The 127,699-nt window shown below is 57.9% G+C and overlaps 35 protein-coding genes across 35 annotated transcripts; 21 read left to right on the top strand and 14 right to left on the bottom strand.

Annotated features, from left to right (window-relative positions):
* Positions 1-1,942: 1,942 nt before the first annotated feature.
* Positions 1,943-3,145, top strand: LMXM_34_2800 (conserved hypothetical protein; the record flags this gene model as incomplete). Its single annotated transcript, XM_003879227.1, has 1 exon — positions 1,943-3,145. One exon carries the CDS (start codon positions 1,943-1,945, stop codon positions 3,143-3,145), a length of 1,203 nt encoding a protein of 400 aa, XP_003879276.1.
* Positions 3,146-7,144: 3,999 nt separating this feature from the next.
* Positions 7,145-8,353, top strand: LMXM_34_2790 (conserved hypothetical protein; the record flags this gene model as incomplete). The annotated part of the gene is made up of 1 exon (XM_003879226.1): positions 7,145-8,353. The coding sequence occupies one exon, from the start codon at positions 7,145-7,147 to the stop codon at positions 8,351-8,353; it is 1,209 nt and encodes a 402-aa protein (XP_003879275.1).
* Positions 8,354-16,951: 8,598 nt separating this feature from the next.
* LMXM_34_2780 (transporter-like protein) lies at positions 16,952-19,045 on the top strand (the record flags this gene model as incomplete). Its single annotated transcript, XM_003879225.1, has 1 exon — positions 16,952-19,045. One exon carries the CDS (start codon positions 16,952-16,954, stop codon positions 19,043-19,045), a length of 2,094 nt encoding a protein of 697 aa, XP_003879274.1.
* A 3,388-nt stretch (positions 19,046-22,433) lies between these two features.
* On the top strand, positions 22,434-26,381 carry LMXM_34_2770 (conserved hypothetical protein; the record flags this gene model as incomplete). The annotated part of the gene is made up of 1 exon (XM_003879224.1): positions 22,434-26,381. The coding sequence occupies one exon, from the start codon at positions 22,434-22,436 to the stop codon at positions 26,379-26,381; it is 3,948 nt and encodes a 1,315-aa protein (XP_003879273.1).
* A 1,201-nt stretch (positions 26,382-27,582) lies between these two features.
* On the top strand, positions 27,583-29,445 carry LMXM_34_2760 (conserved hypothetical protein; the record flags this gene model as incomplete). The annotated part of the gene is made up of 1 exon (XM_003879223.1): positions 27,583-29,445. One exon carries the CDS (start codon positions 27,583-27,585, stop codon positions 29,443-29,445), a length of 1,863 nt encoding a protein of 620 aa, XP_003879272.1.
* Positions 29,446-30,757: 1,312 nt separating this feature from the next.
* Positions 30,758-32,047, top strand: LMXM_34_2750 (conserved hypothetical protein; the record flags this gene model as incomplete). The annotated part of the gene is made up of 1 exon (XM_003879222.1): positions 30,758-32,047. The coding sequence occupies one exon, from the start codon at positions 30,758-30,760 to the stop codon at positions 32,045-32,047; it is 1,290 nt and encodes a 429-aa protein (XP_003879271.1).
* A 1,087-nt stretch (positions 32,048-33,134) lies between these two features.
* On the top strand, positions 33,135-34,565 carry LMXM_34_2740 (galactokinase-like protein; the record flags this gene model as incomplete). Its single annotated transcript, XM_003879221.1, has 1 exon — positions 33,135-34,565. One exon carries the CDS (start codon positions 33,135-33,137, stop codon positions 34,563-34,565), a length of 1,431 nt encoding a protein of 476 aa, XP_003879270.1.
* A 5,288-nt stretch (positions 34,566-39,853) lies between these two features.
* LMXM_34_2730 (putative acyl-CoA dehydrogenase) lies at positions 39,854-41,089 on the top strand (the record flags this gene model as incomplete). Its single annotated transcript, XM_003879220.1, has 1 exon — positions 39,854-41,089. One exon carries the CDS (start codon positions 39,854-39,856, stop codon positions 41,087-41,089), a length of 1,236 nt encoding a protein of 411 aa, XP_003879269.1.
* Positions 41,090-43,853: 2,764 nt separating this feature from the next.
* Positions 43,854-46,169, top strand: LMXM_34_2725 (conserved hypothetical protein; the record flags this gene model as incomplete). The annotated part of the gene is made up of 1 exon (XM_003879219.1): positions 43,854-46,169. The coding sequence occupies one exon, from the start codon at positions 43,854-43,856 to the stop codon at positions 46,167-46,169; it is 2,316 nt and encodes a 771-aa protein (XP_003879268.1).
* A 2,276-nt stretch (positions 46,170-48,445) lies between these two features.
* Positions 48,446-49,354, top strand: LMXM_34_2720 (QA-SNARE protein putative; the record flags this gene model as incomplete). Its single annotated transcript, XM_003879218.1, has 1 exon — positions 48,446-49,354. One exon carries the CDS (start codon positions 48,446-48,448, stop codon positions 49,352-49,354), a length of 909 nt encoding a protein of 302 aa, XP_003879267.1.
* A 1,431-nt stretch (positions 49,355-50,785) lies between these two features.
* LMXM_34_2710 (conserved hypothetical protein) lies at positions 50,786-52,324 on the top strand (the record flags this gene model as incomplete). The annotated part of the gene is made up of 1 exon (XM_003879217.1): positions 50,786-52,324. The coding sequence occupies one exon, from the start codon at positions 50,786-50,788 to the stop codon at positions 52,322-52,324; it is 1,539 nt and encodes a 512-aa protein (XP_003879266.1).
* A 1,620-nt stretch (positions 52,325-53,944) lies between these two features.
* Positions 53,945-57,937, top strand: LMXM_34_2700 (conserved hypothetical protein; the record flags this gene model as incomplete). The annotated part of the gene is made up of 1 exon (XM_003879216.1): positions 53,945-57,937. One exon carries the CDS (start codon positions 53,945-53,947, stop codon positions 57,935-57,937), a length of 3,993 nt encoding a protein of 1,330 aa, XP_003879265.1.
* Positions 57,938-59,397: 1,460 nt separating this feature from the next.
* Positions 59,398-60,642, top strand: LMXM_34_2690 (conserved hypothetical protein; the record flags this gene model as incomplete). Its single annotated transcript, XM_003879215.1, has 1 exon — positions 59,398-60,642. One exon carries the CDS (start codon positions 59,398-59,400, stop codon positions 60,640-60,642), a length of 1,245 nt encoding a protein of 414 aa, XP_003879264.1.
* A 2,500-nt stretch (positions 60,643-63,142) lies between these two features.
* Positions 63,143-63,370, top strand: LMXM_34_2680 (conserved hypothetical protein; the record flags this gene model as incomplete). The annotated part of the gene is made up of 1 exon (XM_003879214.1): positions 63,143-63,370. One exon carries the CDS (start codon positions 63,143-63,145, stop codon positions 63,368-63,370), a length of 228 nt encoding a protein of 75 aa, XP_003879263.1.
* Positions 63,371-65,779: 2,409 nt separating this feature from the next.
* Positions 65,780-66,301, top strand: LMXM_34_2670 (putative ankyrin repeat protein; the record flags this gene model as incomplete). The annotated part of the gene is made up of 1 exon (XM_003879213.1): positions 65,780-66,301. The coding sequence occupies one exon, from the start codon at positions 65,780-65,782 to the stop codon at positions 66,299-66,301; it is 522 nt and encodes a 173-aa protein (XP_003879262.1).
* Positions 66,302-66,911: 610 nt separating this feature from the next.
* On the top strand, positions 66,912-68,873 carry LMXM_34_2660 (conserved hypothetical protein; the record flags this gene model as incomplete). The annotated part of the gene is made up of 1 exon (XM_003879212.1): positions 66,912-68,873. One exon carries the CDS (start codon positions 66,912-66,914, stop codon positions 68,871-68,873), a length of 1,962 nt encoding a protein of 653 aa, XP_003879261.1.
* Positions 68,874-69,761: 888 nt separating this feature from the next.
* LMXM_34_2650 (conserved hypothetical protein) lies at positions 69,762-70,565 on the top strand (the record flags this gene model as incomplete). The annotated part of the gene is made up of 1 exon (XM_003879211.1): positions 69,762-70,565. The coding sequence occupies one exon, from the start codon at positions 69,762-69,764 to the stop codon at positions 70,563-70,565; it is 804 nt and encodes a 267-aa protein (XP_003879260.1).
* A 687-nt stretch (positions 70,566-71,252) lies between these two features.
* LMXM_34_2640 (conserved hypothetical protein) lies at positions 71,253-73,091 on the top strand (the record flags this gene model as incomplete). The annotated part of the gene is made up of 1 exon (XM_003879210.1): positions 71,253-73,091. The coding sequence occupies one exon, from the start codon at positions 71,253-71,255 to the stop codon at positions 73,089-73,091; it is 1,839 nt and encodes a 612-aa protein (XP_003879259.1).
* An 805-nt stretch (positions 73,092-73,896) lies between these two features.
* LMXM_34_2630 (conserved hypothetical protein) lies at positions 73,897-76,128 on the top strand (the record flags this gene model as incomplete). The annotated part of the gene is made up of 1 exon (XM_003879209.1): positions 73,897-76,128. The coding sequence occupies one exon, from the start codon at positions 73,897-73,899 to the stop codon at positions 76,126-76,128; it is 2,232 nt and encodes a 743-aa protein (XP_003879258.1).
* Positions 76,129-76,694: 566 nt separating this feature from the next.
* On the top strand, positions 76,695-77,891 carry LMXM_34_2620 (conserved hypothetical protein; the record flags this gene model as incomplete). Its single annotated transcript, XM_003879208.1, has 1 exon — positions 76,695-77,891. One exon carries the CDS (start codon positions 76,695-76,697, stop codon positions 77,889-77,891), a length of 1,197 nt encoding a protein of 398 aa, XP_003879257.1.
* A 596-nt stretch (positions 77,892-78,487) lies between these two features.
* On the top strand, positions 78,488-79,468 carry LMXM_34_2610 (hypothetical protein, unknown function; the record flags this gene model as incomplete). Its single annotated transcript, XM_003879207.1, has 1 exon — positions 78,488-79,468. The coding sequence occupies one exon, from the start codon at positions 78,488-78,490 to the stop codon at positions 79,466-79,468; it is 981 nt and encodes a 326-aa protein (XP_003879256.1).
* Positions 79,469-80,470: 1,002 nt separating this feature from the next.
* Positions 80,471-81,313, bottom strand: LMXM_34_2590 (conserved hypothetical protein; the record flags this gene model as incomplete). Its single annotated transcript, XM_003879206.1, has 1 exon — positions 80,471-81,313. One exon carries the CDS (start codon positions 81,311-81,313, stop codon positions 80,471-80,473), a length of 843 nt encoding a protein of 280 aa, XP_003879255.1.
* A 914-nt stretch (positions 81,314-82,227) lies between these two features.
* On the bottom strand, positions 82,228-82,803 carry LMXM_34_2580 (conserved hypothetical protein; the record flags this gene model as incomplete). The annotated part of the gene is made up of 1 exon (XM_003879205.1): positions 82,228-82,803. One exon carries the CDS (start codon positions 82,801-82,803, stop codon positions 82,228-82,230), a length of 576 nt encoding a protein of 191 aa, XP_003879254.1.
* Positions 82,804-84,280: 1,477 nt separating this feature from the next.
* On the bottom strand, positions 84,281-84,937 carry LMXM_34_2570 (conserved hypothetical protein; the record flags this gene model as incomplete). Its single annotated transcript, XM_003879204.1, has 1 exon — positions 84,281-84,937. The coding sequence occupies one exon, from the start codon at positions 84,935-84,937 to the stop codon at positions 84,281-84,283; it is 657 nt and encodes a 218-aa protein (XP_003879253.1).
* A 2,882-nt stretch (positions 84,938-87,819) lies between these two features.
* On the bottom strand, positions 87,820-90,321 carry LMXM_34_2560 (putative cytochrome P450 reductase; the record flags this gene model as incomplete). The annotated part of the gene is made up of 1 exon (XM_003879203.1): positions 87,820-90,321. One exon carries the CDS (start codon positions 90,319-90,321, stop codon positions 87,820-87,822), a length of 2,502 nt encoding a protein of 833 aa, XP_003879252.1.
* A 2,691-nt stretch (positions 90,322-93,012) lies between these two features.
* On the bottom strand, positions 93,013-94,380 carry LMXM_34_2550 (putative RNA binding protein; the record flags this gene model as incomplete). The annotated part of the gene is made up of 1 exon (XM_003879202.1): positions 93,013-94,380. One exon carries the CDS (start codon positions 94,378-94,380, stop codon positions 93,013-93,015), a length of 1,368 nt encoding a protein of 455 aa, XP_003879251.1.
* Positions 94,381-95,586: 1,206 nt separating this feature from the next.
* LMXM_34_2540 (hypothetical protein, unknown function) lies at positions 95,587-96,234 on the bottom strand (the record flags this gene model as incomplete). The annotated part of the gene is made up of 1 exon (XM_003879201.1): positions 95,587-96,234. One exon carries the CDS (start codon positions 96,232-96,234, stop codon positions 95,587-95,589), a length of 648 nt encoding a protein of 215 aa, XP_003879250.1.
* A 681-nt stretch (positions 96,235-96,915) lies between these two features.
* LMXM_34_2530 (conserved hypothetical protein) lies at positions 96,916-97,932 on the bottom strand (the record flags this gene model as incomplete). The annotated part of the gene is made up of 1 exon (XM_003879200.1): positions 96,916-97,932. The coding sequence occupies one exon, from the start codon at positions 97,930-97,932 to the stop codon at positions 96,916-96,918; it is 1,017 nt and encodes a 338-aa protein (XP_003879249.1).
* Positions 97,933-98,720: 788 nt separating this feature from the next.
* On the bottom strand, positions 98,721-99,902 carry LMXM_34_2520 (conserved hypothetical protein; the record flags this gene model as incomplete). The annotated part of the gene is made up of 1 exon (XM_003879199.1): positions 98,721-99,902. The coding sequence occupies one exon, from the start codon at positions 99,900-99,902 to the stop codon at positions 98,721-98,723; it is 1,182 nt and encodes a 393-aa protein (XP_003879248.1).
* A 907-nt stretch (positions 99,903-100,809) lies between these two features.
* Positions 100,810-101,145, bottom strand: LMXM_34_2510 (conserved hypothetical protein; the record flags this gene model as incomplete). The annotated part of the gene is made up of 1 exon (XM_003879198.1): positions 100,810-101,145. The coding sequence occupies one exon, from the start codon at positions 101,143-101,145 to the stop codon at positions 100,810-100,812; it is 336 nt and encodes a 111-aa protein (XP_003879247.1).
* Positions 101,146-102,487: 1,342 nt separating this feature from the next.
* On the bottom strand, positions 102,488-104,161 carry LMXM_35_2500 (conserved hypothetical protein; the record flags this gene model as incomplete). The annotated part of the gene is made up of 1 exon (XM_003879197.1): positions 102,488-104,161. The coding sequence occupies one exon, from the start codon at positions 104,159-104,161 to the stop codon at positions 102,488-102,490; it is 1,674 nt and encodes a 557-aa protein (XP_003879246.1).
* Positions 104,162-106,065: 1,904 nt separating this feature from the next.
* On the bottom strand, positions 106,066-110,988 carry LMXM_34_2490 (conserved hypothetical protein; the record flags this gene model as incomplete). The annotated part of the gene is made up of 1 exon (XM_003879196.1): positions 106,066-110,988. The coding sequence occupies one exon, from the start codon at positions 110,986-110,988 to the stop codon at positions 106,066-106,068; it is 4,923 nt and encodes a 1,640-aa protein (XP_003879245.1).
* A 1,021-nt stretch (positions 110,989-112,009) lies between these two features.
* Positions 112,010-113,026, bottom strand: LMXM_34_2480 (conserved hypothetical protein; the record flags this gene model as incomplete). The annotated part of the gene is made up of 1 exon (XM_003879195.1): positions 112,010-113,026. One exon carries the CDS (start codon positions 113,024-113,026, stop codon positions 112,010-112,012), a length of 1,017 nt encoding a protein of 338 aa, XP_003879244.1.
* A 1,423-nt stretch (positions 113,027-114,449) lies between these two features.
* LMXM_35_2470 (conserved hypothetical protein) lies at positions 114,450-115,625 on the bottom strand (the record flags this gene model as incomplete). The annotated part of the gene is made up of 1 exon (XM_003879194.1): positions 114,450-115,625. The coding sequence occupies one exon, from the start codon at positions 115,623-115,625 to the stop codon at positions 114,450-114,452; it is 1,176 nt and encodes a 391-aa protein (XP_003879243.1).
* A 2,095-nt stretch (positions 115,626-117,720) lies between these two features.
* LMXM_34_2450 (conserved hypothetical protein) lies at positions 117,721-124,641 on the bottom strand (the record flags this gene model as incomplete). The annotated part of the gene is made up of 1 exon (XM_003879193.1): positions 117,721-124,641. One exon carries the CDS (start codon positions 124,639-124,641, stop codon positions 117,721-117,723), a length of 6,921 nt encoding a protein of 2,306 aa, XP_003879242.1.
* Positions 124,642-127,699: the final 3,058 nt, after the last annotated feature.

Raw genomic sequence — 127,699 nt, 5'->3', positions numbered from 1 at the left:
TGNNTGTGTACCGGACTAAGTGTACATGCGCGCCTGCACTGGGGGCTACCTTTATTCACTAATGCCTAACGTGGTAAGGTACGGCTGCGGCCTCTCGCTGTCGGCGGGGGCGTCTGAGCCAGCGCCGTGCCGAAGAGGCCCGCGACCACCACTGCGTCTGGACCACTGCACCACGGAATCGTGTCGATAATTCCGCCAACGGCCGCATCCACCCGCCAGCCACCTACGACTGTTCAGCGCGACAGGCCGGGAGCTCTGGGCGGGGCCGGCGCACGTGCGCATGCACCGGCCTCCCTCTCCGCCTGGACACGGCCCCGCGGCTGTGAAAGGCGTGCGGGTGAGGACGAGGGCGGAGTGCCTCCCGCTGCCACAGCCTCACGGCAGTTTGCTGACGGTCGCGGCGCATGCGGGCAGGCCATCCAGGCACGCCCTCCCCAACCCTCCCCCCTCCCACACACACCACGCTGGCACGGACGGAAATGGACGGTGAAGGCAGCGAGTCCCCGTCCTTCAGGCAAGCACGCCGTCTGGAGGCCGGCCGCGGGCTGGCACCAATGCGAGCACTGCGCGCTGGCGGTGTGAAGCACAGCGGGCATGGTGCACCACAGCGAGGCAAAGCACCCGGCGGTACGCGGAGCGCGAGGGAGGGGCGGGAGCGGCGCAGCTGCGGGAAGCACGAGTCGCCGCACCACCTTACGGAATAGCGCGGCGCGCACCTAGGCCGCCGCCGCCTGCTACGCGGGCGACAGAGACGCCATCGCGCGTGCCCTGGAGCGCGGGACGCTGTGCGCGGCGCGATTCGACGGCAGGGCGGTGTGTCCTGGACGGCCAGAGTGTAGCCGTTGTGCCGCGGAGCTGGGTGAGCTGTGGTTGTGTATTCGTTTTTTATGTCAAGTAGTTCCCGAGAAAGTGGGCAGGCCGAGAAAAGTATGCATAGGGATGGAGAGCAAAGGCTGTGCAAACGGTTGCTGGTGGTGTGTAGTCGCCCAACGACAGTTCCGCTTTGTCGTATGGGTAGACGGAACAAGGGCGTAGCACGGACAGACTCCCTTTTCATTCCATGATGCATTGAGGGAGGCTGAAGAGGGGGAGGGGACGTGACGCGGCGACGCATGCGCGACGGTATTCGTTCCGTGTGTGCCGCTCTGCCGCTCTGTGTCCCTCACGTTCTTCCGCTCCGTGCTCACATTGCGCTCTCACTTCGTTTTCTTCGGCGGCAGTCCACCTCATCCCCTCCCCTCCTCGTCCCATGCCTTGTTTTCCCGGACTCGCCCCCCCCCACAAAAAAAAAACCGGCACACCCACCCGCTATCGACCCCAAAATCGTTGTCTTTCGTCAACTGGCTGTCGACTTAGTTGTGACTGACCCTCCCCCTCCCCTGCCTCCTCCATTCTCTGTGCTGTGCCCGCGCCACGTGATATCGACCGACAAGCAGAAGCAAGAAGAGAACCTGGAGTTGCGCGTGCTCACATGGTTTACGTGTGTGCTGGTTTTCTCCTTTCGTGAATCCGAGTAAAAAAAAGCGACGGAGAGAAGGGGGCGCTCGATCCAGTGCGTGTGCCATCGTTTCGTTGTTGCTGTCTGCAGTGTATTCGGGACATCCTCGGCGGACCTCCTGTCTCTCCTCTCTCTCTGCTTCACGCACCTTTTCTGTGTCCTTTGTTCTTCTGTTTCGGTGCAGTTCTCGCTTGTACGTGAGCTGCTCTGACTTGCAAATGATTCGCGTGTCTGTGCTCTTTGTCTCTTCTTTCGCTCCTCTCTGTGCGCGTGTGCGGTTGCCGGGCCTTTGTGTCTCGCCTCCCCTGTCTGCTTCGGTCTAGTGGAACAGGGGTCTCGTTGAGCAGCGTCGCGACAGTGTGCTCCTCCACCCTCCCCTCCCCCTTTTCCGTCTCTCGTTGTTTTGTAGCCCGCACAGGCACGGAAGAAAGAGTAGTGACGAAGATGATCTTCGGTTCAGCGCTGGTGGTCGTGGTGGCGGCCATCAACAGCTCTGCCAACCGCTATCTTCCTGCCAAGCTGAAGTTGTTCGCGCCTTCAGTGGGGTGGTTCATCATGAATGTGTTCATTGCCCGAGGCCCTCTCGTGTGGTATGTGTGCTCGTTGGCGATTCAAGGACTGTTTGCCACGCTGCTCTTCATGACTCTCGGCTTCAAGAGCGACCTTGTCTCGCGCGTCGTCATCCTTCCGTTTCTGGTCACGGCGATGGCGGCCTGGGCGAAGGAGATTCTGCCTTCGGTTGGGGGGTGGACTACTGTCGCGGTCACCCTCACGCAGCTCTGGAGCATCCTCGGGGGCATCATAATCCACGCCTGCTATCCGGCCAACATTCTACAGGCCCTTGAACGGCAGGACGCGCGCAACCGCCGCGTCCGTGCGGTTGCTCGCACGCTGGTTCGAAAGAAAGATAAGTCTGTCGATGTGTGCATGGTGCCATCACTGGATGGAACGGCCGAACTGCAGACGCTCGCGGTAAAGCAGGCGTATGAGACGTCGCGCTGGATTGTGTACTGCGGCGGCAACGCGGAGTTCCTGGAGAACAGCCTCAGCGATATCCACGTCATCAGCGACGTTCTCAAGGCACATGTGATTCTGTATAACCCACGCGGCATCAGCTTCAGCACCGGTTATCTCTCGCAGCTCGGCGAATTAGTCGAGGACGCTGCCGCAGTGGCGCGGGCGTACATTGAGAAGGAGAGGATCGATGAGAGAAACCTGCTTTTCTTTGGTCATAGCATCGGCGGCGGTACTGCGGCGCAGGTGGTGGCGGAATGCTACCCGCGTGCGTCCCTCGTGCTGGATCGGACCTTCTCGTCCATGTCGGACGCTGCTGTAGGCTTTTCCTATCTCACCCCCAGCGTCACACGCAAGGTGTTTCCCTGGTTTGTCGGCGACCTTCACACTCTGGCCGGCTGGGACAATGTCAGGCACAACCGAAAGCTCGTCCTCTACTCGAAGCAAGACGAGGTGATCAAGTTCGACATCTCCTCCATTGCTCGGCTCCCGCAGTTTCAGAAGGATGGCGCGGACGCCGACAAGGCTGCTGAGCTTTTTGGCGCCCCGCCGTCCCACCACAACAGCCTCTTGAGCGCCTTTGACAACTACGAGGAGGTATGTGTTCGCATGAGTAAGATGTTCTTCATGTAAGCCGGCAGCACCTTGTGTTTGGAAAGGACGCCTCTCGCAGACGCCAGGCATGAGCCTGGGAAGGTGAGAGGATAACGGTCAGATGAATGGGCCTTGTACTGTGTGGCTGTGTGTGTGGTTTGCGTTCTTGTGGGAGGAGGCGACCGTCTGTGGTGGTGTTATCCCGGCCCTTTTTGCTGTTCTTTTCCGTGCGAAGCCCCTCCCTCTTCCTCCTCTCTCCACGTACACCTCACCTGTGCCGGGGCCGATCATCATCTCACACGCAGTGACCTCGACAGTCTCTCTACGTCTGTGTGTGTTGGGCTGTTTCATCTCACTTCTCCTTTGTCTTTCGATATCTGTGCCTTCATCTGGCTCTCGCGCTCCTTGTCCTTGGACCTATTCGCTATCACCCGAGTGAAGTGTTTCCGTCTTGTTCTTGCTGCTGTGCATTTGACCTTCGGGTACTTCTGCTGGTCTCCCCCGTGTCGCTGTCTGTGGCTTTTGTGCAGCGAGCTCAGGCCCTTGGTGTGGGGGGAGCGGCGTGTTACGTACAACGTGATGGTCGGTGGAAGGCCGGGGCGAACAAACGAGCAGCACCTCTTCGAACGGCGACGAGAGCAGATTCGCGGTGCCGCCTGCATCTACGTGCGGCTAGCTCGATAGCCTCGGCCACGCGGCACGGTTCTCCCTCCCTCCCTGGAAAAGCAGTGCTTGTGAAGCGCGGCTTCTCGGCTTTTCCCTGAGCAGCCAATGGCCCATGCCATGCACACGGCCCCCTCTTGATAGACCACTGCACGAGAATCTGTACTCGCTGCCGTTTGCGCGGTTGCAGGGCGCGAAAGGAGCCTTTACGAGAGCAACGTGCGCTCCGAGCGGCGGGGCTTCGCTTTCGGCTCGCTATGAATCACCGTGATACCGCTCTTTCACGCATTCACCTCTTTTCTCCCCCCTCCCATCCCGCCCTCTACCCCACCGGAATTCGCGACAGGAGAAGGTCCCTTTCTCTCCGTACGGTTTCCTATCAATCGGTGCCAAGGGACCTCATCTCATCCTCGCTCCCCTTGCCCGCCTCACACCCCACCCACACTAGCCGCCTGCCAATGCTGAGCCGCCAGTGGTAGTGACAGGGTCATGCACCCAAGGCTTAGGGGTGGTCAGAGCGGTGCATCGCTTCTGATGTCGGTGACCGGGCCCTGGATGGGGCTGCGTCGGACCGACCTGCGACGGCAAAGACGCCTGTGCCATCCATATGGTAGGCAACGCGGCAGCGTGACACCAGCGGATCGCAGCCTTCCCTCACTGCCTGCCGGTGCGGGCAGCCTGAGTGTCACCCTGAGGGGGATGCACGAGGTGGCGGCCAGCGTGATGCGAGGAGCTGGTGCGAGCCGACCTGCAGAGCGGGCGGTGGGTGGGTAGGGCGTGAGTCAGAGTCCGTGCTCTCAGATAACGGACTCGGCGCATGGCTATAAGCCGTCTGTGGCTACGGCTGCCTCGCCCCACGCGATGGGGTCTGTGTCAGGGGGCTGTGCAGTGATCTTGTGTTCTGTGGTCAGAATAGACCCGTTGAAAGAGGAGTTAATGACTGCAGCATCCTCTCCCACGACAGACGGGAAGACAAACCTCAGCTGATGGATGAATAGTTAGCACACCTCTGCTTGTATGAGTTTTGTTTTCTCCATGCGCTCATATCGCTGCCAGTGATGTGGTTTGTCTCTCTTCTGTCCTTTTTTTTGTTTGTTGTCTCTTGTGCAATGCCGATCGCAAGAATAGACGAAAGGTCTCCGAAGAGCGAAGGGATTCCTGCGCGAGGCCACAGGCTGATAATGTTGATTGCTGAAGGTCTGTTTGGCTGAAACTCGATGCTGCCGTCAGTACCATCAAGAAAATATGGCCCACCACAGGAGGTAAGTGCCCATTTCTTGAGAGATGCGAATGGTGGCAGTGAGCATCGCGAGCAGATCAGAGGTCGTCAGTGTCACCAAACTACTTTCCTCTCTGCTGCGCCTTGTTGTTAACATCAAGCACATTACGATGGGGTGTGTGTGCTTTTTACGAACAGCGTCCTAGCTGACGCAGAAACGCTAGGACAGGTAGTGAGCAGCAAGCTTTTGAAGTGCATGAGTGACAGCTAAAGTCCCAGACGGCCTGCTACTACAGAGCAGCCTGCTGCTGTGCTGGTGACGCGCAGTAGGCATCGAAGAGCATTGAACTCACTGAAAACGCTGTGGCGGTTTTGCCGCAGCCCTACGGTGCTCCGTCTGTAATGGTGAATCTCTACTGTTACGGTGTCTCGACCTGCTTCAGTAACCTCCACCGTGTGCGCTAGCGGTGGTCGTTCGTTGGCCATGCGCGCCGCCTGCACGCTAGTGATTCCGGCACTCTCGCAGATAGGTGCGATTCGCTTCTGTTACGTGCTGATGCTTGGTATGGCAGGGCAGGTTGTGCCTTCATATTGCTACTCCACCCACACTGACACGACGAAGGCAGCGCCGCTCGGATTGGTCGGTGCGGCGTAAGACATCAGGCAGTCGATTTCTGCGGCAACGCAGTTTTCCGTTCGGCTTTTTACTTTGTCGCTTGTGACATGGTCGCTGCTCGATGGTCGTGTGCTTCAACTTTGCTAGCTCCTCGTGCTTATCATGACGGCCGTTACGGTGGGTGTCTCCGTGTTCATGCTGCCCTAAGGGCCCATGACGCACAGTGAGGAGTGTGCCCTGAACGCCGAGGTGGTTGTCGTGGAGGCCGCTGGTGACTGCATCTTTTCTGGACGCAGCGATGGCGGCAGAGTCGACGGTGACCGCAACACACAAAGCGGAGAGAACGAAGACCTTAGAAGCACGTGGACGTCGCTGGACGCTTCTTTCGGGACAACACCTCTCCAAGACTCGTTTGTAACCAAGCCCAAGACGAGGCGGGATAACGGGCAAGCAGTTGGCGACGTACAGCGGCGAGACATTCCTGCGCCGGCAACGGCGACGTCCCTAGCCAGGGCGGATTGTGGGTCTCTAACGGAAGAGCAGGGACGCTACACAATGAAGCCATCCATGGAACTGCTTCGCGCACCCAGAGCGGCACTGCTGCAGTGCAAAACACCCCTTTTATCAGGTCTCTCGGAATTGTGATGAGCTACTGTCATGGCGTCCGCAGAAAAGAGTCGAGAACCAATCTCACCTCTCTCACTTGCTGCTGCTCTCGTTAGAGATGTGGACGCTCTTTCCCTCATGCAGGTGCCTGCAGATGCCGCGCATGAAATGACTGTAGGGGCCTCTTGAACATCTGCTTGCAGATGACACTCTCGAGGGAGGTTTCTGTATCGACGTCCGTCCCTTACTGGACGCTCAGGTGTCCCTGCACACCGCAGGCTCTCGTACGTGACAAATCAAAATACACAGACCAAACAAGGGCCACAGGATTGCTGTTGCTGTTGCCTACTCAAGCTGGGAACCAATGCATAAGGCTTGCCTGAGAATGGGCGGCTGCCTTTTCCGTGCATGTGTGTCGCCTGCATTTCGTGCCGTTGACCTGCCCGTTTTCGTTCCTCTGCCCTACCCCTCCTTCCTCTCCTGCTCGTGCTTCACCTCCACCGCGGTCTGCAACCACCTGCTTCGTCTTCCTGTTGGCGCCAATACGTCTGTTTGGTGGATCTCCCTCACAACAACAATGGCTACTGGGGACACATGCAGAAATACGTGTGCCCTCGAGCTACGACACTCCATACACGCGTCTTTTATCCTCTCGCTCTCCTCAGTGTTTCGTTTACGGCGCCCGGCAGTCGTCCCACCCCACCCCCACCCCCACCCCTCCGTGCCCTGTTTCACGACAAGTACCACCCCTACCCTCAAGAGAGCGGCGCGAAAACTAAAAGACGCGAAAGAACCGCGTTGCTGTTCCGGCGTTGTCCTCCAACCCTTACTACCTTCTTTAACCTATACCCTCCCCCCGTATCCTCTTGCATTTTCCCGCGAGCGTCTGTGGAGTCCACCTTCACATCACCAGGTACCTCTCGTGCGCGACAAGATGGACAAGGATCCCGTGACGACTTCCAGAGGGAGCGTCGTGCGCACCTGCCTAGCCTGGGCGAGTGCTTTTGCCCTCCTTTCACTTCTGCACTCGGGCGCTGCAGGCGCTCAGGTTACTGCGCCGTGGTACAGAATCAATTACAACACGCCGGCGTACGTCCTGTACAAGCCGCAGGACGTAGCGCCGTACGCCACCTCTCGAGCCGCCGCTAACGGGTACTGTGTGCAGAACGGCATGAGCATCTTTTCTGCCGAGTTGCCCGCTAAGGATAATCATTTCGCATCTGATGCGGCGAAGGAGCTCGGGGGTACGGGCTACTTCACCTACACAGGCTCCAGCGCAGAGCCGGTTCCCAGCTTTGCCCATTTTTGTACGCAACTGCAGCCCAATCCGAGCTCTACTCCAAACTCGATAAAGTGCGGGTTCACCTTTCGATTCGGTCTGCTGACAGTAATCGATACTATGCTGCTAGGGAATCAACCTGGTGTTGCCCAGTACTATTCACTGTACCCAAATGTGTGGGGCGCAGGGAACGCGAACACTGGCTACGCAGTTGAGTGGGACACAACGAGGCCGAACCCCCGTGGCTACTATTTCATGGCGGTGACTGGGTTGACGGACACGGATGGTCGACACGTTAACGTGGATGCGACGGTGTCGGCGAGCGATAGCTATGTCACCGCATCCAAGTTCGCAATCTACTGCGAGTCGCAGAGCTTCCTGGGCTACGTTCCTGTTCCTAGTGTATTAGTGCAGCCCAGCTTCGTCAAGGGTTACAAGGACCTGACATGGGCCCAAGAGCACTGGTGGGTCATTTTTCTCATAATTTCCATTCTCATTCTGATCGTGATGCTCGCCATCCTCATCTACTGTTGCCTCACCAGGACACCGCCGAAGGAGCAGCCCCCGATTGCGCCGTTGGTGTTGCGTGAACACAATGGATCCGCGTACGTGAACGTGTTGGATGGTGGATCCTCGAATCCACACAACGAAGCTGACGTGTCCAATCAGCATAGTTCAATGCCAGAAAACTGGCACCAGGGGTCTGGTATCTTGATGAGCCCCAAGCCGGTCGTCGATCCTGAGGCCCTCATTCAGGCAAAGCCGTCCATTTTCGCCCGCGAAGAAACGCTGCAAACCGCCGATGGGGACAGCCTGGCCTTGGAGAACGAAGACGAAGCGCTCGACGAGAAGGTGACGAGCTAGTAGGCGGTGAAAGACGATGAAAAAGAAGACATCGCGACCATACCCAGGCGATGACACAAAACTTTGGCGGATCCGCTAACATGACCCATGTGGGCAACACGTGGAGAAGCACAGCAGAGATGCATACAAGCATCATCGCAGATATCGACACCAACGCATCCACTCACGCATACGCAGACAGGGGGGGGGGACGCTGTCTCTCTTTCTCTGATTCTCCCGCCGTTTGCGCGTGTGCCGCGTGCACTAATTATATGGTGAATGCCTTTTCGTCTTATTGAAAGCTCCCCTCCCAGTTTTCAGTGCCTCTCTACCTCTATGTGTAGAAAGCTTTCGCTCCTTCAAGACACGAATGTGTCTGTGCTGCGTTGTTTATCCCCCCCCCTCAGAGTCTCTCTCTTGTGGCCACATTTTCTTGTTCCAGGCGCCGCTCTGGTTGTCGTCTGTGTCTCTGCGTGTGTGTGTGTGTATTTTTATTGTTTCGCTGCGTTCTTGTATTTTCCGATTCAGCTTCGCGTTTGTTTGATCCTCTGCTGAGCTCTTATCTCTTTGCTGCCCCCACCCATCCCCTCTGTTTGTAAAGTTGTATGGGCGTTTCTTTCCGATCCTTCCCAAAAGCCCCTGCTCTTTCGCATCATGGAGTTTTGTCTCTCCCGCATGCGTCATTTTTCCCAGATGTGACTTTACAGAACGTTTTGCTGTGGTTGCTACTGTTGTTGGTGTTATCTGCCGCGCCCTCTTTTCGGCCCCACCCCACCCTTCTTCTGCTTCCTCCCTCTCCTGTGCTGTCTTTGCCAACGGCTGACATGGGTCTGTGCGTGGTATGTGCATACGATTGTGGTTCTGCTGTGTCGTCTATACGTGCCTGCGTGTTCCTTTTTTTGCTTATTATTGTTTTTGCTTGACTGTCATTCCTTGGCGCTTCCCACGTCTCCACCCCCCCCCCTCCCCAACCACATTCTTCTCTTTTTTGTTGTTGCCTATTCGGTCAGTAGTGTGTTGTGGGACTCTAATTTTCTTTCCATCCCTTCCCACGCTCATTTATTCATGCCCTTCGTGACGGCGGAAAGGATCACCATCACCGTGAGCGGAACAGCTAAAGACATGAAAGCCAGTGCTCATGGAGATGAGAAGCATCGGAAGGCTTTTAGCTGCACCAACCCTCGCCGGCCTTCTCTGTTCTCTCCCGTCACTTTCCTGAAGTTCATTCTCGGATGGCGTGCACCGCCGTCCATAGCATGAGGCGTGTGTGCATAAAGGTGTGTGTCTCAGCACAGACGAAGGAAGGAGGGTGGCATGGGAGTGGGTGCGCATCGCACATTCTCCTTGCCTCCCCCCCCCCTCCCTCCCCCCTCGCTCCCTTCCGACTAACACTACATTGGTGTCCTTCGCAGTTGGCGAACTCGTTTACCTCATAGTACTTCTTTATTATTATTATTTGTTTTTTACGGGTGGTGATGATGCACTTTTGTGGATGTTGTGCTCTTTTTTTCCGCTTCTCGTATGATGGCTGAGTTTCTATGCGTGAGTGTGTTTTGCTTTGAGGCGTGGGTTACCTGGCAGGGGGTCGCATCCTCTCGCACGGCCCTCAGAAGCCTGTTGTCGCAGTGTTTACATGCGTCAGATGAGTTGTGGGCGCGTCTCTCAGGCTTTTCCTGGGTATCTCTATGCTCGCCCCTCATCTTGCCGCGCACATTGCCCATATCGAGGATGTTCTTTGTGTGCCGGCGCTGCTGCCCAGTCCGATGGGCATCATGCGGGGAAAGAGTAAAGGGTTTGAGTTGGAGCGTTTCGGAGAAGAGAATCTTCGGACGGCGAAGGCTTCTGTTGTCGAGACAACAGCGAGAAGCCCGATGCTGCCTCTCGACTCCATGCGCCTCCGTATGTTTCTCTTCTGTGTGACGAGCACACACTGTTGGTGCGGCGAAGCACCTTTTCTCCTCTGCTGCAGAACGGCGTGTGTGGTATGTATGTCCGATGGCGATGACAGACAGATACACGCTGTGCTGTGACACTCCCTCAGGCAAGGCAACCCCGCCTCCCCCCCCCCCCCCCACGGCGCGCACGTTCCCCACTCAACTTTGAGGTGCACTGTGAGGGGCGACTGTGCTCCTTCTTGTGCTCCCACCTCTCCTGCTTACCAGTCTCCTTGCGTTTCTTTTAGTCTTCTTTTTTGCGGAGGGATGGCAGGGGGTCTAGCAGATTTTTCTTTTTCCTGCCGCCGTGTTCGCCCCCTCCCCCTCCCTCACTGGCACACGCACAGCTCAGTTTCTTGTGAAGTGATGAGGAAACAAGGAATAGCAACGACTACAGTCCCTCGGGGACCGACGGACAGAAAGCGCATACTGTCGCGTTAACATGCGTGAGACTGCACAACCCTTCTTCGACATGCTTGTAATGATGGTGTGGGGCTCAAATGGCAAGCACGTACTATTTTCCTGGCACCTCGCCATGCACGGGGTGGGAAACGAGTATCGTGTAGTGTATCAATGAGGCCAGTTCGAGTCGATTTTCTTTTTCGGGAGCGGCAAACAAAAGAAACTCGGCGGCGAAGCAGCAGCAGCAACAAAAGTATTACAACGGGAAGGAAACCAGCCCCTGTGCTTGGTGTAACTCACAGAAGAGAGTGCCCTCGAGATGTCACGCAGGGGGAATTCCTTTGTATGCTCTTTGGCTCTCTCTCTACGTTTGTGACCTTATTTTTTTTTAGGCGGGTTCGAAGTACATGGCCGCTGTTCCCTTCCTCCTCTTCCCCCTCCTGCACCTGCTCCTCTCTCTCTGGCTGATTTCTTTGAAGCTTCTGCTTGTTTTTGTCTGTTTCCATTCGTTCCCGCCTGTGTTCGCGGCCTCTCTCTCTTCTCAGCTGCTGTGACCTTCGTGCAGCTGAATAGGCGAATCCGTGCGCGCTGCATGCTTCGTTCCGGCCCCTCTTCTTATTCTCCGTGTGCTGTCCGTACTCTTCTTCGTCCTACCTGTGCGCCCTCAGCGGCGCATGACAGCCTGCGTGCGTCTGTGTGGTCGTCAACTACATGGCGGCTCCTTAATCTCCCAGAACACACGGCTTTCTTCGCGCAATGTTGCTTGCTGTGCACACACGCTCGTGTATTTGTGTCTGTGTGTGTGTTGCCGCGACTTTATCCCACTCCGGTCTTCTTTTGTGGCCGTCCTCAGCCGCTATTCTCAGCAGGAGAGTTGCAAAAAAAAAAAGGTTCTCTTCATCTACTGGCTGATGAGGAGCGGGAGCACAAAACAAATATGAAGAAAAAATATGAGCCTTGCGGGGAAGGTATAGAGAGAAGCGCTGAACCTCACGTTCTTTCCAGTGTGGCGTGCATGTGTGGCCTACGTGGTTCTTGGAGATTTGCAGCAGAAAAAAGGGAAAACGAGAGAAACCATGGCCACACGATGCCGTTGGTGTTCTGCTGACTCGTTGTTTCGTTGTTGTTGTCTATTTATTCGTGCACGCGTACCCGGTTTGTTTTGTTTCCGATGTGTTGTACTCGATGTGAATAAACTGTAAAAGCACGAAGGCCAAAAAAAAAATACACCTAACGTGGAACGGTCAGACCAATGGCCCTGCCTCCCGTTTCCATTCACCGTTTATCCCTTGCGTACTGCTGAACCGCTCGTTTCTGTAAGAAAGGGACCATTATGAAGCAAGAGCAGCGTCCCACAAGGGTCCACGCAAACATGTCCTGAGCATGATGAAGCGAGAGTCTGAGCACTTCTTCATTAAACGACATCAGGCATGGCAGCGGCAACAGGGTATACCATAAATTTACAACGCGTAGCGCTTTGTATCAAGCTGTCTTCTCATACATGCATGCCTGCATCGTTCTGTCTCCGCGTCTGCGTTCTTTTCGCCCCTTTCGTCACTCCTTTGTGTTCTTCATGCCCTCTCGTAGTCGTTGCCGTTGTGCATGTGTATGTGTATGTGTTTGTGCGGTAGTTTTCTCTGTCTCTGTGCGTTGGTCTTCTCGCCAACACCCGCACCCCATCTTTCTTTCCTGTCCTTACGGTCTTTATCTTTCCTCTCGTTTTTATCGTCTTCGCTTCACTTTGTCCCTTGTGTTGTCGCGCTGCCTCGTCTTTTGTTTCCTTGTTTGTCCTGTTGTCCCTCTACTTTGTGCTTTTATTTGAAGCCACTCTGACCGTCGCCGGCCAACATACGAAAAAACAAAACCGCCTCCTCTGCCCCGCAGCCCGTGAACGTACAGGGCAACACATGCGCACGAGCAGAGATGCATCCATTTCTGCGGAATGGACGTTCACTGGAAAAGTGGGCGCACCTTCACTAGAACGCCACCCGCGTGGTGGTGGGAAGAGCTTGTGAGTGTGGCGTCGCGGTGTATGCGTGTCGCTGCTGTCAATGGTGGCCTGTCCTCTCCACAGTGGCACTGTCGGGGCTTACGGTCTGAGCCACAGTGGGCAGGGACGGCCGCGGAACGGAGAAGAGGAAAAAGAGAATACGGCGCTCAATTTTTACTGGTAGTCTAGGTGGTGCTTGCAGCACGGCCAGTCCACCACTGTGCATGCCTCAGCAGAGACGATTGCGCTTCCCTGCGTCTCAGTGTTTCTCGACAACGAAAGAAGAAATCCCCCTCTCTCCCTCACTCTCTCCTCACCACCTCCTCTGGCGCGGACACAGGCCGTTCGTTTTTCATTTCGATCTCATAAGGACATCCCTCTTATCAAGAGCGTCCCAACTCTCACTGCACCACGCTTCTTCAACGTAGCAAAGCTTTCACTCTCAACCTCGAAACACCTTCTGTGCTCTCTTCACCAAGTGTACGTTGGAGTGGGGGGTTGGACAACAAGCGGTATTTTCTCGACGCGCACACTTGGCGACACAAAGATTTCACCGTGCACCGACGGTCCGTAGCTTTGTTCTCCAGCGGACACAGCAGGACCTCAGTGACAGAGGGAGAGACCACAGAAAGTAAACCACGGCTACGAAGAGCGAGCTTCACACGCTCAGTTCTGCTTTCTTAGGAAAGTCAAGACCTCCATTGTCGTTGTCTCTCTCTCTCGTGTGCTCTTGTTTTTGTTTTGGCATTTGCGCAGTGGCTGCACCTCATTTTCGCTTTCATCATGGCCATCTGTGCTGTGAACACCTTTACGGACTTCGTGTCCGACTGCGCTGATGTCGTCTGCGCTGATCATTTTCATGTGCGCCAGTTTTTATCTACGATTGCTCCAGGTGATGGCAAGGCTGATAAACCACGTCCGCTCTTCTCGCACGTGTTTGCGACAGGCGACACCACTTTGTCGCTTACCTGTGGTGCGGTGAACCTGACCCCGTGGGTTTTCTCAGCATCGACGTTGGCAAGCGAGACCGTTCTGATGGCGGATGAATTCGGTCTGCACGAAGTTGCGCCGCACGCCCCTGCTTCTACCTCATCTATACCCACTTCTCGAATCACTCCGAAGTATCAGTGGCGACTCACAACACTTGTTGCTCTTGTTGCTGCCATATTTGTGGTTCTGTGCATCGATGCCGTCCTGCTATGTAGGGCTTTGTCAAAGCGGCGTCGCCTACAACAGCAGGCGCGTGAAACCGCGTGCCGCGAGCAGGAACATGCGCCAGGGTGACAGGTGCAACTTTCTGTTCCTCTCCGCCCTGGACCCTCTCCTCAGCAGTGGTCGCAACGCCTTTCTAATGTGCAGCAGCGAAAAGCATCTATTCATTCTCCCTTTTGTACCCCCCCCCCACGTTTATTTCTTTGTTTTCTGTTTGCTTCACTGCTGCCCGCCTCGCTTCATCGTGTCTCCGCTGCTGCGTCTGCCGTTTCTGCTGCTAACTCCTTTTTTTATTTTCCTTCGCCTCTTGTATTTGTTTTGTACCTCCCGCATTACCAATTATGGCGTATCCTTTTTTTTTCGCTTTTTTGTTCTGGCTAATCCCTCTCTCTCCCCGTATGGTTTTGCTGTTCGCGGCTTGTACTCCCCCCTCCCTCCACTCCCTCCCCTCTCCCCTCCCTCCTCAGCCCGCCCGCCCGCTCTACCGCGTATTCCACACCTGTGGGACGCACGAACAAAAAAAAAGAAAAGGAATATTGATGAAGGAACAAACGACAAAAGAAGAGAGGAAGCATCTCCTGTCACCACCACCACTGTCCTTGTCCCGGATCCGTTTTTTTTGTCGTTTTGCCAGTCCCTGCACCCCTTTTTTCTGTTTCTTTTACACTCTCCCTTTCGGTTCCCCCACCCCTACTTCTCCACCAGCAGCCGCAGCACGCCCGTCCGACCCGTCCGCTCTGCCTTGTTGCTCGCTTTTGTGAGTTTCACGGATGACAGGAGGGGGCGACAGGACATACAGGAACTGCGTAGCGGGTCTTCAAGCAGAATAAAAGAAGTCCGAAAACGGGCACTTACTCACCTGCAGTTGAATATGGAGCTGCACCCTTTGGTTGTGCGGTGCTCCGCGTCTCAAGCACTTGCACGCGTCTGCTAGCCGGCAAACTCGGCAAGCATGTGAAGCGTTGCGTGGCTGCCAGAGAAGAAAACCGATGCAAGGCAGGGTAGCCTCCCTGCGGCGCGTGAGAGGAAGCATGAGCTAAACATACATGCCATGCAGGTAGGTGATGGACACTTGGCTACCCTTTTCGAAGATCTGTCTCTTTATCCCTTATGACAGTTATGCGTGCCACATACCAGTGCTGTCCTTCTCGTACCGTTATTGTGTCTTGCACTTCCTCCTTGTATCTCTAAGTGTTTCTTCCAAACTCCGCCTTGCACGATGCACATTGCCATAGCCATGCACGTAACCGAAATCTGGTGCAACCGTTCACGTGCGCACTAACCAACAGGTGGTCACAACAGCGGGGCTGCTACGTTGTTCTCGACAGCCAAACATTCGCCTGCGACTCTGCTGTTTTTTTTTTCTAGCGTGGCTGTTGCGCTCCTTCATTACTCCTACTGATACCCGCCACCCCATCGTGCAATCACGCTTCAGTATACACTAGGTTGGGAACGTCTGAGCCAGCGCCGTGCCGAAGAGGCCCGCGACCACCACTGCGTCTGGACCACTGCACCACGGAATCGTGTCGATAATTCCGCCAACGGCCGCATCCACCCGCCAGCCACCTACGACTGTTCAGCGCGACAGGCCGGGAGCTCTGGGCGGGGCCGGCGCACGTGCGCATGCACCGGCCTCCCTCTCCGCCTGGACACGGCCCCGCGGCTGTGAAAGGCGTGCGGGTGAGGACGAGGGCGGAGTGCCTCCCGCTGCCACAGCCTCACGGCAGTTTGCTGACGGTCGCGGCGCATGCGGGCAGGCCATCCAGGCACGCCCTCCCCAACCCTCCCCCCTCCCACACACACCACGCTGGCACGGACGGAAATGGACGGTGAAGGCAGCGAGTCCCCGTCCTTCAGGCAAGCACGCCGTCTGGAGGCCGGCCGCGGGCTGGCACCAATGCGAGCACTGCGCGCTGGCGGTGTGAAGCACAGCGGGCATGGTGCACCACAGCGAGGCAAAGCACCCGGCGGTACGCGGAGCGCGAGGGAGGGGCGGGAGCGGCGCAGCTGCGGGAAGCACGAGTCGCCGCACCACCTTACGGAATAGCGCGGCGCGCACCTAGGCCGCCGCCGCCTGCTACGCGGGCGACAGAGACGCCATCGCGCGTGCCCTGGAGCGCGGGACGCTGTGCGCGGCGCGATTCGACGGCAGGGCGGTGTGTCCTGGACGGCCAGAGTGTAGCCGTTGTGCCGCGGAGCTGGGTGAGCTGTGGTTGTGCATGCGTCTACGCTTGTGGAGGTGTTCAGGGGAGACGGAAGGCGCTGCAGGAGGCAAACTGAGCTTTCGTTTAGGTGCCTGTGTGTCTGTCTGTGTGTTGCTCATCCTCGGTGCTGTCGCGTCATGCACGACTGGGTGAGCACCGTGCTGGCTCTCAGGTGTTCGCTTTCGTTTTCTTGGTGGGCCCACTTGCGAGAAGGTGGTGAGGCACACAAGTGTCAATGCGACGCGGAGACGTACGCGGAGCGGGCGCGGCCTCGAAAGTGGCTGTAATGTGTTTTCTGTTTGCTTCTCTTTTTGGTGCTCCTCCGTGTGTTTTCATTGGCCGCTCAGGTGCCCCGTGGGTTTCGTTTCAGGCACGCGCAGAGTGGGCGGGTGGCGTGGAGGGATCCACAAGAAACGAATTGGAGAAGCACCATAGGCAAGGGCGAGAGGCATTGACACACAAGCAGTGAGGACCCGTCTGCCCCCTCGCCACCCCACCCTCCTCTCCCCACCAGTGGCACTCCTGCTCTGCTTTCCGTAGCTTGCCGGAGAGAGAACAAACGAAACGGCGACATGTAAGAAAAAGTACATGGCCGCTGCTGCACCACCCCCCTGTGCGAGCACAAGTGTACCGCTTGTGTGTGTGCTTCTTTTGTCTGCTGACCTGCCAGTCTCACTTTCGTTGCCTTATTGCCACTTCTAAGCGGGGGTTCCGTCCCCAAATCGGATGTATCGGTGTGTATCGAGTTTTTCTGTGTGAGTCTGTGCAGTTGCTGTGGAGCCGCGGTGTTGCTCTTTTATGCGCGCATCTTTCCTTCGTTTCTTTTCCCCACCGCTTCACTCTTTTATCCACAGAAGAAGAAAAGCATCAGCTGCACATGATTCAGCTTCGGAGAGACACTTCTGCCGCAACACAATCCTCGGTGGCGCCATGTGAGGGATCCGGGAACAGGCGTGAACGTGTCAGGGAGACACCGCTCCCATGGGGTCAGCTGTTTATTCTATGCATCGTCCTGCTTACGGAGAGCGTTTGCTGGAGTGTGTTGATTCCGTTTGTGCCTTCCTTTATTGCGTATATTAAGGGCTGGGACATAGACAGCTCTGGCTACGCGTCAGGCTTTCCTGTCAGTCTCTTCATGCTCGGACAAGTGCTGAGTGGCAAATTATGGGGCTCGTTCAGTAATAAGGTCGGCCGCAAACTGGCCATCAGCATCGGCGTGTTCTGTTGTGCTGTTTGCATGTTTTTCATGGGACTGAGCGGCAGCTTGTGGGTGTTGTGCCTCTGGCGCTTTTTGCATGGCTTGTTGGCCGGCTGCTCGATCGTGGCCAAAACGATGATCAGTGAGTTGACGGATACGACGAACCGTGCAAAGGGCCTGGCGCTGGTCAGTCTCACCTGGGGTGTGGGAACCCTGTTTGGCCCAGCTATCGGTGGCTTTCTCTACAATCCCGCGTCGAGTCCAGGGCTTGCCTTCCTGCACGTGTCTCCAACTAGCTTCATGGGCAGGCATCCCGCCTTTCTTCCCAGTACTGTCGTGGCAACGTACAACTTGTTTGCCGTACTAATCAGTGTCCTGTTCTTACGGGAAAGCAACAAGAGTGCTCGGCCTCTACGAGAACTGCTGCCGCGCTATGTTGTGAAAATTCTTGGCCCCGTGTTGAATTTTGTGCAGCCGCGGCTTCCGTGCGACACGGCCACCGAGGTGACAGTCATATACGCGGACGACCACACTGAATCCAACGGAGCCGGACCTGTGAAGTCGCCTAGCGCAGCTTCCCATCCGACGGGTACTTGCCTTTCCGAACCGCATACCCACTTCGGCTTCAAAGAAGCCTTTGTGAACCCATTGCTGCGGCGTGTCTGCCTCATCTCGATGCTGATCTGCACATCCGACATGATGTTCACGGAGATTTTTCCGCTCTGGATGGCAGCAGAGTCTCGGAACGGCGGCCTGCAGCTGTCACCGCACCAGATGGCGATTCTGTTGTTGGTGAACGGCGCCCCGACAGTGCTTGCGAACATCGTCTTTGCTTCAGTGATCAAGTATTGGGGGGGACCCATTCGGTTCTGGATTGCGTCTCAGCTCATATATGCCTTTTTCACAGTCGTGGTGCCAACGGCGACTGGGTTCGGCACAGGTAGGTTCTGGTATACAATGGCGATGGGCATGCTGCGCAAGGTGGTGGAGAGCTGGAACTTCGCACTCATCATGCTATTCGTGTCACTGACGGCACCGCAAGGCAAGGTGGCCATCATGTTTGGCATTCAGCAGTCTACAGGATGTGTGGTTCGTTGCGCCGTGCCTTTCATCTTTGCCCCGCTCTTCGCGTGGTCCATCTCGACACCGCGCCCGTTTCCGTTGAACCACTACCTAGTGTTTCTCTTGAGCGTCATTCCGCTAGCGATTGGCGCCTACCTTGCAGCCTCCGTGTACATTCCGTCCGAAAACAGCGGCGACGGAGGAGACGTGGAGGAACACGGTAGCTCATCGGTCATGGAGGACAACAATGACGGGGACCGGCGCTCCAGTGCCGACTCGGCACGGGCATCGGTGCGGTCACGCTACAGCTTCTTTGGCTCATTCACTGGCGACGTCGAGGAACGCGAGTCTCTTCTCCACAGCTCCTTCGCGACCTTGGCCATCGGGACTGCTATCAACCCTATTTCTGGAGTCGTTCAGAACGCCATCTTCAACTTCCCGGAGGGCTCTCCGCTACACGTGACCGGCGAGGACGGCGCTAGTACCACAAGGCGGCCGCTAGCCGAGATCGACGATTCCCGTGAGAACTCTAGCCAAGAGGGTGACGAAGTCGACGATAATGGCGAATACGCGACTTTGGCGGACGAGATGGAAGATATGCCACTATTGATTTCAGATGGTATGCTCGAACGAGAGGATGTCCGCGTTGCACAGGTCAACGACCTGCTTGAGGACGAGGAACTCCCATCTTCCACGCCGCCTGTTCACTAACGACAAGCACGCTTTACCATCTTTCCTCGGGCGCGGCCGCAACACGAAAGTGAGTTTTTCCCGTTTCTGCTTTTTTTTCCTGTTTTCTCTTTGCGCACGTTTCCTTCTTCCACTGGTTCCTGTGCATGACATCTCTTCTTGTTCACTCGCGTCAGCTTACCCTCATAACAGGTGGCGTCCCCCTCAGCGCATGGTATCCCAGGGTCCAGTACCGTCACCCACACCCCTCTCTGTGTTTCAGGAATTCAGGCGGCTCTCCACTCACACTATCTGCCTGCCAATGCTGAGCCGCCAGTGGTAGTGACAGGGTCATGCACCCAAGGCTTAGGGGTGGTCAGAGCGGTGCATCGCTTCTGATGTCGGTGACCGGGCCCTGGATGGGGCTGCGTCGGACCGACCTGCGACGGCAAAGACGCCTGTGCCATCCATATGGTAGGCAACGCGGCAGCGTGACACCAGCGGATCGCAGCCTTCCCTCACTGCCTGCCGGTGCGGGCAGCCTGAGTGTCACCCTGAGGGGGATGCACGAGGTGGCGGCCAGCGTGATGCGAGGAGCTGGTGCGAGCCGACCTGCAGAGCGGGCGGTGGGTGGGTAGGGCGTGAGTCAGAGTCCGTGCTCTCAGATAACGGACTCGGCGCATGGCTATAAGCCGTCTGTGGCTACGGCTGCCTCGCCCCACGCGATGGGGTCTGTATCAGGGGGCTGTGCAGTGATCTTGTGTTCTGTGGGCACAATGGATACATCAAAAAACACCGCTTTTTGCCATGAGAACTCGACTGTGGCGTGCGATGAGCTGGCAGGTAGGCACGCTTTGCCCGTTGGTGTCTCTGTCGGTAAGCAAGGTCGTGAGAGGTCGGACAGAAAAGAAAGGCAGAGGGGACGGCATTTCATTGCCCGACAGGCGCACGCGCGAGAGCTATGGTACGAGCACAGAACATGAGCTGCAGCGTGCTGGTGGGGACTGCTATATCCCCTTCTTCCCTCCTAAGGCTCTACCCGCCACCTCCCTGTGTGCTTTTTTCTCTCTTTTCGGTGCTTAGGTCTCTCCTCGGCGGTGGCGGAGCCGTGTCTGAGGCACGCAAGGAAGGGCGCTGCGAGCGATAGAAAACTTAACCGAATACTTTATCGGCAATTCTTTTTGTTTTTTCGCTTTGTTACTGCTGCTGATGCTTTCATGGGGCTAGTGTCGCGGATATCCGTGTGGTTCGCTTTCTGGCTTTGCCCGTGTCGTGACTGGGACGGCCTCATGGACGTTATTTTCGAACTTGACGAGCATCTTTGATTGTCGCTGTGTGAGTGCGTTGGCTGGTCCAAGGCAGAGACAAGCGGCGTGGGTGTTCATCTGTGTGGTAAGCCTCGCGCGTGCGTATCTCTCTCTGCTTGAAGCCGGTTGCTGTACGAGTGGCGGTTGACCACGGACGCGTGTGCTCTTCTCAAAACAGCAATGGTGCGGTAACGAGAGCCATTGACTGTGGAGCAGGCGCGATGGTGTATGACGGTTGTGTCCTCGTATAGGTGCAGCCACAAGAGGCTCGTGGCCGCCGCCGCCCAGCACCCGAGGAAGAATGCTGCGGAGCGCACGCGACGGCAGGAAACCCTCCTCGCCAGGGCCCGCACCGGCAGCTGTGTGTGCTTCAGGCTCCTCCGACGGCGGGCGACTCTTGGTGGCAGCATGAGGTGCCGATGGCGTGCAGCGTACTACACCGCTACCGGTGTTGTGCCTCCCATCCCCGCCTGTGTTTTGCTGTGAGGAGGTCCGGCCTCGCATTGTGCGCCATATGCTATGCGACATTCCCGCACCCCCCCCCCGACGCTCGAACCCGACCTCGTTTCACGCAAGCAGTTTGCACAGAATGACCTTACGCGCGTCTCGCTTGCGCAGCACCGGGGCTCCCCCCCTCGGCACCCCTTGTGTGCATCCTCAGCGCGACAGGCCGGGAGCTCTGGGCGGGGCCGGCGCACGTGCGCATGCACCGGCCTCCCTCTCCGCCTGGACACGGCCCCGCGGCTGTGAAAGGCGTGCGGGTGAGGACGAGGGCGGAGTGCCTCCCGCTGCCACAGCCTCACGGCAGTTTGCTGACGGTCGCGGCGCATGCGGGCAGGCCATCCAGGCACGCCCTCCCCAACCCTCCCCCCTCCCACACACACCACGCTGGCACGGACGGAAATGGACGGTGAAGGCAGCGAGTCCCCGTCCTTCAGGCAAGCACGCCGTCTGGAGGCCGGCCGCGGGCTGGCACCAATGCGAGCACTGCGCGCTGGCGCTGTGAAGCACAGCGGGCATGGTGCACCACAGCGAGGCAAAGCACCCGGCGGTACGCGGAGCGCGAGGGAGGGGCGGGAGCGGCGCAGCTGCGGGAAGCACGAGTCACTGCACCCCGTTACGGAATAGCGCGGCGCGCACCTAGGCCGCCGCCGCCTGCTACGCGGGCGACAGAGACGCCATCGCGCGTGCCCTGGAGCGCGGGACGCTGTGCGCGGTGCGATTCGACGGCAGGGCGGTGTGTCCTGGACGGCCAGAGTGTAGCCGTTGTGCCGCGGAGCTGGGTGAGCTGTGGTTGTGCATGCGTTTATTCCTCCACTCTCTCGACGCCTAAGCGCCAGTTGAGGAGAGAGAAGTTGGTGAACGATCAAATTGAAGACGTAAAAAAAAACGAAGTTGAAAAGTTTGTCGGAATCCCTCGTGGCGAGTGGCTGCACACACTCGTCATTTTTGGCGACGACTCTTTCCCATTCGTACACAAGAAAAACACGCTGAAGGTACATCTCCATGTTGATTGCGTTTAGTGCTCATACTACTATTATTGTGTAGCCCCTCCCTCTTGTGGGTGTTGTCAGGGTTGCGTTCACTGACAATGGCACACATGCCCGATCGAAGAAAGCCAATGGCACAGAAGCGGAGGTGTGCGCCTCGATTCAGGTGACTTGAGAAAGGCGTACCATGGAGAGAAAAACGGTCCCTCTGTGCATGTCTTGTTGTGTAGGGCGTGTCGACATGCAGAAGGAATTGGTCGAGTGTCTCTCATCTGCAACAATGACTGAGTCTTTCAGGACCTCCAGGAGATCTTTAGGCGGGGCTGAGGAAGAGAGTGTGCACGGCGCCATACACAGAGCTTAGCACCTCCAAAGAAAACGGCCTTCGCGAATGTCCTACTACAGCGGCGCATCATCTTTGAGGGTTCCCTGCTTCACCTCTGTCTGTCCCTCTCTCTCCCCGACGACTCTGTGTTGTTTGCACTACTGTTTCCGGGCCGTGTCTCTCTGGGTGTACTGATGTGAGGCGTCGCTCGCCTCCTTCTCTCTTGCTTTTTTCTTTTGTTCTTCCTTGCACTCATGCGGAGGGCATCCTCGCCAGCTGGCATGATGCAACACTCATCGTCGCCGCCTATGACAGGCACAGCCGCAGAAGCAGCCATCTATATGGATCACCACCTCGGGGATAAAGTGCGCCTCACCCTTGAGAACTGCCTTAAAGACAAGCCATGCGACCCTATTAGATTTTTCGCGCACTCTCTTCGGCAACTAGCTCTACAGGATCCCACCAGCAACCAGGAGCCGGTTCGCGGTGGTGCACAAGGTGAGCAGCTGCAAGCCGAACCTCTCAAACACCTTCAGTTGACACCCCCACCTTCAGTCCGTCTCGAGAACGGCATCAAGTATGAACTGCGTCCACTGGCACACGACTTCCGCCGCGCCTCGGGCATGCCGCCGGCGGCAGAAGCTACAGCGCAGGCTTCCGTTTTTCCAGCCGTACAGTATCGAGAGGCAATTTCGTCCTATGAGGTCGCTTCGTGTCTGCGGCAGCTTCACATGATAAATCCAGTGGCGCCACTACTGCTTTTCATCGAGTGCCCTGCTCCGACCGCCAGTGCGTTTTTCTACCAAGGTGTCGCGTACCGCTGCGGGAGCGCTACCGGGAAGCTTGCCAACCAGACGACGCCCCCGTTCATTACAACGTTGCAGGACGCTCTGGGAGCTGAGAAAGTAAGTGACTTCGACACAGAGATTCGTGCAGCAGCCGCTGAGGCGGCGGCTGCGGTACAAGTAAACTTCCTCCCCTCCCTTCAAGGAGACTACCTCTCCACCTTCGACACGCTCGATGGCGCGCTGAAAAGGGCGACGCAGGCGACAGTCGCCTCCACAGCCGACAGCCCCACAAATCCGCCTCGTTGGACGCTTCCATCCGTTCTTTTTGTGTCCTACAAACCGGAGTCAGCGCACCTTACATACGCACGATTGCTCGCCAGCTACGGTCCTCTCCACGAAGCCGCGCAGCGAGCATCCTTGCAGGCTTACCGCGCCGCACAGCTGAGGCGGAAACGGACGTACACTTTCGGGTACGCGAGGGAATACTGGGCTAAGGTGCAGCAACAGCGCCATGCATCCCCCGGTGCACCGCGCACGGTGAACGCAGTGGCTAAGTGTTCCTCCTCAGTCGACTCCAAGACACGCTCTAACCAGCCTACCGGGCCTCTCTCTCTCGGCGACAGTGCGATGCCTACCACCGCCGCGGAAAATTCTCCTGCTGCAAAGCCTGTCAAGCGGGGATTATTAACCTACAGTGCAGCGCAGCAGGCGGAGGATGACGTGTTCCTCGTCGTTGTGCGCCGTCTCGAGCATGCGGCCGCAACACTCATTCAGTCCATCTATCGCGGGTACCGCCGTCGCCGCAGCTACATGAAGGCGCGCGAGGCACTTCATAGCTCTTCTAGTGCAGTCGGCACCAACTCACCTCTCAAAACAAGCCGGAAGGGTGCCAGGATGGCACAGCCACCCGAGGATCCCATCCTGCCGCCCCTCTTGCGTGCCTGCCTCGAGCGCCTTTTCCGCGAAGGTGACGCCTTCGGCTCTCTTTGGGGTGACTATGCCACCTCCCCCGCTCCGGAGAGCCGCCGCTGCTGGATCTACCGGCCAGTGCAACATCGCGAAGGCGGCGGTGACACGGAGCAGTCGGGCAACGGCTGCGCCACGGGCGAGCACGTCAGGGAAGGCTGGGTGCAGGAGGAATTGCTGCTCCCGCCGTTGAGGGCGACGCAGCCGCGCCTGCATTTGAATTTGTTTCGGCGCTTGAAAGACTATCTAGCCCTCGCGCAGTGCGCCTCGCTTGACGAAAATGTGCAGCTGCTCATGGACAGCCCTGGCATGTCCGTGTTGCAGCGTCGAGCCTATGATGGAATCAAGTCAGTGTGCCTCAATCTGTTTCACGTGGCTTACGCAGAGCTGCGGCAACGTCACCCGAAAGGGATACCGACGTCGTTCTCTGCCTACATGCGCCAGATGCACGGCCCCGTGCTTGGGTGGCTCTCCACCCCGCACAAGTGCTCCCTGATTCTTCGGACGGTGCAAACGACGGCCACCAATGCAGTCCAGGATGCACAGCAGGACAGCATCCGTCGCCGAGGAGTGAGCAGCAGCCACAGCGCGACAGAGAGGTCGATGAGCTGTGTTGTGCGCGACCAACTCGCTGCAAACGAAGCCTTTCTGATTGCACCGCACTCTCTGTCAGCGAGTGGCGCTGCCTTGCCTGCGGCAAAGCTGGCGGTGCCGACGGTATTGGGCGTTGCGCCTCAACTCTACATTTCACAGCAGCCGCTACTCCCCAGGAAAGAGTGGGTGCAGGAGGTGACGCTGATGTTGCAAAGCGCGCGCGACCGCACCGCTGACGCCCCCTCACCATTTGTTGAGTGGATGACCACAGCCAGTTTTCCGCTTTGCTGTGTTGACGGTACACCGGTGGGCGCGGTCCCGCGCCTTGATACGCAGCAGGTCGAGGGTGTTCCGCCTTACGACTCCTTTGTACCTCGCCTTGGTGGTGACACACTACAGCTGGCTGACATGCGCGCTGCAGAAGGTGCCACAGCCGGCGACAGCGTGACGTCGGCCTCGCTGGCTGTGCAAGCGGCCGCAGCGGTGCAGGAGTGGATGCAGGGTGACCTTGCCCGCGCCGCAGACGCCGGCCTGAAACACCACATTCAGGAAAGCCTCTCCACAGTGAGTGGCATGTTGTACTACAGGACACGAGTGCGCAAGGGCGGCACAGCCACCGACGCCTTCACAACAGTCCCGTCATCGGCCACCTTGGTAAGGGAGGTGCTGCGCCAAACTCACAGGGACAGTGCTGTTGATCCGTGCGAAGCGAGGACTGGTCACGAGGGTAGCACCTCGCACTCAGAGCTTCACAGGGGTGTCTGTGCTTCCGCCAACCCGTTGCACCCCTCGGTTCAAAGCAGTGAGGAATGTGAACCAGTGATGGGGGTGGTGGCGCAAGAAAATTCCTCGGCAGCGTGGCGTAGCTGCTCGCGCACTTCCTCCATTGTGACCGCATCACACACCAGCGTAGGTGCATTGGACTCTAGTCGCACGACGACGGCACACGCCTCCATCAACGCCAGACCTGAGGTGCGCTCTTTGGCTGTCATGTCGAACGTCGAGCTGGAGGCAAGTGGCGAGCTTGCGGAGCATGTGCTTCACGTTCTCACCGCAGATGACGTCGCTGAGGAGGTGAGTACCGCACTCCCAGGGAGTCCATTTAAGCACACGCGTATCTCGATGCGCTTCTTCGCCGGACCAACAGCCCTCGAACAGCTCGATAGATTTCTTGACCGCGTTGCTGCGGCTCTGCAGAAGGAGACACACTCGCCCTCCCTGGTGATGGCCATGGACTTGCCGTCGCAGGCCTTCTACGCGCTTGCCGCCGCGCTCCTCGCGTTCCGGCTGCACGACATGCGTGAGATTCCTGTCAGGCCTCATGAAAAGTCAAGAGCAGTGCCCGAAGGCTCCCCTGGCTCACAGCTCGGGGGCGCGCCGTGTGACGCACATGTTTCGTTTCTCTCAGCGTTTCACATCGTGCTAGAGGCGGCGCTGCCCACCCCTTCCGGTTCACGGACAGCGACGCAGTGCACAACAGTGCAGGTTGCTGTACAACACGTTTCACATGTCATCAACTGCGCGCCGCTACCGCAGCTAAACCTGCTTGCGCTTCTTTCCTCCGCGGTACAGGAGGCGGAAGCAGCAATAGAGCCGTCACACGCCATCGTTCGCGCAACCCAATTGGCGGAGCAGTACGCGCTGCTGGTGCTGCTCGACTACTACCTGTGGTCCCCGCAGTCCAGCTTTACAGCGGCAGAGCCATCGCTGGGCAGCCAGAGTGCCATGGTGCGTATGGTGGGCAACTGCGCGTTTGCCGCCTTTGTGAGCAGGGTGCCAGCCGCGCTCGAGTGGATGGCGCACGTGGACCCGTGGAAGATCTCAAGCCCAGACCCTTTGCACCTGCGGTACTCGAATGCGCTGCGCCGCTGGGATGATAAGCACTACGTGTGCTTCGGCGCATTCTAGGCTGCTATAGCTGGGGAGATGTGACGGGATGCGTGGCATGACTCAAGTCGTGTGGTTTGTAGCGCACGCCCTGCACGCAGACGACGAGGCACAAAGAAAAAAAAGATGTAAACAAGACAGATGGACGCTCTGATTTTCGTTCTTTTTTTTGATGACGGGGCACGGCAGTTGTTCGCTGTGTTGCGCTCGCCGGTTCTTCCTGGTTTTCCCTCCGACGTGTTCTATCGATGCGCACGTTTTTGTTTGTTTTGTGCGTGTGTGTGTGTGTCTGGCGCAATACACATCTATATATATGTTTACCGTCCTCTGTGCATACAGAGGCGCCAACGGTCCACTTGATGTTTACTAGGCTCCATGCTGCAGAGTGGGATTTATCTCTCTCATCTTTGGTGCGTCTCTGCAAGTCTGACGGTCGAGTACGCCCATGTGCATGCGTTTCTTACTTGAACGGGCTTTGTGGTGCTGTCTATCCTGTACCCAGAAAGACGGCTTGCAGCGCCACCCGACGCATCACGTCGTGGGTGCAAGGATATGCATGGCGAAACGTGGTGATCCGCGCCTGTCGTTTGTGTATGTGTGTATGTGTGTACGTGTAGCACAATAGAACGTGAATGTGCATGACTGCCTCTCTGCACTGCTCACCCCCCCCCCTACGGAGAGCTGGCCAGAAAGACATCACGAGTAGAAGAGCACAGAGCATTGTTTACGGTGGGCAAGTAAGAGGTGATGCACATTGTCACTGCCTTCTCCCTTCCTTGATGTGCGAGCTATCACGACGACGATGAAGGGCAATGTAGGTCAAGTGTGTGTGAGGGTGTGGGGGTGCGACACACACGCCCTCCCGCCTCCATTCCAGTGATCTTGCCTCGCTTCATCACCAGGCTTTCATCACTCCATGTCGAACCGCGATTCGTCGCACTCTTCGCTCCCGTTTCTCCCCCTTCCTTACATGCGTGGTCCAGCCACCCCAACCACATCATCTCCGCTCCTCGTTCGTTGCCCTATTCCGTTTCACATCCCAGCAAGGCCGCGCTTTGCAACGGTGACAAGGACGGGACTGCGTGAAGCCCACCACACCAGAACACACGCATACTACACCACTACACGGCACCTCTACGTCATGTATTCGTGTTCTCTTTTGCGCCTGTGCAGCACCGCGCTGACGAATTCGGTCGCTACACACAGCGCTGGCAGTCGGTACATGCACAAGCCCACAGAGGCAACGCAACAGCAGTGGAAGCATCGCCTGCGAGAACGCACCCTTCAGCGGCGTCGCAACATTGCGAGCAAGGAGGCCGAGGTTCAGCGTTCTTTGAAGGAGGTCACCAGTAGCCGCGATTTAATTATAGCGCAGCTAGCAGATCAGATCTTCTCCAAAGGTCACCGTCACGTGGCGAGCGCCATGAACGTCGGCTTTGTTCCCGACGGCAACCCTGCCACGCCCCTCATCGCCCTCGCTGGCCGAGAACGGTGTGGCAAGACGTCCTTGCTGCGCTCACTCTTCCGCTCCGCGCGCGAGGTCGGCCGCTCCAATCGGCACCTTCGCCGAGACGCCATGAACTTCTTCAATGTAGGCGGCGTTTTCAATGTTGTTGATCTGCCGGGGTGCGGCGGTACATCCGTGCCGTGGTCAGCGGTGCTGCAACACGCCGTGCTCTTGCGCAACTTTGCTCGGTGCCAGCCCAGTTTGAAGATGCTTTACTACTGCATGGACACTCACTACAAACACGGACTCTACATTCAGGACATAGACCTGCTGCAGTTTCTCGCACGCGAGGTGCCCAACTTCACCATTGTCCTTACCAAGGCGGACCAGATCAATGACCGCGCCATTCAGACGGTCCACATGGAAGACATACGCAAGGAGCTCATCTACCACGACATCCACCATCCGGTGCTGGTCACTAGCGCCTTCCACATGGGTGGCATCGACACGCTGCGGTATGATATGGTCATGAACTCGGTGCACACGCTGCCGACGGAGCGACTCACGTTGACTGAGGCGCAGCGCCTGTCGGCTCGGTTGTTTTCCCAAAAGGAGCTGAGCACGATTCGCCCCCTCGCCATCGCGCCGTCGCAGGTCGATGATGAAACACGAGAGTGGAATAAGGAAGTTCAACTGACAGAGCGCACTGGCGACGGCCCGGGGGATGTGAGCGTCGCTGACGCAGCGATGGGTGCAGCGGAGGATGCCGGCTTAGTGGTGGAGGCGACAGAGGAGGAGCTACGGTACAGCGAGGCAGAGTCGGCGGAGTTTGCGGCGGCGGACGACGGCACTAGCGCTGCTGGTGCGTCGGCGCCTGCCCGTGCAGGCACTGAGGAATCATTGCTTGCCGAGCTCGCACCTCCGCCAGAGGAAGTGCCTCTTCCTGTCGGTGCTTGGCGGGACGCGGCATCATCCTCGACACATATCCCTGTTGTGTTCAAGGATCTGTTGACACAGATGGCGTACGAGCGGGTCGTGAAGACGCTCCGCAACCGTCCACTTCTCCAGTACCTGGATGCGACCAGCCCCTGGCGCAATCCACTGCGGTGGCCGACCCACGTCGTCCCTACGAAGCACCCCAAGGCGAACATTATGCGTTGTCCAGAGGCGCCGGAAAACCCTTATCTGTTTCAGGCCCAGTTTGTTGCCCCACGCGCCGATATGTACTTCCGCCGACCCAACGTCGGCGCTCGCAAGTCTTCGCAGAAGGGCAGATACGAGGCAGACAAGCCGCTCGCCTTTCTTGTGAAGGCTTACACGATTCCGTACTTTCCCGACATTGTTGACACAGCCATGCAGCCAACGCCGTGGGCTTTCGTCGGCAGTCGCGAGGCTTACTACGAGCGCAATGGGGGTCGCCAGCTTGGCGTTCGGCTCGCCAACTACGCCACTGCCGGGTCTGTGAATCCCCTCTCTGAAAGCCCCGCCTCTCAGAAGCCAGAACTGATGGACGAACTGCAGGCACTGGAGACGAAGCGATACGGGGCCCCGATAGCGATGCTGCGTCCCCCGGACGAGAAGCTAGCGCCTCCTGCATTTCCTTTGCACGCACCCAGTTCACCGACGCTTAGCACGTAGCAGACGCGTTCGGCTTTGGAAGGTCCTTTCGGTTGTGGCCTCACATTCTCCCTGCCTCTCCTGATTTCTTCTCTTTCTGTCGCTGTGCCGCCGGGGTGAGGGGAATGGGGCCAGAGACAGAGACAGGTCGTTGTGTGGTTGGGGGCGTTCACTGGGTTTGGTGCGGTGCCGTGACCTGCCGCTTTGTTGGTCCTGGTGGTGCTCGCTTGCGCTGTTCACAGTTAATTGTGCAATGCTCGCTGACGAGAAAGAAGAAAGAAAAAACAAACACACCAAAATTCACATCACTGTTGCAGCTTTGTCTTGGCACGATTTTTGCAGGGCAAGCGATGCTCGTCGAAGTGCAGCGGTGATGCCGTGTGAGAATACACACCTATGACGCTGTGGTGTGGTTGAGCGTGAGGCAGCTCTTGTTTTCCCTCCTCATCTAGGAAGAGAGCGCCGACTGGGCATTCGCTCCTGCGGGGTGCGGACGGCCCATACGCACCACTACTTGGGAGGAAAAACACGAGTGTGCTCACCTCTCCCCCTCCATCTCTCTATAACCTTTTCTTCTCTCCAGCGAGCACACCTGGGGGTGCTCCTCCACCGCTCCATCGATTTCTCTCTTTCTTTGGCTGAGTGTTCGTGTGCACCGACTGCATCGCTGAAGTCAGGCTTTGTGAGCTACTGCGCAACCCGCACATGCAGAAGAAGCGCCACAGCAAGAAGGGTGGCCGAGTCTTTCGGTGAGAACTGTTTTACAATCTGCATCATTCTCCTGCAACTGGCTCTGTTGGCGCTCCGTGCCGTGGCGTTGTGTCTTGGAGCAGCAGGTGTGCAGCCCATGGAGCTGGGCAAACTTGTCACAGCGGAGTCTCGTGGGTGTATCTACTACTTTATCATCGATGAGGTGCACCCCGATGAGCCGCAGCACGATGCACTGCGGCACTACTACGTGGTCACCGCCACGTCTTCGAGTTTCTCGTATCGAGAGGCCTACGGCGTGCTCTGTCGTGCCCTTTGCAGCTTGGATAATCGCACCTTCCTTCATCGGTGGCACTCGCTCTATGAGCAAATTTTCGGCACGACACCATATGTGCAGTTCATGGACACCGTACGGAATAGCCCGCTGGTGTGCCTGGACACCTTTGCACCCCAAGACGAAGGTGGCAGCAGCAATGGTAATGGCCACGCTGCCGCTGCGAGGCCGCTCCCGGTAGCTTGTGCGGCCGGCCCCGGCAGGCCCGGCTCCTCCTCTTCTCCCACTAGTGCCTCTTGCACGGTAGCCCTCTTCTCAAACGAGGCGACTGCGCGGCTCGCACTGAGGAAGATGGTGGACGTCGAGCAGGAGCAGCCACACTGCTCGCCTGACGCGAGCGGGGCCCACAGCCCTCATCATCACCAGGGGTGTTGCACCCCTATACCCGCGCAGTCCGCAGCCATTAATGGTGACGCAAATCATGCCCTTCCGGATCCTCAGCAGCCGGTGTTGAACGGAGGGACCGCAGGTATCGGCTGCGTCCACCAAGTTCAGGACAACGCTGACCCTGTCATCAATGGCAATCGCGCTAACCCGAAACAGGAGGTGAACGGGCTGCTGGACTTGGCCTCTCGCTGGAAGTTGGATGCGTGCTGCCCTGCAACCGACGCCAAAGGTGCAATGCACGAGCTTCAGCGCCAGCTGCAGCAGGAGCGCATGCGTCGCATGAAGGCTGACCAACACCGTCACCTTCTTTCGAGACTGCTAGGCGAGGTGTCGTGCCAAAACACTGGAGAAAAGCAGACTCCCGCCGCTGCCGCCCTCTCTACTTCAGAACAGGACGGCGCACTGGAAGAGCTACGCCAGCAGCTGCACGCACTACAAGAAAAGCTCTCCACGGAGCGAGCGCGGCACTCGAAGCAGCGTGAGGAACTCCTTTCAGAGAATGAGCAGCTCAAGAAGCGGCTAGGGCAGCAGCATCGAGAGCAGAGTGCTCGAATCGAGAAGTTCCTGAAGGACAATGAGGATGCCGTAAAGCGAATGGAAGATGCGCTGCAGAAACGAGAGGAGGAGGTGCGGGCCGTCTACACTCAAGCGCTGCAGGAGCGTGACGTGCGTATAGCCCAGCTCTCGCAAGAGGTCCTTCAGCACACGCACGGGGCTCGTCAGCTGGCCGCCGTGCGCAGCGACGAAGAGCGACTTCACGCCCAGCGCGCAGCACACCTCGAAGACATGGCAGTGCAGCTGCGCGAGTGGAACCTATCCTTGCAGCGACAGCTAGCAGACGCCAATGACGAGGTGCGGCGACTGCGTCAGCGACTCGAGGTGATGGATGCTGCCTCTGTGCACGACATCAAAGACTGTGCGCTTGTGTCGGGGGCTGCGGGCAGAGAGCTGGCCGGAGCCTGCTTCCCCTGTGGTGAGCTGTCTCGTGCGCAGGCGGTTCAGCTTGCGACGCAACTCTATCATTCCCAGCAGCTACTGCAGGAGTGCAGGGAAGAGAATCAGACCAAGTCAAAGGAACTAATGCGAGCCGCTCAGCTCATAGACGCATTGAAGGAGGGACTCCGCCGTGTCAAGATGGACCTCGGCGCGGGCTCCACCCCTGCTGCTCCAGCCACTAGGATGCCGTCCCCATAACATGTCACTGGACAGGCAATATCTCTCTGGGCTTGCGGTTCGCAGCATAGTTTGTCAAGCCGCACAGGGCCTCGAAGCGCATCCCCAGAAGAAGAGGATGACGCATGAACCCACGCGCACACCATAGACTGTGAGCATAGAACGGGAACGGCAGCCGCCGTGGCACATGCGCCGACTGAAATGGCAGTCTCTTTTTGCTTTACACTTTACATCTCTTTACATCCACTGCGAGAGAAAGGCGTGGGCTGCCATGTTGCCACTACACACCGCTGAAGCGAGAACAAAGGTACCGATCAGATGCAGCTACTGCCGTGCGCGCGTGACATAGTTTCCCTGCTCTGAATGGGCGGTGCCATGCGTAAGGACCATCAGGGAGTGGTTCTGAAAGAGCTCCCTTTTGTGTAGAGGCGAGTGGTGCGACTTGTGATCCTCGGGGTCGCATGGGCTGCCCTTCGACGCCTCTTTGCACCCCTGAAGCATGGTACGGGTGAAACTTGTTGGGTGCATGAGTTGGTGTATGGCCTCTCTTTCTGAGACACTTGCAGTGCTGCAAGGCAACAGGCTACTGAGGGAGGACACACAAGCACACATCCACACGCTGGCACACAGCGTGGAAAGCAAGGGAAAAGGAGGGGGAGTCTCTCTACTCTCACCACATGTACCGCCGTGAGATGTCGGACTCTCTCGCGCTGTCGCGTGCCTTACCTCTACCCATCTTCTCCATAATGCTCGGCAAGTATTTCTTTTTTTCGTTCGCGTTCTTAGTTGTTGGCTGCCCTGTCACACCGCTCCTTCAGCTCTCCGTACCACTACACACGCACAAACACACCCCTACGCAATCACAAGGTAATCTGTCAGAACTTTGACGGCAAGGTCACCATTGTCCCTCCGCCTTTTCTCTCTCTGTTCTTCTTCTCGTGCGTACGACTCAAACACGCGCATCTTGCTCGCATTCACTTCGTCCTTTGGCCTTTTTTTTGTTCTTGTTGGTTCTGTTGTCTCGCATTACCGCTGCGCTCCTCAGCACACTAGGTTTCGCACACCAACTCTATTATACCGTAACTTCCTCTCCGGATCTCACGCAGCCATGCCCGCGGAGAGCTACCCGGACGAGCGGCTTGACAGCACGCTGGCAACGTTGACGCACATTTTCTGCGAGGAGTTCAAGGTCGAGAATGACGCGGATGTCGAGTGGCTAGTCTTTACCTTCTCTCCTGGCCGCGTAAACCTGATTGGTGAGCACGTCGACTACATGGAGGGGTGGACTTGCCCGGCGGCGGTGCTGGAGGGCACACACATCCTTGTGGGGCGCGTGAAGCACTTCCAGAAGGAAGCGAAGCCGAAGGTTCGCTTCTACGCAACGTACACGAAGGAGCACTTCGACATAGACCACCTTGGCGGGTCTGTGCATAACAAGGCGTGGACAACTTTTGTGCGTGGTGCAATGACGCTGCGACTCAACCACCTCGGCGTTGCCATTGAGGACGCGTCCCTCAACGGGGTATGCATGGTAGTGCACGGCACCCTCGCCATGGGTGCCGGCATGAGTGCATCGGCTGCCTTCGGCGTCGCGCTCATTCACGCTATCAACGCTGTTGTCACGAAGAGCTACAAGGGTTGTCCCACCTCGAGCGGCCGCCGCTATGCTATTGTACCGTCGATGCCCAAGGAAGATCTGATGGAACTGGCCAAGGAGGCGCGCCTTATCGAGACGGAATACTGCGGCGTGAATGTCGGCATCATGGATCAGTTCATCTCTGCCTTCGCGGAGGCAGACAAGTTTATGTTCCTGGATTGCAAGCACCTCACCTTCGAGCCCATCGACATGACACCTCTCCTGGGCCACGGCGAGTACTCGTGGATGCTGATTGACTCGATGATCAAGCACGACCTGCTCGGTGGAACGGCTCAGATGTACAACTCGGTTCGCATCGATCAGGAGAACTCGCAGAAGAAAATCGCTGAGCACCGTTACCGTGGCAAGCCGTACTCCTTCTCCCTGATGGTGCGCAACCCAGAGCAGTACGGCTTCGACGGTGACGTGCAAAAGTTCATGGCGGAGTTCAAGCCTCTCATGACACCCGGAGAGTTTGAGCGCGGCAGCTACCAGATCATGGAGCAGCTGCGCACGTTGGAGTTCCGCAAGTTGAACGACCCGACGTTGCCGTTGTCACGTGAGGAGCGTGTCAAAAAGGCCGGCGACATTTTGAACGCCGGTCACGTGGGTATGCGCGACCTCATGAAGATCACCACCCCCGAGCTCGACTACATCCACGAGCTCATCAACAAGGATAAAGACGTCGCCGGTGGTCGTATGATGGGTGGTGGCTTTGGGGGCTGCATCATTATGCTGCTCCGCCGCAGCGCTGAGGACCGGGTCTTGGCGCACGTTCGCAAGCATTTCAGGGCCCGCTTCAATATCGAGAACTCTGGCTACAAGGTGAAGCGCGCCGGCAGCGGCGGCTTCGTCGTTTCGTTGGAGGGAAAGAATATGAGCGATGCTGGCAGTAAGCTCTGAAGCACTCTGTCCCATGATTGTGACCATCCCCCTGTCACCTGATGCTCCTCCGTGGATCTGCGCGTGTCTCACTGCCGTGAAAAAAAAAGATTCGGCGATCTCCCTCTTACATGTTATAACTTTTTCCATCTTATCGCACATTGCCTAGCACTGATGACAGCGAAGAGAAGAGGAGGGGGACGCGAGAGAAGATGGAGTTTCGTGTGCGCCCGCGGCGAGTCTGACGCGCGAAAAAAAAGTAAAGAGAAACAAACGGATACTGCACATCCGTTCTTTGCACTCTCCCACAAGCGTGTGTGGTGGTTGTGGTAGTAGTGGTGGTCCTCGCTGTTGTCGTTCTCGTTGTCGCTCGCTTTGTCCCCCTTTCATGTTCTCTTTCACCGTTTGTGGGCTCTTTTTTTTAGCGTTGTCGCATTGTATATCTTCATGGTGTTTCCATTTTCTTTTTTGCCCAGTCCTCTCCTTTCACCTCACCTCCTCACCGTGGGGCTCTGCCTTGCTTGGAAGTGTGCAATAATGTGCAGTCGACGGGTTCTTCTCCTCTGCTGGTTAGTGTATCGCTACTCTTTTTTCTCCTTTTTTTCTTTTTTCGGGGGGATGCAGTTGCGACTTGGTCCCTTGTTTCTTGTTCTCGGTTTCATCTCAACTCGACAGCGCTGTTGTGCCTGACGCGTGATGTAGCGCAGAGCATCCACTTCGCGTACTTGCTCTGCAACCGCTAATTAAAAAAAAACGGCTTCCCAACAGATAACTCCTTCTTCTCTTCTCCCTTCGCCGGAACACACACACATAAAAAAAAACGGCAACAGAAAACGTTATTGTTAGATTCTATGTTTTATCCCGTATGTTTGATAGTCAGGGTCATTTCCTTGTTCGTCTAGGTTTCCATCTCCGCTGCATGTCTGTACGCCTCGGCTTTTGGTTTTTGTTTTCGCTGTTTTATTTTTTTCCCTTTGTCGTTCCGTTTCTCTTTTGTTTTCCGCAGCCAAAGATTATGGTCTCAGAAGACAAACGAACGAGTTTACAGTCATGACGTGCCAGATGCTTCCCGTCCCCCACCCCTCCCCTCCCCTTTTCCTTGTTTTCGAGCATCTTTTCGGCATGAAAAAGTGTGCGGCTTGGTCGAAGCGAAGAAGGGAGGTAAGAGAGGCGTGCCATGAGCGCGGGGACACGTGCGAGTCTGCGTGATGTGTCTTCACTTTCGTATCTGCGTCCTCCGGTCTATGGGTGTACTGGCTCACTCCATGTCCCCACTCGCCCCTTGGTGTCTATTCTTTGCTGAGACTCCACCGCCAAGATAGACGGAAGTCTCGTGCGCCTTCCCACTTAAAAAACCCTCAGCTCATTTTTCTGTGTCCCTCTATTGTCGGATGTTGTTCCGTTCATGACTTGTTTTGCTCTTTTTTTTGTCTGCGCCACAGCACCTCAGGCAATGCCCCCTCCCCCTCCCCCTCCCCGACACTTTTTTTCCCATCCGTTTTGGCATAACTTTCGGCTTCCTCGATGGAGCGGATTCTTCCAGCTGTTTCACCTGCCACCGATTTCGTCCTCTCATGCCTGTTGCATGTCTCCTTTGGCGGTGCATCTGAATGGGTAAGATGGCGCCCGTTTGGTTGAATGTGTGCGTGCGCCGCGGTGCCCGATGCTGTCATCCCCTCTTTGCTTCTTTGTTACGTGAGGGACACTTGCCCCGGCATCGTAACCGAAAGCATGTAAGGACCGCACATGGTGGAGTTGCTTCTAAATAGGTGAGTCCCACCGCATAGTTTTTCGCACATGAAACATGGATGCTGTCGTCCCGTCCAGTGCTCGAGGTGCAGGACGGACAACAACATAGAAACTGCGGCGAGCATGCGCGGCAATCTCAGCTTACAAGGAGACACATTTCGTTACCTCTTTCGGCCCTTTCCCTCTCGACTCTCGCAGCCCCAACGCGGTTCTCTGCGTTTTGCCGTACAACTGTATTTCTACCACTCCTGTCCCGTTCGTGGTTGGTGGCTCTCACGCACCCGCGCGTGGATGCTGACGGAGCACAGCAGTGCGCAACCACAACGCATTGGATCACCTGAAGCAACCTCATGAGCTCCGTATCTTCACGCATATACGCATGCGCACGGTCGAAAAAGAAAAGAAAACAAAGAGGAAGAGCGAATCATCAACTTCAGTGCTGCAGGTAGGCCCCCTTCCCCGTTCTCCCACCCGCCCTCTACGGGCCGTGTGTACGAAGCAGCTGCTGTGCTGGTGCCTTTGTCTTTTCTGGTCCCCCACCCCCCATCGAATCGCTCCCCTCTTTCTGCGTTGTTGTTTGTCCCTCTACTGAAACTGCGGCACTGCACGCTAGTGCAAGGACGTCTCCATAGATCTCCGCATCACCATGTAAGCTCGTCAAGCGCATCGCCTTCACAACACCGACGCGCAAAAAAAAAACACAGAAACACAGGCAGACTCCTCGTTGGTGACGACCGTCACTATCGGCACGTAAGGGTGACCTAGTCGGAACGCAGCTCTTCATCTGTATAGTGTATCTGCTCTGCGTGTCGACCGAGGCTTTTCTTCTCTTATGCGAACACTCGCCCTCGCATTTGGCAAGCTCTCACCCTTTTCTGCACCCCTTGAATGATCTTCGTATGTTGAGGGGGACTTCCATCGCCGCGACACCGGGCGCTGTGTTTCTCGCATTCACGCGCATTGGGGGGGGGACGCCGCGGGGAGCGACTACATATATCTTGCAGTTGTGCAGTGGACGTATGACGCGCGACATGGACACGGCGCATGGCCCATCGTAACTGGGACGTCCCATGAGCAGCGGCACCGTCTTTGTTGATGGGCGGCCTCTTTTTCGACTTGGTCCGTCTCTTAGCGCCGAGGCGCGCGTGTGCATGACAGTGCTTTATGTGTCACATCACCCTTCTCATTGGCGACCCACGAGAACGGCTCTCACTGCGCTTTGCACGCTCAGGCACCCCTGCCACCCCAGTCACAATCTTCCTAGCGTACCTCTTCGATGTAGTGCGCGACGCGGCGCTTGTGCGGATGTACGGCTACCTCAGCGGCGGCTTCCGTGTGTGGAACTTGGCAGTTATCGTTTTGTGCGCTCTGGTCAATTGGCTTGTCTCAAGGACTACCTCTTGTCTCTTGACCATTCGCCGTCACTGGAGTCGCTCTGTTTCTGGTGCTGTTTTCGCCGCCGCCGCCGCATCCGATGGTCGAGATGCGGGAGGGGCGTGCACAAGAGAGCCAGCTGCGTGAGAAAAGGAACAAGGCGAGCGAGTCGAAACTCTACCTTTCGCTGCGTGTCATCGTCGCAGACCCCAACCCTCTGCTGGTCTTCATCATGTGCTCGGCAATGCACTTGGCGAGCATGAATAAAAATGCCATACTCGTACGTTCTCTTGCCTTCCGCACCGCTGCCGATCTCCGTCGTCAGCTACGCCTTCAGGGTCGTGGTGTTTCGCGATGTCGGTGAGCCAGCTTCTCTTGCTGCTTATGCCGACGCGCACCGTCCATGGCTCTCCCCGCTGCTGATCGTAACGCTCACTGGAATGCCCGTGTGTGCTGTGTAGTTTTCACCCTGTATTGAACTGTCGCACTTCCACGTGACCAGCTTCGTGCTCGGCTGCTGCCGTCTGGTGCTCTCTGACCGTGCAAACCCCGCCATCTCCGCCTTCACCTCCGTGACGGGTACCTCGGGCATCACGCTCGGTGTCGTGCGTCACATCACACACATTGTGGAGATTGTGACTGCAGAGATGCACGGTATCCTCTCGAAGATCAGCCCATCGAGGACCGAAAACAAGTGCTGTGAATGCTCAGTCCAGCCCTTGGGCGGTACAAGCCCGCCGTCCTCTCTCACCTCCGAGTCTTAGGACTCATCTGTAGCGCAGGAGATGGGCCAGTTTGCCACAGGACTCGCAAACAACCGTACACGCCGCCGTCGTGATGTGCTCGGAGGCAACGTTGTAGAGGCGCAGCTAGAGAGCTTGGAACCTTTTTTTTTCTTTTGTTGGGGCGCGAGCTTCTCTCTCGTCTTGTGTGGCAGCTGCTTCTGCAAGCGTGCAGTCCTGTGCTGGTGCGAGTCAACTGCGCTATACAGTCATGGGAAGCCGTGGACAGAGAGAAGGCCTGTGGAAGGTGGAGAGAAGTGGACGACGCGGCGTGCATCTGTCATGATTTACTAGTGCACTGCCGCTCTCAAGTACGTTTTGCCATTTTTTTTGGCTTCATTCTCACCGCCTCCCTTTTCCGCCTTGCCAACGTGGTTGTGACGCCTCTAATTGACTTTGTGTTGTTGCCAGTTCTCGCCATTGTGCTAGCCTCCACGTTGTCCATCACCCCTGCGCTCACTGCCCCCCATCCCTCTTCTTACTTGCTCCTTGAGTTCGTCTGGTTATTTTTTAAATCCTTATCCCTGCTGCTGTAGACGCCCGTTGCCCGCTGTGCACAGTGCGCTGATGACCCCCCTCCCTCCCCCTCAAATCGTCCAAAGGAAGAGGCACCCCGTTAGAAGTGAACACATACGTTCACACGCACAAAACTGTCCTGTGAAGCAAAGACGGCTCCTCTCTTCTCCCCACTCCTAGCGTGGGGTCAAGGTAAGTCGTCGCATCCCTTGGCCACGACTTTCCGTCGACATTCAGCATGCTCCTTCTCGAGTATGGCGTGAGCAAGAAGAGGCGGTAAGGCACGTAGCTGCGCGAAGTCAGAAGGGAGGGGGGTACTGGAACTGTTGGGGACGCGCCTTGTACCTTATTATGTCCTTGTGCTGCACCTGCCTTGTGTATGTGTGTGTGTGTGTGCCGGTCATGTTTGCACATGCTATCACGTGCTCTGCAACGGCACCACCAACACGGTCTCTTCACGCTTCACATTCTTTTTGGTGCACTTATTGCAACCTTTATTCTCATGCCGTGTTTCGTGCTACCCTCACCTCCTCCTCTCCTCGTCGTGTGTGCTGCACCCTAGTCATTAGGCTGTGCTATTCTCTCTCCTTCTTCTCGTTCTTGGCACCCACCACCCACCACACACCACACACCACACACACACACAGAAGCATCAATCAAAGCACGTCGTGAAATAACCAGCGAGAGAGAGCCCTCCCATTCACCTCTGTCACACACGCGGCTCTTTCACTGTTGCTTGTGCGTCTTGTCGACTGCTTCTCTTCCTCTCTTTACATCGCTCTCCACCACCACCACCACCACCACACACCCTCCTGTCTTTCCTCTACCAATACAGGGACACGTCCCCAAGTCAGCCTTCCAATGCTCCGCTTCGGGTGCAAATCGTTGATGCGGCGCACTGCCGTGGCGCTCTCTAGCGCGGCGGTCGCCGGTGAGGCGCCGCCGAACCCGGTCACCTACCTCACCGGTGATGAAAAAATGCTTGTCGAGACGGTACGCGCCTTTAGCCTTACACACGTGGTGCCGAGGTCTCGCCAGATGGACGAAGAGGGGAAGATGGACCCTGTTGTGCTTAAGGAGGCCTTCGCTGCTGGGCTCATGGGGATTGAGACCCCCGCCGACCTCGAGGGTGGCGGCATGAGCTTCTTTTCCAGCATTCTCGCTATCGAGGAGCTGGCGCGTCACGACCCTGCCCTGTCGGTAACGGTGGACGTACAGAACACGCTGGTCAACAACATCTTCTTCAACTTCGCGAACGACGCGCAGCGCCGGAAGTACCTGCCGAAGCTCGCCAAGGACACGGTAGGCTGCTTCTGCCTCACCGAGGCGGGCAGCGGCAGCGACGCCTTTGCGCTGAATACGAAGGCGGAGAAGAAGGGCTCGAAGTGGGTCATCAACGGCTCGAAGCTGTACATCACGAACGGCGGGTGGGCAGGCATCTTCCTTGTCATGGCAACGGCGGACCCATCGAAGGGTTACAAGGGAATCACCTGCTTCGTAGTGGACTCTTCTGAGACCCCAGGAGTCTCTGTGGTGCGGACGGAGAACAAACTAGGTATTCGGGCTAGCTCGACGGCCGAGCTCCGATTTGAAAACGTGGAGGTGTCGGAGGAGAACGTCATTGGAGAGGTCGGCAAGGGCTACAAGATTGCTATCAACATCCTCAACGAGGGACGCATCGGCATCGGTGCGCAGATGGTCGGTATTGCTCAGGGCTCCCTAGACATCGTCATGCCCTACCTCTTTCAGCGCAAGCAGTTTGGGAAGTTCATCGGCGATTTCCAGGGTATGCAGATGCAATACGCCGAGTGCGCCATGGAGCTACACGCCGCTCGGCTCATGGTCTACAATGCGTCTCGCAAGAAACAGAACAACGAGGCGTTCATCCAGGACGCGGCGATGGCCAAGTACTTCGCCTCCGTGGTGGCCGAGAAAACGGCTAGCCGTGCAGTGGAGTGGGCTGGCGGCGTCGGCTTCATGAAGGACTTCGGTCTGGAGCGTTTCTACCGCGATGCCAAGATCGGCGCCATCTACGAAGGTACCTCCATCATTCAGCTGCAGACCATCGCCAAGATGATCAAAGCACAGTACGACCACTCCTCTCTTTCAGGTCCCTCACAGTAAAGATACACTCCCCCGGTCAGCAACCTGCTCGCTGGGAAATGTGGATCTACTCATGTTCCGTGGTGAGGACAGACAGACGTTATCGCGTGCGCGTCAGTGGCAATGGCTCGTTTCCATCGACCGTATCCTTTTTTTGTTTTTTTTCAAGACGACGTTTTCTTTGAGGGCAGGGGGGGGATATGTCAATGCGTGGCATCTCAGGAGCCACTACCCACGTTCTGGGTATTGGAAATCGGAACAGCCTCTCCCCCCTTTCCCTCACTATCTCCCTGTGAATCCACAACCACTTTCTCCTGTTGACAGGGACAGGTACCGATGCGTTAGTGCATGCAGAGCGGTGTATCGCTGCTGATGTTGGCGGTCAGGCAGTGGATGGTGCTGCGTCCGAGCGGCATGCGACAGTGGACACAGTTGTGCCATCCATATGAATAGAAAAAGTGTCAGCGTGACTCGTACACATCTCTCACCCGGTCCTCACTGCCTGCTGGTACGAGGATCCTGAGCCCTGCACCCAAGAGAGAGATGCACCGTAAGTGGCGACCGGTAGAACAGGTGGCGGGTGGGTAGAGGCTGAGTCAGAGGCGGTGCTGAGGTGACTGAGTCGGCGCATTGACTGTAAGGCGTGTGCCTAGGGCTGCTTCACACCACTCGATGGGTGCTTGTGTCAGGCCAGGGAGGGCAGAGAGGAGTGGCGTTTCTCCTGCATGGCAGTACACATTCGTGTGAGAAACGGGTATTCCTTGATCGCGGAACTTTTCTCCATCAGCCTCTTCCGCTGCTCACCCGTCTTTGCACTGTGCTGCGTTTTTCACTTGTGAGTGAAGTCGACTGTCTGATTTTGTTTTTCCGCTGTTCGCTTATGTGTGCCTGTGTTTGTATGTGTCGGAACGCATGCAGTCCAGTTTTCGTCTGCTGTCTTTTTTGTGATGCTGTCCCACCACCTGAGGAATCATAGGAGGGGAGTACGGCCCGCCGCCGCCGCCGCCTTCTCCTCACCCTCGTGCGCTGCCCATATATGTCTTCGACGTGTTGGTGAAATATTTGGTGAAAAGGAAAAAAATAAACGTACGAAAACGCGACAAGAAAAAAAATTGAATAAACGCCTCCGGACGAATCTGTTTGACGGTGTATCAACAAGGGTAGAGCAAGACACCACACGATGTGAGCCACGGCGTCACCGCATTTTGCCCTCCGCCACCTCATCTGTGTCGGTTGCTGTTTGCTTTCCCACGCCTCCTTTTTTTTTCCGCCCAGCTCCACCTCCTTCCTTTTCTTCAGAGGCCTGCACTTGTGGAATGACCCTCAATACGCTGCCTTGAATTTACTTTCTTCTCCGCACTCCTTGTGGATATGTCTGCGGCTTGAAGTGTACATTTTCTTTGTTCTCTTCAACCACTCGAACACCGGCGTCGCAGTCTCTCGCTCTTCTTTACCTTCACTGTTTCCCTCCTCCCCCCTCCCCTCTCCAGCGCTAGGGTGGTGGACATCGTTGCCCCTACCGTGTACCACCCACCCTGCACCGCATCCGCATGTACCCGGTGCAGGGGACTGAAGTTTGCTGTTCTCCCTTTCGTTGTGTTTTCTTTTCTCACGTCTTGACAGACATCTCCGTCTTTCTTTGCACGACGGTGCGTACGCTTGACCCTTTCTTGCTTCTCTGATGCAACGTGCAGCTGAGCAAAGGGGATCTGCAGCCACAATCATGCGCCCATCAAGCAAAGAAAAACAGAGGAGTGGAGCAGCGAAGTAGTAGAACATGGTATTCTAGTGGCTATGGTAAGCACCATTGGGTGCAAACCGACAAAAAAACCACAACCATGCCCCCTCCCCACTACCACCACCTTGAGCGCACAGATTCCATGGCGAAAGCCAACGCGCCAGTGCCCTCTATGCCGTTTCAGGCAAGATACATTTGGTCGTCGATGTGGTTTTCAACATCGACAGACCTATCTGACTCCAGTGTGTTGTGGAGGCATCACAGGAATGGCACCCCTTTCTTCTCGCGCGGTGTATTCCGTCTCCGTCAAGATTCTCGCCTCTCCTCGCCCCCACTCCATTGACTTTGTCACAAACCTTCTACGCCTCCCGGTGTCTTCTGTTTTCGCTATCCCTTCCCTCACTCATGGTTTTTCCGTCGCCTGCCCCAACACGATACTGCTACGCGCTACCGTCATGAGAAGCAAGCAAGCGGTGGTGAGACGGCAGAGGTGCTGGACTGTGTGTCGCATTAGCCACTCCGCACAACAAGCGACGAAATTCGTCACTGTCCCGGATCACCGGTACTGACGGGCTCGTTCCCTTTCCTTTTTTTTCGAATGCGTGTGCGTGCTTGGTGTTATTTCTTTTTTCGTATGGGTGTATCTGTGTGTCTGTGTGCTACCGGTATTTCTCGTCTGCATTAGCTCCGCAAGTCCGCCATATCTGTCCCAGTCTCTCTCGGGCTGTCTGTGTGTGCCGGTCTCGCTCCCGCTTCACCGTCTCCGTATTCATGGAGCGCGGCTCCGGTCTTCAGTTTTCTCTTCTTGGGTCCGAACTTGTTGTTTAGAAAGGCACGAACACAGCGAAATTAGTGGGCTCTATTCTTTGAAGGGAGACGGTGGAATCGTAGAACTGTCCTCTGCTCCGCTCCTCTCGTCTGTAACACGGTATTGTCGAGCTTCTCTGCCGGGTGCCACCGCGCCGTACGGGTCGGTTCTCTCTGGTCTCTTGTTTTGTAGTTTCACTTGACTACGTGCAACGTACTGCCGACTTCGCGTGTGCCATAATGATCCTCGTGTTCCACATCACGGATAGTGCTGGTCACATGCACCGTTTTTCGGCTGTCTGCGGACCCGCCACGACCGCCGTCGGCGCCATCAACAAGCTTCGCTCCATGCTTTCCATTCCTACAGAGGTGGATGTAAAGTTGCATCTCACCAATGATGTCCCTATTCGCCACCTAACAGCACCCTTGACAAGCCTGCGGAAGCAGCACAGTGGCAGCGCGCAGGCCGTGTGCATGCCGCTGTGGGCCGTGCTGAGTGGTCCGGAAGCCACCATCAAGGAAATCGACTTCAGTCCCGCTGATGTCACAGATCAGAACGACGAGGAGAAAGAGAACAAGGGGGAAGAGGCCTCGAGGAGCCTTTCACACACGTCCCCGCGACCGTGCAGCAGCACGATGGAGAGGACCACCAATGGCAGCCAGTCCACGCATATTGTCTTTTCAGCACCTCCGCCAAAAATGCCACCTGTCCCCGTGCAAGCAAAGATGCCGGCAGCCGCCGCCAGTCCTCGACCATATCACAAGATAACGACCCGCGTGCACGAGGCGCCAGAAACGACGGACGACGGGAAGATTGACCCACTAGAAACCGGCGATGCACAGAAGAATGTCTTCTCTACATCTAACCTTGCCACCACCTCAAGTGCAGCAGGACCGTCGCTCGTAATAAAGCGTCGCAGCATTTGTGAGGCGACTGCGTCCGTGGCTCAGATGCATTTCTCTTCCCGCGGGCCGGTGCGTCGTCCGTCACGGGGAGTCGCTCCTCCGTCGCCGGACATGCCACAGACGGCTCGCACCGCGCCGAGGCAGCTAGCTGTTAGCGGTTTGGACAGCTATGCCGGCGCTGACCCAGCCGATAGGGCTGGGGGACTCTACAAGACCGGCTACGCTCGCCGTGACACCGTCGTCGGGCACATTATGCTGCGTGAGTATCCAAAAGTGATCTCCCGCGATCCAAAACAAATCGTGCTGGCTGTCAAGGACGATGAGCGGTTGGCGTCGCGGACGCACAATCGAGACTTTTTCTGTGCGTCCGACATTGACGGCGTCGATGACACAACCTATGCACAGTGCCTCTCCATCGGCCTTATCCACGGACAGAAACTCGGCGCCAGCACCTCTCCTGCCGAATCTCGGCTGGCCCTCTATGGCGAACTAGGCACGCTTCGGCATAGCTGCTGGCCAAACGCGGCCGTCCAGTACGATCTCTCTACTGCACCGTACCCTGGCATCTGCCGCTGCGCCCGGTTGGAGGGCATTCGCCGCGGAGAGGAGATCACGTATCTCTACAAGCACGCCGACTCCCTCGCCTTCCTACTGCTTTCTCGTGAAAGACGCCGCAACATCCTCGAACGGAAGTACTTCCTGGACTGTGACTGTTGTCGCTGCACTGAGACGCTGGAGAACACTGCTTCTACCACCGTCACCGGCTCTACCACTGCTGCCGCTGGAGCTGCCTCGGTATGCACCCCAAATGAAAAAGGAAGCGCGCCCAATGTGAGGCCGGAGAAAAGCGCGACGAGGACCAAGGCGCAGCTGGAAGCGGAGTTGACCTTGACCGTGGCGTTCTTCACCGACTCGGGCGTCGATCGGGATGCTGTGAAACAGAGGGAACTGAGGGAGGAAATGCACAAGGACTTCGAGTCTCTCCAGATCATGGATGACACCGGCGTGGAGATCAATCTGACCCTTGTCGGCAACATCCCTCCCATTCATCGAATGAACCAGTGCAACCGTCTTCTCGCATTCTTGCGCAAGTACGGCAGCTCAGAGTCCGTTCTGCGCCTTCATGATCACCACTGGCGGCTGAATCTTGTGCGTGCGGCCTACGTACAAGAGACGGTGCGACTTTGCGCCGTGAAAGGCGCCACGCCAGATGCGCGGCAACGGGACCCGAACAGCAAGACACTCTTCGTCCCCACCAAGACGGTCTACGACATCTCTCTGAAGCAGCTCGCTGCGGAGGCACTCTTCATCCCTCCTGGACACCCCCAGAGCCTCACCACGTACGAGTCCTACCTCTACCTCCTCGCGATTCTTCCCCCGGCGATTGCACAGACGGCGGCGTATTCCGCGCAGAGTGAGTCGAACATCAAATGGAAGCAGCTACAGGAAACAAAAGAGGTGTGGGGCGTCCTGAAACGCGCCGCGCTGCCGCCGAACATTCACAGGCTTGTGCAGCCTAAGATACCGGGGCAGCTGCCTTCGCCGCAAGAGTGGGCATCACCACCAGCACCGGAACCACTTGTACTGGTTGAGCAGGAGTCAGTGCTGCAGGAGACCTCCATGAAGGCGCTACAAGTGCCGCCCAAGTGAATACGCGGGAATGTCCCCGAACTGGAAAGAGGTGCGACCTTGCGCACTGGTGTGGTGTGGTTCTCGTTTCTTTTTTCTCGAGAATAATTCTCTGTGAGCGTGATCTCGTCGAGGCAAACCCGTGGTGGTAGGGGGGCTCCAGGAAGTGTGTGTGTGTGTGTGTGAGCGAAAGACACAGTGAACTCAGTGCGCTGCCGTAGAATACACGCTGTACACCACTTTTGCTATGTCGAACTCCACCTGTAGTGTGCTCCTGCGACCCATGCCCACTTCTCTTCACCGGTGGGTGCTTTTGGCCAGGGTACGCGGTGGAGGTCTTTGTTTGTTGCGTATGTCTGTGTGTGTGTGTGTGTTCCACATGCCTCCGCTACTTGGGCGTACCAGAATAGAAGCGGCTATGCGTGGCAAAACAATGGTGGTGTGCAAGGTAACGCGCTACTTCACGCCTGAGCGTATCGCAGCTAACGATGATATCCCACACTGAGGTACATCCGCGCCTTTCTATTAGGCACTGCACTCTTTTATGTGCATTCTTGTCTCCATGTGTGTATATATCTGAATCGCTTCCTCTCAGTGTGTGCGCGTGCCTGTGTGTGGTGTAACACACCTGTGATCCAGAGAATGACAGCCCTTGTGTCCCTTTTGTTCGTCTTGGTGCATGGGGCTCTCCTGCTCTAGTGCTGATCGTTTTGCTTTCACGTTGGCACACCCTCTCTCGCGCTGCCCCATGCGCTGCACTCGTCTGAGTTTGTTATCGAGGAGCTGCACTGAACGCCCACCCACGTTCACGCGAGCCTTTTCTTTTGTGTTCTCCCTTCCCTTTCACATGCCAGGTACCTTTTCGCTCTCACATGCATGACACATAAGCCTCTGGCAACCGCGCTCAGCAGCTCCCTCCAGCCCCGACTCCGCGAGCTGTCGCTACCCTTTATGACCGTAAACTATCCTCTGTCTTGGTCCCATCCTCCCCAGTGCAGTAAGCCGAATGGGATAGTGGAAACTTGCCCACTTTCCCCTCGTTTTGCTGCATGTGGTGGTGCATGCGCGGCCCTGGCGCCTGGGCTCCAAAAACGGCTGGATGCGCTTCTTGCACTACTACACTGACCAAGAATCTATATCGAGTGTGTAGGTGCAGGTTGTGATGTGTGTATGCGTGCGTATGTGGTGTTCGAGGGTCGCAGGAGTCGCGGAGACGGCTACACGGTCTCCGTTAAGCAGAAAGCGCTCATTGAGTTTTGGCTGCCCACCTTTTTTTTGTTGTTGACGTTGGTGTCTCCGTGTCGCTGCTAGCTGTGTGCTCCCGGCCCCCTTCCCTATTCCCCTCCGCGTCATCTTCGGTGCGGTCTTTTTTCGTTTTTTCTTTGGGTTCCGTCGCCCATCGTGTAGATCCCTTCTTATGAGTGCGTGTCGCCGTGCCTTTAGCGCACGCATCTGCCTCCAGCACCTTCGTTGTGTCCTCTAGTGAGAACACGGCAGTGCTGCAGCAGCGTTCATTGATGACGTTGACCTCTTGATGATGGCTAGGCCTATCACCCATCACTACTTGTAGTCAACGAATGACAGAGTGCGGCGAGTCAGTTGTGAAACAGAGAACACGCATGACTTGGATGTTCTTGACTGCGAGGCCCGCGGGGCAGAGTTGACGGGTAAAGCAGGCCACCAGACCACCGATAAACAAGGGCGCCGGTGTCATGATTTGCCTAGTTCTTCGCTTCTCTGTTTTCTTCAAGATGGAGGAGCGACGACGACGCTCAAATGATGCACACCACGTCACGAGTCAGGAGTTGTGGACTACTCTGAAATCTGTTTCTCCTTATATACATATTTCCTTTGTTTCGTGGGCGCTCCCCCACCCTCCCACGTCACTGCACACCCACGGACAGACACAGCCACGTCTTGGTTGTTGGTAAGCGTTGCAGTGATTTAGAGCATCACCAGAAACCGAAATATATAAAAAACGGTATAGTCCACCGTTGAATCACATCTTCGGGCCTTCCCCGCTCTGTAGATCACAGCGGCTGTTGCAGGAGAAACGAAAGCACAGAGGCTGCGTGGAGAGTCATGCGTGTGCTTTCCAGAGAAGAGGGGGAACACGCGAAAAAAAAAACGACTGCCTGAGTTGTTGAGGCAAATACATATCCGTGCGCGTGTTCGGGCCGATGCTGCCGCGAGTTGGGTCAACGTGTCTTTTCCATCCCTCTCTCTATTCCTTCCTACATCTTTGACTGAGCACTTTATAAAAAAAAAAGCAGCGCCGTTACGTGCAAGTAGAAAGCATGGCGACTCGTGACCGCACGGGCGAGTTCCTGCAGTACCGTGCGATCCGGCCACGCCGGCCTGAGACGGAGCAGTTGCTTGCCGAAGAGGAGAATATGAATCGCGTCTATGTGACGCCGCTTTGGGTGAAAAAGATGGCTGATGTCCGTCGCATTGAAGACCAAATCAAGGAGCAAATGGCGGCTCTCGAGAAGCTGCGGAAGGACCACCTCAAGGTGGAGTTCAGCTCCACGCGTGACGAAGGCCGCGAGGAGGCCGAGATCGAGGATGCTCAGAACACCATTGATCGCCTCTTCAAGCAAAGCGAGATGGGCGTGAAGGACTTGGAAATCTCCTACACACGCGACCTCCCTGACGGGGGCACGGATGCCGAGTTGAGCATTTTGCGCAATGTCAAGATGTGCCTAGTGAACGAGATCAACAACGTCAGCAAGCTCTACCGCGAGAGCCAACGCCGTTACATGATGGATGTGAAGAAACAGCAGCTCGTCTCTCAGCGCTGGGCTGGCGGCGATCGGCAGAAGGCGGTGGAGCAGCAGCTGGAGAACGACGCGCTTATGGATCAGTACCTCCAGAAGGGTATGACGCAGGAGCAGGTCGAGACGATCATGCTAAATCAGCAGATGGCAGATGAGCGGGTGAAGGAGTTTGAGCGCATCTACAGCTCCATCAAGTCTCTACACGAGATGTTCAAGGACATGAACACCCTCGTCATTGAGCAAGGCGCCTTGCTCGACCGCATTGATTACAACATGACCATCACCCACACCCGTGTGCAGAAGGCGCGCACAGAGCTGCAGAGGGCCGCGGAGTACCAGTCCGCCGGCACATTCAAACTGTGCGTGCTCTTCATGATTATACTCATTATTGGCCTTATGATAGCCCTCTTCTTCAAGGCCATTACCTGAGGTGAGACACAGGGTGTGTGCGCCGCACGGATCTGTCTTTTTCATCTCACGCACGGTGGCGTGAGCGCGCACCCCGCGCGATGCATCGGTCGAAGTGACATACGTCTCGGGGCCACCGTCGGGGGAGTCGTGAATCGACACAAAGGACTGTCCCTCTCTGACCCATCGCTCTCTCTTTTTCTTCCCCCAGCTCCTCCTTGTTGCGTCTTTCTGTTTCGCCCCCCCCCCCTTTCTGTGTCCCGTTGTCACGTGTGATGTGATTCTATACGTCTGTGTGCGTGCGTTGGCTTATCTTTCTGCGAGCAAGTGCACTGGTGTCGAAGTCCATCGGCGTCAAAGACCCCCCTGCGCGTCACCGTTCAAGGTATGCGCTGTGCCTTGCGGAATCAGAGTTACAGAGAGCGGTAAAGACAAGTGAGAGTGTCGTGCGTCTAAGAGAATGGGTGGCTTTGCCGTGCCGCAAACGCGTGAGGTGATGTGCTCTCGTGTTCTTTTTCTTGAGTTGCCCCTCATCACCTTTGCGCCTCCTCGTGTTGTTTGCCTGTGAGGGAAACAAAAGGGGAAGCCCAAGTACGCAGCGCCTAGCGAGCGCACGCTCTGTCGTCGTTCGCCCTTTGCTCCTGTCGTTGTGGCTTTCTTGCTCATGCTTCCCGGTCCTTCATTTGTGCTCCTCATCTCTTCTGTAGTCGCTGCAGAGGTGTGTGGGTGTGGGTGTGGCCTCTTTTGTGTTCCCGTTATTGGGGCATTGTTGCTGCCTGTAGGACTTGCGTGCGTTAGTATCGCCGCCGCCCCCGCCCCCCACCCCATCGCTCTCTCTCCGGGAATCTCTTGATGTCCCTCCACGTCGCATCGCCGTTGCGCAAACATACGAGCCACAAAAAAAAGAAGGAAGAAAAATAGCTGCGTCGCCACGGAGTTGCACGGTGGTGGACGAGTGTTCGGCGATCGCGTATTCCGTGCGATTCGTCGTGTGAGACAGCTGGCTGCATCAGAGAAGTGCTACAGTCGAACGGGCAAGTATGCTGCCTTTTGGTGTATGTGTACATATATGCTGGAGTATTGGTGTCTACTACACATACACACAAACACACGCACTGAGAGACAACCCGCATCTCGCCTCGCCTTTCTGATCTCTGGTCACCGCCACTACCTGACACCTTGCCACCCTTACCCCTCGCTTTCTCTTTCGCTTAACCCCCTCCCCGCCCCCCCCATGCCTTTGAATTGGCATTCCTTTTTCGTATGGAGTTCTCTTGATGAATGCAGCACCCGCCCTCCATGGAGAACACCTCTTCCGACTGAGGAAACCAAGCAACAGCCTCTCCTCCTTGAAGTGGCTGGCGACACCGTTCTGGTGCCGCGCACAGGCATTGCCCACATAGTGGACCATGCAAGCAAGCGCAGAGCACTCCCTAAACCCCTCTTTCGACGATGAAAGTGGCGCCGGTGTACCGAAAGGTACTGAAGCAGCTGCACAAGGCGTGCCACACCCGTCCACACTATGTTCAAGACATTCGGTTTCTTCTTTCTTTACCTCTTCACACAACAGGCAGTGAACGGAGCACAGCGGTGCCAGGCACAACGTCCTCCTCAGGAACGGTGAATCCAGCAGCGACTCCGGGCACGACCCCGGCTGATGTGTCGAAATTGCCAAAGTCGTCTTTGGGCAAGAAGACGACTCGCGATCCCGTCGCGGAGCACCTCCTGCGGCCGAGTTCCGAATGCTACCCTATTGACACAACCACGCTCTTCGCGATGTGCTATACCGACCTACACAACGCGGTGCGCGAATCAGCGCCGGTGGTAGCCGGCATGAACCCGGTAGCCATGCAGATTGTGCGGTATCGCAACCTTCTGTGGCTTCAGGAACGGCTCGGGCGCGTCTTTAGCAGCAAGACTCAGCAACTGCTGGCCACCTCACTGAGCATCTCCAGGGGGCCAGCCGAACATGACTTCATTCCAGACGAATACTTTGAGAACAAGTCACAGAACACCGGGAGCGCCACCCCTTCGGCGACGAGGGCTTTTCAGCAGGCAGGGGCAGCAGTCACGGCCGCAACGTCGACACGGTCTTCTTCGGGTAAGGCATCCAAGGAGGCTACGGAATCTTTCGCACTCGCTACCGCTGGCGGCGGCTTGGCAGAGGTGGTGGAAGAGAGCGACCCTGACATCGTCTACTCGGCCGGCGCCATTGGCCAGCAGCAAGAAATGTTTGTCCTTCGCCACCGTGAGTCATTCCCCATGGCGGAGCAGTTTTTGGCTGGGTTTCCTACCGTCACAGCGGCCGAACTGGCTACGTGCGCGTATCAGCGAGCGGCACTGACGGAGCTGGTGCGGCAGAAGTTCCCGACAAGGCTGACGTGTCAGGACGCGAATGTGAGTCTCTCCGTGTCTTTAGAGCCCTACGATGTGCAGTACACAAGCAAGGAGCACGCTGGTATGGGATACTTCGCAGCTGCGCACCGACAGTTTCGCGTCCGGTTCTCGCTTGTACCTCTGTCACCAGAGGGGACAGGAGCGGAGCGAACCGAGGTGCTCGTTGTGAACTCGTACTTTGTGCGACTGGACATGGAGCTGATGCAGCTGGTCGAGGAGGTGGGCTATCTTCACAGCAGCGACGTCCTTCGCATGCTGCGCGAGCGCGATTACGGCGATCATTTTAGCGAACTCGTCGGCAGCGGAGTTGCCGAGGTGCTCGGTGAGGGAGTCTTTGCGGGGCCAAACGAAGGAAAAGGTGCGGCTGCAGCGACGTCGGCCGACAAGCGCACCGGCATCGAGTCCTCGGCGACCTCCCCCGCGCCGGCGAACGTCGCCGAGGGCTCTCGAGTGTTCTCGCTCTACTTTGTGAATCACAGCGATGCACCCATGGTACTGAAGGGCTTGCTGTACTACAAGCTGGGCAAGCGTCGCCACTTGGCCCACGAGCCCATCCAGTGCATTCCGTTTGGTTTTCTCCTGATGGAGGCGTAAACCGGTGGAGGGTAGAGAACGACGGCAGTGGCGGATGGAGCTTGTGTCCGCGAGCGAGAATGGGAGAGCGTCTCGGCTTGCCCCTTTGGAGCAACGAAAGGTACCCTTAGCGCGAAGGAGGAACAGTGGACGGAGAAGGGCATGACTGTTGAACGTCCCTCATGCCCTTCGCACACCATCACAAGCATTGGAGCTCACCGTTTGGCGTCGAACAGCACTGCTTGAGTGTCTGTTTCGTCTTTCCCTTCCCGACTAGATTGGAACGGTCTATAGCTACGCATAGTGGTACATCTCATACAAAGACTCAGCGGTGAGCTCAAGAGGAGCGGTCGAGAGTAGCAAGCACCGAGTTCTCGGCAAACGGCGGTGTATTCGGGTGCCCGCTTCCTTCACGACGCCTTGCCGCGTCGGAGTGTATGCGCGTAACGTCCATGACGGAAATGTGGATCGTTGCCATGGTTGCCCGCTTCACCTCCTATGCCGGTCACAGATGGCCCCCGTATGCGAGCAAAAGGCGAAGGGAGCAATGAAAATTGCGGGCACGTCCCCGTCCTCTTGCTCAACCTTTTCCTCGCTCTCCCGCTGAATGATGGCCGCACACCTTGTGTCACCTCTTGAGCGTCCCCCCTCCTCCTGCACACACACACACACACATGTACCTGATACACGCCCTTGTGCATCCCTAGGAGTACTGAAGAGGCAACCAATGCGTCCCTCCGAGGTGCCTTCGCTTGCGTTTATTTGGCGTGCGTCTTACTTGTCATAGCGAAAGAGATAGGAGGAGGCTGGGCGGGACAGTGGGCGTTCGCCTCTCCGTGCTGCCTTTTCCACTCAGTGGCCCCTCTCGACTTGAGTGAGGTCTTTTTGTGCGTGTTCAAGTTATTGAACCGAAGACCATCTTCACACGGCCCCCCCTTCTTCCCCACATATCGTCTGCCAGTGCTGGAGAGCGAGCAGAGAAAAGGTTTAGCGTTTCATGCCGTTGAGCGTCGTGATTCAACCGTGTTTCCATATTCGATTGCGCACCTGCTGTGCCCCTTTTCAGGCACGCTCTCCATCATGCGCGCTAGGCTCAATCCCTCTCTCCTTTCCGAGTACTACCCGACGAGTAGCAGCTCCCTGGAGCAACACACGCACCTGCGCATCTTATGGCTTCCGCTTTCCGTGTGCTTTCTGTGGAGCGGCGAAACACTTTACGCCAAGTCAGGGACCGGTGTAGCGGCGACGACGCCGACGGCGGCGGCAGCAGCGGATACGTTGCAAGCGTCGTCGACTAGGGGCTCCTCTCCAACCGCAAGCAACAAAGGCTTGCCAACGCCGTCGAACGCGAGCATTGGCTGCGGCTCCTTTTTGAGGGGCCGAAAGGCAGAAGCGTTTGCGGGCGCCGATGACACAGCGAGCGGCTACGAAGTGGCACTGCGGCGTAGTCTTACCCTGCACCCACCTCTTTCAGCCTCCGAGCTCTCCTGGACCTCGTTCCCCGCGGTGTCCAGTATCTTCGCGTCGCCCAACACGTCTGGAGAGGAAAACGGGCGCGGAAAGGGACTCTCGCTTGTGGGCCCATCCGCATCGTTGCCGTTCTCCCTCACCAGCGACCTCGGAACTTCCCAATGGGAGAATATGGATAGCCATCGCGCCACCATGGCCGTAGTGGTTGTGGTCAACCCCGCTGTCCTCACCGTCTCTGCCGAGCACGCGGTGCAGGTCGTCAGCATCATATTCGCTTCGCAGTTTAAGGATAAGGTGTGCCGCTGCGTCGTGGTGGATCCTCCCGAAGCGCTCGCGGAGAAGCTCTCGAAATCGTCTCTATACCTGTGCGTCTCCGAGTCCATACCAGTGAGTCAAACAGTGCGGAAGCTACTCCTGTGTGTGGCGCAGGCGGTGGTCGATGCCCAAGGCGCTGCGCTGCGGCTTTACAGTCAGCCCGAAAAGGCCGATAGCACGGCCGTGAGGACGCCTATTGACAAGCTCACCACGTTCACGACAGCGCGCAACGCGAGCACGTTGATAGCCTCCCGCTTCAAGAAGAAAGCGGCGGACGTACTCCTGCAGTTTGGCGCTGTGTCCGCCGCTGTGGCCGCGTACGGGGAAACTCAGTTCAACTCTAATGTCGACTGTCTCTGGTGCTCAGCGACGTTAGAGAGCATCGCTGCCGCTCGGTATCGCTACCTGCAGACGACGCTACTGTGCTACCGCGACGCGCTTAACGCCACGGTCGTGCAGCTTCAGAGTGACAACCCCAACTGGGGACCGGACCTGGCCGCCTCGGTGAACCAGCTCGACTCTTGTGTGGCGCAGTACAGCGAGAGTCTGAAGCAGACGATAGCTAGCTTCAAGAGCGCGTCGGTGCCCAACTCGATGCGGGCGCGACTGACACACGAGGTGGAGGAAAACGTGGCGGCGCAGGTCGCGCTACTGAAGGGGCTGCTCGTGCGAGTGCACGTGTGCTTGAACGCTGGTACATGGGAAGTGCCGTCTGACCCGCAGTCGTATCGCCTGGGCAGCGATGTGAAGCGCTGCGTCGAGAACGTGTTGCGTCTGGCTTTCAGTGAAATCGACGTGTATTTGAGCGAGTCGCTGCGGCAGCTGAGAAGGTGCGCAACAGCGGGTACGTTGATGTTCTACCCCGTAGCCATGGCGGCAACCACATCGCTGCTCGGCAGCGGAGGCACGAGTACCGCAATGGTGAATACGACTCTCGCCATGCTGCGAAAGCGGGAGTTGGAGGCGCGCTTCAAGCGACTTGAGTTGCTCGCCGCCCGGGAAGCACGGCAGCCTTTCCTCGAGGAGTTGAGCACACTGCGCAGTCTCTTCCCTGGTGTCTACGGGTCCGAGTGGACGGAGCGCACCCTACTCTTCTTTGCGTACTTGTGCATGATCAACGGTGCTGAGCGTCGCGCGCGGGCGCTGCTGGTAGAATTCGCCTCCATTAAGGCACGTCTGCAGCACACAGAAGAGACTGCCGAGGTACTCCTGCGCGTGTGCGCACTGGCTGGCGTTGGACTCCCGCTTATCGGGCTTCAAGCCTCGAGCAGCACTGCAAGCGACGACGGGGTCACCCTAGATACTGCCAAATTGGCGGACCCGCTGTATCAGCTTAGCCGCGCAGCGACCGCTCCACAAGTGGCGCAGCAGCTGGAAGACAGCGATGCTGCCGAGCCGGCGGCGAACGGGAACACGTCAATAGGTGCATCCTTTAGCATGTTCAGCTCCGTGGAAGAAAACGCTCCCGATCGCGGCGTCGTGCGGCTGAATCAGTCGATCACCAACGCGGCACTACTGAACGTGCCACTGCTGCTCGAGCTCATCAACGTCTTCGACCGCGTGGCCCCTGCGACGGCGACGGCGGCGCTGCGTTGTCAACTGGCGACGTTCCTCCTCTTCAAGTTTCCGCACCTCCTCGAGAAGGCAACGCAGCAGACCCTCAAATCTGTTATGCGTGAAGCGTCCGCGCTCCTCGAGCCGCAGATGAACACAGCCATTGTGCCGTCCCCGTTCTTTTTGGGGTGGGAAGCTTTCCCGCTGCCGCCGCATCTCGCACCCAAGACGGTGCCTGTTGGAGGGGCCTTCTTCACCTTCATTGACACGCAGCGGCTGAAGCTGACCATCCTCTGCCTGAATGGCAGGAAACTAGGTAGTCGGACCGTGTGGACGGTCGGCGACGTCGCGTCCGTTCTCGTGACGTTGTACAACCCCTTTCAGGAAGCCCTCACGTTTGACGCACTGGCTTTGCGCTGCCGCTCCTGTGCTTCTCTCGTCGCGGACGACGACGATGCCGCCTCTGGAGAAGGTGTGGTGTTGGCGTCTTCGTCGCACACACTGAGCGCGCCCATCTCGTACGTGCTGTCCAATGTAGAGGTGCCCCCGCTCGCGAAGCGCAAGGTCTTGCTCAAGGTGCAACCAACGGAAGAAGGTACTCTGCTTATCGACGGCGTAACGCTGCGGCTCGCAGACACACGCTCGTCGCAGTCGATGACCGGGCAGCTTCCGGCCCCCATGTACATCCCGGTACTGGAGCGATTACCGCAGGTGTCCTGCACTCTGAACACCAGCGAGCTGGAGGTGTTCGGAACCCAACGCATCGACTTCACGGTGCGGGTGGTTAACTGCGGCTGCGTGCCCATCAGCTGCATCTCCCTCACGGCGCACAGCGAGCAGTGCCAGCTGGAGGGCTGCGAAGGCTGCAAGGAGCGCCGCAACGACACAGACACAACGGTGACGCTAAACAAGCGCGCCCTCGACGCGGCGGCTCGCACACCGCTGCAGCCTGGTGATGTCGTCATGATTCCAGGAACCCTGGAGGCGCCACCGACAATCAGCAAATTCGGCGCACACTACGTTATCTTCCGCACCGATCTCTCACTGCCCTACTCTGCACCAAAAAAACCGCGCAACGTGCCGGACGCCGTGCCCGTGTACGCGGTCATCCCGCGGCGCGTGACGGAGACGCGGCTGCGCCTGTTTCATTCTCCCGGCCTCGTCGTCATGTCTGTGGCGCTAACAACGGACCGCCGCTCGGTGGAGGTGCGCGTCGCGAATCGGAGTCGCCTCTACAGCATCGAGCTGCAGCTGAGCGCCCTGGCATTTGCAGAGCTGCCGGTCGCCTTCATCGTCCCCGGTGCCGAGTACGTGGTTCCACCGATAAAGCTGACGCGCATTCCGCTGACGAGGGAAAAGGACGGCCTGCGCTTTCATGTACCGTGGGTCGTGCGCGAACTACCTAACTGCACTGGCACGCTGGAGCTGAACTTGTCGCTCATTGGCACTGAGGTGGTGAGCGCGGAGCCGCTGGACGAGTGTGTGGTGACGCTCGAGGCCACCGTGCCGCAGACGGCGCTACCTGACGAAAGCAGAGACTGCGTCGTCGCTGAAGACCCGCAGACGGATCCGATGGGCGACGGAGCCGTGCTGATCTACCGCTGGGAATACGACGGAGATTCCTGCTACGGCGGAGCGGAGAATAGCCCTGTCGTCTCACGTGCCAAAGTCGTCTGCCGTGGCGCCTGCCACTACGACGCCACAGGCACCGTCACGGCGACAGCCGTGTACGACAGTCCTCCGCAGTCTCCACCGACGTCAAGCCAGCACCTGGTGCACCCGAGGGCAGCGCAGGCGTCAGAGTCTCCCTTGGATTCGCCAGCCTCGATCTCCGCTTTGTTCTGGCGCCACACAGATTCGCTGGATTCGGGGGCAAAAGCGGGCTCCAGCACACCGCAAACTTTCCATCGAACCAGAACTGCGCTACCGCGAATCGGCGGCTGTGAGAGTGGCACGCTCAGCACTGGCGACGACGGCACCTCAGTACCGATCGTCATCCCTGCCTTGAGGCCGATTCGTCTGTGCCTACGTGTTGCAGCCCCGAGGTGGCGTCGCGCCATCCCCCTTCACGTGCACGTGTCCATCGACTCGCACTTTGACGTGGCGGTGCTAACGGGTGCCGTGCAGGCCGATGCGGTAGTCGGCGAGGAGGGTCGCGCGGTGTACGAAGGCGAGTTTGAGCTGTTCGCCTTCAAGACCGGCGAGCATCTTCTGCACGTCTCCATTATGGACGACGCCGAGCGGGAGCTGACGCACACAATCCAGCTGATTGTTGAACACTCACGCATATCCTGACCAGCGGCACGTTGACATAGACGCACACGCGACGGGTCATTCAAACAGTGCGCGCGGTCAAGCGATGTGCAGACGCACGTGTGACGCGAGACGTGAAGCTTGGTGATCAATGGGAAAGGGCTGGGCGGTCACACGACGCGCGCTCTCGACCCAGAGAGGCGGCGGAGAGATTGCGTGGAGTGAAAGCCGTCAAGGGTGCGCTCAGGGTTGTGCTCTTGGGTTGGCGATTGTCGCGTAGCGAGATCGCCTTACTTTGTTTGCTTGTTTGCTTTTGACCGTCTCCGTGTATCGCCTTGCTGGAGTCGCCAGAATAGATGACGACGTTGTCAGGTGTGTGCGCGCACTGGTCGCGGAAAAGGGAGCAGGGGAACGAAGCAGGGAAAGGACGAGACACGAGGGAAGCAGGCGCAGTGTGTCGCGTCCTCTGGGTGCGGCGGACGACGGCATTTGTGTGTCACTCAGGGCAACCCAGCATACCCTTGTGCTTGTATGGTTCTTAGGTGAGGAGTTTCTCTTCCTCGGCCCTCCGTGAGGTGCAGTGACGCGCACGTGACGCGAGCGGAACTCCCTTCCGCCAACAACAAAAAAAGAATATTTATCAGAATGAGTCCTCCCCAGGTGGAGTAGCTGCTTCTCATAAGCACCAACGCCTCCCGTCCTCATGGCCACCTCAGCGGCTGTTTTCCCGTCATCCCCCTTGCTCTCTGTCTCTTTTCTGAACCCCTACCGGTCCTGTTGCAACCATCCCCCACTCTCACAAACGGCTATCCGCGCCCCTCTCGCGCACGCCACACACGCACTCGAAAAAAAAATGATAATGATACACATCCCCCAACATGTCTGTGGACTCTACATCGACAGCTGCGCACGCGCTTTTCGCTGTTTCTGAGCCCACTGAACCAGATACACAGATATCTACATACTCGTACACGCGCGCGCATTCGTGTGCTACACGTATTGGGGGGCACCTCACAGCCCACTTGAGGGAGTGTGTGCGCGCGCGGGTGTGTGCGTTTTGTTGTTGCTGTCTCTATCAGCTGACACTCCTGCACCTGCCCCTTTTCCCTGTCTTTTATACGTTGTGAGGCCCACTGATACGCCGTGTGTACTACGCTGACGCCACTATAACACTACCCACACACTTTTTCGAGCGCACCTTCAGCGATTGTGTTTCCTGTTTACCTCTGCATCTTGCGTGCTTACGTGTGTGTGTGTGCGCGTCACAACATCTTGATCATCCAGGTGCTGTCACGTCTTCGCTTTTCGTCAATTGGGGTGCCCCCTCTGTGATGCCGCCAACCGCCGTCGAAAAGGGTAATGGCGAGCGGGTCGCACAGCGAACTGTAAGCGGCCGTCGCCCGCAGCGTGGGGGACGTAAGCGCACCCGCGACGCCACCTCCATCACCCCCGCCTCGGTTCTCGTAGAACCCGGTGATGCCCCAGCTGATCATGCATTGACGATGGCGGCGTCTGTGGCGGCGCCGGAGAACTACGGCGTAGATCACGCTCCAGAGCACTCCTCCGCGTCCGCCACCCCTGCTGGGCGAGACTCTGTACGTGACCCGCACTCCGCCACGTCGTCCTTTGCCGACGGAGGGGAGGAGGATAATATGAACGACGAGAGTGATCCAAGCGGGCTGGTGCGCTCCATCACGTCGCCAACGTTCTCCTCTAGCGACGCCGCCGGGCATATGACCGACGAGGAAACGGCGGCTCGACTACTACAACAGTCGCGCGGCGCCGCACAGTCGATTCAAGCGCAGGTGGAGAGCTGCGTGTCTCGTTTCAAGCTGATGGAGGCGCGCCTAGACACACTCTTGAAAGAGCGGCAAGAGGCGAAGCCGAAGCTGGAGGAGGTTGCCCAGTCGCGTCATCTTGAGCGCTACATGGAAGTGGTGTCGCTCAACGTCGGTGGTGAGCGCTTCACAGTGCCGCTGTCGACGCTGTTAAGCAAGGATGCCCCCAACTACTTCCACATCCTCCTCGGCTCCGAGGAGACGGGGTGGGTCGCACCGGTCTTCAAGGATGAGCACGACACCATCTTCATCGACCGCGATCCCTTCTGCTTCAAGTACATAGTTGACTACCTTCGCGGCTACCACTACTTCAACCTACTCAAAGAGGACTCGCTGCGGCGTCTCAAGGTGGACGCGGCGTACTATCAACTGCCTGGTTTACTGGCAATGCTGGGGGACGTGGATCGTGATGCTGAGCTGCAGTTCAGCCCTGGCCCGGGCGTCAGCCCCGAGCGTAACCGGTTGCGCGTCGTGTATGGCGTGGCTGTTGTCGGCGACGTGTCGCTTGTCACAGGGCGACACACAATCACGTATGAAGTCAAGATAGCCGACTATGTCGGGTTTGGCCTGATCTCCGAGTCCTGCGTCAACACCGACCAGGAGTTCCACAAGATACCGGACTGCTGTGTCTACTACATGTCCGGCGTGTTCTACACCAACTACCCGTACCACCGCAAGGAGGAGAACCTGGAGCGCATCGAGAACGGAGACTTCGTGACGGTGAAGGTAGACCTGGAGAAGGGCTACGTTGAGTATGTGTTGAAAAACTCGCACAAGATGGTCTCCCTCGGCCGCGCTCGTCGCCTGCGCTTCGCAACCACGATGAAGCTTGCCTCACGCGTGCGTATTGTCCCGCCAGAGGAGGTGCGACGTCGGCTGTCACCCATCCACTACAGCTTTGAGGAATGAGAAAGCTGCGCCGGCAAAGAATAGGCGACAACGATGAAACATGTGCGTCATTGTGAAGAACAGTGCGTGACCAAGAAGATTTGCATCGCTGCGAAAGCAAAGAGTGGTGGGGGCGTAGCGCCAGGTGTTAATGCATACAATGGCAGGCCGTTCCGAAGTACGTTGCGTTACTTCACCCCCTCATGTGGCATCATCTGTTTTTCTCCTCGGCGCCATCAGTCTCTCTGGCGTCGATTGCGCCGCACGCATGTGCGAAGACGGGACGAGAAGAGCTTGTGAGGCGTACGGCTCGATTTTTCGGCAGGGCGGCCTGTCCTAGACGGCCAGAGTGTAGCCGTTGTGCCGCAGAGGTGGGTGAGCTGTGGCTGTGCATGCGTTTGCGTGTGTGGTTGTGTTCGTGGGTAGACTAGACCCCCAGGGCGAGAAATGATTCTTTTCGTCTTGTACGTCATGCTACGTTGTTTGTCACTGCAACGCGAAGGCTGTTGCGGAGGCAAGGCACTCCTGCCCTCGGCCTTTTCTTTTTGTGCGCCCTCCTTCTCACCTTCACAGAACAAAGCAGTCCCTCCGCCATCCCCTGCGTGCACCCCTTCTCTTCCACGCTATGGTGTTCATCAGTTTGCACGCATCCGTGTGCGACGATGCGGTTTTGAACTTCACCCGTGGCCGCAGCGGTGGTGGCGCTCGGGCGCTCACTCACAACGCGCCCACGCACACGCATCACTGAAAAGTGTACGGAACGGCCACGCAGCGTCATATTGCCACAGCCCTCTCGCTCATGCCTTCGTCCTTGCTTTGTTGTTGCTGCTCTTCCTCGTGAGGGTGCGTCGCCCCCCCCCCGCAGTTGTTGGTTGGGTTGTTTTCTCCATGTCAGTAGTTCTCCTTTTGGGGGGTCCTTCGCTCGCTCGCTCTTTTTCTCGCTGCCACTATGCTTCCTGCTTTTCCTTTGATCTCATTCCTCCCGCCTATTATCTCTCTCTATATATATGTGTGATGTTGGCGTGTATCTCGTTCCCACCCTCTCTCCCTCCCCGTTGCCAGGAGCGACCCTGCGGTGTATGTGCTGACGTGATTCTGCCGCCGTGTATGTGCCGTGATGAGACTCCGCATTTGAGTGCGTGACTGTACTTTTTTGTTCTTTTGGCAGTGATGTTTTGCTCTTGTACGAAGGGAGGGCGGTGCGTTTACCCGAAAGAAAGGGCGCGGCCGGCGTACATCTCTGAACTTTCCAGACTGGCAAAGGCACCACAATGTGTTCGTGTGTTTTGGTGTGCGTGTGTGTGTGTGTGTTTGTTGGGGGAGGGGGAGGGCACTCTCGGGGGCTACACAACAGTAAGCGGTAGACTTTAGGAGGTGTGGGCAACAGAGCTTTCAAGACTTGTGTAATGAGCATAGGGTGACAAGGTCTACTATCTGTTTCTCGTTTCCCTTATTCCCCCTTCAAAACGCTCCAGCTTCCTCTCACTTGACCTCTTCGCGTTTTTCTCAGTCCTTCGGCGTCAGTATCTTACCCCCCCCCTCCCCTGGGCGGGTGTCTGTATCAAAGGTAGCTCTAGGCTGCTGCACGGCTTGCCGCGAGTCTTTTTGCTTACTGTTTCCGTGGATTTGTGCGCTCTGCGCGGAGGTGTGTGGAGATGTGCATGTCATGCACGGAAGACAAAACACCGAAACAAGTAGTCTTCTGCAATGTAATCGAATCCGAACGTGATGAGCCAACCCAAGTCAGTGCACATGAACCGTAAAAGTTGGAGCAGCTGACCATCATGCCAGTCTGAGCGACGCTCAGTGGAGAAAAGCGCTGCCAGTGCCCTTCCTTCACCATCGCAAACACAATCTGTTACCACGATGAAGCAGGGTGCTCATCACACGAAAGTAAACGATGCAATTGTCAGCACCGCTTGGGCAAGAAGCAACGCGCATGCAGGCATCTTTTTCACGCACATGTGCCATCACTCTACGTTTACCCGCGTTTCCCTCTGTTATGCTTCCCCGACGGCTGTCAACGCAAGATTTTCATTCTTTCTCAGGCACACCACATTCGCCGCTTCAGTTTCACTGCTCACCCAACTCCCCAGCTGCACTCGTGACGCTTGCGGTCGAGATAGGTCTCTTGTTCACTGTATCGACGCAAGATCACTTCAAGAAGGCGCGCGCACGCCAGGAGCACCACGGACTCGCAATACACACCTACACTCGCAGTAGCCGCACCGATCCCCTTATCCTCCTCCCCACTTCCCGTTTTTGCCACACAGACGTCCGACCTTTCAAGGAAAGTCTACGCTGCAGTCGTTTATTTTTGTTGTCATCTTGGGGCCCTTTGACTCTCCGTGGATCTTTCGCTCCATCGTTTTTTTTTTAGCGCCTCTTGTGGTTTTTTTTCGGCTTATCACTAGGGCCCACTATTGCAATATCGACTATGCCGCCAAAGACCGCCAGTACTCGCACCAAGAGTGTCACCACGACACCCACCGCTCCCACTCCTGCTGCCGCACCAGCCGCGATGGTGGCCAGCTCTGTCCCCCAGGGTGGCACGCAGGAGGTGACATCGCACGTGCAGGGGCTGATGCAGCAGATGCAAGCCCGCTTTGAGGAAATGTCGAAGTGCATCGTCACTCGTATCGATGAGATGAACTCCCGCATCGATGAACTCGAGCAGTCGATTGATAATCTAATGCAACAATCTGGCGGAGACCAAGGTGAAAAACCCGCGGCACGGTCGAAAAAGTGAGAGCCGCATCGGTGAGAGGCCCAAGTGTGCATACACCGTAGCGCCTCTGTTCCTCGCTGCCCGTCCCTTTGCTAGATCCCTCTGCAGTTGCGCATTCCGCTCACAAGAGCGAGACGTTGCAGGCGTTTGGTTGCAAAAAAAAGTATCGGTACCTTTGTTTGTTTTTTACGTTGTACCTGCCCTTGAGGTGACGTTTGTGTTTCCGTTTGGTTTTGTTTCGTTTGGTGTTGCATACGTGCTGCTGGTCGAGTCGTTCCCTCTTTGCTTTGATCATGATATTGCGGGGTCATCGCTTTCCATGTCTACGCACCCTCTCCCCCCCTCTTCCCACACACACGCACATCTTCCCAAACTGCCGCTCTCAGCAGTGTCACTGTGGCCATGCCTAGAAGTTTCTCAAAGGTGACCGAGAAGAGGATTTATGCGCGATAAGAGCGAGAAGTGCCGCACCTTCTCTTCTCCTCCAGTCACAGCGTCGGTGTATCTTGACGCATTAGATACGGCAGATCCTGGGAGCGAGACGGGGAGGATGTAGCATTGTCTTGTGCCACTCGTCTGCCTCATTGGTTGTGGGACACATATGCGAATTGTGTTGCTGGTTGTGTAATGGATAGATTCAAGCTTTCTCTGTATCCCCTCGTGGTCTTGTTACTGTGATGTAGGCGTTTGTCGGCTCTCTCTCGGCTGGTTGAGTGGTATTCGTTTTCGTCGTCCTTTCGATTACCTCTTCGCATGCGCGTCTTTTCCGTTTCTTCGTGCATGTGCGGTGTGCTGTTTTCTTTTTTCGATGATCATTATTTGGGGCGGCTGTTGCCTATTGCTCTGCTGTGGTCTCGTGAGCACAGGGGGCGGCATCTCTGCTCCCTTTTCGTTCCTTTTTTGTTGTTGCTGGGGAGATGGTTGATTTTGCACTGTGGCGTCTGCCTCATCGAGATCACATCGGGTGTGTCCGCTGCCGAGCAGATGTGTATGCGCGTGCGGCTCTGTGATGTCCAGTGGGGCGCGTGCGTATCTGCTCAGTGCGCTCACAGACGTTGTTGCCTTTTGCGTCTGCAGGGGAAGCCGTCTGCAGACTAAACAAGCAAATTCTTCTCATCTTTGAGCTTGCTCCTTCGCTGCCAGAGAAGGTGAGCGCAACTCCACTCGAGCCCCGGCCACTCACAGGCCCCATTCGCGTGGTGCGAGGCAACAGTAGACACACACGCCGTGCAGCGATGCACCGCCTCCGCTATCCGAGCACGGTCCCTGCCTCAAACGCTCCCTACCCACTAGTAGGCAGTGTGAGGGGCGGTAGGAGACACGTTCGAGTCACAGGGATGCGTCGCCTACTATATCGATGGCACAAGCGTGCTGACGGCCGCGGACTGCTTGGCTTTCAAACAGAGTGTGGGTGCTGGACTCTGAGATGCCACGCACAGCGGCGACCTCTCGTTATCAGGGCGAAAGAAGGTGTGCAAAGTGAAAAAAAAATAAAACAAAGGTGTAGGACGGGCACGTGGTGCGGTACATTTCTCTCTTCCCTCTATATCAGACTATTCGCATACCGTTGCCCGCACGATCACACAAGCACACGCACTCATGCTCCCATCCTGCGCTCTCTCGTGGGACGCGAGTTGCCATGGTATTTTCTTTTTGTTTTCTTCGAGGTTGGAGGTTGTTTTCTCGTGACAACGTACTCCCCACCCCACCACCCCACCTCCCCCCTCCCCTGTGAAGTGTCGTTGAGTGCCAGTGTATATGTATATGCGTGTACAGTGTCTCTCTTTGTCGATCTCCCTGTATGGTTGTGGTCACGTATAGTGTCGCCTCTCGCCCTTTGGTGTCCGTGTTCCACCTATCTTTTACTCACCTCACACCACCCCCACCCCTTCTTCCTCGCTTTCAGTGTGTTTTCCGTTGCTCTCTGCGAGTCTCTCTACGCGTGTGTGTGTGTGCTCTGACCTGTGTTCCTTTCTCCTATTCGTGTCACGCAGAAGAGCCATTTTTTGTCACCTCCGTCCTACCTTTTGAGGTTCCTGCGCGGTGCGCAGGACGGTTGGCATCACGGTGTCGACTGCAGAGGGGTGCACAGCTGTGGTGTTGCCGCCACACGCAAAGCCCCTCTTTTTTGTGACCGTCTCCGTATCAATGGCATATCCGGCAATGTGCTCGCCTACCAGTGGGACACGCACAGTGAAGAGTCCGTGGAATCACGTCTCTTCCGCGAAAAAGAAAAAAATCATTCAAACCTCATCGATGTTCTCGCAGCTCATAACTTCAAGAACGCCGCCTGCCCCCACTTGACAAGTGAGCTCCATTTGTCATCCTCGCTTCTCATCCCATTTTCCCTCCGTCGCATACCCAGCCTCCGCTTCCCAACAAAAAAGAGAGACAGAGGAACCAACAACACCTTTTAGCGGCCGTTCTACAATGTCAAGCACTCGGTCCTCCCGTGACGCCACGTCACGGCGGGAAAGCCCTGCGGAGACGATCTATGATGCGTGTCGTCGCGGTAATGCCGAGCGCTTTATGACGTACGTGCAGAAGGGTGGATGCCTCAGTGAGTGTGATGATCAGAAGCTCACTCTGCTTCACCACGCCGCCTTTTCGGGCAACAACGCCTTTGTCAAAGCGATTCTCGACCGCAGCGACACGCAGCAGGTCAACATCGACGCTGCTGACTGTGAAGGGTGGACGCCGCTGCACTATGCCGCAGATCGTGGCCATGCACACGTCGTGGAAGCGCTGCTCGACGAGGGCGCCAACGTGAACGCACGTGATACCGCAAAGCGGACGCCCATGCACCTCGCCGCTCTCTCCGGCAGACCAGATGTGGTGGCGGTGCTGCTTCGCCATGGTGCCTCAAAGACGACAAAAAATGTCGCTGGCATGACTCCGATGGATTGCGCCAAGCAGACGGACCAAGCAGCCGTCATTGCTCAGCTCGAGTAACAACCGAGTTCAGTGTATGTGTGTGTGTTTATGTGCTCACAAGTTAGCTCAACTGCACTGTGGCCTTCACACATCTGTCGGTAGTGGCGATGCATGAAGGGCAACTGCCTTGTCCGCCACCGAGCATAGCCCGTTGTTGATCTTGACACGGCGCCGGGGAAAGGCCTCGTGGCGCGCAGCCACGGAAAAGGTATAGATGTGGGCATCTGCGGAAGATGCGTACATCTCTCAACGGGCTTCCCTCTCCGCAGTGCTGCTACTGCTGCTGCATTTTCCCCCTCGCTCAGCTGCACGCTTCTCTCTGTCTCTGTTCTTTGCTCGCTCCCGTGCCGCACACCATTTTCTCTTGCTCATGCGCGTGCAGTTGGCTTCAAGGTATGGATATAAGCACAAGGCAAGCAAGCAAAACACGCATAGACGCACACACGCACATATCTTCATAGATAGTTCTCAGCATCCACATAGGTGCAACGCCTGCTTTGCGCCTGACACCCCGACCGCCTCGCCACTAGGCTGCCCTTATCACGGCCCAGCCGGCGCCTTTGGTCAACGCGGGCCAAAGTCCCATCCACAGTCGAGAATGCGCCCGACAGAGACGCTATCGCCAGATATGTGTGAGACTTCGCCGTCTGTCCCGTCGCTGGAGGTCGCTACCGTTACACAGCCACCACTGCCTGCCGCTGGTGATGGAAACGATGAAGTCACCATTCTCTCCGCTTTTTCTCCAGCCATCACCGACCTCGACCCCTCCGCTCTCGTGGCATGCGCAGAGCAGGGCAAACTGACAAGAACCTTCGTTGAGGCGGCGGTCGTGGTCGACGAAGGTGCCCACACTCCCTTTTCCGTGAACGACGCTACACAGTCCAGGATAAAGGGGAGGACACCATTTCTGGCGGACACGGAGGGCAGCGAGGTGATCCTCGGTGACACCTCACAAAACATCTTGCTCTCACCACCGCTTTCTTTCACAGAGGCGGGCGAGCATCACGGCGCTCCGCAGCACAACCCCAACACCTCCAGCGTGGGAGACGAGGAAGACCATAACGTGGACGGCGAAGATGATGCTGATGTGGCGCGAGGCAATGCGATACAGGACAAGTACAGCATCACGTCAGAGTGGGTCGAAAGCCTTCCGCGAGCCGACTCGTCTGTCTTCCTTGACGAGTCCATCCAGGCGACTGCTAGTGCAGAGGCTACGGTGGTCGTGTCAGCGGTCGTGGACAAGAAGCGAAGGCAAAGAGAAGACGGCGTCAAGGATGGGCATGCGAAAGGTGGCAAGGGTGACCGAAAGCGGCGCACGCAGGAGAAGGCTGAGGCTGCCGAGGTGCAAGCAGCCTTTAAGCACTCCCAGCGAGCGCTGCGGAAGCAGGCGAAATCCGTGAGCATGAGGGACGTCTTCTCTCGCACGCTTTCCCTGCCGTCGTCGCTGCATATCGCTACCGATGCGCTTGGTAGTTCCCTTTCCTTTCCTCCCAACAGGTTACTTGTGGACACCGGCATCCACAGCAACGGTTCTAATGTCGATGGCACTTCTCCTGCCACGACGGGTGTGTACTCGCCCTCGTCGCTTGTATCGCCGTCTTCGCCCTCCAGCAGCAGCGCGTGGTCTCCCGACGTGGTAGGCGAGCTGACGAACCGGTTTCTCGCCCATGTGCAGCAGCAGAAGCGGCAGAAGTTCGAGCAGATGGTATCACGCGAGCTCACACAGTCCCAGGCGCTGAGCCAGACGCGGAGCCTTGCACAGCACCCACGCGAACACGGCGGTGCTGAGAGTGGTCAGCGCAGTGACGACGACGAGTACAACCCGCGTACGCGCACGGACAGCGCGATGGCGTGTGACTTCAGAACACCAGTTGACGAGCTCGTTATTGGAGAGGAAGACAATGAGGCGGCGAACTGGATGCCGGCCGACTCGTCCTCGTCCAACTCACAGCACGCGCGGCGCATGATACAGCGCGACCCGGTTGCAGGCGACGAGATGATGCTACTGGGAGCTAGCTCAAGCGAGGAGGGGCGATTTCCGTCCTTCTCCACGACGCCGGCCGAAAGTCGAAAGGCGGAGGAGAAGGAGGAGATCTCGCAACAGCAAGAGCAGGTGATGAGGTCGCTCGCCCGCAAGCATGAGATCTGGAAGCTGAAGCAGCGACATCTGCGGGCGCAGGAGCAGGTCAAGCTGGACGAGCGCGCCAGGGCAATGCAGCAGCAAAAGTCGACCAAACCCCTCGCGGCCGTCACGCCGACATCGTCTTCCGTCAACGTACCCTTAGCCCGCGGCGACGCAGGCGCGGCCCCGGCGACGTCTGCGACCGCGGCCAGCGCGGCGTCCGCACCGTTTTTCACTGGCATCTTCCGCAACTACGCGGCTGCCGAAACAGGCGCACAGCGCAGTGGCCGTAGTGGCGGTGATGGTGCTACAACCGCTGCGTGCTCTAGACAGTTGACAAAGCTGTCTGCAGATGACATTTCCATGATCCGCCGCATCAACAGCTTCGACAACACCTCGACGCAGCGCGTGGTCGTCTTTGGCACGGCGGCGTCGAAGCAAACGAAGTATGAGGGCATGCAGCGCTGACGGGCGCCCACAAAGAGGAAAGGACCAGCGTGGGTGCATCCTTGGCTGCTGTTGGCGATGCCTGGGGTGTCTAAGGGGATGTGCGGCGAGTCATCGCCGGCGCTCTTCGCTTGTTCTTTCTTCTCCTTAGCCCCCGACTCCATGCATAGTCCCTCATGTAAAGAAGATCTAAGAAGACGTCGGTGCTGGAGTGCACGCAGAGCCAGCTTCCCTGTCCCCACCCTACCACCCCGCTCCGCCCCGATGAGATTTGTGCGAGATCTTTTTCACGCATGTGTGCCTCGCTCACCTAGATTTGCCTGGAGGATGCGAATCCCCATGGCAGGTATGAGCTCTGCTGATCTACCTCGATACCTCTCCACCACGCAGCCGTTGTCGTGGGCTGTGAAGGCACACATGGGACGGAGTTGAGCCCGTGGCGCCAGCGCATTGCCGTTCTCCTTCCTGTTTTGTGTGGGTGTGTGGTTTTCATCTCATTCGCACTCTTTCGGTGTGTGCCAATATGTATGAGGGAAGCCTATTCCGCGGGGTGGTGGTGGGGTCGAGACCACCTCGTATCGTCTCCATAGCTGTTGGCGTGGTGACTGTTGTGTGGTATCGTGGGGTGTGTGTGCGCGCGTTACCACTCGTGCACCCATGCTGAAGCGGGCTGCCGCGTAACCTCTGTCGGCGAGGCACCAGTGTAGAGCTTGCGTATCATACGTGTCTATCTCCTCCTCCATCCCCCCTCCCTCTCTCCCTTTCCTTTTTTTTAACGGTCCATCTCTTCGCTACTCGTATTATCCTACCACCGATTCGCCGTTAAAACAAAGTGAAGGGGCGCGCGGGCAGCGTGCTCGGTGGCGCAGACATAACGCAGTAGTCTCTTGCGCGGTGACATCAAAACGAATGGCGTTGGACAAGAGCCGCATTTCGATTCTCAGCTCCACCAAGGTGGATGGCGACAAGCTCAGCAGCGTAGGGGACACAATGGATTCCTTGATCCCCGCTAGTCGTCGGCTGCAGCTTGAGCGGGAGAAGTGCTGCCCTCTCTGCTGTGTCGCGTACGGTGTCCTCGTCTCCAGCGTCGCCGTCTTCTGCATCGCGTCATTCGGCACCGCAGTATCCATCTTTGCGGAATCGCGCATCAACTACACGGTGAATGGTGCGATGCGGCAGACTGCATGGATCGCTTTCCCTGGTATTCTGGCAGGTGCGACGCTGCACTACTTCATGGCGGAGGCCATGTGGAGCAGCAAGCATAACTCCTGGGGTCAAGCATGGACAAAGGCGATTATTGCGAACACGGGACTCTGGGCCGGGGCAATCTGCATCGGCACTCTCGGATGGCGAAAGGGGCTGCCACTCACTTCGGCAGGCCGTCGCCTCTATCACCGCTACCCAATCCCCTCTGATCCGCTGGAGGCACGATTGCTGCGCTCCAGTCGTGAGTTCTTTACCGGAATGGGCGCCACGTACTGGCTGAGCGGGGTGGCGAGCGGCCACCTAGGCTTCGTTACGTGTGTTTCCTTTTGCGTGTCAGCGAATCGGCCGTACTTCATGATGGCACCTCATGGGGGATATGCGTACCGGTGTATGCCGCCGTGGCGACGACAGCAACTCCAGGCGATGGCACTGGGCAGTGCCTCGATGGACCAGCCTACCAAGCCACCGCCGCAGGAGCAAGCACAGAAGCAGCCGTCCATCAAATGATTGTAGTCATCTTTGACGTGTTGCTGCTGCTCGAGGACCAGATCAAAGCGCAGGTGCACGTGTTTCTGGTGGATTGAGCTCAGCAAGCCCGTCGTGGGCGGGGTGGGGTGTTCGTCTTTGTGCCTCACCGCGCGTGCATGGATGGCCTGGTGTGTGTACGCGTAGGTGTGTGTGTGTTCCTCTGTGAGGTAGGTCGGAAGCGTTCTTGCGACTTCGTACTCTGATTTTGCACAGAAGGCACTGTAAGGAAAGGTCATAGTGAAACGGACCTGCAGGCATCACTCGCAGAGGCGACTTGCTGGCGCGATATGCCGGTGAAGTCGTTACCCCTGCCCCCCCCCCTCTCGCTGCCGTGTTTATATATGTATATATTTCGTTCAAGCAAAGGAGCGCGGATTTCACGTAGCCCTGAGTCGTTGCGTGTCTTATCGCATGCCACGTTGCTCACCCAGTGGCGCATTTACTGATGCCTCACTCATTCACCGCGCGACCCCCATCCCTCCCGTCTCTGTTGTCCGTCCGCGTCTTCGCCTGTTCTCGAGTCTCCCCTCCGCCGCATGCCCAACCGTGTGTGCAACACGCTTCCCGTCTCCCCTCCGTCGGCGTGGCGAGGCGTGCCATTGCCAGTGAGGCTCTCTTTCTCGTGACAGGGCACGGAGTACCCGACCCTCCCTCTCGCTTTTTCGCATGACGAAAGACCGCCTCCATTACCGCCTGTCGAGGAAGCATGCCCACGGCGCGGAGGAGGTGGAGAGGTCTATCGGCATCACCTGCTCCCGCTATGCGCCAGCAGCTCGAACAGCAGATGCACGCCGCCCCGTGGCGCTCATGAAGTGGGCCTTCGACGACTACATAATGGAGGAGGAGCTAACGAGCGACGCATTCGTTTCATCTACCACAGCGGATGCCAAGCCTCGCACAAGCCTCGTCGTCCGCCTCCTCAGCGAAGGGGTGCCAGACACGGTCGTGGAGCGGCAGCTGCGTGAGCGACTGCCAAAGCACATGCAGTTTCACTTCCTCTCTCCCGTTGACTTTGTCAGCTGCGCGTCGCGCTATGTATGGCTGCGCTGTGATGGCGCCCACGCTGCCCAACTGCTGAGCGACTCTTTTCAGCGAGAGCAGCTGTGGCACACCGGGGCAGGAGACGTGTACGTCAGTCCTGTTCAGGAGGTGCGTGTCGACTCCATGGCTGACCATTTCCCTCCGCACTTGCTTCCCAGCACCCGGTACACTGTCACCCTGCGCAACGTGCAAGGCAGCTTGGGCGATGTGCTCCCGCAGCTTCGAAGCGTTGCCCAGAATGGGTTTCTAAACTACTCTCACGCCGCCCGGCACGGTGTTGGGCTTTACTGCGTCTACAAGGACGCGAAGCTGCTGCTGCGTCGCGAGTACGGCGAATTCCTCCAAAACTACATGAGGCGCCTCACCGAAGGCACCACCCAGGTCCAGCGAGAGATGCCCGTGCTGCAGGAGGTCCTCGCCTCACCGCGCAGTTCACGACGTGATTGGGCCAGCGTGGTTGAAGGGATGGAAGCTGCCGTCAAAGGTGACGCGCAGGTGTACGCGCGGACGCGGCAGACCGGGGTGTACCCGCCACATCATGACCTGCTCCTGGACTTTGTGCGACGGGCAGCAGATATCGCCCCGCGTCACCATGACTCGGCCCAGATCATTCGCGAAGCGGTACGTCCGCTCGTGCTGCAGGAGGCACTGCACGCTATCACAGACGTGCACTTCAACGCACTGGCCTCCCTCCGCTGGCAACGCAGTGGTGACACTGTCGCCGTCGGTGACGTTGTTCGCGTTCGAGACTTGACCCGCCATGACTCCGCTGAGCCTGATAACGCGCGAGACGTCTTCGCCGGTGCCGCAGATCACATCAACGGTGCAATGCTCTCTTCGGCGCATCAAGACTGGTCCGCGTTCTCAGCTGAGGAAATCGGCGCCGCGCAAACGGCGGTTGCCTACCGTCGTGTGGCCACGAAAGCGGAAGCTTCCCAGTATTGCCTCACGGATGTTGTGCTGCCGACGTTTGGCAGAGATGTGGCTCACCTTCCACTCCTGTCGGAGGAGAGCAGCGACGCCCTCTTTGTCGCCCTCGCACAAGAGCTTCGCGTCGAGGGCCTGGCAGAAATGCGCCTTGCGCCACGCGCAGCTTTCCGCCCGCTTGTGCAGCTGCCCCTGAACATGTCGTTTTACCTGGTGGATGAAAAGCGCGGCTGGGACTGGGAGGAGGATGCCGGTGCGGCGCGCATCAAGGCGTCGCTCTACCACGATCAGGATGGCATTCTGCGCTGCCACTCGCCAATGTCGCGGCGGACGGGGAAGAATATGGTTGCACGTCTTGGCATTCGTGGCGATACGGCCCGCAAGTTTTTCCTCAAACCGGCACGGAAGCTTGGCATGACTTGTGTAATGCAGTTCACGCTGCCAGCAGGAAGTCACGCGACGTCGGCGATTCGAGAGGCATTTATGATGGCTACCGTCTCACCCTCCGCCATCTTCCGTCTCCTTGCCGCGAGGTAGAGGTGACGGCAGGCGAGTCGTGTGGCTGAGGGCCGCTGCTCGCATTCGCATGTGAACGCCCTCCCCTCCCCCGCTCGATTCACTCCGGCCATGCCATCCGCCGTTGCATTCCCGCCTTCCTCGTGTGTGTGTGTGTGTGTGCGTGTGCGTGCACCTCCCCCTCTTTGGTAATCGGCACAGCAAGGCTCGTTTAACGTCAGAAAGCTTCTATTCATGTAAAGTGCTACAGTTGACGCAAACTCGGTAGGTGTAGCTACGAAGACCACCCGTCGTCACGAATGTGTGCGTGCACGTGTGTGCCTGCATGTCTCCGGTGTCCGTGCTTCCCTGTCTCTCCCTTCCCCCCCCCCCGCAAAGCCCATCCCCATTCAGCACATCCTCCTCTCGTGCGCGTCCATTCCGCCCTCACGTCTCACCTCTAGTCTCCAGTGCGCATACACACAGACGTGCACGACACAGGCAGGCGCCCTCATCCTTGTTACCTCAGGACGTTGCATTTCTCTCGCTCACTCTTTTGGGGGTGTTCTGAGGCACACAAGTGACACACAGACGGGGGAACAACAGCGAAAAAGACGTGACACAGTGCCACAGCAGCGCTAACGGACGCCGCAGTATTACGTGCGGTCTTCGCCGAGACGCTTGCCGGTTGCCACCTCGCGCTCCCCTATCGCGCCAACGCGCCCATAGAAGCACTCGCGCGGACATAAACCATACACAGGATTGTAGCAAACAAATATTTTTTACAACAACTCTGCCCCTCCCCTCCCTCCCTCCACCTAGCACAGTGGGACGTGCGCTTTCAACGATGCCGCGCGTCAGCGTCGGCCTCCGACTTCGATTCGTGAAGCTGCCGCACATTGACGGCGAGCGCGTGTTTCGCGACGTCATCAGCTTCGTGGAGCCGGAAGATAGAAGCTATGACGATCTTCGCGCGTTGGTGGAGGCGAAGATCAGCTTCATGGAGCTCCGCCACTCTGATTTCACCGCCTTCCACATCGAGGGGCACACCGGTGACCGTATTGTTGTAGACACTGCCTACTTTAGCGCGCTGCTGCGGCAATGGGCGCGGAGAGTGGCGAAGGAGCGTCCGCCGCCTAAGCGGCCCACCGCACCGGAGGTGGCAGGGCTGGCGGTTCTCGGTGAGTCACCTTCGCCGTTTGTTAACCCCAAATCTGAAGGCCACTTCAGAAGCGGCGGTATGCCCACCGTGTCCACGAGCGACAAGAGTAGCGATGATGACGTGGAGGACGATGAGCGTCCACCGGACATGCTGGAATGCTTTGAAATCGAGCTGCACAGTAGAAAGCCTGTCGCTGTGGCTACAGTCGCCGCCATCCCAAACCTGGTGTCGTCCATGTCTGGTGCGCTGCCGTCACCGGTGCAGTTTGCCGCTCTCACGCGCGAGAACCTAGCGCGCCTGTGCGATGGGGATGTTGCGAAGTTGGGCGGCTCAGCCTTGCTCCCTGCATCTGAGGCTGCATCACCTGACAAGCAGGTTGCTGAGAGAGACCTCCGCAAAGCCGCCCCGAACCCCCACCTGCCTGACCCTAATGCCGAGTGTCTGGTGCGTGTTCGCGACCTGACGTGTCCGCCAGGGCAGGTCAAGTTCTACCTGCGCTGCATCATTCTTGCCGTGCGCTTCAAAACACCTAAGCCGGGACTGACAGTGGCCGAGCTCGACCTGGGCGATGCCGAGGACGTCACGCAGGCAATCACGGCAGTCACGTTTGACGAGGTGGTTTGCAAAGCCATCCGCGGCCACCTGCGCGGGGACCGCCGACAAGTTCTGGAGCTGCGTCAAGTGTACGTGCGGCGAAAGAACGATGTGGACGTACGTTACCAAACCAACGCGCACCCACTCCTGCTCCGCCTCGATCGGTCGTCGAAAATGGAGGTGGTGCGCGTCCTCGCAACGCCAGCGCCGCAGCCCGGTAGCGGTGCCATCGTCACGGTGCGGGAGCAACTAGGCTCGGCAGGGGTGGTGGACGTAACCCAGCTCATGGGGCAGCAGCAACGGTTGCATCACGTCTCCGGTGGTGCTAGTGGCGCTCCGTCGTCAGAGAACGGCGTCTCTCTCAGCGGGGTCGGCAGCGGCGCGTACCCGCCTGTGTGCTCATCTTCATCCTCCTCCTCGGGTCCGCGACGAACGACCTTCACCATATGCACCTCCAGCGGCAACGCCGGCGCTAGCACGGCGCTCGTAAGTGGTGTCGTGCCGTCGAGCTTCGGACAGGAGTTGCGCAATCGTCAAGAGATGCTGCTGCGCCAGCAACGGCCGGTGGATTCGACACCGATCGAACCCGGGGTCGCGATTGTCACTGCACGCGATGTTCGAGAGCGTGAGCCGCTGGTAGAGCAGCACGCCAACCGCGAGGAACAACGAAAGATGCGCATCCGCCGCAAGGTGGAGGTGTCAACACAGTGTCTGCTCTGTGGACTGGATTGCAGCGACGAGTCGGCGTGCATGGCGATTCTCCGGCAGCAGCTCATGAGAAGCTCGCGCAACCGTGGCGCACAAGTGCCTAGTTTCGAGCAGGTGAAGCGCGACCTCTCTGACCGTCGGCGGGTGCCGGAATGGAAAGCGCCTACCCGGCTCGTATGCACGCATACGTTTGTGAACAGCGCCACTCGCACAGTCCATGTCGTTCACCCGCGCTGCGCACACTTGTGCTCCGCCTACCAAAGGGGGAACGATTTGGAAGACATCGTGGTGTGCGATCTGAGCATGAACATGTGCACGCTTTGTGGGATGCCCGGGGCCTGCGTGGCTTGCTATCACCCCCGATGCACGGAGATGTTCCACGTCGTGTGTGCCCTCTATAGCGGCGGCTACGTAAACTTTGGCCAGCGAGACCCCTTCTGGCCCTGCCCCGCCTGCCCGCGTCACACACAGGTGGTGGTCGTATCGAAGCAGAGGCCGGAGGGAAGCAACGTCTTGCACGTTGATCACAGCTGTTGGGAGGATGGAGTCGCTTTCGACTCGCGTGTGGTGGAGTCCACAGACCTCCGCGACCCGGACGAGAACGACGGACAGTGAGCGTTCAGCCACACGTAATTCTGCAGCGGAAAGGCCAACAAAGCCGCAGTAGAGAACGAACTCTTCGGTGCTGCACAATCCTCACTTCCTCCACCCCTCCTGTCCCCCGTACACACCACACGCTCTGTTTTCTATGTTTGCCGACGCCACTTCTCATAGACGCACTTCTCCTCCCCCTCTAACGAAAAAAAAACAAGCGATCCCATGTGCTGTTGTGTTGCTGTAGACCACCACCACGACCACCACCAGTGGCACGTTGACGTGTTGTGAAGTGCCGCTCACAACTGCCGTCCCTTTACGATTCCTCTCACGAATGGGGGCGTCGGCCACACACGCGACGGGCCGTCGCCATCCCGACACGCTCTCTTCTCTTCGTGCAACCGTTGTGCTTCTCTCTCGCTCTCCTGCGGACGCGTTGATCACGCACGCACATCCACAGTCATCACAGCTGCTTGCGGAAGCGGCGCACGGGACCTGCCACACCAGCGCTCGTGGTTCTTTATGCCGCCGTGCATCAAGCCGCGTTCGTTCACGATTCTAGAAGTGCTCTCACAGATACGCAAGACATGACGGACTCACCACCAAAGCTGACCCCGCCGCCAAACGGGAGCGCGCTGCTGCGGGAGAACCTCTTTGAGGAGAAGACGGATGACGACGATGGCGAGCTGCTGAAGCGGCGCGAGCCGACGATGCTGCTGAAGGGAAAGAAGCTCATCGCCCCTCCCTCGGACGGCACGAAACGCTACACTGTCGTCTTCGACCTCGATGAAACCGTCGTGTACGCGAGGGATGGCCCTCTCTACGCACGCGCGTACCTGAAAGACCTTTTCCGCTTCATGAAGGACGACTTCGAGGTGATTGTCTGGACCGCAGGCGAGCGCGACTACGCCAAGTGCATTCTCGAAGAGATCAATGAGGACCACATCATTCAGCACCTCGTCTACCGGCACGAGAAGTGGTTCCACGAGGAGGACTACACAAAGGACCTGCGACAGCTCGGCCGCGACCTGAACTACACCCTCATGATCGAAAACACACCCGACTGCGTGCGGGCAAATCCGGAGAATGGCATCATCGTGGAGGACTTCGAGGTGCTGCCAGAGACGACCGAGGAAGAGGGCTCGATGCCGGCGACGCCGGTGCCTACGCCCCCGCCGGCGCAAGCGGAGGAAGCGACCGCGACAGCGGGTGAAGCTAAGGACAGCGCCACACCGCAAGCCAGCACAGCCGTCGCACCGAAGCCGGCAACGGAGAGCGGAGGCGGCGGCAGCTCGCAATCACCACTGCGGCGGCGGCGCACAACCGATCGCACGCTGTTTCTGTTGCGCGAGCTGTTACAATCGCTTGTGAAGAGCGGGGAGACGGTGCCTCGCTTTCTTGCCTCGTGCGAGCTGCTCTCACGGCAGACGGTGACTGGCTCTGATGGCAACGGCATCCCCATCTACCACCTCGGCACACGGCGGCGACGCAAGGATGCGGGGGTGCAGCGGAAGCAAGTGCGAGTAAACCGGGACAAGGCGCCGCCAGCCGCTGCCCCAGGTGAGGTCCCTTTGCCTCCCTCGGACGCATCGGCGGAGAGCTCAACGAACGAGAAGAACGTGTCTGGCGAGGACCGCGACGACGTGGCGCACTCGGGCGGCTCATCAGGGGACATAGCACAGCTGCCCCCCGCCGGAGCACCGCGGCAAGGCGCGGACGACCAACTAGAGTGCGCACGTGCTGGTGGCGTGGGCAAGGAGGGAGGAGGAAAACCGCATCCCTGATGCGTCGTCGCACACAAACACGCATTGTACGATGCCCATGTTGCACTTCGTGGCGTGCCAATTTGCTTTTGTGCGTTCCCGTCACACGCCACGTTCCGTGGTGCGCTTACACAACTGCTGCAGCGCGCTCTGTAGCGCGTCACACGCGACATCCTCCAAAGGAACGAGGATAAAAAGAGCCATACACGGGTATCGGCATGTCAACATGCGTCGAGACCATGAGGGTGTCGAGGCTGACCCGGTCGCACAGCTCGGCAGGCCGACCGTCTTTTGCATCACTATCGTGTACGCATGTAACCACCTTCTAGCTCCTGGCTCTGTCCCTCACGCCTCCTCGCCTTCCTTCCCATCCGCGTCTCCGGCCCTCGCAGGCTCGCACTTCCGCATCAAGGCTAATCGCCTCGGGGTGCCACCATTCACCATCTAGTAGTTACACCTCGCGCCGCTGCCACATGCAGCACTGTGGTGTGTGATCACGCCTCATCCGTATATGGAACTTTCTCCCCCCTCTCTCCCTCACCCACCACCCATTCCCCTCCACACCCGAACAACAGTCGCCTCCGCTCAGTCGTAAAACAGAAGCACGCGCGAAAGCAATGAAGCTGCAGCCGCGCGAGCGTCGGCCGCGGTCGGACTACATTCTAGACAACGCAGCTGCGTTACAGCTGGGGCAGCTCTACCTCGGTTGGGGCCGCAACAAAAGACGCTCGAAGCACAAGTGCGCAACACCCGCAGCTGTGTCGAAGCCGAAGGCGGCGCCAGCAAAGGCTTCCACAAAGAAGACAAGCAAGACAGCAGCAGAAAAATCGTCGCAAGTGTCGACGAAGGCAGCGAAGGCAGCGCCACGCACGCCAGCAAAGCAGGTACCCGCAACGCCTGCCACACGTGCACCTCCAGTAGCGAAACGTCCTCCTGGAAGGCCGCGCAAAACGACACCACCGGCTGCGGCCGTCAAGAGCATACCGCCCAAAACCAGAAGTCGCGGATGTCCCGCGACGACACCAGCGAAGGCACCGCCAAAGGCGGCCACACGGGATCGTGTGCGATCCCGCAAGAACCCGAGCCCGGTGGTGAAGCCGATCTCCTCCAAGGTGGTGGCTGCGGCGACGGCCGCGGCGGCCGCCGTGAGTGCCAGCGCCAAGGTCCCACCCAAGCCGCTGCCGCCCGCTCCTCGCAAGACCGCCATGGTGCTCGCCACGAAGACGGTCCTGCAGCAGCACCGTCGAAGGGCAAACAACAAGGTACCACCAGTGATCCCCAACCCGGTACCTACGCCGGCACTCTTGCTTGGCGCAGCAGAGCAGTCGATCGACAGCGGCGATGTAAACGTGCTAGTGCGCACCATGAACGGGACAAGCTTCCGCCTGGCATGCACCTCCGAGTCGATCCTGTGGGACCTCAAGCGGCGCATCCTGGAGGTCATCATGCCATGGACGGCATCGGCGCCTCCAGGCTCGATGGTGCGCTTACCGATGCTGGTCATGAACGGACGTGCACTAGGGCCAGAGACTGCCACGCTAGCCGCGCTGCGCTTCTCGGCTGAGTCTACGGTCTACTGCTTTCCCGAGCCCAACTGAGCCGTGTCGCCGCTAGAGGCTTACCACCTGAACTCGCACCGCTCTCCTTTCGCACCCCCCTCCCCCGAAGCTGTGGGCAACTATGCGCCACCCCCCCCCGGGGGAAGTCGACAGAACAAGAAAAAGGGCAGGGCTAAAATTCATGTTGGCCGCCTGGCGGCCCTGGGCTGTGAAAACCCGCGCCCCCCCCCTCCCCGCGGCGGCGACGCCACGCAGACGCGGCCCCAAGCCACCCCCAACCCCAACCCCACGCCCCTGCCCCCAGCCAAGGAGGGGCCACCCGCCCTCCCCCGCGCCGCCAAGCCCCCCGCCCCCTTTCCCCCGCCGCGGAAACCAAAGGGGCGCGCAAGCCGCGGCCGACCCGCGAGCCCCCACCGCGCGGCAACTTTGTGCCGCGCATGTGTGGGAGCGCGTTTGACGTGCGCGTACGAAGGGGCAGGTGCTATGGCCGAGCTCACACAGCGGTTGAGGACGATGACGGCACATGAGGTGGGCTCTCTCGCGATACACCGGGAAGGGGGCGAAGCACGAGAAACCAAAGAGCGGCAAAGTGGGAGCATCAAGGTTGACAGTGTCGGTGAATGAACCGCGAGAAGCGCGCAAGAAATAGGCAAGCGGCAGTAACATGCATGACCAGCACTGCGAAAATGGAAAGACGCAAGCGTGCGCATGAACACCATCATCCTCGTCCTTCTGGGAGATGCTTCGTAGACCAGCGCCGCGGCATCAGCAATGGCGCTGTGTCGCTCACCCCTTTTCTGTACCATGCCCATTTCTTCAAGTGATGGAGACCGGCAAGAGCAACCACCATCTGCATCAACCACACACAGGCAGATCACATTGTGCGGACGGTCAAGCGCAAACGTAAAGGAGCGGGAGAAAAAAAAGAGCACGAAGCAGCGGCAGCAATAAGAAGCACGCAAACTCCACACACACACACACACACAGGCCCTGCTGTCCTCACATGCCCGTGTGGATCCTTTCCTCAAGAAACGCCACCGACTAGACATAGTAGTCGAAAGGTATGCGACTGCGTCCAATGGGGCTAAACAGGCGGCGAAGAAGGTTGACACAGTAGTTGCCGCTCTTCCTCTCCGCGGCAGGAATGACACCAGGTGGCTGCTCCCCCGACTGCGTCTGCTGCCGCTGGGTGCGCATCGTCTCCTTCACGATGGAATTGGAGGCACTCAGCATAATGTAGCGAGCGGCACACGGCATCACCAGAATCGCACCTATGATCGCGGCAACAATGCAGAGGGTGCACGAGACAGCCAGCCAGATCAAGTGCGGCCGCTCGTTCGCTGGCTTGAAGTCCGTCGACACGAGGATGATAAAGGAACGGATAAAAATATAGAGCACGAGGAAACTCGTCATCATGAAGAAGCCGCCGAAAAAGCGGAACGTCCGCTTCCCCACGCAGCTGCCGATGATACCGCAGTGGTGGTCAAACTCCTCCACGCAGACGTCGCAGAAGCGGCAGTGTGTACTGCGTGGTGGCCGAATGATGTGGCACGTTGGGCACACCTTGCACGGCACAGACTGCCCGCCCACCAGGACGGTTGTCGACTGCGTTGGCTGCTGCGACTGCGGGGCTGGCGGGATGACGCCGGGGTCGAGGGTGACCGACAGTGTCAGGCACGTGACTGATATGGTGGTGAAGAGGGCCGTGAAGACGTAGGTGAACCACTCCCCGCGCGGCACGACGACCGTAACGAACAGGGTCGTGAAGAATAGAATCGGCAAACCCACGAAAATGGCGTGCCAGCTCTCGGCGGTCACCACGCAGCACCACACAATGCGCAGCCGGCCGAGCGCTCGTTTCCTCGTCCCGGGCGGCAGGTACATGGTTCCGTCGTACACGTTTTTAAACCTCCGCGCAGGTATGGCAGAGGATGGCACATCAACGAAGGTGCGCGAGGACGGCGCCTGAAGGCACGGCACGGGGGCAGGCGCAAGCGCGCTCACCTGCGGCACCGCATCCGGGGACGCCAAGGAAGCAGAGGTAACGGATGAAAAGCGGCAGCTGTCACCGGAAGATTCCTGGGCACTCGCACACGACGGAGCATGTGCATCGGTGCTCTCGCCGGTTTCGAGGAAACCGCAGCGGTCACAACGACCATCATCCTTGCCGTTGATGGGAACATTCGTTTCCTCCACACCGTATGGTAAAGAGGTCAGGTGCGTGGTGGTGGAGCGCTCATGGGCCTCGCTAACCGGCACGGGAGACAATGTGCGCTTCAGCATATGGCCAGCTAGCCAGGAAGGCGAGGCGAGAGGAGCTGCAGAAGGCGCGGGGTGTGATCGCTCAAGAGCCACCGCGGTAGCGCGCTCGAGGAGAGGGTGCGCTTGAATACCCGTTATCCGCGGCCACCGCACAGAAAAGGTGAGAGAGTACGAAAGGTGCGCGCGCTGTTGCGTGAAGTAGATGTATGCACGCAAAACGCCATGCCCACCCCAATCGAAAGGAAAAAGGGGGCATATGAAGGAGAAGCAGAGCCGGCATATGGAGAAGTGAGCCACCAACTGGCGTGTGAGGGAGCACCGTAATGCCGTACAGGCGATCGAGTGGAAAGCGAAGAAGGTCCGATAGGTCCACGGAGAACGTGGTGTGCCCTCCCCCGTCACGGCCACTACCGCCTCCCTCCTCCGCGCTTTCTCTCGGGGAGGGGAGGGTATTCACAGATGCCACTCCTCTTGCATCCCACATTTTTGCGCCTGTTTTCATGTCCTGCACCGCGCCACAGACATCCATCACATCATTACGACAACCGTCCCGCGAGCTTCTGAGAATCAGCGACCTTGGCGGCTCGCTCATGCTCCAGCTCCTCCTCCAACGTCTCCACATCAAAGCCGAGCCCGCGCATCTCCTGCAAGTACCGCTGCGTTGGGTCGTCATGCCCCTGCGCGTGCGCGGAGCGGGGAGCGTCGACAGCTGGCAGTACATTCACCTGGCGTTCCTGCCTTTTCTTTTTCATCGCCCACATGAAGGCGGCGACGCCGACAGCACACATGACAAAGGCGCGCAGCCCGCGAACCGCTATGTTCTTCAGGATCTCCGTATTCTCACTGAAGACCTGCTCGCCCAACTCCTGCGCAAGCCGCACCTGCCCTGCCGCCTCTGCGTCCAGCTCTGGTGCAGCCTGTGTCGCGCCAGCTGCGGATGGCTTTGCTGGCGAGCGATTGGCCTCTGCAGACCCGTTCGCAGGTGACTCTAACGACGAAGCCTCTCGACGCGGCACCACAAGCGCGGGGCTCGCGTGCGAGACGGGTACAGCGAGGCGCGCCATACCGCCCGCAGAGGCGCGCCGCAGGGCCCTCGGGCACAGTCGCTGCATTGTGCACGACACAGCCAATCAAAACACACGCGCACACACACACAAACAAACGGCAAACTGTGCGTCTTCTGCTCAGCGGCGAGTGGCACCGAGCTGGCCTGAACTCCTCGGCATACGCAAAGGGAAAGAGCCCGGAAATAGAGCGCAGAACAGGTAACGATGTCAACGAGTGCAATCCACCACGCACCGCAGCACCCATGCACAAAACAATTCCTTTATCCGCTCTGCAAGGCGCCGTTGCAAGTGGCGCAAGTGATGCGTTGGAGGGAGAGGGAGCGAAGACCGACGCGCTCCAAGAGACAAAGAAAACAAAGGTGAGGCCCCCCTGGAGAAGTACCACGTCCATCAGAGCGATGCGGCGGCGGGAGAGCGAGACGAAGGGGAGGCGAAGAGGTACATGATAAAGGACGGAGAGGAGGGTCCCACACGGTGTTGTCTGCAGAGATCTAAGCCATCATAAAGGGTGCCCTCGGTGAACTCTCAGTAGTGTCCACAATGGGTATGAGGCAAAGGTCGCCAGTGGCCATCAACCATTTTTTGGCGCACGCATGCACGTGCTTGTTGTTGAGCAACGTGTACGCGACGGAGGAGATCGCACCCTGCCATTCCTTGCGTGCTCCGCTTCTCACCGATTGCGTGTAGGTTGTTAGAACGGTAGGGAAACCTACTCAGCGACGCCACGTGCGTACGGTGCAGAAGAACACGATTACAGAGAGGGTACGGTCCTCGCCGAAGCATAGGTAGGCGGGTGTCTCGCGAATCGAAGAAGCCGCCCCAAGCTCGGTCTACGTCTATGACTAGCACACGCGAAGAAAAGGATATGGCAACACAGCCTCTACCCAACAACACAAGAAACAGAGTAAAGTGATACACTCTACAAGGCGGAGCGAAGAGAGGAAAAGCGAGAGAGGAAGCAAACTTCGCCTGCGCGCTCCGGCCTGTGCCAATCGATGAAGAAAACAAAAGAAAACGGGATGCAGACGAGCATGTGTAGCAGCGGCAGCCACCATCACCACCACCTTGCAGTGTGCTTCGGCACGCGAATGCCACAGGCCGCGCCTACCAGGAGAGAGGGATAGGTGTCCGTGTTCTCACCTCTCCACGCGCGAGGTGATCCCACATGCTGCTCTCTGCGAGCGTGCCCCATTTCTTTGACTGTATGTGCAAGAGAAGAGAACAAGCACCGATGAGGTGGAGGCGCACGACGCCACCACAGAAGGAAGAAAAGGTTTAATAAGTCCCCGATGGCTGCTCCCACACGCCTCGCCACACACAAACAGCAGCATCAGACTCAGCCAACATGAGCGCTTCGGCAGCTGCAGGGCACACAATCCACACGTTTCGAGCCGAGGACAGGAAAGACCAGTACGGATCCCGTACCTTTGTGGCCAGTACGGAGGCGCGTCATTCGCCCCCCCCCCCCGCCTGCTGATTCCAAACATGTAGGCAACACGCAATCCTGGTATTCCCCGCACGCTTACCAGTCATCTCTAGACCTGAGGCCCGCGAGGTGACTCACACTGCTCGTGCGCCGCCTCGACACGGGGCGGTGCCGCAGCGCACGTTTCTCACCGTTGCTATTCCCCTCGCTCGTCACGGTGGCGGACGTGTTTGTCCTTAGAAGCGGGCGGGCAGCGTGTCCATGCACGTGCGGGCTGCTTGTACGGCTGAGGGCACTAATAGACGCGACCCGGGTGATGGGCATGGCGGAGCGCCGCACAAACGCCGGCGGCCCGTTGAGGGACGGCGAGGGACGGCGGGACCCGCTCCTCTTCAGCGTCGAGGAGAGGCGCTCGTGTTCTTGCGCATTGCCGTTGCTACTTGGTGGCGGCACGAGAGTGGAGGTCTCACGACGGAAGGGGCTCTCGTGAATGCTGGGCTGGCGCGTTGGTGTAGGTGGACGGTGAGCTACGGCAATGTACTGACGCTGCTCCGCGATGGCGTCCACTTTGCGGCCGAGGATGGTGATAACCGACTGAAGGTTGCGGCAATCCGCCTCTCGATCAGCGAGCTCATTGGTGATGAGTGAAAGCCGCTCCTCAAACGCCTCACGCTGGCGGCGCAGCTCCGCCTCGAATATGATCTTCTGCCGAAGCAGCTCGGAACGGAGGGCGTCTATGTCGTCTGAGGTCATTGAGATCTCTAAAATCGCTGGCGAAAGTTGTGAAGTCTGTCACGAGCACAGCTCTTCCGTCCTGTGCTAGCAGTATGCGGAGGTGTTGTAGAGTAGAAGGGGAGGAATTTTTTTTCAATGTATAGGCCAGCGAACGTCACACACACACACACCACCGTCAACGTGTCAGCAAGAATTTGCAGCGCAATGGCCCTTTGTGTAGACACAAGACAACGATAGAAGCAGGATCTCGTGTCTCTCTCTGGGTCGTGTGTGTGTGTGTGTGTCCGTGCCGATAAGCGCTGTCGGTTGCACAGAGGAGAAGCAAGCACAGGACAGTGTGAAGCAGACCCGCTGAGGATGTCACAGGCGCGGTGCGTTCGAGCGAAGAGGTGGCATAGAGGCGAGTGGAGCATATGTATCAGCAACAGCAAGAGAGAAAGATAGCACGCGGGCAGCTTGTCGTCTGTAGCATTTCGCAGAGCTGATGTCCGTCTTTTGAGCCCGCCATTTTCTTTGATGTGCGCATATGCATCACGGAGGGAGGGAGGGGGGTTAAGCGATGCGCAGAACACTCCGAAATGAGAGCGTGCTGATTAGGCGTAGGTGTGCCTGCGGCTCCACTTGCTTTCCTTGTGACTTCACGTCTGCTCGGAGTATTTCGTGGCCAACGTGGCGGTTAACGACACTGCGGAAGAGCCAGTCCCCAATTCTCTCTTTCTCGTGGTGGAGCGACTGGGTCGAGGAGGTGCCGGGGGACGGAGAGGCAGGCAGTGGCGACGACAGAGACATCAGAAAGGAAAAACGGGGAAACCGCGTGGACAAAGGATACCGCACACGCCCGCGGACACACACACACACACACACACACACAAACGACAGCCTTACGAACAACGAGGCACCACGGGCCCGAACAAACACAAAGGGACGTGGAGACATTATCATCAGTACATGACACTCGAATTCGAACAGCAACGACGAAAATGGAAGAAGTAAGAAGAATGAAAAGGAGCGGAGCACACGGTCCAATTTACGGCACTTATCGTCGTTGGATGGTGTGCAACAAAGAGAGGGAGGGAGGGAGAGACAGCGTGTCGCCCGTACTCTGTCAGAAACTCAATCAGGTGCCATGGTGTGTGGTCGTCGAGGTGCGAACTTGCTGAATTTCTGCTGTGAGCCAACTCAGGCATAAAAGAGACGAAGAGGGAATTCAAAGCACACCAACACTCCAGCTACGGAGGCGCTCCGCAGGTCTGCCCACGATGCGTCCAGACGACGCTCTCCCACAGCCTTCGCGGACGGCTTCGCAGCAAGCTGTGGGATGACCATTCGAGAACGATGGAGAGGAAGAAAAGAGCACCCGATCTGCGGATATGCCCGGCGAGGCACCAGCGCCAACAGCACCACAAACGCACGTGCACATATTGATGATGCTGTTTCGCATATCCTCCTTGGCGTTCTGTGTGTATCTATTGTACTTCCGTGTGTGATCTCACGGCCATCGCTCAAAGCGGATTGCATGACTGCCGCCGCCAGTATCATCATCATGATCATCGCTACGGAGGGGGGATTCACAAGCGCAAAGAAGGTGGCTGTAACAAGAGGGAAGAGAACAGGGGCGATTGGTCAACGGAGCAGCCAATGGGGCCCCCCATGGTCGATGAGACCAACCGCAGTCTCGCCACGAGGATGGACAACAAAAAAGGCACAACAGGGAGCGGCGAGACACAAGCCGTGAGAGTAGGACAAGCTCAGAGAAGGCTAAACACATACACTCGATTTCCTACTCATGTTCTTCCACGTTGCTTGAACTCTGCGAAGACTGCTCGTAGCATCCCGTTGCTTATGGATACACGAGCTGCTGCTGACGTTTGCCTCGCGTCGTCTGCTGAGAGAAGTTGAAACAGAAGAGAGTGCAATAACCGAGAAGGGGAGTCGTGAGACGAGGCAACAACACCTGCGCACTCGGAAACACACGGAGAGAGACGCACGCGCACCGTACCGACAGTGAACAAAAAAACAAAACAGAGACGAGCTGACGAGGAGGACGATGGCGACCACCAAAGCGACGCGGTCGCGGAGGAAGACGGACAGAGGGAAGGAAGAGGAGTCGCCTGACTGCGGCCTTGAAGCAGCGGAAGAGCGCGCAGACACACACACACACACGCAGGAAAGGAAATCACTCGGAAAAGCAAAACCCGAAGACAGAATGCGGCAGACGAGGAAGAAGAGAGAAGGGGGCGAGAAAAGATACAGAAGTGAAACATAACGACACGAGTGCGTGGTGAGGGAAGAGGCAAAGCAGATGCGTGAGCGGGTGGTGGAGCGTAGGCGCTGACGCACATTAACGGCCATACATGCGCACATCCCCACTGGCAGGTCGAGTGGGAGTACAACAGCAAGCACGAGACCTGTGTGAGAAGACCTAGCCTGACCGCCCGTCGTAGGAAAAGGGAAGGAGGACGCAAGGGAGAAGACGACACGCAAAGCGGGACAAAGTCGATGTTCCTTCCATCGTCGCGCAAAGGCGCAGGTGAAACAGCGACCAAGAGACTAAGACAGCCATCGCAGGACGCACACCACCGCACGACAGCATAAAACACAGAAAGGGATTGAAAAGAAAGGAAAAGGAGCGTACATCAGATGAAGAGATGACGCTGCCGCAGGGAGTGATGGAGGAGGGGCCACGCGACACATACACGTGGGTGAGGAGCATCCAACAAACATGAAAGTGGGAGCCCAATAAAACAATCAAGAGCTGGGGCGACGGAGCACGCACGCGAGGGGAAGGGATGGGGGTTACAGAAAGCGCCCCCCAGCTGCGCAGCCCTCATCTGCACACAAACACAGACAAGCGACAGGAGACCGCCGAATGGGGAGGCAGAAGTCGATGGAGCCGACGCCTAGTACACATCCTTGAGATAGCGGTGGTCGCTTTCCATGCGCCGCAAAAACTCAAGCGCCGCTAGGCGCGTCATGCCTCCGCGGTCCTGCAGCAGCGCCACCAGTGCCCGATCCACGTCCTTCGCCATGGCAGACGCTTCACCGGACAAGAAGACAAGGCATCCGCCGCCGGCGGTGCTCGTGAGCATCTCGTAGATGAGATCCTTGTGCTTGTCAATGAGAGACGTGACGTACCTCTTCTCCTCTTGATCTCTACTAAAGGCGCAATCAACGGTGGTGATGACAGAGGTGGGCAGTGGCTCCGACGAGTGCGCCTTGCTGCGGCGCGCCGCCACCCCGGCGTGGGAGATCGGGTGATCGGCGTCCCATTGCCTCATCTCGGTCGGCGCCATCGCCCAGCGCTGGACCTCCTCCTCCACAAAGTACTCCGTTGTGCGACGCTGCGCACCGAAGAGGAAAACGGTCGGGCCGTAAAGGGCCGCTGGCTGCTTTCGCATGAGGGCCTCCTTCCTGTAGCAAAACCCTACCATAGCGGCAGCGCCGGTGCCCGGGCCGATCATAAGGACCGGTCGCTTCTCTCCAATGCGCTGCGGAAGATGGAAGGTGGTGATGCGGACGTACGCAAACACCTCGTCTCCTTCCTCGACGCGATGGGCGAGGTAGGAGCTCGCCAGCCCGTCCGCGAGAACTCGCACGATAATCTCGACCTTGGTGCCGTGAGACATACGGTCCGACGCGATGGAGTAGTAGCGCGGCTGCGTGCGCGGCATGACCTCGATGAAGTGGCCAAGCGGGATGCAACAGCAGCTAGGGAACTTCTCCAGATAGTCGACGACGGTGCGCAGCTTCTTCGGCTTCCACGCAGCACAGCTACCCGCAGCCGCTGCCTCCTCCGCCTCCTTCTCGGCGGGGAGGCGGAGGAGCTCGAGGAAGGCCTCCTGCTGAACCGGGTCCATACAGTACTTGGCGAGAATGCGCAGGGTCGACTTCTTTGGACGGCCGCACAGGTCCACGTAGCGTTGCAGCACAACGCGCAAAGGTACACGGGCCGGCAGCACGTTTCGAAGAATGCCGCGCGATGGCACTATCTCGCACAGTTCCACTGGTGTCTCCAGCTCGCCCGCTGGAATGGAGAGGGCCTTGGCGCACCGCGCCACCATCTCCGGTGGGTTCGTGGGAAAGATCCCAAGATGGTCGCCAGCCTGGTACGAGATGCCGGTGCCGTCCGTCTCAAAGCAGAAGCGGTAGACGCTGCTGCCGTCACTGTCGCGCGGCGAAGACAGCTGCGTCTTCGTTACGAGGCGGATCCTTGTCGGGTTCATCAGCGACGGTTCCAGCAGCACCGGTGGCGGCGGAAACGGGAGCGAGATGGGCGGTGCGCTCGTGCTCTCTGCCGCCACGGTGCTGCTCGGTGTTGCGGTTCTCAGGAGAACGCTGCGGTTCGGGTCCGCGTTGTCCGTGATAACAGTCGCGGATGGCGCTGCGGTGCCTTCGGCGGCTCCGCAGGGGCCTGCCTGAGGGACGGTGGACGTGGTGGCCGCCGTCGTCGCTGCGGTGGAAGACAGGAAGCGGAACTGCAGCTCGGGCTTTGGCGGCGCACGCGTGCCTGTTGTCATCTCCAGCCCACACTTCTCCTCCAGCGCAAGCATCACCTTCTCCTGCCATTCATCGAAGACGTCTTCCTGCATGCCGTAGCGGGCGTCGCCAAAGCCGACACGATGCACGTTGATGCCCCCACCCTTCTTGAGGAGAGTGTTCGTGTCGGTGGCGGAGCGGCAGTAGTACTTGTAGGAGCTGTCACCGAGTCCGAACACTGCGTAGTAGATGTTCTTGAATGGTGCCGCCTCGGTAGCCGACGACGGCGCGGCACCTGTGGTGACAGCACTGGACGGGGCAGGTGCCTTGGCTGTGGTAGCTCGCCTCACCGCCGACTGCATTTCTTGGAAGAGAGCCATGAAGTTACCGGTCGGTTCGCCCTCACCAGCAGTTGCAACAATGAAGATGTACACCAACGGCGGACGTGATCTGTTCGCTTCCTCTGAAGTCTTGCGACTCTCCTTCCCGGCGGCGCTGGTGTTGGTGGATGCCCCGTTGATGGGGTGAAACAGCGGCACGTTGCGCTTGTTGTGGTACAAGTAGTCCTCCATGTACGCCCACCGGCTAGGATCGATGAGCGCGGCCTGGACGCCGCGGTCGCGCAGTGTCATGACGAAACCCTTCGCCAGTCCCTCGGCATTGCCAGACTCGCTGCCGTAGATAACCTTCACGGTCGCAGCCTCATCATCGAAGTCGGCGTCGCTAATGTCCGCTGAGTCCTGCGAGGCACTGCCACCGTTCAAGGACTGGGCATGCGCCTCACGAGCCGCCTTTATCTGCTTCGCGTACCGCTCTGCGAACTCGCGGCGCTCGCGCTGCACTTTCCACTGTCGCATCAGAAGCACCGCGGAGGTGGCGCCAAGCACCAAGGCTCCTGCCAGGGCCACGTACCGCTTTTGCGCCATTTTGTTTGTTTAGTCGAGTGACGTACAGACAGAGAGAATGGAAAAAAAAGAGCACAACGTCGGCAGTGCCGTTGCGGAGTCGCCGCTTCTTGTGATGCTCTGTGTGCGCGTAACCGCTGGAAAGAGACCGCGGCGTTAACGAAGGGGACAAAGAAAAGCTCAGCTGAGAGCCCGCCACAGACTACTCAAGAGAAGCAGCGCGGTGGCCGCCCTTGTTGTTCTTACAGTTGTTTCCTCTGAGTTGGGTCAAACACCTTAAGACAACGCCCCTCCCCCTCCCCGCAGAAAAAAAAAAACGACACGACAATACGCCCAAGAAACCTTTAGAGCCACCAGTCGCACGGACGGGGGGACACGGGAGAGCCCTTACCACGTACAGAGAGAGGTAAATAGAAGCCAAAGAAAAGATACAAATCTTGACAACGAGAAACAAAGATGGAACACGACTCTTTGGAGCAACCAAACAACTGTCCGCCAGAGAGGGAGCGAGCCCACCGCACAGTATCGCAGAGAAGGGTCGGCGCAAACGAGACAAGCAACCGAAATGAAATATCTGACGCGGCTTGTGCCGCCGTCGCGTCCAGCAAGAAAATGGATCTCGCAGATGTGGACAGTGCGGCGGGGAGTTGACGGGGCAAATGCAAAAAAAAGGCGGATTCCGACTGGGGAAAGCGAACAAGAGCAACAAAAGAGCGCCTCAGCTCAATAAAAAAAAAACAGAAAGTCGTTTCGCAGCACGACAAAGACACCGCCGCTGACGTCACGCGAGAAACCCCCCGAAACACAAAAACATAAAAATCGACGTGAAAGAAAATGATGGCGGGTGCTCGGTCGTGAAGAGTGGTGCGGAGGGGAAGGGGAGGGAAGGGGGGAGCAGGAGAGTTGGAAAGACAGAAAGCGCTGGGCACACCACGAGAAGAAATTTGTACACACACACACACAAGAAAAAGGGGGAAACAAGAACGAGAAGAAACGGCTTAGGAAAGGACAGAATGAAAGGGAACCCAAAGGAGAAGAGATGGGGGAAAAGGAGGAGGAGGAGGGCAGCTAATTTATGTGGCGTCGATTCGTTTTTTTTTTGCTTTTTTTTACTTTGTTTCTGTTCACATGCAAAGCGTTAAACGCCAAAAAAAAGAAAAACAACAAAAGGGAGAACACGCACGAGCACGCGTACACACGAGAGTGGCCGAGGCGGGATGGGTGAGAGCGAAAATCAGCAAAGGAGAAAACAACAACAGGGAAAGCAAAAAAGAGAGAGGGCTGGTACGAGAGAGCAACTTCTCCCGTGGTGGGTCGTGCGGGAGTGAGTCGTGAAGAGGACAGAGGCAGAGGCACAGAGCCGAAGAGAATCTTTTGAAGAGAGAGCACCAACAGCAGCAAAAAAATGATCGATTTACGTTACAATTTCCTGTCAAACAGCAACCCGAAAAAAAAGAAGAAGACAAGCAGATGTGACTGCGTTCGCTAGTCTCTCCTTGTATACATGTGTATGCATATAGAGAGAGATATTATGTAGACCAGCTGCCTCGTAGGGGAGGAACGGTTTACAGTGGAGATGTACGTGGGGAGAACGAGTGCTTGTGTGCAAAGGGGGGAATAACGACACTCTGCGACGCCTCCCAGTGGTGGCGCCGTCGTGTGCGATACCGCTGCTTCTTGTTCGCAGGGTTATTAGCGCTCTTGTCGTGTGACAGAGAAAGAGATACAGAGGAAGCCGAATGCGGAAGAGGGACAGGCAGCAGTAGCGGTAGCCGATGCGCCCGAGAGGTGACAAGCGTTCACGAATGACTTACAAAAGGGCAGAGGAGAGAGAGGTGGGGGGGGTTGGAGACCCAAGAGAAGAAGATAGACAACGCGGCGACGAACAAGGTCGGTTCGACAATAGGAAAAGACACTGCTGCAAGCGCTTCTTCGTCATGGTGTTGAGAGGTTAGTCATTGGAAGAGCACAGAGACGGTAGATGAGGTGGGCGAAAACAAAAAAAAGAGGAGGAAAGCGCCGGAGGAGCAGTTGAAGGGACATGAAGTCGAGAGAGGACGGAGCGTTAGAAGTCGTGTATGTGTGTGTGTGTGTGTCTTGTGACTTCTGTGTGTCTCAACAGCAGCCAAAGAAGGTATTATACGCCATGCACATCAATGGCATGGCGGCGGTAAAGTCTGTCTCGTATGTGACTTGAGAACAAAAGGGCAGCAGCTACGGCCTCTAAACGCGCACGGCTCTCCATCAACTCCAGGTCCGCCCGGTGATCTCCTTGTTCACACCACCAGCAGCAAGCCGCTGACGGGTCGTGAAGAAGTCCACACCCAGCACACGTAACAGATTCGCCATGCTGCTGGCACCGAAACGTTTTTCTTCTTGCCTCTTTATAGCATCATTAGTCGCACTCCTTTAATCGCGGTCAAGACGGTTGATTTCTTCACAGAAGCAACGCAGGATACCACCATCGATGGCCTGCTTTACACGTTACACGGACGGCCGCGCTCCGCAACTTCTTTCAGGCCGGCTTATGACCTCTGTCATTGGTAGGATACACACACACCGTGCATCTCAAAATCTGCCTCGCCATTTTTTTCGTCTCTCAAAGCATGACTGTTCAAAGCCATATGTCGTTCTTATCTCGTCGAGCTCACTCGGTGCATCAGCGGCCAGCCACCACAGTTCAGCACCAGCTCGTCTCCGCGAAGGGGTGCCTTACTTCTCTGGGTTGCGTGTCTTGCGCTTCACCGGCGCGCGTGGGCCGCGCGGCTTGAACTCTACCTTGCCCTCTACAAGCGGCCGCAGATCCTTCGGCATCTTGCGCCGCGGGTTTGTCGTTAAACCCGCCCACGAAGGAAGGCCGGACTCGGTGCGCGGTTTCTTGAAGTTGGAGTAGCCTTGGCTGTCTCTACTGCCACCGTCACCGTCGCCTCCGCTGCGCGATCGCTTGCGCTCCTCTGCGCCGCCACGGCCGCCGGCGTGCTCACCGCGTCGCTTCTCGCGTCGGTTCTTCGTCGCCACCTTCACCTCCTTTGACTTGTTAACGTGCACGATGCGCAGTTCTCGCCCATTAAGCTTGTCGCCGCGGGTCTCTATGGCAGGTTGGACAGATGAGGCGTGCATGAACTCAACGTAACCGAAGCCCTTGCAGTCGCCTGTCTCGCGATCCCGCACCAGGCGGACTCGCTTCACATCTGCGATGCCGTGCTCCTGAAAGAAGCTCCACACATCCTCCTCCGTCGTGTTGTAGGCCACGTTGCCGAGGAAGATGGATGTCTCTGGCGGGTACGCACGGCTCTCGACGTCCATTGTCGTCACGACCAGGTGGCGGCTGTGGAAGACCAGCCCGTTCTTTTCCAGGGCGGATGCGATAGATTTGGCTGAGTCGAAGAGGACGTAGGCCGTTGCACTGTATTTCGCGTCCTTCTTGATTTCGCCGCGCAGTACCCGCACGGCACGACCCATATTTTGGTGCTTCTCGTCGAGCTCCTCTAGCGCCTGGCAGCGGATGCGGACCGCCGTGATGCTGCCGCACGACTTGAAAATCTTCTCCACATCGCGCTTGTGGATAGTGTTGGGCAGGTTGCCCACGAAGACAGTGCGTGCGTCTTCCTCTTCGTTGGAGTGCAGTGCATGTCGGAGCACCTGCTTCTTCGAGCGCTTCCGGTTGCGGCGATCCTCCTGGGCGGCGAGCTCTTGTTCCACCTCCTTTGTGTCGAAAACCGTCTCGAAGAGCCCATTCTTCCTCTCACCCTTACTTCTCATACCGTTGGCGTCACCGGACGAGGAGGAGGTGGCAGCGCGCACCACTTCGGCCACCGCGGCACTTCTGTTGCTCTGCCTCGGCTGCGCCTTCCTACCCTTGCCGCCCGCGTCCTTGGCGTCATCGACGGCGCGCTCTTTGGCTCGCTTCACCTCCAGTTCGCGCAGCATCTTGTCTTTCTCACGCCGAGTGAGCTTCTTCACCTGCGGCGCCGGAGCAAAGAGGTCGACATTGCTCTTCTGGAGAGGCTGGAAGTCAAAGGCGGGGGCCGCGGTAGCCGCCGCAGCGGCAGTAGCAGACGTGCACGAAGAGTCCGCCATGTTTCTGGATCGGGATTGACGTTCGACGATGGGCCTGGTGCGCTAGTGGCCCCTTAGTGGGGAAAAGTGGAGCGTGTAGCGACTACGCAAATGCACGCACAAAGCAGAGGTGTCAGAGAGAGCGAAAGGCGTGGCGTACTCAATGAAGCACAGCGGCACCTCTATGACACTACAGAGAAGACGACAGGAGCAAGAGAAGGAAAACGGAGAAGATACGAAGAGAAAGGCGGCTGTCACCAGCGGAATGGGACAGGAAGCGGCAGTAGATCACAGAGGCAGCCCTGCCGCAAAGCACGCACACACATACCAGCCGACATACGCGCGCTGCTGGTAGGTGAAGAATCGGTTAGCCCCTGAGAGGGAGTAAGGAGGAGAGAAGAAAGGCACGGGGGATACACTGCAGGTGATGACCATGACCCTCCTCTCTCGCCCTGCACACCCCACCCACGACAGGAGGCCCTCAGTGCCCCTTTCCCTATGGGTGCAGAGCCGGAGGCCTGATAATGTGTGGATCGATGCATCGGAGCGAGAAGGCAGGCCGAAACCGGAGATAGTACCAGTCGGTGTCACACAAACAAAGTCCATAGCAATGCAGGTCATCGCCGCATCTTTTCCCTTGAATCGGGATTCACCGCGTGCGTGGCACGTTCGGCCTTCCCGCGCTCCGCAAAAGCTGAGGTAAGTCGCGCATGGTCTGTGTGGTGGAGAGCACCAAGCAAACATCACTTGACCGTCACAGCCTTCTTTACGCGAGTGCAGCATCGAGAATTCGTTTTCTCAGCTTGCTCCTTCGCTGCCAGACAAGGTGAGCGCAACTCCACTCGAGCCCCAGCCACTCACAGGCCCCATTCGCGTGGTGCGAGGCAACAGTAGACACACACGCCGTGCGGCGATGCACCGCACTGGCCTCCTCCCAAGGTCGTGGGGACCTGCCGCTGCCACCACCAGAAAGCAGACCACCATTTGGCAGGGGATAGGGAAGGGACTGCCAGGCTTCCTCGACTCAGTGGGGGGGCGCGCTGGGCGCTGGATGCCCCACGCACTGGGGTGTGACCCCGGCCATTAGGAGTCTGCAGTGGGAGTAGGAAAGACGAAGGACGAAAAAAAAGCGAGGGAGAAATATTCCATGCTGCCATCACACAAAGTGCCAAAGCGAAAAAAAAGGCGCTGGGGTGCAACAGGGCGCCAACCTCCTCCCTCGTGTCCTCACCACATTCGCAGCACGGGAGATAGCAAAACGACCAAGAGCCCGATGAGCGCAGCGGCGACGGAGGAAAAGAAGCCGGAGTGCAGCTTGCTTACGGGGCTGTCACGGCGCGCGTCGGTGTAATACCCCGCTGCCACGTTGTGATACAAATGGGACTGGAGCCCGAGAGCGGCCGCCATTGCAAAGCAAGCGATGGCAGCGAGGGGCACGAGAACCGTGAGCAGGCGTGTGATCAAGACGCCAGCACAGCCGTGCCTCATCGGCAGCATCTGGACTAACAAGGAGACGACGAGTAAGAGGCACGTGAGGAGGCACAATGAGGCAAAGACAAGGTAGGCGGTCATGCAGCGTGTCAGCGTCGAAGCGGGGAGGTGCGCCAGCGACGTTCTAATGCGCACTGTCTCAACGGAAAGTGCTGACCCACTACTCGTATCCATGATGTTGCTGCTGCTTTTCAAGGCGCTGCCGGATGCCCCGATCCAGGTGCTGGGTGGCGAGTCGTACACAAGAGCTACGCCGTAGACAGACAGGTTCCGCTCACCAACGGAACGCACCTGGATGGGTGACAAGACACTGCACACCATCAGCGCCATCATGAGGGCGGCGTAGGTGAAGTAAAACACCACCAAGTCAGCCTTGTTAAACATTGTAGCCGCAGGAAACCGAAGAACCGCAACGATGCAAGATATACATTACTGCGCAGCAGGTGATGGGAACGCTGCAGGTACGTGTGTGAAGAGGGGAGAAGGGAAGCGCACCACCGAAAATTGAGGCTCAGTGTGCACCTGCTTTTCGTGTCCTTGTTTATGCCGCCCTTTGCTAAGTGCATGGACAGAAGCGCTTGAAGAGAAGAGAAGCCATCAACAATGCGGAGACGTTTGGCCGCGCATGTTTGCGCACCACCGACACCACGAGTGCAGCATACACAGAACAACAAAAAAAAGGCCAGAAGGGACGAGATCGTAGGATCGGCGGGGGAAAAAGGGATGAGAATGTACGAGTGGCAAGCAAGACACCTGTACCCGAAGTGTACAGCGAGGTACCGTCATCCGTGATCATCATGCGCTGAGCGGTGTGTCGATTCTCGTTTCCATTGGGGTGACTACTTGAGTGCCATCTTCAAGTTGAGCTGAGCGGACGGCGTCCGCATCCGCCAGGAACTGTGGGAGAACGCGTCAGGTGCGCCGTCGCGTGAGGGGTCTTCTTTCTTCTACCTTTTCTCCCTCGCTGCTCGTGAGCTGTTTCGTTCTTTGTCCTTTTTTATTAGCATTCGCTTTGGTTTGTTCGTTCGCCTCCGTGGGCGCATAATGCGTCGATGCATTCCATAGCTACTCGCTGATTTCGCGCTTGCGCTCCTGCATACGCCGCCGAAACTCCTCGTGTGCATCGGCCCATACTTTGCGGAACTGCTCCGCCTTCTCCTTCAACCCTGGCGTCGCTTGCGTCCGCCGCTTTCGGTCTGGAATGGCCGGCGTATCGGCAATCACGGAAGTCGTGTCCGTTACAAAGCAGCGGTCCCACCACAGCGTCATGCCACAACCGACAGCTTCTTTAAAGAGCTGCACAACCAAGAGACGCAGGTGACGTTTAGGCATAAAGTACAGCTGCCAACAGCCGTCAATCAGATCCTCGGATAGCTTCACGGGGTAACGGAACACTTCGTGTATGCGGAGAGGCCCCGGTGAGGCAGACGGGCCGCCACTCGCCGACGTCAGGCACGCTGGTGGCACCAGAATCGTTATTTCCAGGTGAGCTTGATGCAGCTCTGACTCTGGCGCCGTCGTGGAGCATGCCTCGTAGAGACGGAACTCGGTCACAGACTTGCCCTTAGTCTCCCACGGCACCAAGAAGCTCACAGTTACCGTGTCTTCGGTTTGGGTCCACCAGTGGTGGGAGCCCTCCCGGCCGCCGTTGCGGGCAAGGCTCTCGTATAGCAGATCCTCGTCATCATCAGTGGCGTCCATGCATTCCTGATCATCATCCCGTCTCCCAGCTGTGTTGCGGGTAGAATAACTGCTGGCTTTTGGAGCTCCCGTGTCGTGTTCGGCGCGAGAAGACTCCTCCTTAATTGGGCAGCATGCAACAGCAACACTGCCGTTATGCGTTTCCTTAGGCGGTGCACTCGTCTCCCGAAACGGACTGGCTGACGCTGTGGGTGGCGCTTGCTCCCTCTGCACCCCATTCGGGCCCAATGTCACGCGAGACGGATACTCCAGCCGTGTCACCTGCGGATGTCTGCTGCTGTCATCGTGCTCCCTATCGTCCCTGTCCCCTTCGTCCTCGGTGCCGCTGCTGGTGCCGCTGTCGCTCAACTTGTCCCACTTGGAGTAGTCGATCCCCGGCATTTCCTTGGAGGGGGAGAGAGGGCACCACACACTAATTAAGACATAAAAGAGAGAGAAACGCCGAGAGACAGAAAAGCAGTCGTGGGGAAGCCTGAGAGAAGTAGCAGGTGCACACACACATACCAATCTAGTTGGCCCCCTTTTCACCTGTTCTGCACGCCCTCGCTAGCTGAGCACCACGGAAAGAGCAAGCTCCTGCTTGCCATCCTGGGTCTTCTCTTTATTGGGCAGCCGCTCATGACAGCATCTATGAAAGCCATACCACCTGTGCCTTGTGCACATCAAAGGAATAGCATGTGGCAGTGCTTATCTGCGTTCGTCTCAACTCCTCAGAGGGGGTCTGTAGATGACGCCAGTGTGTGTGTGCGTGTGATGAAAAGGGGAACGTCATGACAAGAGGAGGAAGGACGCACCCATAGGTTGGATGAAAAACAAGGCCAGCAGACAAAATAGACCGCCACCAGCAAATGCGGCTCCCCACTCACGCGCTAGTGCAGCCATATGCCACATGCGCAGGACGTCAGCGGAAGCACTTTAATGATTGCTGCCAATATCTGCTCTGCCTGTCAAAACGTGCGTACGAGCGCGAAAGGAACAAGAAATAAGAACCGTGAACACAAGAAGAGAGCACATGCTACTTTACATGTCGTGGCGAAGTCCTCTTCAGCCGGTGAGCACGGAGATGCGTGGAAAGGGTGTGCGAGAGAAGCCGGCACGCCGTGGTCCTACCGCACCTTTCCATCCCTCCCTCTCCTCACACTCGCCTCACCATGTTCCCACAAGAATGATTACATCGGGTGCTTGGCGTAGCCGGAGCGGCAGATGGGGCAGCGGTTCGGAAAAACGACGACCGCTCTATCATCTTGCTCCACCATTTCCAAGGAACGCCTCTCATTGAATCGCTCGTAGCAGTCAATGCACGCGGCGTGGAAGTAGTGGCCGCAGCTGAGCAGGACCCCGCTCTGTGGGAGCACCGCGGCAACCTCGTCCGTGTCCACTCCCTGGACAGACGACATCGCAGCGAATGCAGTCTCATGCTCAGACCACGGCGCGGCAGCTGTCAATTGAGTATATCCTTTCTGGCGCCCTACTCGGTGCTGCGGTGCGCACCGCGATGCCACTTTTCCATTCCTCACCGAGCCGACAGCTCCGGGCATAGGGGGCAATGAGTTGGCCGCCTTGCGCGACGCTGCCCCTTTCACCACAGCTCCCACAAGCACGCCAGCAGACCTCCTTGCCGCCTTCGACTCGAAAGACGGAAGACGCTTGGCTGCCTTTCGGGCTTCGTAGGCCATCCGCATCGCCGCCACAGCGTCCTCTCCAGTCAAGCTGCGCACACCACCTGCACGAGATGCGGCGGCCCCGGTGCCGGGACAGTGCGAGCAGTGAATGAGCTCCAGGCAGATAGGGCACTGCACCGACGCGCCGGCCGTAGACGGAGCTGCCGAACTTCCAGGTTCGCTTGAGGTGAACGGGTCATGCACCGCCTTCCTCCAGAGCTCCGCCCATGCCTTTTCACTCAGGAAGGCTGCGCGAACCATCTCTTGCTGCACGGCGAGTGCCGTTTGCAAACACACTCGACGTTGCTCCTGCTCAGCGCAAAAGGTTTGCCATGCAGCAGACAGACGGGCGAGACGCTCCTGGACGTAGCGCGTGCGAAACTCTGGGTTGCTCTGCAGTCTTACTTTGGTGTAGGCGCGCCGTGCGAGGAGGCCTCGGACAGCAGCTTGCACCTTGATGATGGCCGCTCGCTGAGCTACCGCTTTTCCCTCGTAAAAGATGCGCTTAAAGTAGCTCTGAGTGCGGCACACAGGACACGCCAGTGGGGCACTAACCTCGGCAACTCCAAGGGCATCAGCTCTCTGTTGAGCACGCACGTATCGCTCGAAGGAGCGAAAGCACTGGGAGTGGAAGACGTGTGAGCAACTTAGGATCACCTGCCCTTCGTCGCGGTTGCTGGAGTAGCTCATTTGGCAGATGGGGCAAACAGACGGGTTGGCCCCGGGCGCCCCAGCCTCACGCGTGTGTTGATGCTCGCGCAGGAGGGCACGATGCACAATGACACGCCAATCGTCAGCCGATGGCGCCGGCGGCGGACCCGGTACAAGCCCCATGCGCTGCGCAAGTGTCGGCTTGTGCAATCGCCCGGCGAGACCTGGTGCAGACCCGAGGTGCGACCGGAGGTCCGAGGATACATTTCCCGAAGAGAAGCCGGCGTTGTCACCCAGGGTCGCGGCGCCGCCCCTGCCTTCATGCGAGGTCGACGCAGACGACGACAGCGGCAGCGGCAGACCTCCACGACCGCCGGTAGCGGTAAAGTGTTGCTGCAGGGCGACAGCGCTCCACAGCCCAAGCTTCTCGCGATGCGTATTGCGCGTTACTCCGGTTCCGGGTTGGTTCGTGCCCCAGTTGGACACGGGCAGACCCAGTGAGGGAGGTCCCTTCGCGTCGAATACGGAAGGCATTTGCGAAGCCTAAGAATGAAAGATTCCCCAAAGCATGAGAGGCGGCGCGTGTTGTGAGTGCTTGTTTGTGCGTTCGTTGTTGTTGTTCCGATGCGCAGCCCAGTGAGAGGAAGAGGAAGGAAGCAAGCACGACATTCATGCCATCAGTGGTGACCAGGACAGGCAGAAAGCGGCACGGGGAGGGGGAGTGCACGAGGAGGTAGCAAGTGGCAGATGCCACGCCTGCAGTGGTGACAGCATACGCGTGTTCCCCAGAATGCACCGGCACCCGCTTTTGCTGAGATACTTTGACATGCGTGACTATTACTTTTGTTTTCGCTGTTTCCGTTTCGCTGCTGAGTGGACACATGTGGAGAGAAGGCGCATCTCCTTCCTGTGGTTGCGTTCGTGGTCCTTTTTGTAGTGCCCCTCATCAACCGAAGATCAACGCAAGCCCAATCAACGTGATGTTCACAAAGATGAGCGGCCAGCGCATCAGGAGGCGGATGGAGTGCAAAAGGGAAGCGATCTGCAACTTGACGGACGAGACAGAGCGGACACCGCCGTTCCTGGTAGAGCCGAAATCAGCATCAAAAGAGGATGGCGCCATGTCATTGAAAGCGGTGTCCTGCTGCGGCGCAACGCCTCCTTGCAAGGCCTGTGGGGTAGCCAGGCCAAACTTGGAGAGGAACCGCGACTCCGAGAGGATGGCCAGGGCGTTCAGGCACAGAGCCACGGCTGAGATTAGCGAATAGACACTGATGCCCATGTTTCCCTCTGCCGATCGGTTCGTCCCCTTTTTTGTACCGGCTGTGACTTGCCCCGTTGATGTCTGTGGTGGCAGAGCAGACCTAAAAGCTGAGCCTCCCACTGTCCTTTGTTGCACCCCCAACTCCCTCAGCGGTTGGTTGCTGAACTCGAGTGGTTGTGGAGGGAAAAGAGGGGGCTGGTAAGCAAACAAAAAAAAAAAACAAAGAAAATCGGCCCAGAACCACCTTGCAAGCACGCTGTCAGCACGCGCAGAATGTCGGCAAAAGAGGAGATGCGGCAATATATATATATAGAGATCGATATATATATATATATTAGCCTCGCCAGCGATTGCCTCGGGAAACCAGAGCAGAACGCACAAGAGGAGTCCAAGAGTGTGCAAATGTGTAGTGGGGGGGAGGTGGAGAAGGAATGCGTGCGGCGAGAGCAGCAGACGAGGTACCACACAAAAGCTGGGTTTCCCTGCTAAGCAAGTTCGTGTGTCGACGTGTGGACGTGGGTGTATATGTGTTGCGCTGAGAACGACACGGGAAGGAGGGAGGAAGGAAAAGGGAGAATAGAAAGCGGTGCCTCAATGCATACCAAGAGAGACGCCACTGCCTATGGTACCCATGATGGGGCTGCGCTGTGCTCGTGGTCCGCAGTGTCCACACAAGCTTCGACTGCTGCCCCGCGCCTCCACCACCTCTACGGTGTTTGGCAGTAAATCTTTCCCTTCTTGGGAGAGAAAACACGCAGCAAGACAACGCCGAAAACAAAAGAGGGGGTTTGCGGAGCAGCGGTGCGCCACTCGGGTGTGCACAACATGACGCACATGTCCGGGTCCTTCCGCTTGCACGAGCAGCAGCATCACTGAGGCCGAGGAAGACCAACGAACAGCGCCACAAATCCGCAAATGGTTTTGCCTTTTTCTGCTTGGTAGACCACCGATATTTTCTTTTTCTCTCTCAGTGTGTATGCGTGTGTTTGTGTGTGCTTCACATTCTCTATCTGTAGACACGTGGAACGATCTCACGACCGATGGGTTTTTAGTGGTCCTCGAAGGACGTCAAGGAACAACGGAGCGACAACAGAGAGGGGGACAAGCACACCCACAAAAAAATAAGAGGGAGGAGCACAACAAATACACGGCAGAGGTACACAAGCCGAAAGGCATGACGCCGCCTCCTCAGGAGCGGGAGGTGGTGAAGCGGACGAGTCCATGTCCCAACAGCGACGCGCGTGAGAAGGGGGGAGAAAGCGAACCACAAAGCCACCAATCCAAGAACGAACCAAAACAAACGAAGTGTCATGTGGCGTGGACGTCATCGACACACCAGCGTGACAGCCACACTCGTGTGCTACTCCTCCTCCTCCTCCATCCGCTCCTGCTTCACTTGCGATGAACTCACAGAAGCGGTGTTGAGAGACGCGTCGCTGACGACAGGTGCACGAGCGGCAGCCGCAGAGAAGTGCTCCTCCACACGTAGCTGGGCTTCGCTTCCTACGATGAGTACGTCGCCGGCTTTCAGCTGACGCGGCTCGCCAAGCACCCAGCCTCGTCCAGCCACGCGCACACCATTGCGACCATAGTTGACGAGCCACAGCGTGTAGTGGTGCGGCCGCTTTGTGTGCAGCACCGCCGCGTGCCCATGATGCGCGTCCGCGTCGCTCTCGGACGCCTCGTCGTCGTTCAATGGTTCTCGTTTGCCCAGGTGCGAGTTGCTGTCGGATCGTCCCACCTCATGGGCGTCCGCGGTGTGCTCGTACACCGGCCGCAGCACTAGCGCGAACTGAAACCGGGAGAGCACCTCTGGGTGGGTAGTGTAAGGAGCCAAGGCGCCGGTGATGGGCGTAGCCGCCGCCGCGGCAGCAGCAGCGGCTCCTCGGACCCCCGATTCACGTCCAAAGTAGGTGGTAAGTTCTTCCAGAGGCAGGCGGGTGGGAGCGGGGGCAGCGGCACTCCCGGCTGAAGCGGGCTTGGCCGTGGATAGCACGACCGCGTAGAAGCAGGCGGTGTGCGCCACACGCACGCCACCAAAGTAGTCTGTGTTAGGTGATGAGGATAGGGTCGCCCCCCACCCGAGGGCGGTGGCAGGGTCTAGAAGGGCCCCAGGCACCTTGCTATTGTCCGCGAACGGACTAGTGACGTTCACCGTTCCTGGCGGCACCACAAAGTCGGTCTGCTGACCTCGTGAAGCGAGTGTCCGCCAGGGACGCTGGTAGAGCTCAGCAAGTGTGTGCAGCAGCTCTACCTGCTTCTCCACATTCGTCTCGCTCGCCGCCACAAATCGCCGAGAGCCGTCCGACGCTGCCAGCTCCGCTTCCGATGCCCATGGATGTGGCGACGGGAGCCATACGTCTCTCTCGTCGCCGTCGTGGACAGCGCGACTGCGCTTCCGAGACGGGGGTGAAGCAGCCAGGGAGGGCGAAAAGGCGGCACTCCCTGCTGCTTCCCTCTCACTCAGCTTTTGCTCGGCACGAGACGCACCGGCGTGCAGGAAGGGGCCGTTAAGCTCGCGCAGCTTCTGCCACGCGAGAAGATTAATGAAGTGGTTGGACATGATGGCGGCGCCCTCCTCGTCGCTCAGCCCCATGCGTGCTTGAAGTGCAGCCAAGTGGGTAATGATTGCAGCCGATGAGAAGGCGTCCTTCTCCAGCACAGTTGCATCCAAGCCTGCCGCCAGCAGACGGTTTTTGGCAATCATAGAGGTCAGTGTCACCATCGCCTGCGGCCTGCGCTCCACTGCTGTGCTGGGCTTGATACCGCTTGCGCCAGCTGCTGCCACGCCAGCCGCAATAAGTTGCGTCGCGTCTGCCACGCGCCACGACGAGGCAGCGATGTCCACAGCATCGGCCACAGCATCCCACACTGGCAGCGGCGGTGTTCCCTGTGGTACCGGCGGCAGCAGCTCTGGGAAAAGGTACAGCGGTGGTTCGTAGGTGGTCGAGCGTGAAAGTTTGAGCACACACTCGCCTAGGATCGGCGTCGTCTGCGGGGAAGCCGCTGCAACAGCAGCAGCAGGCTTAGTCATGGCAACTGGTGAAGTTGTATCAGTCTATTTATCCGGGAGGGGGAGGAGGGTACTCGAAGACGTACTCACAATAACTACCTCGCTGAACGCAAAAGGCAAGAACCGAGAGACCACGCGCGTGCTCACGCGCCTGGTGGGCGACACACAGCCGATACTTTTAGTGATATATATATATATATAAACGACAGGCACACACCCAGAGAGAGGGAAGCAATACAGGTACAAGGCGAGCAGACACTACCTAACGCGCACGGGAAATGAAGAGGGGGCGATAGATGCAGTCAGCACAAAGAAGGGAAAAGACACAACAAAACAGAAGAGGAAAGTGCGTGCGTGTGCGTGTGGAGGGGGGGTGGCACAAAGACAATCTATTCGAGCTCCCGATCCGCAGCGGCAGAGCGCATCACTAGCCACCAGAAACAACAAAAATAGATGAATACCCAGTACGTGAAAAACAAGTAAGACTCACCCACACCCACACACACACAGGGGGGAGGAAACAAGGGAGAGGAAGCCTGGAGCAACGCGTGCACGCACGAGCAACGCGAGGAGGAGATAATGGGCGCCGAGCGCGGTGGGGAAATCGAACGGCAACGACCGTAGAACCACCGCTGCTCAGCTCCTTTGCACGCTCCTCCCCAGTACGGTCGTGATGACGTGCGTTTTTTTTAGTATAGCCGTCACTGCTGATTCTGTCCTTTTTTTTCGGAAATTAAACGTCCCCTGTTGACGGTGCGTCAGCCAAGCTTCGTTCGAGAAGCAAGTCAGGACGCAACGTCTGAGAGAAAGAGGTGAGGCAGAGAGAGCCGCCGTGGAGATCCAACGCCTTCACCACAACCACAGCAGACACGAAACAACGTGAGCGAAAAAAAAAAGAGAGGCGCCAGCACGAGAACAGCGCGAGGTGCACCGCTGCAATCAGGCGTAAACTCCGTACGGAGGGGACAAAGAGAATACCACAGATATGAGAGGCAGAGGGAGAAAGGCCGGTGGAGGAAAGAAAGGGAGATTATATGTGCGAAAGCGGGGGAGAAGGGGGGAGGCGATGGCAGTCATACAAGGCGCCGAAATCGTCGTCGGAGCGCGAGGGCAGCGATCTAGGGGCTACGGCAACGCGAAGTAGCCAGAGAAGAGACCGCTCGTGTCGAGAGAACGGTGAGGCGTCCTTGTCCCTTCGCTGCACACAGAGCTGAGGCTACACCGTCAGTGATGGGGCTCTCCTCAGTAGTAAGTGGTGGCGTGTTCGATTGTGGCATGGCGCACAGCGCTCGCGTCAGTTCCTCCGTGTGTGTTCTCCACGAAAAAAAAAACGAACGCGGGACAACGGCTGTGAAACGCACACAGCTGTGCGAAGATGAAACATTACAGACGTATAGGACCAAAAAAAAAACAAAAGGGGAAGAGTGGAGAGGAAGTGTAGGGACACACACTAGAAACGAGAAAGGCCGTGGCAGCGCAGTGACGGATGACAGTGGAAACTTGTCACGTAGAAGTAGCACGTCCGCCATGAATGTGCGGCGTCAGCAACGTCAAACAGCAAGCCTGACAACGTACCAGAGAAAGGCAGTAGCGCCCCACAGGGTAGCGGGCAACCACAACAGGTCGACTACTGGCTGCTCTCTTCCGAGAGTGACGTACACACACACACACACACGACCACAACAAAGGCAGACAGCACGCACGCATACCACCACCTCCACCGACACACCCACACGAAAACAAAAAAGCAGCCCATGATGTACAAATTGCATCGCTAGAAAACGGATCTGCGCATGCAGTCCTCGAAACATCACGACCCGTTACCCTCGACTCGTACGATGGACATTTGCAGGGGCCGCCCAGGACGATACCGATATACGAGAGAACGGCTACCTCGCCGCGCCAGCGTCAGTTTCTCGAAGACTTTAGCGCAGGTCACCGAAACCGTCATCGGCGTCATCGCCACTGGCGTTGAGGTCCGCAAACGGGTTGTAGGCCGTTGTGGGAGTACTGCTTGGTTTGTTGGCTTTGAGAGACGCGATCCCAGGTACACCACGAAGGGGTGTCTGGCTTGTGCTCCCTGCGCTGTTGCTCGGCGCAGCCGCAGTTTGTGGTTGCGGTGGTGCGTTTGTCACAAAAGACGGCTCCCCCGTGGTCCAGGGAGCTGCAGCGTGGTCCCTGGCTTCCTCTACTCCCATCTCGAGGTCTCCGCCGCTTCCGAGAAGCGTGTCGTCGCCACTCGCCATCGCGAATGGGTTATCCTCGGGGCTTTCAGCGCTGGCCAAGAAATGATTCAGAAGAGCAACGCCGGAGGTGGTGACCACAGCAGCAGCGGGGGCGCCCTCTGCACTCCGTTGTGCAGAATGGTGCGTAGCTGAAATGTTGAGGGTATTATACCTGGCGTCCAACACGTTGTCCGTCACTGATGCCTCTTGCGTACTTCGAGAGCCCCACGGTGGCACCCCTCTCGCTGAGTCACGCACTGTATTGTCCACCAGTCCGTCTTTGTGCTGCATCTCCGCGGGGTCGGAATTCTGCGATGAGTCCTTGGCAAGGAAAGCACACTGCCTCCTTGGTACTGGAAAGCGATGCGACAGCGCAGTTAGCTGAGGCGAACACTGCGCGGCCGGCGGCGGCGGTGGTGGTCTCCCATCGTGCGAGTGCTGCTCGCCACCAGCGTTGGAGACGGAATGTTGTAGCAGCTGCGCTCCTACAGAAGCGCCGTCCCCACCACCAAAGAATATGGCCGGCAGATCAGGGTAGCGAGGGGCTTGCAGCGCAGACCGCTGAAACGGGTGGTTGTGCGCCGCTGCGGGCGGTGGCGGTGGCGGTGAAGAAGGGGCATGACTTGCCGGAGGAGGCGGCGGCTGGTGTGTATGTTGCTGTTGCTCTCCGTCGGGCCGCGGCGGAGGGACGAGCGAAGGCGGTGTTGCTTCCGTCTGCGACACCGCTAGGCTGGAAATCGGGAATGCATTGGCTGGCGCTGCCGACAACGGAATCGACTGCTGGGCCGGTAGAGGGGCCGCGACAGCATGGCCAGGAGTTCGCGCGTCCGAAGGGTGAACGGTGACATCCGTCGCCGCTTCATAGGCGTCCATGGACGCACCAGGCCTGCAGTTTGCACCCGTACTCGTCTGTCCTTCGATAGTCACAACAAGGGCTGACGCCTGTGTAGTGGGCACCGGCTCTTGTCCTTGCACTTTCAACATGCCAGTTGCCGCAGTATCCGCCGTGTCCCCCCACCGCACCCGCTGCGGTGTAGCAGTCGTCCCAGGTAGCATCTCCGCACTAGTGAAGAAGGTTTTGTCACTCATGGCACCGTCGTAGACGGCTGGCACTTGAGGCGCATCAACCACCCTTTTCAGACTGAGGCCACCATCCTCAGGCCACGGCCGTGCCGGCGTGTCTGCTATGGACGAGCCCGCCTTCACCGACACGCACTCCTCGTTGAGCTCCGCTACAAGGAGCAGTAGTTCGCTGTAGTCGCTACTGACACCTTGCAGAGCGCGCTGCAATCGTGCAGTCTCCTCTTGTGATTGCGCAAGCTGCTTGACCACCCCATCGCGCTCCACCTCCATCGCGGCAATCACATCCGGAGATGGAAGATGCTGTTGCTCTTGCTGCTGCTGTCGCTGCTGGCGAAGCTCCTGCTGCTGAGAAGCAGCGGCCGCAGTGGCGTTTGAAACGTGCCGCAGCTGCTCCTCCATCATGTTCAGCGACTCCACCAGTTGCTGATGCTCCTCTTCCTTCGAGCTCAGTGCCTCTTCAAGCAGCCGGATGTTCTCGTGAAGTTCGTTGACCACCTCAGCCGATGCGGCGTGCGAGTGCGCGGCCTCCGCTGCCGAAGCAGCCGCATCCTCCAGTCGAATGCGCTCTGCTTCCGCGGCCGCGGCGGCATGCCTCCGCTGCTCCTCCTCCAGGACAGCGCACTGTGCAGCGGTCCGCTCAGCCCGTTCGCGCCACTCTCCCAGCGCGTTCGTGAGGTTCACCTTCTCCGTACGGGCGGCCTCCAGCTCCGCTTGCAGCGCAGCCACCATGTCGCGCGTGTGCGCGTCTGGCACAAGAGGGGCTCCTACCGGGTGCAGTGGGGTGCCCAGAGGCTGTGGTTGAGAAGGCTCAGCCAGCAAGTCGCCAGACGGCATACTGTTGTGCACGAGGCTTCCCAGCGACGCAACAGCGGGGCTACAAGAAGGCGGCTGCATCGATGGCAACGGACCCGCCTGCCCCTTCAGCGGCGGCGGTGCAACCGCTTCTGACGCTACTCGGTTTTCCGTCTGCGTATCGTCGGGCTGGTGCTGTGCAGGGTGTATGGACGGCGGCAGCGCCATTGTCGCACGTGCCACCTGCGATGCAGACCCCGCAACGCTGTCCAAGAGTTGCTTGAAGTCCGTCACAAGCTGCTCCACCAGTCCCACAATAGCCTCATCGTACGGGGTGGGGTTCTGTGTTCGCAGTCCGCTCGCCACGGGGTGTTGCCACACCGGCGTGCTGGCTTTCAGATCAAAGAGGATCGTGTCAAGAGCCGCCCCACCGCCCACCATCTGCATAAACCGGCGCGTGAGAGCCGTTGCCGCCGCCGCGACTGTGGGTGGGGCGGCAGCGGCGGTCGTCACCGTCATTGACATGACGCAGGCACTAGCGATCAGCACAGCTGACCACAACCGAAGATGGGCGGCGCCGTCGCGGCGGGTCTGGTGAAGCAGCGCCTCACCCCATGACACTTCCTCAACAAACGCGGCAGCCGCCACGGGAGAAGAACCCATCCACGCGAGCAGCGCCCCAACGTACGCACCGAGAGCCGCCGTGTTCACCTGCTGTGCCGCCGCACCACCGCTGAGGCACAAAAGCACGAAGGTGACGATGTAGTTGAAGAGGGATGGCGGCAGGCGGGAGGACAGCGTCCATCCCGGTTGCGCCTTGACAAGGCCGTCCAGTGTCGACACCTGCAGGTGCGGCGGCACCGGTGCGTGCACGAGGTCCTGGAGCACTGGAGTGGCACCAGGCACCACAACCAGCGCGCGCAGCACCTGGGCGGCGTAGAACTTCTCTATAGCTGACGTTCGCGACGAGAGCAGCACCCGCGCAAGCGCCGCGCCACACTGCGCGTCCGCATTGACGGTGCTGGCGTTGCCCGCGTGGAGACTCCTGGGGGGTGACGTCGTGGTAGTCCAAGCTTGTCCTGCTTCATGGCCGCTTCGGCCAGCACCACACTCCAGCGTCGGCGACACCAACCCGCTCAGAAACACGCCAACTGAGCGCTCATGACAGGCAGGCACGCTCAGCACCGCCGTAAAGAGCTGCACACCAGCATTGACGAGCGTTGTGTCGGTTGTCTCGCAAACGTATGCGAGCAGCGCGCGCGGAGCCGGCCACACCTGCACTGTGTAGGGCAGAGTAGCTCGGACGAGAGTTGTGACCGGCGGGAGGTTCAGCCATTCCTCCACCGCCTGCCGGGAGTCTCTCAGCAGCAATGCCAGCACCCGCACTGCTTCGATTCGGGTGGCGTCGTCGATGAGCAGACCGCTGAATGCGAGGCGAGCAAGCGAAGTCAGAAGACCGCATCGAAGGAGGGCGTCTTGCGTGGAGTGCCGCTCCTCGTCGCCCTCGTCGACGGCGCGCAGGACGCACGCGAGAATGGAAACGGACATGAGCACGGTTAGCATCGACTTGGAAGTCCTGGTAACGTCAAGGAGTGCCTCCAGCTTCTCGGTCAACACTGTCGGTTGGGGATCTACGGAGCCTGGAGAACTGTTGTCTCTGCCGCTTCGGCTGTGATTCACGAGCGTGCAGGCCGCCAGCTCGGACGGGACGGAGTCGAACAGGACCGCCAGCCGTGCAGCACAGCCCATTTCACGAAAGAATTTCTGGGTTGCCTTGTTCGAGCGGAGCATGTTGTGCACCACCGTCAGGCAGTCCTGCACAATGGATCTGCCATGCCGTACACCGCCCTCACGCTGGATCACATCAAAGAGTGAGTCGAAGGCGTTGTGAAAGGCCAGAAGGGTCTGCAGTTCCGCATCGGCCAAGGTCAGCGATGTGAGAAGCACCAAAGCCTGATTACGCAGCAGGAAATCGTGCTCGGCCTCGTTCAACGCGTCGAGTAAAACGCCGATGCCTCGGGCGCCAAGAAGGGACTGACTCAGCCTGTACGGCTCAAACTCCTCCAGACGCTGAAGCAGAACAACCACATAATAGCGACTCCAAAATGGTGCTGTTGTTTTCATCGAGTCTAGCAACAATGGCACCTCATCGAAGAGCGGCTGTAGCAGCGCATCCCTCGCTTGCCGCTTGGCCGCCGCGTTGACTTCGACAACGCTACGGTTCGACTCCAGTTCGTCAGGGTACAAGTCCACGTCCGTGGCGTTGGTGAGCAGATGCAGCGTCGGCTCCGTAATCGACTCATCATCGGCGTAACTGACCAGCAAATCGAGCAGCGACTTCAGCGACGTTGCATCTAGCGCGTATGGAAGGTCAGGACAGCGCAAGAGGTCACGCTGCGCGTCACGGATATCCTGCGCCACTGTGCAGCCTTCGATGCGCAGAAGCAGCGTCCGCGTTGGCGTGCTAGGTCGCGGCGACGGCGGCGACGGCGAGGACGCGGATGCGGTGACGGATGGCCCGGCACGCGAGGAAGGTGACGCCGCAGCTTCACCACTCGGCTTTGGTGCAGAGATCTTGCCGTGAGCTCCGTTGTTGACCAAAGATGCATGCTCCGGCTTCGTGACAGACACCGCTGACGGCTTGGTGTCGCATACCCCATTTGCCGCCACGTGCGACTTCTTGTCGCTCTCCGGCGCAGGCGGGTGCACCACGCGCTGCCCCAATACCGCCTTAAAGAGAAAGCTCATCCTTGGCGATGGCGAGGGTAAAGAATAAGGACGGAAACAACCGTGCAAAAGCCAGAGAGCGGTACAACCGGTCGCATAGCCTTTGGCGGTGCCTCCTCCCCCGCTGCTTCGCTTCCAGACGCAATAGTCCCACAAGTTCCGTTACTCAGCCTATTTTGTGGGACCGTTCAACAACACACCGACACAACAGAGCAGACGACAAGAGGGAGAAGGTCGAGAGAAGGAGAACAGCAGCAACAGCCACACAATCACGACAAACTCATATATATATATATATGTGTGTGTTACCTGTCTTTGTGTATGTGTGTCCGTGTGTGCAATACAGCACTGCTACGACAGTGCACTTCCGGGAGCCATCACACGGCGCACCGGTGCACCCACATACACCGTCGTGGATGGGGTGAAGCAGAGGGTGGGAAACCAGCGAAAGAGGGAGGGCGAGGGAGTCGAAAGGCATGGGTGAGTGACAGTAACAAGAAACAGAAGAATGTAACATGATGGGGCCGCAGCGATCAGCGTGATACGGCGGAATTCATAGAGGTGGGCAGGGGATGCGAAAAGCCTCATGTCCTCGTCCACTAGCCCTGTCTCGCATTAGTGCTCCATTGCGAGGAGCGCAGTTGACAAGTATTCGCGCCTCTTCAGCGGTGCTCCTCCTTGGCCGCGAGCCACGCCTGCATTGGCGTGATTCCACCCGAGCGTTCACGGCATAAGGCACGTTACCATTTTACTCGAAGGTATAGGCACAAGCACTTGTCTAGGAGACAAATGTATATCAGAAGCGGCTATGGGCGACGGCACGTATACCGACACAGGCACCGCACATGAGGATTAGCACTTCCTTTACACGTTAGACACGCCTTTAGAGAAAGAGAGACAACGCACAACACGCAGCACAGCGACAGTTGAGTCGAAGCGACGTACACCACCACCACCACACCACGCGATTGTGCACGCACGTCGGGTGAGCAAGCAAAAGCATTCATGGGAGGGAAAAGGGCAAGTTCCTTCGACATGCATCTCAAAAACTCGTCTCGGGTATCACGCCAAACTCCTCCCGCTTCACGCGCACCTCACCCTTCGGCTTCAGCACCTTGCGCTTGTTGTACGTATGGCGCATGCGCGCCGGCACCAGGTTGCGCTCCTCGAGTGATTTCATGCGCTCCAAGGCCGGGTGAACATACCCGACGCTGAGATGACGCAAGGAGCCTACGAGCTTATCACTCGGCGTGACGTCCAGGGCTAGCGGGGTGTGGTAGTGCCGGCCGTAGTGTTTAATGGCTAGGTTCGCCTTCTTCGCCGCGCGACGCTTCTGCCGAGCCGCCTCGCGCTTACACGCCGTTGCCTTATGTGCGGCAAGCAGCATATCGAGCTCGTCGGTTTCTTCGGCTATAGCATCACGCCTTGGGTGACGCCGATGTATCATGGCACTCTTTGCCTCCTTCGCTGTGGCCTTCTTTGCCTTCTTTTTTTGCTTTTTAGCTGTCTTGCCATTTTTCGCCACGGTCGCCGGAGCAGCAGCAATCTTTTCCTGCTTGCCCCCGTTGCCGTTCTGTGCCACGGGTCTTGGCGCTGACGAGGCTGCGGGTGACGACGCGCTGGAGGGGGCAGGCGCTGTCTTCGTGTTCTTCTTCTGCTTCTTTGCAGTCGCGGGCGCCGTCTCTTGCACCTCCTCCTCCCATGTCTTGTCCGCTGACAAGTTGCCTGTGTATTTCTTGTCGCGACCCATTGTCATCATCTTCACAAACTTCTCGTCTTTGAGCTTCTTCTTGCTAAGCTGCCGAACGGCCTTAGCAAGGGCCTCCTGGTGCTCCTCATCCAACGGGTTGTAGCTCTGACCACCGAGCGGGATGGCGACTGCGTCGCGGTTGTTGGGGCGAATCGGTGCGTATTTGCGCCGGCGCGGCGCCAGCGGCTTGGCTGGCAGGAGGTCCGGCGTCACCTTCCATCCCTTGGCAACGGTGACCTGCTGAGGACGATTCACAGACTTGGTGCCCGCCCTGTCATTCCACAAGTTACGTGACTTCTGGCGGCCCATTCCTTCGTGGGGCCGCTTCTCTGTGAATGCGGAAGGGGTGAGGGCAGGGAGGTGCTGTGAGGGCTGATGTGCTTGTAGATGCTTCCGCAAAGAGTGTTTTTCCTGTTTCGTGCACTGCGCAAGAGCACGAATAGAAGGAGGCTATTGCGTCCGTTGTGCGTGGGTCAGATTGCCATCGAAGTAACAGGCGCAGGTGCCGCTCGGTGTTCCGAGCGGCACAAGAAGACAGTAGTGACGGAGGCGAAGAGAAAAAGAAGGAACGGTGAAGGCCCGCACCAAGGGAAACTGTAACACATACGCGTACAAGGAAGTAGCCGGCACGCGCTTGCCAAGGCGTGCTCAACATGTTACAGATACATGCCCCTCCCCATGGACCGTTGGATTGGAGCGCCACACGCGTTCCATTCAGCACAGCCACTCCACCCCTGCTCGCACGCTCAGCGATGGCCCCGCATGCCGGACGGTCACTGCATTACTCCCCGCGCCCTTGAAATCGCTCCGCTTTGGGGTGCCTGCATCAACGCGAGGGCGTGTCTCATCGCGCTTTGCTGTGACGTGTACATGCACCGGCGCGCATCTGCACCATTATTCGAAAAGAAAAAAACATGTATTACCGTCTTCGTCATCCGTCACACGCACGCATACACAGTCGGGCACGTGGAGGTGTGTTTCTTCACTAGCGCCTGCATGCGTGGCATGTCGGCTCACACACTGTCGTTGATAGCCACGGCAACTCGCTCGCTGAATGGCCAGCGTGTTTCTGCCTTCTGCGAACCGACCACCCATCCAAAGCGTCCTTCATGAAGGGAACCCCTTTCTTCCGCCGTCATTGACACATTGGGGCGAGTCTGGTTGTGTCTCCCTGCGTTCATAACTGTGTGTGCCTGTGTGTGTGTGTGTGTATGTGGGTGGGTATCGACGGAGGAGAGAAAGTCACAAGCGCGTCACTGGAGGCAACATCGCAGCCGGCGAACAAAACGCGCAAGGGGCGAAAAGGAGTAGGAAAGAGGGCACTTTAGAGAAACGGGCAGCGCAGTGGGTCAGGGCTTGTGTGGCGAATGACGAGAATCACCTCTGTCGCGAGCGGGTTAAACGAAACTTCAGAAGCACACACACACCCCTGTATCGCTCACCCAGAACAAAAAAACTCTGAAGTCCTCCTCCCTCACCACTACCCTCAACGCCGTGCCGCGCGCGCTGTCTCTACTCCGACAACATCGACCACCACCGAGTGACTGGCACACAACGCACACACACACACTTGCATAAACAGGAAAACAGCGAAAACAACAGCGGCACAGCGACGGGAACAAAAAGGAATGAGCACCAACAGCAGGCAGAGACGCGAGCGGTACTGGGCGCGCGGAAGCAGCGAAAGGCACACCGTGGTGAGGCCCCTACCATCGAGAGAGCCACATCAGTCTCAAAAATGTTTGATGGTGCGCTGATGCTTCTTCGCCTCGAAAAGCAGCTTGTTTGGTCGACTACGCTTAAGGAAGTTCTCCGCGTTTCGAGTCCACCGCTTACTCACCTGAAACTGGTAGAAGTCCGAGTACGTCCGCGAGCGTCGACGACGGGTGCGGCGCACAGGCTTTTCAGAGGTCTCCGCCACCCCATCGCCGCCGAACGTCGACACCAGCTGCTCGGTGTCGATGAGAGACTCCGAATCCTCTTCGCCCTCACGCACCTTCTGCGCCGAGAGTAACTCTCGCACCACCTGCTTTACGTTCTTGGGCACTACATAACGGAACCCTTCCTTATCCCCACCCCGGCGGTTCACCGCCCGAAGATGGTTAATGTGCTCCTTCGCAACCTTGTTGAGGGCCCGCTCTCGCTTGCTGAGGTTCTTGAAAAAGTGGTGAGCGTTCTTTAGCAACTCGTCGGCCGAGACCGCTTCGGCGTGCTTCTTCTCTGCGTAATCGTCCAGGAATGCGTGATCGGGGTAGAGCGAGGGGTCTTGGCGAATGAACGCTGCGCCATCGGCGACGCTCGTGGCTGCGTCGCTGCCGAGCAGATCGTCTCCGCGGATTGCCCGAGCAAGCAGTTCACGGTCACGTTCCGCCTGCGTCAGCGTCTGCTTCGGCTCCACCGACGACACTGGCTGGGCGGAAGTCGCAGGCAGCTCGTCCTTTGTCACCCGTGCCGTCCTTTGTTTTGTCTCTAACATCTCGCTGGAGACAACGGCAGCGGTGGCCGCACCAGCACGGGTTGACTTGGTGGCCAGCTTTGACTCCTTCTTGGCAGAAGCCTTCTTCTTCCGGTTTTCCTGCACCAGCTCCCGCGCCTTCTTTTTTGTCAGCGTCTCCTTGCCGGTCTCCACATTGGCCACTTTCAGCTTCGGCACGCGCGTTTTTGGCTTCCCTTTCCCTCCCGCCGTTCCTGCACCACCGGACTTCTTGGTTGCTTTGGGCTTTGCCTTCGCGCCATCACTTGCAGACTGAATCTGTTTTCTCGCTGCGCGTCCCTTGCCGGTGATCATCTCACGCTCCTTCTCGCGCGCCTCGACGCGTTTCTTATACTTGTACTTCTGCTTCTTCTTGAACTCCTTGTTGAAGCGCATCTTCGGGAGAAGCTCCCGCAACTCGTCCTCCGTCGCCATGGCAGCGGTACTGGACGAGCTTCGCTTGAATGGCAAACAAGAAATGAGCCGTGAGGACGGCACACAGCGACCTGGATGTGGTCGACAGCGCGAGCAGAGAGTACGGCGGTGATGATAATGTGACTTCGTTTTCTAGCGTAAGGCCAAGACTGGCTCACTGCGTGGCACGGAGAAGCCTCCGTCGGCAGCTGCAGGAGAGGTTGAAAGTTAGGCAACGAAGAAAAAAACGTTTTCGCTGCAGAGAAAGGCAAAGTGTAAAGGAAGAGCAAGGAGCAGGGCATCAGGGTGAGTGGGTAGCACACACAAATAGAGAAGTATGGCGCGTACCTTCACCACCAACGAGGAGCGAGTCGTGGCAGGAGAAGTGGCAACAAGCCGTCAGTCTTTTTTTTTCTGGTGCGTGTATGTGTCTGCACGTAGAGAAGGGGGAGGAGTCCACCGTTTTGGCGAGGCACAAAACACAACCGCGGGCTGGAAGGTCAGCGTCAGCGGCAGCGACAATGTTCCTTTGCGCCCTGGATCACACACACCCACACAGAAGCACACATCGACAAGATTCTCCTGGTTTGAAGAAGTGAGAGCAACACGTGCCACAGGGCAGTGGGGCGCCTTGTCGAGAAAGGGAAAAGGGGCAGCGTTTTGTCGATGGAGGCAGAACAGCCGCCACAGCCCAAGCTCGTTTTGCTCGATTCTTCGTTGGACTTCATCGCTGTTGTTGCTGATGGGGAGGAGCAGCACAGAAAACTGCAATAGTGACGGTGGTGGTGGTGGTAAGGAGGTAAAGAGGAAGAGGGATGAGCAGTGGCACCGAGTCGAAACGATATACCCCCCATTCACCCAGCGTCGATAAGGACAAGCAGTGAAGGCGGCTGCGCAGACAATCACGGCACCATTCGAGGTAGTTTCAACATCCAGAAACAGCAACAGAAAGAAAGCCGCACAACAACGAAAAATGAGAGCTAACATCGTTCACCGCAGCTTGCGCCAACAACCGGCACGATTTCGGTCTTCTCCGTACCAACGCGGTGGGAGAGCCTGCTGCTAGGAGAAACACCCGCGCAGAGACATAGAAGCGAGGGAGCATAGGGACACCTCATCACTGAGAAAGATAGGTGAGTCTCAAAACAAGAATACGAGCTCATTAGCAGACACAGCGCCGCGAAGGAAAGCACGAGGTGAGAGCGCGTGCGCGCAACCGATCATTCCAGACGTAGATATGTCACAAGACACACGCAGGGACGCAGGCATGCACATACAAAAGGAAGCAACTGAGCAACAGAGGAGCACCCAAGTCTGCACAAAGGCAGGTATGAGAGGCAGCACAAGAGGCACGAAAAGAGGGAGAAAGAAGAGGAACACGAATGATGACAAAAGAGCGCATGCTGAGCTCAGCTGTGAGCTCGTGTGCGTACGGGCGCTTGGAAGCGGGGAGAAGGGGAGCAAGCACATGACAAGAGACGGGAAGGGAGAAGTAGGAGAGGGAGAAGGAGGGGGGACGGGGGAAGAGCAGCAGCGCGGGTGACGGAAAGGGAAAGCATCATGGAAGGGAGAGAAACAGAAAAGAGAGGGCAAAGAATGAAAAGGGGGCAAAACAATAAAGCAACGAAACAGTACAGACGAGGACACAAGACGAAAGATGGAGGGAGAAGGGGGGGTACAGCACTCAACGAGTGACGAGAGCGACGAAGGCGGAGAGAGAGGGCGAGGGTGTGAGACACCAGCGAAAAAAAAAACGCAACAGCAAAAGTAGCACAGTGCAGAGAGAGTGGGAGAGGGGGTAGGGGCCAAAAGGGCGGCCCAGAGGCCCTCCCCCTGCTCTTTTCTACCCGAATCCCCTCCAACACGGAAAACAATCCAATAATAAAAAAAGAAGAGGGGTCCCCTGGCAAACATACAGAGACACGAATTCCGAAGCACCACCACAGCCGCCTGCAGTCTCGAGCAAAAATCAGCCGCATCCGCGGCACCCCCGCACAGCGCTGTGCGCCGGCTGCACCATAAATCATCCCAGTGGATGCAACAGGCATAAATACAAAAGAGAAACGAAAAGAGCGCGAGATGAAAGGCAGGGGAAAGACGCGCGCAGATGTCGTTTCTACGAAAGCTCAAAGGAGCTGCCCGATTCCATGATGCTCATCATTAGCTTCTTGTACAGCAGCTCCTCACTTGGGTATGGCGGCAGCTTTAAGTACCGAAAGCATGTATTCACCGATGGCAGAGCCCACTCAGACTCAGGTAAGTGGAGGGCAAAGCTTGACGACAGGCCACCTGGCTCCTCTGACGCCGTAGGGTAGACGGAGGAAAAGATGCGGCGCGGTGCCTCACCCTGGCCAGACGGCGAGTCCTCCACATCCGACTGAGCGGTGTGATCGTACAAGCTCCCCATCAGGCCGCCGCCACCGTCGTCCTCCTCCCCCATGTCGACCGTTCCACCGCCGCCGCTGCTGCTCGTCGTTGCTGCTGCCACTTCTCCCTGCAGCGCCTCCGTGCGCTCGTCCTCAAACGCGTTTGAGCGCCTCACTACCGTGATGGCACCTAGAGCGCGGATGCCGCCAATAGGTAGCCGGGGGCAACCGGTGCAGAAAAGCAGGAATTCGCGCTGCTCTGCTGGAGTCAGCCGCTGTCCAAGCACCTTCGCCAGTAATTCGAGCTGCGGTGAGTCGTTCCGGTAGCCGTGGTCGCCGACCAGCACAGAGCGAATCTCTTCCGTCGTCCACAGCGGGTCGCTTGGGTTCTTGTCCTCGCCACAAAGCACGCCAATCAGCTCCTTCACGTCCATCACCGTGAGCGCCTCGTGCGGCACAACGTCCTGGCAGCCCATTGTCAAGAAGTACAACGGCACCGCCACGGACTCGTACAGCAGCGCCCCAACAACGCGGCGCTGATACAGGCGCAGGTTCTTTTTGGTCACCGTGATCTGTGCCCCACCAGGGCAAAGCTCGAAGCTGTCGTCCCCCGGGAGGGTGAAACGCAGGTCGAGCGCAGAGAGGGTGGAGCTATCCATGGTAGACAAGCATGCTAAGCTCTCTGCGATGCCCTGGTCCACCCAGCTTGCCGCTGTCAACGGTAACTCGAACAGGTCGATCGGGAACTCTGGCGGCGGGTCAATGTACGTCACGTCGGAGACAACGCACTGGTAGGCCGGCACGCCACGACGAATGAAGTAGGCCACCGCCCGTGACAGTGGAAGCGGGAACACCTGCTCATCGACGAAGGCGCGGCCGAGTGCAGCGCCGATGACGTAGTAGGCCTTGGCGCGCTCCCGCTGTTCCAGGACATAGTCCCTCATCAAACCAACGTTTGTGTCCACCAAAAAAGCCGCCTTGCTGAGGTCATACTGCACCGCAGAGGCAGTGCGGCTGTTGCTGTTCGTGCCATGGCCACCAGCCCCCGCAGTGGAGACGTCGGTGACGGCGGAACCTTTTCGGGTCGCCGTCGAGCCGAAGTATTCACTGGCGCTTTGGCTCAAGGCATGGGCGGCGCTGTCGTCGTGCATGGCGTGACTGTGGCTGCAACCCAGTAGAGGCGTCGCGGGAAAACTGTCGATGTCTTCGAGGTAGCGCCGCACCCCATCCATGTGGCGCGGATAAAAGCCTTCCGGAGGTGGAACGAGAACTGCGTCGGCCTCCGCAGCAGTCGTTATGGACAGACTCGGGCTGAGGGTCGCGCTGGGTATCGTAAGATGCGCCGAGTCTGCGCGCACAAAATTGCGCAAGGAGGACTGGGTAGGGATCGAGCCCAAGCGCGGTGTGCTCACGGTGCCGCCGGCACCGTTGGTGAAGGAGCCAGGGCGGGGGGTGCCAAAGCGAGCTGGAGAGGTTATGGGGGTGATGCTGCTGCGGCGCGGCGGCAGCGATTTCGGTGGCGGACCAACTATCAGCGGGCCAGCTGCCATCACGATCCCTGTGGACGAATTCGACACAGCTGCAGTGTTGCTGCTGCTGCCGTTAGCCTTGTCGTCGCTATCGCGCCATAGCTTCGTAGAACACTTGCTCGCCTCAGCCGCCAGCAGAGTGTAGAACTGCGCCGTGGGCCCCTGGCCGACGCCGACGTCGCCTTTGAACTCGAACGAGATGGGGAACCGCGCGTCGCAGCACTTGCGCAGTATCGCGTAGGCATCACACGCAAACGCGTCGCGGCTGACGGCGAACTTGTGGTTCGACAACTTCGCCCACTCACCTGGCACAATCAAGAGAGCCCTGTCGTTGCGCTGACTACGGAAGACGCGCATGTGCTGGATGAAGGCGCGTCGTGCACCGTAGGCCAAGAAGCGCGACGCACGCTCCCGCACCGGCAGCGGGATGAGGAAGCGCCCCTCACGCAGCAGAAAGTTCACCCACCGCGGCAGCGCGTAGCGCGGCGGTAGCAAGCTCACGCGCAGCGCCGACGCTTCCAGCGAGCGCACCAGAGCGGTGATGATTGTGTTGTTCTGGAAGATGCTGTCATCCATGCCAAAAATAACCGTCGCCTCCCTGGCATAGGCGATCAGCCCATGGGTCTCCTCAAAGAGAGCGCGGTGAAGGATGATGAGCAGCAGCATATCGGCCCGGTGGGCAAAGGCGGGTGCCGTGAAAGTGAGCGCCGGCGGCTCCTCCGTGTGAAACTCTGCGCGGGAGTGCGCACCGCACGCGCAGTGCGTCGCCGAGTCACTCTCGAAGTGGTGGAAGAGGTAGGTCTGGTCCAGTCCGACGCGGTGGCCATCGAACTCGCGCGCCTCCGCGGACTTCTCCACGGAGGTCATGACCGGCTCCGCTGCCGCGGTCGAAGCCGCGGAGCTGGACGAGCAGGCTGCGGCCACTGCAAGCGGTGACTTGAGTGACTTGGCCTTCTTGGTACCCTTCACGTTAGCGCTGAATCGACTGGACAGGGCAGCTGGGTTTGCGACTGTCACGGAGCTGTTCGCCTGCAGCGTCAGCGGCTCATCCACGGCGTTGTCAGCCCGCAGCAGACAGTTCTCTAGTTGCAGGAGCACTTGACGATCGCCGAGGGCAAAGGCGCGTCGGTAAAGCGTGCTCAGCACAGTCTCCTGGAACGGAAGCATACCGCATGAGGTGCGATACAAGATGTAGCGCTCCTCCACAGCCTCCTGCACCATACTCTCAGCTGCCTGCCTCTCCGCGGCGGTGCCCAGCACCGTCTGCACCTCGAAATCAAGGGAGGCCGCGATTTCCGGCGCTATCGGCGTGCCTTCGTCCATCAGCGCCCCGCGCGTCGAAAACCGCGAGAGGTACTTGTACGTCAAGCGCCGTACGACGCTGGGGTGACTTAGCAGTTTCTCCGCAAGCTCCACAGGAAGATTGCTGCGTGCGGCCGGGTTCGCATAAGCGAGGAAGTTTGACGCTGTTGCACCGCTGGCGTATGGGATGATTGAGACCGCAGACGAGTCCACCGCCGTATACCGTTTCAAGAAGGTGAGCACACGCGTCGTGAACCGCTCGAGATGATGAAGCGACGACTGTGACGTAGGGGCCGACTCAGTGCCCTTAGTTGACGTGGAGCCGGTGCGGAACCACCGCTCTAGATCGCCGATAGTGGCGCAGAGGTGTACGCGGTTCCGCTCCATCGTGGAAAGTGACCGAACCAACTCCAAATTACCCGTGTAGCCCGCGTAGCAGTTCTCGCATACTTCGTAGTTGCACGTGTTGCAGCTTCGACCGCTGGAGATAGTGCGGTTGCACTTATCGCATCGGCGCAGCTGCGGGTAGTGCTCCATGTCGTGCAGGCGGTGGCCCGCCATACAGCACTCCTTTGCCACGTGAGCGGCCTTGGCCGAGTCGTTCGCCCGCGACGACCCAGCCCGGCTACGTGCAAAGGAGGACGCCAGCAAGTTTGTCTTGCGCTGCTTCGTCCCCGTCCCGTTTGAGGACGATGCAGCAAGCGCCGGGGAGTCGCCGGACACCGTTGCAGAGGAGCTGGTACGAGGCGGCAGCATGGCGTCGTCGTCTGTCGAGGTCTTGATCGCGGCGGAGATGCGCCGGCCGGCATCGCCACAAAGTGCGATCAATGGCGAGATTACGCTTAGCGCGTGATATGCCTGTAGAGGGGTCTTGCATACCACCTTGTCGTAGGTCACTACCGACTCGACAAGCGGGAGATAGCTTTGCAAAGACAGGTTCGCCGTCAGAGTGTGCACAAGCCGGCGCATGCCAATAGGGTACGCCACCGCGCACTGGATGAAGCACCGCAAGCGCTTTTCAACCACGTACATGGCAAGGATGTCGGCGACATGCATACCGCTTGCCATCATGGCCGTCCACGACGACGTGTCTCGGTCGATCGGTCCCGTGTGCAACTCTGGAAGCCCAACAGTTTCGCGCCTCGAGGTGGAGGCGGAGGCACCGGAGGCAAACACCAATGTGTCACCCAGCATGTCCTCCAGCGTCCGGTCACCGAGAAGGTAGTACAGCAGCGTTGATGCCACGTCGGCGGTGAAGACCTCGAAGGGGGTGATGTCGATCGACTCGTGGAAGATGCGCAGCAGCTCGCGAATTGCGCTCTCGTGTGTATCAACGCGTCCCTTGATCGTCCGCGTAGGGTTCCTGTTTTTGTCGGCAGCTATGGCCGTCCTCGTGCTGCTGCTGGTGTCGACCACTGTGGCCTTGATGGCCCCACAGTGGCACAGCCGGAGCTCGTCCAGCACCGTCTGCACACGCCGCATCGTCGTCGACAGAAACCCGCCACCTAGAGTAGTTTTACTCCCCCTGTCCGCATTTATGCCCGCCCCACCCGTGTGTGCGGCACGGTGGTTCTCGATCTTCTCCAGAATGCAACCCACCAGAGCCTTCGCCTTCTCCACGAGCGTCGCCGTCCGCGTCGGTTTGTCGTGCACCAGCAGCGTCGTCTTGGACAGTATATCCAGCTGGTTCAGCAGCCCGCAGCGCAGTGCGCTCTCTGTGAACTGGCACGGCTCCGCCATCGGGTGGAACAGCATCCACTCAATCATCGTCAGAACAACCGCCTTGGTGGCCTTGTCCGCCGAGATGAGCGCTTCGCGGCACATCTCGCACATGGGCAGTACCGCCGTGCTCATCAGCCCCACAAAGCGCGCCGAGGCACCAGACAGGAACATAAGTTGCAGCATCGACGCGCACGCACACGTGGCCACCTGCTTCGCCATCTGCCCCGATGTGTTCTTCGCAAAGACGCACAGAAAGTCAAAGTACTCCTCGGCGAGCGAAATGTGATCCTCTGGAACCTCCACCTGCGTGTTCAGCACCACCGTCAAGGGCACAGAGGCTCTCGTGTTCATGACTTCGCCCTCGGACAAAGAAGATGTGCTGAGGCATTTGCGGCGACTCCGCTTCGCCGAGCTCGAGCCGCTCGCGTTGTCGTCCACTTGTTTTGCTATCAAACCACTGGCCGTCGTTTTGCTGCTGTGCGTCGTCGACGCAGTCGGCTTCCACGCGAGCATTGTGCCGTCCTCCGCGCACGGCCCAGCCTCCTTAACGGCAACGATGGGCCGCAATGTCGCCTCGTCTGCGAAGTGATACACAAACGGGACGTAGGCGCGGCTGATGTTGCGGTGCCCTCCGCTGGCAGCCTTGGACATTGTCATAGTGTGCAAGTTCACATTCAGCTGCTTCAAGTGGACAGAGATGCGGGCGTGGTGATCAAGTCGCGTCCAGTTCCGCTCGAGGGACAAGCACTGCTCCTCCATCAGGCGGTTGTTGTGGCGCAGTTCATCCTCCCACATCCACTGGTGCACTGGGAGCACCAACTTAGGCTTCATGCCAAAGGCGTTCGGAGGCACGGTCGGGCAGGCTAGTACGAAGAGCTGCAGGGCAGCAATGGAGGTGATGTGATCCTTGTCGCGCCGCTGCGTGCTGCGGGTGGCGATGACAGCGCGCGGGAAAGGGTCATCGAGAAAGCTGGTAATCTCCTCTGTCGAGTCCTCCAGGATGAGCCGGAAGAAGCGGCGCGCCTCCGGCAGCTGCAGGCTCTCGAGAACCAGGTAGCGGTGGCAGTACGTCAACAGCGTCAAGGTCGTCTCGCATAGGAGGACGCGGTCGACGCGAACGCTGGGCTCCAGAGTCACGTTCGACTCCGTGTCGAGGATGAGCTGGAACAAGATCTTGGGAAGCAGGGCCGAGGCAAGCGCACGGGCTGTATGCGGTCGGTGGCAAATCAGCGCTCGCTCAATGAGCGTGCCGAGACACTGCAGCGACAGCTCTAGCAGGGTCCAGTGCTCAGGAATCGACGTGAATGACTTGGCGTAGTGCTCTATCAGGGACACGAGCAGAGGCAGGATAACATTCTCAACCTGCGACACTGTGGGGTGATCCGCGTATGGCACAATGTCCTCGGTCGCGGCCGCCTTCGTCGACGAGCTTCCGCTAGAGCCGGACCTATGGCCAGCCTTGCCAGTGTCGCTGCCGGTGCGCGACGACTTCTTCTTTGACTTGAAGAATGAAAAGATGCCGGCGGCGAAGGAATGGGTCCGCTTCTCGAGCTCTGACGGCATCACCACCTTGGAGCTCATCATCAACAGCGTTTCCAGTGCCTGCCGTGCCACCAGCGGATGTGGGTCCGTGCACAGTGTGAGCAAGTCGCCGACGAAGGCGTGGTGGATTATCTCGCCAGTCATGTCGTCCTTGCTGACGAACCGCATGACGCGCAGACCTTCCTCAATCATCAAGGCGTTGTTCGACAGCACAAACTTCCACTCCGCGCAGAGCGCGCGGTGAATCGCCTGCGATGCCAGCTGCATGAGAGAGACGTGGAATCCCTGTGCTGCCTCGTAGGAAGATGGAACGTGCTCCATGATGAGGGAAAGGGCACGCAGTGCCATGACGAGGAGGTCGCCCTGCGCAGCCTCCCTAATGAACGTCTCGCACACGTCGGCAAGGAGTGGGATGGCGGTTGCAGAGTCGAATTTGCGTAAATATCCCTCTAAGCCCATTACTAGGGAGGTGGACATCACATCGACTGCCTCGAGGAGCCGGGTGGTGTTCACTGCTTTCAACTCCGCCGCCACGGCCTTCACCTGCGCCTTTGGATCATAGACGCCGACGTCCATTGTTGGCAAGAGAGCTACCAAGAGCGAGTACTGTGAGGGAGGGAAGGGTGGAGGAGGGTTGAAGGGCGTACGAAGAGGAGAGAGCGCGCGCGCAGAGACGCCCAGGAACGCGGAGAACAAAAGACAAAGGTGTTGCACAGATTCTTCTTCCCTCGTCTACAGAGCTTTAGGAGTTCTTCTCTCGCCCTCCAACCAGTCGAGCTCGCACGCCTGCAGGCACCCTCACACGGAGCGGGCGAGAGCGAGAGGGGGGAGGATGGCGAATCGAAGAATACTGCCCTCCACCTGTTGTGTGTTTCCGGTTTGCGTGTGTCTGAGGCTGGTAGAAGAACAGGGGAGAGGCACCTTATGCAAGCGGCATACAGACACCTCTGCAGAGGCACACACACACAAGAAAACAAACAACAGTGAAAAGGTCACGAGAGAGAAAACACCGACGAGCGCCGCCGTGATGAAGTGAAGGCAAGCAGCAACCCCGGTAACCTGGTGAAGAACAGAAAAAAAGCAGAGCTGAACAATCACGCGCACACAACCACCAAAAGAGGAGGCGATGGAAACCAATAATAACAGCAACGCAAAGGAAACAGACAGTGAACGGAAGAAGAGACCGTCGGGGCGCCAATGTGGACCAGTGCGGTCGTGTGTATAGAAACAGCAGGGGATTCGAAGGGGTCGTAGGAGAGAGAGGATCGGCGTAGAAGTCTGAGCGCACGGCAACAGACCAAAAGCGCGAAACAAAGAAGAAGCGAAAAACAAAGGTGAGCACAGACGACGGGACAGCACCACGACCAACGTTGACGGAAACAGTTCTCCGTACACAGAACTCAAGAAACAGCTACAGGCTGATCAAAAGCAAAACCGCCACGACAGAGGCACGCAAGAGAAGGATAAGGGCGTGCGGGGTGCAGAGACAACAGCAGCAACAATGATGGCAAAATGCTCAGTGGAAAAGGAGAAGCAGGACAGGGAGTCTTCAACGGGAAAAAAAAGATATCTCCCCCGTCCTGTTGCTGCGACACAAGAGTGTGCAGTCTTGATGTGTAAAAAAAAGGCTTTGGCGTGTGTTTGCCCTCGCGTGTGCACTGTTGTGGCGAGGGTTTCCGATGCAGAGTGTCTGCCGCAAAGACACTCACACCAAAGACGGACACGGAGACTGATTGAGCTTTGCTTGCAACAGTGGGCACTCGGCAAATGGACTGCGGTCAATCAAAGTGAATCACGACACACAGCGAGCACAAAAATAAAATGCACGTTCGCTTCACGACGAAGTGTGTGTCTGTGTGACTCTGTGTGTGTGTAGAAGGAGAGAATGCAGAGGCACGATCAGAAACAGCACCTGCCTTTTCCCCACAAACGAACTCAAGCAACGAAAAGACCTACAGAAAAATGGTGTGCAGAACGCTGAACGCGTCTTCTGTGCTTGTGTCCTCCGTGCGTCTTCTCCGACGAATCTTGAGATGAGCGCAACGACAGCGACACTTCTTCTCTGCCGTTTTTTCTGCTGCGTTTATGTTTCACGGAAACGCGCACGAGAGACGAGACCTGCGAAGAGGCAAGACGATCACGCAGAAGGACGCAAGCACGCACGCGCACGCGCCGCCCGCAACGGTCGATGTGTTCAGAGCACCCCGAAAGAGCGAACCCACTAAAAATAAAAATAATAAAAAAAAGAACGCGGCCAAAAGAAAAAAAGACACCTCCGGGAACACACAGAGACCCACGCGCCAGACCAAAACACAAAATAAATGATCAGCAAAGTGTAGCAAGACCAAGAAGAAAGGCAGCAGAGTTGTCTCGACACCGTCGACAACGAAATCCACAAGAAAACAAAAGACACGGCGGAAATATAAGTCGATGGTGATGCGGAGACGAAGACACAACCCAATAGAGAATGGAGAAAACAAAGCAAACAATAAAAAAGCAGAGCTTCGGCTTTTGTATCTCCTCTTTAACTGATAACTGCTCTTCTTTTTTTTTCGCTTTCTTGCGTGTTTCGTTTTCACGTTGCTGTTGACGTGTATGCCTCTGCAGTCGTCGCAGATGCTGCCTTGACTGCGGCTTCCCAACTGTCCTCGTCTTGTTCGCCTAAACAATGGTTTCTCTTCACTCGAGAGCTGATCGGTTCTTTTTCTCGCCACGGCACCGAAACCGTGGAAAGGAGGGAGATCCCCTTCCACGGTGTTGCTGCATTCAAAGGAGTTGTCTACCTGCCCCTTCGCCGTATTCGTGCAGGAGCCGCGATAGGCGATGATGGGACAAGAGTGTGTGATGACGTGAATGATGCTGATGGTAAAACCAAAGAAAGCGCTTGAGGGAAGAAGAAAACGAAGAATAGAAAGGAGAGGAGTGAGCAAAGGGATTAAACAAGTGCGCGCGCACACGCCTGGAGAAGAGGAGTCGGAGAGGAACGAGCCGGCGAAAGGAAAAAAAAAGGGACGCGCCTGATGCGTGAGCCTTCTTCAACACGGCGCACACGTGTATCCACGACTACCTCTTAAAGTTCACGTGAAGCGCCTTTCCCTCGCCGCACACAATCCAACGCGAGAAGAGAGATGGGAGGAGGGTAAGAAGATCCTTGAAGAAAAGAAAGGATGAAACACGAAAATGGCAGATGATGATGAAGAGCCGCGACGCTGGGTAAGTCGAATCAAAAGGAGAAGAAAAACAAAAACGGGCGTAAGAGCCACAAGAAGAAAAACAGAAGGAGGGCGTCTTGAGAGCGTCGCCGACAAGGGAGAGGGAGACAAAGGAAGCAGACAATGAAAGATGAAAGATGAAAAAGCATGCCAACAAAAAAAAACAAGCAAACAGACAAAAAAGAGAGCCTCACTCGTTCGAGTGCCTCCGTATCGTGTAAGTCGTGGGTGACGCCGTTCTTTTTTGTTTTGTTTTGTTTTGTGTTTTTTTTTCGTCTCCTTTATATATATTATATATATTATATATATATATATATATATTGCGTGCTGGTTCGTCGTCGCTGCTGTGCACGTCTGCGCGTGGCTCACGGAGAGGGGTCACGGAAAAATGCGGTAATACTATAAATATATATATATATATA

This window comes from Leishmania mexicana, chromosome 34 (genome assembly GCF_000234665.1).
Source record: "Leishmania mexicana MHOM/GT/2001/U1103 complete genome, chromosome 34".
NCBI lineage: Eukaryota > Euglenozoa > Kinetoplastea > Trypanosomatida > Trypanosomatidae > Leishmania > Leishmania mexicana.
This window is presented reverse-complemented; position numbering and strand designations above follow the sequence as displayed.